Source organism: Falco cherrug, chromosome 4 (assembly GCF_023634085.1).
Source record: "Falco cherrug isolate bFalChe1 chromosome 4, bFalChe1.pri, whole genome shotgun sequence".
NCBI classification, from domain to species: Eukaryota; Metazoa; Chordata; class Aves; order Falconiformes; family Falconidae; genus Falco; species Falco cherrug.
Genome location: NC_073700.1, coordinates 96,910,680 through 97,030,566, shown reverse-complemented (window position 1 = coordinate 97,030,566; position 119,887 = coordinate 96,910,680). Strand labels below are relative to the sequence as shown.

Here is a 119,887-nt window from a genome sequence, read left to right as displayed (position 1 = left end):
TCTACTCCTAGTTCTTGTAGTGCCTACATTGTAAAACTTGAAATATTTTTTTTTTCTGAGGCATTCATTAAGTGGAAATAGCCATCATGTTTCTGAAAACCGATCAGACACTCATAAAATACAAAGCCATTCTCATGCCTCATTTCAGCTATTTTATTTGTACACTGCATTGCCATTATATCCACATGGAAATGTTTATTGTATTTAGCAGATGCTTGCAAAAGGGTTTCCAAAGAAACAATTACAGGGTTCATTGTGTAAGAATGTCTTTTCTTCAACAGCCATTAAACTAAGTAGTCCAAAAAGCCAGCCATTTATGAGCCATTCTGATAGTGAAGAAGTGGACAGTAACAACCAGCTGGGGAGATACAGAGGTCTGTATTAACCCTCCAGCCCAGCAGGCATCCAGACTCTGTATTAGAGCAAAAGGAAACCAAGAAAAATCTCCCACGTTGAAGGTAAATGAGTCCAATAGATTCTGAGGCACTAGGATCAAGACGGCTCGCTATGAGTGTGAGTGCTAGCCAAGCAATGCCATTGTTGGGTTTGGTGTTACGCGTTTTTGGTACCGAAGGTCTAGCTACGTAGCAGAGATGCCAGGCTCAGTGAGCATCCTCAGAGAACATCCCTACCTCTGCAACGAAATTCTTCTGATTTCTGTCGCCTCCTGGACCACACTCGTGCAGATTTTCTCTCCAGCAGTCCTTTGACACAAGAATGACTAAGAAATGGAATATTTATAATGAAGATATGGTCTTTGCAGTTTAAGACTCCAGAAATCTCAGCCACAAAGGAATGCATTCAGACATTCAAACACAGGCCTTCAGTTGGAGTTAAAATAATTTGAATTCCAGTGTCTGCCTGACATATATGTTGTTATAAATTCATAAAACTCTCGTTCAGAAGCCCCTAAAAGGACTGTGAAAGAGATCCTTTGCAGTAAAATCTGTAGCACAGCACAGTCCTGCCTTTTTTTTTTTTTTTTTTCCTTCCCGCTGTATAAAAGTTTAACACAGTCTGTGGAACCGTTTTAACAGAGATTTTCTTTGGGGAAAAGGTGGCGTGCTTGGTGTAAATAAAAAACTTGTAAAATGTAGAAGGATGAAGAAAGATGTTGTAAGGCCAGCAGCCCTATGGTGCCTTTAAACAAAAGCTGCAGTCACTGGGGCTGAGCAGCAGGACACAGCGTTTATTGCTGTTAGCACTGGCCGGTATTTGCTTTTGCGGGAGGAAGTGAATTGTAGATGACACTTGGTGATTCAGGCAAAAATCAAAATGAGGAATGGACTTCTACAAGCTAAAAAAGGCAAGGTGGTTCACAGCAGTCGCACAAAAAGTGTACGGTCAGAAGTCACGCCAGCGTGTTGACGGTAAGTTGAAATTCAGTGGGGTCTAGAGGATACAAAAAAGGTGGTGAAAAAGTGAGTGAGAGAGATGATGCAGAAAGCCTGGCAGAGCCTAATTCCCTGGTGAGCGTGTGTTTGAAAGATGGCAGAGGTGCTGGCCGTGGTGGCGTGCCGTTGTCCTGACAGCTGCTGACATTTCTTACAAGGTTAATCTGCTCTGAAGCACGATCCCATGACTCACAGATTTGGTCTGTGCCTAGATGGGACTGATCCTGATACACGGGCTGTAGCCTGTTACCGAGCCTTTTAAAAATAACTTATCACAGGTGCTTCTTCTCTATTTAACAGTTGTTACTTGTCTCACAGTGCAGATGGATCTTTATGCTGGAGGTAGTATTAAATGTTATTACGGATTGTGCACCCTTGAAGAGTTCAGTGTTTAACTACTATGGGAGTTTTAAGTCTGGGAGGGGATACTGGAGAAGTCAGAAGGAAGGGCGCTGGCGAGCCATCAGTGGAACTGCAGTGTGCTCGTCACACGCGTTAACATGGGTGTGATGCTGCTGTCCTTACTCGGTGATGAGCCAAAGAAGACGTGGGAAATTTGCTAAACCCAGTGGGACAGACCCAGGACAAACTACTCCAAGAAGCGCATCCATGACACCGAAGGGGCGTTTTCTGCATCCTGTTGCTCAAGGTGATAGAAGACTGGTCACAGCACTGATCCAGTCTGTCAAATTTCTTATTTTAAGTGATACAAAATGTAAAAAAGAAATATGGGCACACCTTCTACCCCAAAATCATTCACGCAACTGAATTTCCAAAGTCCAGCCTTCAAACATTGGTTCTGGAAAAATAAAAACTGGCAAAGTCCCGAAAGGTCACTATTACTTTTCCAATGCCACTGATTTCATGAGAAAGGATCTCAGGTGCTGGGATAATGGGGAAACTGAAATGTGCTGGAGACACCACCGTGTAGAAAAATGTGTTACTAGGCATGGGTGTTTTGTAGTCATCTCCATGACTGAGACGACACGAACATACCAACGCTGCTTTGCAATAAGGCAATAGGGCTTTTTACATCACATCAAGGAACAATGTTACAGCTTAGGTCGCTGGCTAAGGCAGTTCTCTAGCCAGGACAGCCTATGCTTCACAAAAGACCTATGTGAGGTTACTGGTGAACAGCATGTGTTTTTCCAAGCCCTTCACCAGAATCCAAGCATGCTGATTTGGTGCAAAATAAAATCTCTGTGCTCTCTCAGTGACTTACGGGATTAAAGTAACGCCTCAGAAGTGACAGCCGGTTCATGACAGCTTTTTCTGATCTGACTTTGTAAAAGCCTGCTTGTTTCTCCTGGAGGGAGAAAATCCACAGATGATGCAGGTCATAGTGTCTCTATTCCGTGTTTCTCCTTCTTCACTGTAAAGCCTCATAGAAAGCTATCCCCCTTCTCTAAACTTTTTACAATCAACATGAGCTAGGAGGGATGTTAATTAGCACTTTGCAGGTTGTTCCTTCCTAGGGACCTTTGTAGTACATAAGTGTTTTCTAAAAGCTTGGCTCTAAATGAGGACAGGGGGAGAAATCACTGGGGTTTCTTTTCTGGTTTTGCAGTACATTATCACAGTTCACACACACAGTTCAGGGGATTGGCTTTATTTATGTACGTGTACCAACTTGGAAGAGTAAATGCACTGGTTTTGCTGGATGCTTTTTCTGCTTCTTTATTTTTTCGGTCCCCTCCTGTTCTGATCTGAGCTGATTTTGTATCAAAGGACTGGGCTGTAAGAGAAGGGTTGAATGAATGAATGAAGCCAAGTCCATCACCAGAACCCAAGTGGCGATTGCACTTATGAGCCCACTGATTTCTACCGGTCCAGGTAACATCTGCTTTTGACTTTAAAAAATGTTGCTGGAACTGCAGCCATGTTTTGGGGCTTTTTTTATGGAAATGGGTTTTATGTCTCAAAGAAGAAGCATGAAGCTGATCACAGTAGATCGGAGGCAGTTTTTAGTGTGTCCCAGCTGTAGCAGGAGGAGAACTGAATGGGAGCATTATCTCTGCGCAGGAGGGCACAGGACCAACGCTGTCATCTGCAGCCCAGATGATAAAAAGAGATCTTGCCTGACATGTGGAGGAAAGGTGGGATTTTTTTTCCCCTTTCCTGAATAAAGTGACTTCCCAGCACCATGAAGCATTCTGCAATTCACTAACCCCGTCTGTTCCCAGAGGCCTCAGGTCACACACAGCCTTTGTGTCTCAGGGCTTCTCACCCAAGTAAGCCTTGGGGTGGAAAAGTTCAGCCCTGGTTTTAGTCCTGAAGAGCTGCAAACCCACATCACCTTCCATACAAACTTAGCTCGAGTTTTATGTGTAGTCAGAGTTTGAACAGGTTTTCTTGGGTTTGTAAGTTGTTAGTGCCTCTGAATGGGAGTATTTTTGCCTGGGTGCAGCAATGTTGCTGAGAGAAGTCCTTATGGCTTTTGTTTTACCTGCCAGCCTTTACAGTGGCCATGAGAGACTGGAAACACAGCCAACATCAAGCAGATGCATGTATTTATTGTCAGGTGAACATGGCCCAAACCTGTGAGAGATTTTGATCACAGGAATCTCATCAAAAGTACCCCCCAATATCGAACAGCCAGGACAGGTCCCTGTATGTTCCCCTGCCTGCACCACACTGATTTGCTCTGCGTTTTAGGCTGCTGAATTGCTCGCTCAGCAAAGGAACACGTAAATGGGAAAAGCTTAACTATAATGAGCCGAATATTCTCTTTCTGCTCGCACTTGTGACACGGCCTGGGACTTTTAGGGCACAAGAAGTTCCTTTATTTGAAAAGCCTGTTCTTCTTCAACATAACTCTAAGCAGGATGGGTATGTTTCTAGGGGCAGAAATGAGCGCCTTTGTGCTTGCTCTCGTAGATACAACACACTCTGGGCTGGCTGCAAGGGGAAGGCCCACAGTCACATCTAAGGCTCTGAACTCCCTTATCTACCACTAGTTTTTTTATACGTGCCAAACCCAAGCGTAAAAGGTCCAAGGTTCTCCAGCACAGCCAGCTCCCGCTGCCAGAAGAGACGCACGAGCTGCCGAGCAAGGGGAATTGCTCTCTGATAACCGTGTTTGGTGCCAACAATATACAAAGCGAAATACGTACAGTTGTAACAGCTGTAGGCGATCGAATGCACTGATCAGGAGTAATAAACACAGGACACATAACCGGGGCAGAAAAGAGAGCCATTTAATAACAGAGCGTGACACATTACTGGCGATGGCAGCCTGGGTTTGTTTCTGAGGAAGATTAAGAGAACTGACATAGCAGGAAATGGTTTTCTGCTGCAAAGGGAAATCAATTGCCTTTAAATACACAGCAGTGTCATTAGCAAATCTTACTAATTGCTGCAAAACAGAAATACGAGTGTGCATTGCCAGGCAGGCTAAGTCAAGAAAGTATCGTGAAAAGGAATTGTAGAAGCTTTTAAAAATGAATATTTTTCTGAAGTACGTCTCCATCCCTGGAGATCCATGTGGCTGGATGAAATAGCAAGGGTGCAATAAAAATATGCACTTCCCAATTTTCCCATGTGAAAGAGCATTTAAAAACATCTGTTAGTCAGACAGCTTCTCCGAGGACATGCACAGAAGAATGGGGTGGATGCACTGACTGCATCTGGCAAGTCCACTTGAAGTCCACCAAGGCACGTGAGGCTGATGATGGATGGCAGGATGTCAGCTGCCCTGCGGAGTACTTCCAGCCCAGGATTACTAAAGGCCACGTATGTTGGTTAAACAGGTCACAGTGCTGTTTGTGTTAATGCGCTGATAAAGAGGCATGGAAATGGAGCTGGAAAATTCTCCGGGCGAATTCTAGTCCTGATAAAAGGCTCTTTTTTAGTAGAAAATGGAGAAAAGGAACTGTTCCATGTTATTTCGAGCAGCAGTAGGAAAACCACCAAAGCTGCCTGCGTCATTCTGGCGCAACTCTGCAGCCACCAAAAGCAAGTGTTTGGCTCCATGGGGTGATGGTGAAGGCAGATGGGGGTCTCCACCATCGCTGATGGCACCTGGAGAAACTGAAGAGAGGAAGGCGAAGGGAGTGGCAGCTGAGCACCTGGCAGCCAGCTCTGCCCTTCCTCAGGGAAACTGAATCGCTGCAGCGTCTTTTCCCTCTCTGCGGCTTCCTGGGCTTCTGCTTGGGATCTTGGTAACTCCCTGTGGCTTCTCTCATCTTCCCTGCCTCAGTTTACCCACCTGTGAGCAGGGCCCTCAGCATCCCCACTGAACCAATGCTGCTGGTGCAGTTATTTCAGGAACACAACCCTGAAAGCCTTCCTGCGAAGCATCCCTATCACTCCAGAAAGGCGGTTTGGAAGGCTGTCCCCCGGCCCTTCTGTGCCATTAGCGTTAATTAAATGACTCTCAGTGTAATCCCCTGCAGAGATGGTGTTCCGTAGCAGGCAGCTGTGCAGCAACAGAAGCAAAACATCCCAAGTGTGGACCCACTGCCGCCCCGACCCTGGGGGCAGGGAATGCACAAACCCCGGCTGCCCCCAGCCCCCAGGCTGCCCCTGCAGCTGGGGGGTTAAATGCAGGCAGCAGGCAGGGCAGGCTCCCGGAGGAATGCAGAGGCCCCTGGGGCACTGGTGGGGAGGAACTACATCTCCCAGCCCTGCCTGCCCTGCTGCCTTCCTGCAAATTTTTTGCAAGGTAGAGGCAGAGGTTTGGCCTCTCCACCTCCCCAGCATCTCATTTCTGAGTTCCTGATGCCCGGCCAAGCTGGCATTCCTGCATGCAGCGGCCCCCTCCAACCCTCCCTCTGCCACCTGCTTATTTACCCTGCAGGCCTGTGCATCATCCCTCTGTGTAAAGTGCACGTTTGTTGAAAACCCCTATGAGAAAGCCAAAAGGAGCGTTCACCATTTCCCGGTGCCATTCACAGCTCGGGGATGCTGTGGTGCTGCCCTGCGAGAGCCCAGAGATGCGTTTGCTCCTGCAAGAGCCACGCCAGGCTCCATCCTGAGCATGCTTCTGCTCTATGAACCGCACACTGTTTATATTCTAGCACTGAAGTCTTTATTACTTTCCTGTTAAAACACACCAGAGCACGTATCTCGGGCATGGCAGTGGCGTGCACAGTCCAGGCTCCCGCAGGGAATGACCTGACTGGGACAGCCCCAGTCCCTGGGAGGCAAAAGCACCAGGGATTAGACCTGGAAATGTCCAGAAAGACAAAGGTGTGCTGCCAGCCGCTGGTTCCTCATGCTCCTTCGGTGGCAAACAGGTAGCATGAGGATACGATAGTTGCTTTTGGAGAGCGAGCAAGTGAGCTACAAGTTGTCGCCCAGGCACGTCCTAGTCATCTTTCTCCATAAACTATCCAGCCCCACGCTGATGTTGTGCTGCAAAATCTGAGAGCGTTTTCTCCCAGGCAGAAAAATGATCAGGAGGGCGGGGGGTGGGGTGGTGGATTTCTCCGCATTTTCTCCATCTCTCTGCAACGTGAGCCGGGAGTCAAACGTGGCAGCAAGAAATAAAGGCAGACGATCCCTCCCTGCTCTTGCTCGCCGCTTCGCCGTTCATCAGGGCAGCCTGGCCTCCGCCCCAGCCTGCCGGCATGGGGCTGAAATCAGCGAGCGCCGTTGGGGGCTGCTACCCCCAAACTGCCACCTCCCTCCGCCCCACCAGCAGCTGCGATTGCCACGTGGAGCAGGGCTGGGTTACAAGCTGTCAGCATTATTTTGCATGAGTAAATGCAGCATGTAAGCCTTGCCCACAGGAACAAAACCAGATTAAATAAGCAATGGGTTTTTTTTTTTCCTCCGAGGGGTAGGGTTTAGAATAATTTAATTCAAGTCGGCACGTACATTTTGGTCCTGTGCTACAACAGCAATCCTGGACCCCTTAATTTCTTTATAGTCATGGGTTGTAAAACTCCCAGGAACTACAAAAATGTGGGACCACATCTAATCGCAGCAGAAGGGTCTGCAAGTCAGTGTAGTATTACATCTCTGCTCTAGGAGAAAGTTCAAGTTAATCATCTGCTCACTCGGGAATACCCAAGTCTCACAGAAAAAAAAAAAAAATATCCAAGCACGAAACTTCAAAGGCATTTTGCTGCCTAACGTTCGCTGAAAGCATTGCGAATTAAACACCAAAATGCCTTTGAATCGCTTGGCGACGATCTCCCTTCAAAGGCACTTGCCGTCAAAGTGTCTGCTCATGCGTGTGGAGCCTGGCAGGAGGCCAAGCCCGGCGCGACGGTTCCTGATCCGAAGGGCTCCGGCAGCCTGTCCCGCGTCGTCCGCGCGCGCATTGTTCTGCAGACAGCTGATGTGATCCTTTGGCATAGGAAGGAAATGTACTGTACGTAGCTGGTGAAGGTCAGCAGCACCCAGAGAGGCCATTTGGCAAGAAGGCTGCTCCCCCGTTCCCCACCACCCCCAAAGTGGTGAGCTCCTGCGGGTCCAACTGTAAAATGTCTTACAGATGTTAGATAAAAAGTAATGGCAGAAAATGTATGCATGACCCTTAAAAAAGAAAGTCAGGAAAAAAAATAAACAACCATGATCTGAGGGAAGTTATAGATTCTTCCTTGGTTTGTTTGTCGACTGCTGGAAGTAGAGATGTCTGTTCCCAGATACTTCTGTTCCACCAAGGGGTTTGCTTCCTAGAGGTCTGAAGAGCTTCATCTCGGTGTGTTTGAAGAAAAAAACCCCATAGATAGCGGCTGAGTCTCTGATATGCTGGATAGGAGCGTGCCTTCCCTCAACTAACTTTACACCCTTTGGTGAGAAGGAGGGAAGAAGGTGCGAGAGCCATGTGTAATTTCCTTTTCGATTGCTCTTTGTCCACTAATGTCGCAGATTCCTCCCATGAGTAGAAGTGTGGAGGGGTTCACGCTCCCATCCTTATCCACCTGCTGCTCTGTTGCCTTTCCGTCATTCTCTCGGGCTGGCTGTACAAATATGGACTCAACCCATCCATTCTTCAGTACCAACTTTGTTGCTTATCCTTTTAACATTGGGCTCTCCCCATTTTAAATGAGAGCAGTCACACGAAAACTTGGCATCCCACTGAAGCCATCGAGGAGGAGGGGGCATCCCACAGCTCAGTCACATGCTGTGGTTCTCTTCATCGGCCCAGGACATTGCCAAAGATGGCCTTGCACTAGCCCTTTTTGAAGATGCTCTTCAGACACGGCACTCAGTTTTGGCTTTCACCACCCCAGCTGAGCTTAGCCTCAGACTCAACAGTTTTGGTCAAGTCCCTCAAAAGAGGTGGTCACTCTGGCTCTCGGTAACTGGTGGCCTGAGCCTACACCTGCCTGGCCCAAAGCAGCTGCTAGGGGCCACCGCGACCCCTGCCAGCCACCACATGAGAGGTGAACCCTTTCCACCCCAGCCAGCCCCCAGCTCGGGCAGGGGTGTGCGGCAGACATCCAGGTGCAAGCTGAACCCCCCTGAACTGCTGGGGCTTGTGCCAAGCGGGGCTCAGCCCCCCAGCGCCCCGCTCCTCCCAAGGGAAGCAGGGCTTGTGGGGCCCAGCCTGCGGGAGCCGCCATACCCCTCCTTCCCTCACCGCCACCAGAGGAAGGCTCAGAAGGTTTGATAGACCGGGTTGCTTGGTAGACGGGATGTTTTCCTGATACTGGGTGAAAGCTCCAGAGCTATTGATCCCTTAAAACCTCAGCAGGCTGTGGTTAGGGGCAGCACATGCCAGGGTCCCCCTTCCCTGGCTCCTGGGGACTGGAGGAGCTCCACTGCTGTGCCTGGCATTCCCACCCACCTGCCTTCCCTGCAAACCAAAAAAACCCTTATCTAACCCAGTCTCCTGCTGGGCTAACTTCTGTGAAGGCCGCTAGCTCCTCGGCTCAGGCTGGAGCCTCAGGCTGCTGCTGCAGAGATGCCTCCTGGAGCTGGTCCCCTCCAGGAGCCTACTTGGAGGCTCCAAACCGGTTTGGAAGTTGCTTTAGGAGAAGACAGGAACCTTTTCCAGGGGCTCCCAGTGCTGTGATCTTTAAGCACATCGGGCCGAAGCTCGCTGGAGGAGGCAGGCCATTTTAGATCTGGCCCCCGTTGCTCAGAAGCACTTTTGTAAGGGACTGGTCAAAGAGGGGAGGGCATGGCTTTGGCTTCTGCCATGGCTTTGGTTTCTGCCATGGCTTTGGTTTCTGCCATGGTTTTGTCACAGCCCAGTTTGTGATTATTAAAGGCAGCAAATCCTCAGGTTCCTTAACATCTGGCCTTACCTACTGGAGCCTGGGGAATTAAAACAAGCCCTGGGAGCGCAGGGGACACGCCTGGGCCCGTAGGATCAACCGCACCGGTCACTTCCCTCAGAGGTGCCACGGCTCCCTCTGCCCCCAGCCCAGCAGAGACCCTGCCGCAGCCCCCCACCTCCGGGCACCCCCAGCTGCGTTTTGCCACGGAAATTCCACACCTGGACCATGCTGATGGAGGAGAGGGGCTGGGATGCGAGGTATAGCATCACACCGGTAAGTATTAACACCCACGAAGGTGGCGTTACACGCAGTTCTGACACCCCCCAGCCCCCCCGGAGCACAGGATTGGGCTGGTGGCTGTGTAACGCGCATGCGGCCACCTTCCGAAGCAGCTATCACCTTAGGATGTCGTCACCCATCTGTGTCCTCCTAGATCTGAACGTCCCCGGCACTGATCTTGCTGCGGTTACTGTCTGTGATGCTACATAGTGTGTGTGTGTGTGGGGGGGGGTGTTGGGGGGTGGGGGGGTGTCACAAAGGCACTGGCGGGGCTGGGGTGTTCCCTGGAGCACCCAGGGGTGCCCTGTACTCCCCAGGGTGGGGGCTGTCCTCCTTGCACCGAGTTGGGGTCCTCTCCTCATGCTCTCTGCAGCACAGGCATGCAGCCACGGCTGTGCATGCAATACGACGTAAAACACATCCATATTAACTAAATTCATATGATGAAGATTAATTGGCGCAACAGTTACAGAATTAGTTTTCCCAACAGGTTGTTGTTTTGTGGGGGTGGGTTTTTTTGGGGGGGAGGGGGCTGTTTTTTCACCACGAGTGGGTGCGAGCTTTCGCAAGGGTTTTGCCCCGGGGTTTCGGGCCGCTGTGGCGGTTCCTCAGTGGCCCGTAGCGGGCGAGGGACGTGGGGAATAACACCCCTCCCCCACCCGGCCCGCCCGCCCCGCGCGCTCCTTGCGCGCCTTACGTCTTCGCCCCCACACGTGACCTCATCCCATCGCCCGCAGACGCCATCGCGTCGGACCGGTGACGGGCGGCCGCCACGCGCGGCGCGGCGGCGGGGGCGGGGCCGTGCCCCATCCCCGCCTCCTGGCCCCGCCCCCTCCCCCTGTCCCGCCCCCGTCGGGGACGGGCGCGGCGGGAGCGCGGCGGCGCGGCGGGACGGAGCGGCCGGCGGTGCCGGCAGTGGCCCGAGCCCGGCGGGGAGCAGCAGCGGCAGGAGCGGGACGGCGGGGGCCAGCCCGCCAAGCCGGGCGGGATGGATAAGTACGACGATCTGGGTCTGGAAGCCAGCAAGTTCATTGAAGACCTCAACATGTACGAGGCCTCCAAGGACGGTCTCTTTCGGGTGGACAAAGCTGCCGGCAACAACCCCGAGTTTGAGGAGACCAGGCGGGTCTTCGCCACCAAAATGGCCAAGATCCACCTTCAGCAGCAGCAGCAGCAGCAGCAGGAGGAGATGCTGATGGCCGCCCTGAACGGAGGGGCTGCCCTCGGCGCGCCCCGGCCCAGCCCGCCGGCGGCACGGGGAGCCAAGCCGCCCCCCGCCGCCGCCGAGGGGCCGCGCCTCAGGCCGTGCGACGGCGGGGAGCGCGCCGAGGCCCCGGGCGGCCAGGCTGGGCGCCGCGGCTGGGAAGCGGAGCCCGACAGGGCCCCCCGGGCGGGGGGCTCACGGCCCGGCGCCGGCCGCGGGGAGCAGCGGGCCGGCAGCCCCGGCGACCCCCGGGCCGGCCGCGGCGGGCAGGAGAACGGCGGCGAGGCCAGGCGGGGCGGCGGCGGCCGTGACCCGACGGCGGCCGGGCAGCGGTCCTCCTCCTTCTCGCACGCCCGGAGCCCCCCGGCGGGGCCGGAGGAGGGCGCCCCCGGCGCCCCGCCGCAGCACAGGTCCGCCTCCTTCTCGGCCCCCTCGGCGCAGCCCGCGCGCGGGTGTTCGGGCCCGGCCGAGCCCGGCGCCCCCGGGGCCGGCGGGGAGGGCAGCCAGCCCTGGTACCGGGGCGTCCCGCCGGCCTTCCCCCCGAGCTCCGCGCTCGCCACCCCCGGCGCGGACTGCCAGCACGCCGCCGCCTGCCCCGGCCCGGCCGGCCCCTTGGTGGCCCACGGTCACAACCACCGGCCCAACGGTGGCAGCGCGAGCCCCGAGCCGGGCTCCTCGCGCCTGGCCTCGCGCGGGCCGGCGGCTCCGGATGCGCCGCATGCCCCGCACGCTCCGCCGCCGCTCTTCCCGGAGGGTGCGAGCACCGTGCGGCCAGATGCTGGGCACCCGGAGGGCTCCGGCACGGCAAAGGTGAAGCTGCCCTGCCAGACCCTCCTCCCGCAGCCGGAGCAGGGGCCCTCGGTGGCCGAGCTGAAGCTGGAGGCGCTGACCCAGCGCCTGGAGCAGGAGATGGACGCTCGCCCAAAGGCCGATTACTTTGGTAAGGAGGCAGTCTGCCAGGCTGTGTGGAGAGGGTTCCTTGCGAAGGGTCGCTGCAGGGTTTGCACCTGCAGGGTTGTGTCCGCCCATACGCCCGCTTGGTTGTGCTTTTTCAGTTGCTGGCTGGCTTGTTATTTAACTTGCATTTATTGGGCGCGGGAGGTTCTTCCGCCTGCAATGCTTTTTTTCTTTAATCCTATGAAATTTTAAGGTGAAGGTAGTTTAACAGCTTTGTAGGGGGCAGCGCTGAGAAGAAGCTGGAGCAGTGTCTTTTGAAGTGCCCTTCGTTGCCTGCAGGGAGGCACCTAACTTTTCTTGACAGTACTTCTGGTTCTCTGTGTCTTAAAAGCACGCTGCCTGACCACGTGTGGGTAGGAAGGCAGCCGTCAGCGTGCAGAGGAGTCACGCCTGCGTACGCTGCGGGTGCAGAGAAGGGTACAGAGCTCAGGGGAGACTTGCTGGTACCCTCCATGGAGGTGGGCATGGCCGGGCATGCTTGTGGGGTCCCTCGAAGAGGAGTTGCTTGGGGATGAAAGGGGTGGTGGTTTCTCAGACTCTCCAGGATTTCCCCCCCCCACCCCCAGGGGCTGGTCCTCATCAGCTGTGAGAGGATCGGTGTATCCTGAAGGCAGCATGGGAGGTGGAAGGCACATTCCTCCCTAAATCTGGGGTCTGCAAGTAGTCCAGACCCAGAGGTTATTGCTGGTGCTTGACAGTGAAAAAGGACCGCTTACATGTGAGGATCTCCCAATAAGAATATTAAGTGTCCTGCTGGATTAAACTGATTTACTACTCCAGGATGGCAGAAGGTCAGGGGCAAATCAAGTGTTACCTTTCCCTACTGTGCCACTTTGCAATTTAATAGCGGGTGAGAGAGTTCAGCTTGTGGGAGAAGGAAACTTGAAGTTGCTGGGAAGGCTGAGAACTCCACAGTTAATTTAATGAATGACGGAGCAGGTCTAGCGTATGGCTTTTCCTCACGATTATAGACCCACTGTCACAGAAGTAGAAGCGGGGGCAGAATAAACTCCTCAGCCTGGTGCAGAGAACAGTTTGCATCTGAGGCTGCGCAGGTGCCATTGCACAGGGTCCTGTCTGGTGAGGTTGGGTGGCTCGGCGGTGGTCTGTGCACACAGGAGCAGCCATGGCTTTCACACCAGTCTTTGGGGACGCAGCTGGAGGGACCACTGAGTGCTCAGTTGCAAATTGCGTAACAAAATGTGTTTCTTGGCATCAGGCAGTGGCACTTGCCTGCAGAGGGCTGTGCTGGGATGTTTACCTTAATATCTGAGGCTGGATTCAGCCTTGTGGCAGGGCAGATGTGTTTTTCTTCTGTCACAGAAAAGTGATGTGTTGAGTTGCTGTACTTGGAGCGTTTTGGCCTGGAAACATGTTTTGGTGCTTTCTGTCCCACGCGGGCAGCATGTGGTTTGAATGAGCTCAGGGAGCCTTGTCTCAGGGGCGAGGGGGGCCTTAGTGCCGTGACAAGGAGCACCATGGTAACAAAGATGGAGTTGTGACAACAGTCTCCTGGGAGGTGGTGCTCAAAAGTGGGAGTATTTTGCTGGAGGTGGCATTCAGCTCCACTGGAGACATGTCGGAGGTCTCTTCAACAGACCCCACTGCATGCGTCTTCTCCTCATGATGCAAGTAAATCATGATCATACCTTGCCCAAAATGCGCATGGGGATGGGATGAGAAAGCCGAAGGACCTAGTAGGTGGTCAGATTTTTGCAGTTTTGTCACAAAATGAGGGGTAGCGCCAGGGGGAAGCTTTCATCCTGTGAAAAATTGGTAGTGAAGCAGGAGTAATTCTGGCAGCACAGAGTCCTGCTGGTCAGGCGGCCGAGTTATTGGTGAGCCCCAGGGAGGGAGGAGGGATGGAGGCTGTCTGATCCCTGGTGTGGTTGTGGTCTTTTGACATCCTCCCGACAGGAGGTTTTACACCAGGATGTAGTGTCTTAGAAATTCGGGAAGGAGGAGAGGGAGAGGGAAAAATGAAATGATGTAGTACTCACGGCAGAGGAAGAAGGAAAGTTTTGTGGAGCCTGAACTCTGGGGGGGAAGGCTCAGCAGATCTGCCCTGTGGAGGAGCAGGACGGGGCAAGTACCAAGGGCAAGTACCAAGGTATTTTAATTCTGGGCCTCCTCCCCCTTGTTTTCTCACTTTTGTTTTCGTTTTTTCGCAATTACCTTACTTCCTTTGGAGGAACAAAAAACCTAGCAGATCATCTGATTCTATCTTTGCTATGCCCTACCCTCAAGCTAGCAAACTTTAGGATGGAAAACAAATTATTTTATGCAGTAGTGATAAAAATGATCAACAGTTTGTTTTGTTGCAGACTTTTCCCCAGCAAAGGGAAGTCTAATGCAGCAGCTTTACAGTACATCTGAGCCAGGAAACGAAACCAGGACTGAAGTGCAAATGACCAAATTGCTTTATCTAAAATACTTTCATCTCTCTTAATTTTGAGTGCTGCTTTTGTAACAGGGGGATTATTTTTTTTTAAGACAGGTCTGTCCATCTTGGTAACATACAGTCCTTCAGTCTGGACCAGATACCTATCATGAACTTTTAATTCTGATCACAGTAAAGGAGCTGCTTTTTACTTTACTTTGTGACAATGAGTGTTTGTAAATGAAAGACCGGGAAAGGGTAAGCTTGGGGCTAGGTGCAAAATAGGTAGGCTGCTCTGCTGAGGAGTAACAGGCTGGTTCTCGTTATCTGTCAGCACTAGCTTGCTGTACAAAATACTTCTGTCTGCTCAGAGTATGTGTAAGTGAAAGGAAAGAAGCAAACAAAGCCAAGAATTATTATTTTTATTAATAGCGGCCTATGTGTGAGCAGCATGAGCCACACGTGTCTCTGGAAGAATTTGGGTTATCCAAGAGTGCTTTTGAAGCGCTGACTTGATTTATGTGGGCTGTCGAGGAGGAAGTAGGGAGTCTCAGGTATCACCCAGGTCTTAAACTTGGGGAGGGAAATCCTGAAATTGCTCCTGGAGAGGCTGGTTCCCACGCAGCAGAGAAGGGGCCCCATGTCCCTGCGTGGTGTCGCTGAAAGCCAGCTTAGGTCGTATTCACGTTTTTGGTGTACTGTTTCCAGGGAACACCCAGGAGTGAGGTGCCTGAATCCCACTGATCTTCTGTGGTGTTCCTTTGGATGCACCAGCCTTCATTTCCACTTGGCAAACAGGAATTTTAACTAAACAGGAGGGAATGGGGGAGTTGCAACTGCTCCGCCAGCACCACCCAGTGCAAGGCAGGTGGGTTAGGTGAGGCACCACCATCCCAAGGACTGGTGCTGGGTGAGTTTTCAGGTGAGAGCCAGGCAGGTGCACAAGCAAAGCGAGCATCTGCCTGCACTGTCTGAAAGTGACTTGGTAGGGGAGAGGCCTGGCTGAGAGGTGCCAGGGTCTGCAGCGAGGTTTTACCGTTTGTTTTAGCAGTGCCTGTGGTACCACACCGTTCCTTGGTCTGCAAGCGCAGGTGGATGCTTTTAGAGGTGTAACATGTAGCATCGTGGTTTCACCAGGGCTTATTTCATATAGCTAGATGGAAATCTCTTTCTGATGAAGACCATCTACACCCTTACCAAGATCTTTTTCTAAAACAATTTTTATAAATAGTTTTCTAGTTATAAGTATTTTTTAGGTGTTGCATTTTGGCTTCCTTATTATTTTAAGCAGAGCTGATAAGCTACAGGTATTTTAGGAGCGCGCCAGGTGTCTCGTTATGCAGCAAAATACTGGGATGCTTCCCAGCAGTCAGGCAGAGAAGATTTCACAGCGAAGTCTGCAGATTTCTTTTCCCCGTGGCAGAAACAGAGGAGTAACCAAATGGCTGAACCCTGTGAAGACCTGGAACCCCAGCGCCTCTGAATCGGTGTCACCAGCTTGGAGGCCAGCAGTGCTGTTCCAAAGTCTTGTGCCTAGTGAAAACACTAATGTTTTACCACTGCCAAAACCACAATTTGTTTAACTTCAAGCCTGTACACATGTGCAGACTTTACCAAACCTTGCTGGTGCACCAGGATGCTTTGGTGGCAACAAGGGTAATTCCAGGGCTGCCAAGTGGAGAATTTCTGGTTAAAATGAAAGTTTTTCTGAGGTTTGTTTTGTACGTGCTTGATGGTAATGGTGTGGTTTCCACTGGGAATGAGTGCAGGCATCCCCCACTGCCTGTCCCCGGGAGAACACCACAGCTGGAAGGAGATGCCAGCCTGTAGCAGAGAGGAGGGAGAGGTGGCAGGGCAAGGTGGGTCCTGGTGGAATGAGAAAAGCTGGAAAGATTGTGGCATGTGGACTAGTGGGTGTGTGCAGATTGCAAAGCTTATCTCACTGCAAGGAACGAAGCAAGTAAGTATGTGTCAGGGATATGGCTCTTCAAGATTACAGCAGTATGCACTTCTCCTCCCTTCCTCTTGGGAGCTCAGCTGGGTTTGCAAGCTAAGGACAAATCTACAAAAAGGAAAAAAAATGGAAGGAGTTGAGGCAAAGTAGCAATAGGCCTTTCAGCCAGGATACTGTGGCAGGGGAGACTGAAAGGAATAAGGAGCCTCATTCATGTGGCACTGGAGTTAACATAGTGTCTGACATTGCTATAGGGTACTTAAAATGTCACTGGTGTGAGTTTGATGGCATTTTTGTACGTTGCTGGCAGTGTGTATGTGACTGTCTACAGCAAAGTCAGAGGTCAAGAATGTGGCATGCAAAAACAGTACAGAAAAATTGCATTTACCTGCTTTGTGGTTCTTTGGGCAGGGAGTACCTGTACGTCTTTGCTACCATTGAGTGATGACCCAGTTGCCCAGTGGTGAATGGGACCAAACTGCCAGGTTTTCAAGCACTGGATCCCACATGGGCCTCCGTATCTCCTTGAAATCAGCTGTCTGGCAAGAGTGATTGCGCAGTATTGGATAACGGCACAGTGAGGCACACAATGTGTCTGATTTAGTTTGATGGAGAAGTGGCTTGGTTAAGGTGAGCCGCAGGGAGACGGCATCAGGTTCTGGAGGAGGTCTGAGGTAAAATGTGAAGAACTGAGCGTCTCATTAGGTATGACAGGATGAAATCTTTTCTCAGTGGTCAGTCTTTGAAAAATGTGTGTGCAGGTGGAGTGCTTGATTCTCCTGCAATGAATAGGTGGGTTGGAAATGCCGAAGCTGTACCTTCACGAGGCATGTGCCAGCTTTCCCCTTACCTTGTTCCCCTTTCCTGCCCTGACGGGGAGGGCCCTCGTGAAGGTTCCACTTCTGCCAAGAGGCATCAGGGTCTGCTTCTGAATTAACCACCTGCGTGTCTGGGCAGATAGGAAAGATGATACCGGATTCTTTACACGCAAAGGCTCTGGGCGTTTATTCCAAATGCAGCTGGGGGTTCTTCAGCATAAATTCAGACTCCTGTAAGGAAAGGGCAAAAAAAAGAGTTGTGTGTTGTAGAAGGGTCAAGCTGATTGTGGAAATGTGGCTTGCATGGGAGTAAGTGGAAGGGTGGGACAGACTTACTCTTCCAAGTGTTGTTTCTGGATTAGCTGTACATGCAGACCCGTGCCACATGCAGAATCATCCTGCTGCTGTACTCTTATCTGGGACCAGATTGGCATGGAAATCTCACCACTGAAGCAACACACCATCACATTTGGCTCTCCAAAATTAAGTGACAGGCATAGCAAACCCAACCATGAGCACGTGTAGGAAAGCTTGGCTGTCCTGGATGTTGAGAAGGGGGATGCTGCTGGAAAACCCACAACTTTGTAGATAGATGATGTCTGGCACGTGGAAATAAACCATACCGACCAGTCCCAGAAAATGCTGCTGTTTAGCATGGTTTGCCTTGAATTTTTAGCAAGTGGGATATAGCAAATAACGGAGCCTCCTTCTGGTGAGCGTGAAACAGCAACACTTAGAGGAAAAAATGTCTCTAAAGGCTTTGAGTCCAGCAGTGAATGGAAATAAACTTGTTGAACTTTAAGGGTGGGATTGGCATTTCAGACCGAGCACCAGGTTCGCTTTCATTTCTGACAGCCCATGAGGTCTGCATTGGACCTGTTTGATCTTGTGAGCTGAGGCTGTTCCCAGTGGCAGCCCACCTCCCGGTTTGCAGTGCCGAGATGGAGTACGGTGAGCGCCGGGAAGTGCCTTACAGGGCATGTTGTCCGTCCCAGCTCTGCCCCAAAGGTCCCTTTGTTCAGGCGCTCAGCTGCAGTGCAGGCGGTTGTTCGCCACATGATGCGAAAGGGAACAGAGATTTCTTTGTTGTCCGGAGCCCGGCTGCCCTGCCGGCAGAAATTGAGCCGAAATCAGCAATTTCCATCCCTTTCGCTTTCCAAATCTGGCTACCATTCTGCCGCTGCGCTTGAGCATGGATTTACCGGTGCTGTGCATGTGTGGTGCTTCAGGCTTGTCAGCCTTTTCTTTCTCTTTAATAATGCCTTAATAACATTGTCTGAAGTTAAAAGCCATAATTTCAGGGGGGATGTCTGCTCCAGTCGGCGCTTGCATAAGCGCTTGTTACTTCCAGCAAAGTAACCTGAGTGCAGAAATTGGGCATCTTGCTGAGCCGTGGCTACTCGGCATCCCCCTGCTTCGAGCTGAGGACAGAAGTTTTTGCTAAAAGCAGCTCTATGCCAAGAAAATTACGCAGAACCGCTGACTAGTGTCAGCGGCATGTGGAGCTGGACTGATGCTGCTGACATTTTAACTCTGTGTCCTGGGTAGCGGAAAGCACGCTCAGCACTGTTTCGGGAAATAGTTGCTGGAGCTGGCATGGAGCAGGGTGCAGAGTCTGGTTTGCAGCAGGATGGGGTTGGATGTGGCTCATGCTGTGCTGCCTTCCATCAGGCTGGCTTTGCACATGTGTTGCCTAGCTCAGTGACTGGCCACTCTCAGCAACAGGTACTGGTTTTTCCTTGCACAGTCTAAGCCGAAAGAACAGGATCATTGTGGCAGCAGGGAATGAAGGGGGAGGGGGGGGGGGGAAGTAGAAAGGAAAAAGTCAATAAAACCCACCTTTTTTTCCCCTTTCAGGCCAGGTGTGTTGGGAGTCAGAGGTGAAGGCTCAAGTATGTTGCTTAAAATACTTCATCATACTATATTTGGAAGAAGCAAAGACTTATTTCTAGAATAATTCCAATTGCTACTGAGATTTAATTGGCTTTCCAGTAAGATTTAGCAGATACAAGTGAAAACGTAAACTATACATAGATTTGCTGTAGTGCCATTTTTCAGTTGTCAGCCTTGCCACAGCTATAAATATTTATAGCTTGACTGCTTATTACATAGTTGGGTAATTTAGCACATTATAGTTTTTGCAGACAACATTGTCGATTTATTTTAAAAGCCCTTTCATTCCGTGACTTAAGTTTTCATGTTTTGAGGGCCTAAATATTTAAAGAAGTGGATATAGAAGGGTTAATCACGATGAAATGGAGCACCTACTGAAAGCAAGGAGGAAGGATGATGGGGGTGGTCGAGGGGCAGGAGATGGAAGAAAATTTGGGTAAGGATGCAGGAGCCCAGGCAGCTCCTGCAGGACCTGGCTGGACTGTCACCTGTCCCGTTGGGGGAAACACAGGGGCAGTGCCTATGCTCCGGAGCCTAAATGGGATCGACTGGAGGCAGCAGAGGCAGTTTCTGCCCTCCATGGGGTTTGCATTAGGGTATTTTATAGCAGCTTCGGGTTCCTGCCAGCATCTTTACCGTGCACTGTGTGTGCAGTCAGCTGCTGTGCCTTCTGCCTCCCGCTTCTTCTTGCTGCTCATCCATATTCAGTGTCACCTGGCTGCTTTCTGGAAAGGAGGAAATCAGAGCACGCTGGTGAATTTTTTCTGGAGCAGCCACTCATTGGCACGGGGAAGGGGAAAATGCAGCGCTTGCAGTGCAATAAATACCTTGGTTATCTGGAAAGCCTGGTGGATGTTGTGGAAAGGTTTCGACCAGCAAAATTGGCAGGTTTTGCGCTCTCAAAACTTTCTGCTTGGCACTGTTGTTCAAATTGGAATTTTGTGAGGTGGCTGTTAGCTCTTGTGTCAGATGATTGTGCAGCACCTCAGGCTGCCGCTGAATGTGCTCATTCCTGGGAGAACATATCTATTTGAAAAGCTGAATTTTCTTATCTTCGTCTTTTCTTTTTTGCTTTGTAACGCTTGCATGATTAATCTTTTGCTTTCTTAAATGTTTCTTTCAGTAAATGAGATAAATCTGCTTTGTTCAAAAAGAACCAGCAAGTTTTGCTAACTTGGTGCCAGTCTGCGTGCTGAAGTGGGCCCGTGGCCAAGCTAGCATTTCAGCTCGGGTCAAATTTGGACAAAGCAGAGTAACTAATTATTGTCTGCAGCCTTGTCTCCAGGTTTGTGTCAGTGTGAACTCCGGCTGTGAGTGCAGCGGGGCTTGGAGCAGTGCTAGGGCAGCTTTCAGTATGCTGGTTGAATGCACAGGGGCAGCTGCAGTACCGAGCGCCAGGTCTGCTCTGGGAAAATGGAAGTATCTGCTTTTCAGCAGCCGTGTGTGAGCTGCTGCGAAGGGGTCCTGAGCGTTTTTATCCCCGTAGTGTGAAAACTGGCAGCTGCAGCTATCAGCTGCAGGAGGGAGTTGTCAACCACCCTGGGAGTGCCAGTGTGGTGCTGCTGGAGTTGGGAGTTAGTTTTCAGCACTGTCGTAAGTGCATCGTGTTTCTTCCCAACTTTCACCAGACCGTTCCAATTACTGTGGAGCTTGCGGTGTCCCAAAAGAAGTGAAGTTTTGTTAACCGCAGCATGACTAAGGATCTCCAGCAGGATGATACTGTCCCTCTTCTTGGCCCAGTAGGAACGAGACGTGACTGACAGTCCCTGCCCCAGGGAGTTTAAGAACCAGTGTAAATGGGACTGAGCAGCAGTGGAAGGATAGACCTGGAGATGAAGTTACATCTGCAGGGTCCTATCAAACCAGAGGCAGAAGCACATCATCTGTTTGTCCTTCACACTGTCTGTCCTGGGTAGAACTGTGTTTATTTGCTTAAACAGGGCTTAAACTTGCTTGTTTCGAGGTAGTTGAAGGGTGATGCTGCTTTAAAACCAGTCTGTGGCAATCACAGTGTAATGCCTGAAGTAAGTGAACTGGTTTGATGTGTCATTTTCCTTGGACAAGGACTTTCTCCTCCGCAGCCACTAATAGTGGCTTTGGGTGGCCTTGCTGCATTTCTCCCTGCAAGGTGGAGGGAGCAGGTCCTGCTAGCAGATGCTGACAAGGGTGTGAAACTCAGTAAAATAGTTTTAGATGAAAATGTGAGACTCGAGAGGCCCTAGGTCAACGCCCTTTGTGAACCTGCAGTGCTAAAATCTTCTCCCTGCACTTCTTCACCCGCACCACGGCGCATCTGCCCCATCGCCACGATTCCCATCCCCCATCAGGCAGGTCTGTTCCTGGAGGGTCCCAGAGCAGAGGCTTCCTTGTGAGGTGGAAGTCCTCACCCTTTGCTCTCTGTCTGGCTTGGGGTTTGGGCTGGAGCCCCACACTGGGGTGGGCGCTGGTGGAAATGAGCTTGGCTGTGCCAGCAAGAGAGTGAGCTGAAGAGCTAAACGTGATCATGTCCCTCCTCTGGAGCTGACCCTGCTGTTTAGGTGATGGTGCTGATGGAAAAGCCTGGCTGTGAGGAGCAGCTTGGACTTGCACTTGGGACAGCTTATAGCCAGAAGCTGGCTGTATGTGCTTTCCCTGGCTCTCCTTTGCCCCGAGGGCTGCCTGAGTATCAGCCCCCCTCGGCTGTTGCCACCAGTGGGTGTCCTCTCCTTAAAACTGACTTTTTTCTTGCCTTGTCCTGCAAGAGGCCAGAGGAACATCTGGGCGGGATATGTAGTCAGTACGTAGTGCCTACACTGGGTCTGTGTTCAGATGTGACTGACAGAGGGGAGGGAGGGAGGTGTCAGGTAGTCCAGCTCTGTTTTGGTGGGAAATCCTTAGGGCCTTCAGCAGATGCGACCAGGGTCTGAAATCAATACACTTAAAGGGGCTAAGTGAAGAGGTGTGTTTTCCTCACGCTGGTTGCAACCAACAAGCTTATTTTATGCAATACATAGCAGAAACTGTCGGTCTGTGAACAGCCCTGAGTATCACTTACTACCACCCCAGCTTTTGGGAGGGTCCTTAAAAGTGGTTTTAAATGTATATAAAGGTTTTGGGGAAGGACGGAGATGTCGCTGTAGCCAGACAGGGCTGTTCTTGTGCAGTTTACTTGTTTGCAAAAGGCTTTTGCTGTGGCGGTCTGATGACCATCCTGACTGCTCTTAATAGCATCTCTTAGGGTGGGTGACGCCGATGTTGTGTACATCTTATGGCTTTGGTGAACTGCTGGGTCCTAAGCTGCTGAGTAATGCTGAATTACAGGTGTGGTCACCTGGCCAGTGACCCCAGCTGCCTCACTGAGTCCCGCTTCTGACTTCTTGTCTCCCTCTCTCTTCCAGGCACCTGTGTGAAATGCAGCAAGGGGGTGTATGGAGCAAACCAGGCTTGTCAGGCCATGGGCAACCTCTACCACGACGGCTGCTTCACCTGCGGAGCCTGCAGTGAGTACCCCGGTGTGGGCCCCTGGGGCACTCTTTGGGCTCAACATTTTTCTGGTGTAAAGGGGAAAAGAAAGGAGGTGGTTATTGAATTATCTGCCGGCTGGAGTCTGCTGCAGCTGTATGTCTTGATGGTGGTGGTTTCTGTTTGTTTTTTAAAGGATTCTTGCAAGGCATGTAGAAAAGATATTTTGGATTGTGCTGGCCGTGGTAAGGGGGGTGGCTGTTTTCATTCCTCTGCCTCACAGTTACAGCCACATTTTCTTGCTTGTAAGAGTATTTTTTCAAAGTGGCAGTGAATATGCCTTAGTTAGCACGTGGATGTTTGTTGTTTGTCATGGCAAACTGTACAGCCATCCTGGTCTTTCAGTCTGCAGACCCCAGGGAGAGCTGCCGGGCCGGTGCCATGCCGTGAGTGCAGGCAGGGCGCAGGTGCCAGCAGTGGGCTCTGCGAGTGCCAGAGACACCTTTATAGGTGGAACTGCTGCGCAGTCGATCCAGTGATGGTGTTTTCTTCGTGTGCATTACTTTTACTCTAAAATCATTTTGCCTTTCTGAGGGACCTGCAGTCAAGGCGTCAAATGATGATGAGAACGACTCAGGTTACACATCTTGCTTGTTCTTTCTTCGGAGGAATGAAGCTGTGCCCAGAGACCGGGGGACATGTCTCTGCCAGCTTGCTCGCTGGTTATTGCAGGGAGGGAGCTGGTTATTATGCCAGAGGTATCAGGCTGGGAGCAGTGATGATGACCCTCTGTGGAATCTGCCTGAGAAGCAGGGTAAATAGTTCCAGCTGGCCCCACTGACCTCTTTGCCACTTGTCAGACCGACATCTAAAGTTTGCTGGAGCGTACAGCACGCTGCAGTGTATGGATCCTCCTAAGCAGCTTTTCAAAGACGTCTGTGATGGAACTGGGGTGAGGAACAGCACGCTTGATTTCAAATCACAGCTGTGATTGTAAGACAGTGGTTTTCCTGGTTTGTTATGTTTAACTCTAGGGCTAATAGCATATTTTAAGAAACATAGCTGTATATGTGGTAGCAGAAAAAAAATATCCATCTGATGCTTTTGTATACATGAGTTTGGTTTTCCCAGATGAGTCTTAGGGGTTTTCTCCTGCATTGTATTTAGAGTTGTAAACTCATCAGGACTGCATGTGTTTTATTTGGAGCTGTAAAGTGGGAGTAAATATAGAAAGATGTGTATACTTTTTAATAATAGCTGAACCTTGAACTGTGCTCATTTCCCAGCTGTCCAACACCAGCTGCCTTGCCTCACCTATGTTTTCAGTAGAGCATTTCACTGGTGACTGACCAAAGGCGGGAAAACTGAAAAGAAAAAGTGGTGTTTGCACATAGCGGCAGCTCCCTAAAGGCTCAGAAGTCAACAACTTGCTCTTTTGTCCTCTCTTGTAAATTAACTTGAAATCTTCTGTAGAGTGGATTCGTGGCTGCAGCCAGGGCTTTGCTTCAGAGACCTCTCAACCTCTGTGGCCAGGCAGTCTCTGAGCTGCCCTTTCACACAAAGTTCCTGTTAAAAATAATCCAGCACTACGTTCGAGCTGTCTTGAATTTCTAAAATTACTACCACGCAACTGGTGCTTTAGAAAGAAACACTTTCAATCCTCCTTTTAGAACAGATTTTACCTTCTTTATTTGGAGACCAGCGCGAGAGGTACTTGCAGTTGCAGAGGTACCAGTGGTTACTTCCATTTATGTTTGTTTGTGTTTGTGTTTGGTTAAAAAATAGCTTAATCCCATTTCTAATGGGGTGGGTTTGTGAAGGCTCAACACTGTTCGCTATTTGCTGCTTATTCTAAAAGGAAGCCCTTTCCAAAGACTTCCAGTGCAAGACAAAAAGGTGTGGGTGTCAGGTGACTTAGATGGATGGAAAGAAGCTAACTTTAGCAAAGTGAAGTCAATTTTTGCTCTTACCCTGGCTGTAGCTGATAAATATGCTGAGGAGATGTGCTGGGGCAACGGGTTTCAAATAGGAAGTAAGGAAAAAAAAATCTAGGGAAAATGGTAGGGGAAAAAAAAAACCAAAAGGATGGGGAGCAATAATAATATTTTCCTGAGTAGAAAATACTGTATTTCCATACAAGATAAAAAAGGGGAATGCAAGTCATGGGAGCGTAATCAAAAGCCTAATTCTACAATTCTACTATCATGTATAAGGAATGTAATTCTACATTCATGTAAGGAATGCTCTGAGGGAATGTTGGAGTTAAGCTCAGGAAGCCAAGAACGTATTGTGGAAGAAAACAGGGTTCCATCCTTAAATCACAAGTATTTGGTAAAAGTCTGAAAAAGGCTGAGAATGGGAAATAGGAGAGTAGTGACTCATGAAGGCTCAAGTTGTTCCCGTTGGGGCAGCGGCCGCACTAAGGTGGAAGGTGGACGCAGCAGTGGGCGGCAGGGTGACGCGGATGGACGGAGAGGAGGGTGTGTGGTGGCATGGGATTCCCAGCACTGGGAGGAGGGTAGTGCTGGAGGGGGGCCCTTGCAGCAGCGGTGTTTCCCTCTTGTGCACGCAGCTCTATGAGTGGCAAGGCTCACAAGAAACCCTCCAGTCCGAGGGGTGTTTCCTGCACGGACTGCCCCTGCAGTCTCTTGCTGCAGGGCTTTGCTGCCTGGCCTGTTGTGCTGTAAAGGGGAAGATGGGCTGACTTTCTGATTCATCAAAGCCTCTTCGTGTTGCGGCTGTTTAACTGGTGCTTGGGGTGGCACACAGCATCCTGCCCTGCGCTCAGGGAGCAAGTGTACCCGAGGGGAATCCCTCTTTTCAAAGACCGAGGTGGTTTCCCAGTCCCCCAGCTGCTGCGGGGATGAAGGGCACACAGCCCTGTTGTTCACCCAGAGAGGGCTGCCGGCTTTCTGTCATCTGTGCCACTGCAGTAAATGTGAGGAGACCATTTTATCTGCTAGGAAACAAAATATTTGTCCGGATGGTGTTGTCTATCTAGCTGCAAAGCACATCTTGAGCAGCCTATATGGAAACTCTGGTTTCCAGCTGAAACACAGTGCTTTTGAGGTCAAGTGGAGTTCATCTTGGACACCATCCAGTGCAAATTTGTCTTTGAGAAGTCAAGGTTGCTCATGATTTCAATCCTAAAATTTCTGCTCTGGTGGAACACTGAATATCTCCAGTCCAATAAATAAAATACAGAAAATTACCTATTAAGGTAAAGCATATTGTGCTCCAGATATTTATATCTGCTGTCCTGCTGTTCTCCTTTTAGGGGGGATTTCTAATTTTGCTTATAGTTGAATTTGTGTCCAAATGTGCGTTGGCTTCCTGATACAGAAAACAGGGTCTGAGGAGGAGGGGTGTGTGATACCTCGTAGTGCCAAATTTCCTACACCCTTGTTTCCCAATACCACATATGTTCAGAGATAAATGATAAAGCAGTTTGTTGAGCAGAGCTACACATACATTACAGGGTTCAGTTGTCAGGAAAAAAAATGTACTGTTTTATCTGAGCCACTGGCATGTAATGCAGAAAATTTGGCTTAGAGGTCAAAACAACAGATTTAGAATTATTACTTTGGCATAAATTTCTCATTTGTCTTCATGTTTGTTACAGGGCAGAGGCACAAACAAGACAGCTTTTTGCAGAGAGAGAGGAAAAAACTTCAGGCTCCTTCTGTAGGATTAGTAATAAATTATATTTGCTTTACAGGAGGGCCATGAAAGTAGGTTAAAAAAAAAAAAAAGTCATCCTCGAAACTCATACAGCTATTTCCTGCAAGCTGAAGGTGTCTGTTTCAGTCTTGTTTGTTTTTTTTTAAACTTTGTTGGACAAACAGTTATAATAATGGTTTGTTACATATTAACCATTTAAGTTAAATCACTAGTTTATGCCTCCTCAGAACACAAAAGATGCAGGTATTTCCAGATGTCAGTGTTTATTATTTGGGTAGTAAATGTGTATATATATATGCCCATATAAATACCTTATAAATGATATAAATTTAACTAGACAGTATTGCTCTAACCTATTGTGGTGTGTTAGTTTTTTCTTTAGGATTCAGCCAGGCGTATATCCAACTGCCACAGGTTGCCTGGAAAACTCTGCTAGAAGCGTAGTTTAGACCATAAGGGTCTTGTACTTGAGCTACTTGGTCCTCAGAGGAAATCTGAAAGCTAAAAAAGTGCAAGGGAAGTGTCAGTGATGACTGTGAAGGAAATCAGTAGGCAAGGAAGGAAGTCAGAAAGAAAGAACTGATTGCAAGGTAGTTTGAAGGAGGATTTGATGTTGAACTACGGAAGGGCCAAAACAAGGACCAGCTTTTGGCCCCTTATTGCAAAGAGGTGGAAACTTGGCATGTTTGCCAGATTACAGAATTCGACCTTTGACATGTCACATTACTGCATTACTTTTCTTTTTTTTTTTTTTTTTTGTAAACTCAGATTAATGATGATGTCTGTGTAAGGGTAACAGGCTGCTGCTCCAGTGGCAGAGTTTGAAATCACACAAGCTGGTTGTCTCTTGCTACTCTCTGGGTATATGTATTTTTCATTTAATATTTCACAATGTAGTTGTGTTTAGAGGTATCAAGGGTCATTTACTAAACGCGGTAGCTAAGCTGTCAAAGCAGTTTTATTTGCGAGCGTAGCCCTCTGCTCAGGCTAATTAGTCTTGCTGCAGTGATTATAAAGCATGGCTACTTAGAGCAATGCAGCTCTTGGTGTCTTTGGGCTAATTACTTTGAATAAGCATGCCCTGTATTGGTATGTAACCCCTGGAACAACAAGGCCGTGTCTTTTTTTTTATTGGCACCACTAAATAACTCTACAAGTAAAAAGTTGCCTTTTTCTGCAAGTGTGACTTAATCCCAGACAGCAGGACAGCCAGCCTTGCCAAGTGAATTTCCCCACGGTGAGTGTATGGTTATCTTCAGATGCAGAAACTGCCAGCTCTTCTGGTGGAGGCAGACTTTACCGCCTGTAGTTAGATATAAACCCGCTACACTGGTTGACACATGTGAGAAATGTGCAGATCTTCAAAGCAGTGTGCAAAGTATTGCTGGTAATCCTTCCTCAGCGTCCCTTCAATAAAATTATCATGCCAGAGCCCACGTAGTAATTTATTTATTTTTTTAATTACCAAAAGTAGTGTCAGAAAAGATTCAGATATGCCTGGTTTTACAGTTTGGAAAATAGGGAAGGCATCAGTGTGTGTTTCTGCTCCAGTCTAAATTCCTGCTTTGTTCTTGCTGACTTCTTGTCTTCAGTCTCTCAGCTCACTGGTGAGAAATCCCCACTGTTTGGCACAAGAAGTGCTTGCTGTAGGTGAGAAATGCCAGGGCAGCCTTCACGGTAGGATGCAGTACTTGTTCCTCTCCTGGCCAAGGTTTCAGGGTGGTAGCGCTTTGGGGTCTGAGCTGAAGGGGCCTTGGCATGGTCCAGGTGTCCTCAGTAGATATCCCTGCTGGAAAGGTGCAAGCGTTCAGCTCACACAACAGGGGATGCGGTCAGGGCTTTATCAGTATGCTAGTAGTTTGAGTCAGCTGCATGTGTTTTAGTACTGGCTGAAATTCTGAAGGCGTTAGGACAATGTGAGAAAAAAGGTTGAAACCTTTAATGGAATACATTTCCAGTCTTTCTGGTCTTTTTATTTTATAATGTCATATTCAAAGTACTGTTTTTTATTAAGAATAGACATGGGGTTAATTGTGCTGTAAAGATTTTAGGGGGTTTCTTATGATGTTTTAGTGGTACCTGTGAGTAATCTTCTGAGTAGCAGCTCAGTAAGCACTAAGGCCTCTTCCATACCTAGAGGAATTTAAAAATTGCTCTCTTATAGTTTTGATGCAGAGTTGCATTCACTGAGGACACAGAGATTGCTTTCTCCTTCTTCCTCCTCTGAGCCTCCACACATTTCAGTGACAGTCGGTGGGTGATGGGGTGGGGAGCCAGCCTAGTTTGGGTGTGTTTTGGGGAACAGGGCAGTTATCCCGAGTGGTGCAGAGAGCATCTGGGCACTGGATTGAAAACTGGTACCTCAGCAGGGACTTGCCAGATAGTACTGCTTTGTCCCAGGGTGGCTTTATCTTACCTCTGAATTTTGAAGCTTCTAGAGGTTTTCCCTAAACAGAAAAACATTTGACTTCCTGCAATGGTTTGCCGTCAGCAAAGGAGAGATGTTGCTCAGTTGTGTGTGGCTTACTGTGGTTTAGCAGTGTTTCCCTCTGAGGAACCGTTTCTGACTTCACCTGTGGTTCTTTGCCGTTAGAGGCAGCTGACCTCCTCTTACGTGTGCCAGAACATGCTTTTGGCTTGCAGACATTAGATCTTTTTCTCAAAGTTGGTGGTTTGTTTTTTTTTTTTGTTGGTGGTTGGTTTTTTTTTTTTACTGCCTCAAGTGTGTGGTGAGAGCTCAGAAGGCATTTTTTGCAATTGTACAGTACAGCTGGTATAGATGAAAGACAGACTGAACATCTTACATGGTAATGGAGCTACTACTGTATCCTAGCACAGTTTCTTCTAACAGATACCCTACCCTCTTGCCTACAGTTTCACCAAAGCTTTGGTCTGACCTGGGATAACTGCTGGTTGATCACACTCTGAATTTACCTGATTTGGAGGATGTGCAGGCATCTTAAGTGACCGTTTCTTGCAACTCCAGTTTAAGAGGGGATTGGAAATAGTGACACTGCTACGTCAGTCTCAGTGCTGCATCCTGCTTTAATGGTGGCCAACAGAAATGGGACAGATGGCAGAAATTAAGTAAAGCTCTCTGATGCCTGACCTAGTCTGCTGCACGTGGTAAGACACCATACTGCCTGTCAGCAGATTATCCATGGAGGGCTCCGAAAATGCATGTGCTGGCTGGGGACTGGTGGGTCTCACGTAATGCTGAACTGTGGGCAGCAGGGACTTTTGAATGGAATGGGGGAGCCAAGGTCTCTGGGCTCTGCCTGCACCTGTTGTACTGCCTGCACAGTGTGCACGGACCAGCGTAGGTTCTTTGATCTGAACCTCCTTGCAGCTTTACATGGGAGAAATTAAAACTAGGGTAAGGACTGCAGATTGAGCCCGAGCCACCTGGAACTGAGGAGGAGCTTGTTTCAATCCTTAGAAGCTAGATGGATGTTTTTTCCAGCCTGCCGTCCCACTAATGTGTCAGGAGGTTACATTCAGTGATTTTAAAACCTGGAATCCTTTTGTATTTAACCTGCCATTAGTGATCACATGTCCAAATTTATCTTACAGCTGTGGTGCTGTTTAAGAAGGACTGATTTTTATAATGACAGAGGCCCAGGGCTGTCAGCATGGAAGGGACCAAGAAGCAGCTGCTGGTCTGCAGTGATTCTTACCAATCCGCTGTGCAGATACCGCAGGGAGCTCCACAGTGCTTAGATAAGTGATAAGTGAGGTCCACACTGCCTCCCCAGTAAGGCAGGGTCCTGGTTGTGCATCCCCATAGAGCCCTGGGATCCAGACGTGGCCCTGTACCATTATATGCATTGAAAGCAATCTCTTGTCTTTGAACATGGGTTTGTGACCTCATTGTCTTTTTAATAAATAATGGAAAAACAACTTCAAAAGAGAAAGTTGGGTCCAGGTCCCCAGCAAGCAAATGATGCATCTCCCAGCATTCTCCTATGGCCGTTGCAAGTCCCTGGCAAATCCCTCTCCCTATGAACTTCAAAAGGAGGGAGCTGTCATTTGAGAAAATGATAGGCAAAAGCACCAGCATCCTGGGAGTGGAGCCTGATGGTATGCCTATTATCACCTGCTAAGCAAAGTGTGTTTATTTTAGCACAGAGGCAGTAGTGACTAAGCTTGAAATATTCTGAAATTGGTGCTGAAATGACCTCGAGGTCATCCTGAAGGTCCCACAGCTAAACAGATCAGACAGATGTGTTAGGGATGAGCAGTACATAAAAGCTCAGGGCTCAAACTTCCTGTGAGGGAGAGGAACAAAAAGGTTTTAACAAGGAGTGAAGAGGGTAGGGTTGAAATGCTGAAGAATTTTAGTTGTCTGAATTTTTTGGGGTGAGAGATTAGCTAAGTTCAGGGTGAAGTGAAAGTGAAATATGGTCAGGAGCCAGCAGCTTAAGGCATGTAGCAGAGCAATTGATCCTGAAAGCAGCAAGCCATGCATTGATATTCATGGGTTTATCAAAGGATATGGTCTCTGTAGTCATCATGATGCATGTTTATAGCGATGTATGTTTGAACCAGGCAGTGACCAATGTGTGATTCCTTATATGCCATTTACGTTCTCAGTCCTTCCTTTCGGTGAACAGCATCCCTGTGCTCAAGTGAAACCTATGCCAGCCTCTGCAGGCACACAGCCAGAAGTATCGCTTTTGAGAGGGACTTGTTTAATTTAAGGCACTGTCCATGGCAGGGAGCTCAGCGCAGGGACAGAAGCCACTGCCACGCTGTTCTGGTGTGTGGGGCAGTCCCAGTGCTGTTTGTTTTACTGGTGTGGCCGCAGCCTGGGGAAGTGAGTTTTTCCTGCATCTTGCTTTCCCATATGTATGATGAGGAGATGCTTCCTTACCTCCAAGGAACATTGGGAGAAGTCCATTCTGATGTGGGCAGGGAGAGGCTGAGAGAAAGAAGTTGGCCTTGTTTGCATGCACCACTCCTGCAGTGGTTGCAGGGCTACCTGATTACCCATGTTTTTGGCAAATTCCCAGTTACGTTTCTGACAGGGGCTTAAAGAGATTCGTGGAAAGGAGCTAAAAATACTTAAAATGACCACCTCTTTCCTAAAGAAAGTAATTAAATCATTCCGCCCTTCCCTCAAAGTGTTCTTGGTGTCAGCATCTCTTCTTCATGGGCCCACATAATGCCAACAGCCAGATTATAAATCCTTTATAAAGAAGGGGTTTATCCCTCTGCTGAAAGAGTGTACAACAGAAGACCAGGCGCAGTGTGCTGGCTGTGGCACCTTTTCTGAAGGTCTGTTGCCATCAGTCTTGACCTGCTAATGTCATGGGGTTAAAAATACACCGGGTGCAGAATGGCTGGCAGATGTTTTTTTTGTCACCGGTGAAGAGTGGTGTGGTGACAGCGATCCAAACCTCATCCCTTCTGCTGAACGGCTGCTGCTCATGCACCAGCCAGGGCCTTCATCCAAAGGAGCGTCTCCTCGTTGCATGGCTCCTCACCACTGCCAGCTTGTCTTTAAGGAGAGGCATTGCATACAGGTGGAAAGTTGTCTGGGCACCTGCTCATTGCACTGAACTGCAGCCCACACTGTTGCAGAATTTAAAATCAAAGTTAAATGGTTTTTGTTTGTTTTTGATTTTTAAGAGCGCCAAATCCCAATGGTATATTTAAATCAGTGGGAGATTTTCAGGGGTATTTCTTGGCGTATTACGCTTGTTGTTAACTTGCTTAGGACCACCATTGACAAGGGTGCTGCAAATCCCGGGTGTCCCCATGCTTCTCCTTCCCCTCCTCAGGAGCTGGTACCCTGCAACTGCTGGCGAGCGTGCTGGGCTTCCCCGTGCATGGGCAGGCATGAGCGGGGGTTATCTTACAAATACACGCTCTGGGTTATGAGCCCAAAAGCTAACACATCCAAGATTAAGTACCTTTTATTTCGGTGTTGGCAACCTTGGCAAAGCATCAGGGTGGGTGAGAGAAATCGGGAGTGGGATGCTTTTGGGTTTGTTGGGTTTTCTTCCATGTCCCATCCGATGCCTGCGTCACTGCAGCAATGGGCTGGTGCCCCGACTCATCTCTGACCTCCGGGTAGCGCAGTTGTCCCCAGCGGGGGTTAGAGGAGGATGGGGGATGAGGACTCTGCTGGGGTGCCTCTGGCTCCCGCGCTGCCGGTAAACACGTGGCTGAGCAACGCCTGCAGCTTAACCACGAAGCTGCTGCATGTGCAAACGGGGCTTCATCCCTTGCGAAGCAGCTGCCGCGGCCTCCGCCTGCCTGGCTGGCTGAAACCTGGCCAGGGCACCGAGGGTCACTGGGGAACGCTGGGCTGGCTCAATTCATGGCAAAACCTCACCGGAGCATCTCCCTTTCCCAAGGAGCGGCGGGAGCTGTTTCCCAGCCGGAGAGTGCCCTCTGGCGTGCTCAGGAGACAGTAAAAACTGTAGTTTACCGAAGTGGTTTTACTTGGCTTCCTCCTTTTCTTAAAGCTTTGCAGGCACCGTGGTTATTCGTTGAAGGCCGCCAGGTAGGTGCATGCCAGAAAGCACCGAAATGTGACCTCCAGGCCAGTCCTGCGTGTCGTCCACATCCACCCGGCAGCCGATGATCACTTTTTTTAATGATGCTTGCCACGTGTAGCATATCAAGCAGGAGGCTTCTGGGGGCCCCCTTGTCTCAGTTCTGATTCCCTTCCAGCAACGCCTGGCAGGTTCCTGAAAGCACGCAGCTCCGGCTGTGCCCGGGCAGCCTGCTCGCCCTGCCCGGGGTGCTGCTGCCTCCAGGCACGTGTCTGGGGCTCCTTGGCCCAGCAGCACGGGCAGAGCCACTCTGGTGCCCAGCTGCAATTCAACCCCCTGGCTGAACAGGGGAACTGGGCTGCAAAGGGTAAGAGATAGGAGCAGCTTTTTATGAACAAACAAAATCTGGCCCTTTTCTCTGGGGGGAAGGCAGGGCGTTTAGGAGAGGTGGTAGCAGCCTGAGCATGCATTGCCATAGTTACGTGGAACTGAAAACAGATGGTGAATATGAGGCTCAAATACAAAATCTGCAGTAAATATAGATCTTCCCCATATGTAGAGTCCTTTCTTGGAAAAACCTTTGTCATCTTCTTTCTGTTACGGTGTTCTGGTTTGAAAAAAAATATTCTTTAAATGGTTTCAAACTTTTGTTGGCAGCTGCAGTAACAAACGTGCTGGTGGTGAGCGCTCCAGTGTTGTGCTCTGCTGGGGGAAGACCAGGTTGCTGGGTGTTTCAGTGGCTTACGTGGCAGCTGCCAGTTGAAAGCACCTTCTAGTGAAACAGCATTGGTGTGACATTTTGAGGAAGGACGTCAAGCATGGATCACTCTCTGCATGCCCTTTCTTCTTTCCTCCTTGCTCCTCTCCTGGGCTGTTTTCCAGTGTGAGTCAGAGTACCCTCACTTGCTCTGGCCACCAGGTTGTTATTTCATGTTGTAATCTGCCAGGAGGTGGTCCAGGCTTGCAAAGCTACCCCCTCCCACCCAGAGGTGGAACTGTTACCTGGATCCAGTGATGGGCATTCATCAGCCATCACCAGGGGAAGAGGAGACGGGGTTAGTTGGGCTGGAGGCTGGGAAGACCCGTGCTGGGTTGGGTGCTTCTCTACAGCTGTGCAGCAGCTGTGCTTGGATGTCCTTGTTGTCTTCTCCCTGCTCTCTGCTGACCTTTCTCTTTTTTTTGCATTTTTTCCTCAGGTCGAAAGCTGAGAGGAAAAGCCTTTTATTTTGTCAATGGCAAGGTGTTCTGTGAAGAAGATTTCCTGGTAAGCATGCAGCTGACCCTTGTGCTAGCATGTCTCAGCCTCCCCGGCAGACATGCAGCCTTTCTGCCTGTCAGCTTTACTTGTGCTTCACACAGCTCTAGTCCGGCATTCTGCCAGACCCTTCTCTCCACCATTAACCCAGGGCCAGCCCCAACCATGGTGGCTGCCCACATGTGGTGCTGGAAACAGCCAAGCTGGGAGGCCATGGTTTTGCAGCACACGGCCCCTAGTTGAAGCCATAATCTCTTGTGGTGGCTCCTTCAAAGCATGTCTCTGTGGCTGTGCTGTGGAGACAGGAGTGAAAAGGATGGCTACGGAAGAATGAATGAGTGAATTTCCCTTTCCAATGAACTGGGTTTGCTTGGGCTTCTTAATAAATATCTTTCTATTGCCCTCAATGGGTTTTGTGTGAACGTACCTGAGCATGAAGCAGCCCCACAGTCCTGTCCTTGGCTGGTGGAGATAAAAAGCCATATACCCTTCTGCCGTGAGTCCTGATAGATTAAGCCTTCATTGGGACTTGAGAAAGTCATATTTGCCCACTTATTGAGAAGTCTAGTAATTTCTGTCAGAGAGAAGTGAGTTAATCTTTGCTCTCATCAGTATATTCTATATAAGCTGAAAATGGAAGGATTTGTTAAATGCGTATAAAACACTTCATTTTTCCACCCTTCAGACAGGACTGAAACCTTAGACAGAGGATGTGTTGTGCCTGAGGTGCATGTCATGGACATGACAGGCTGTTCCTCACCATTAGATCTCAGCAACAGCACCAAAAAAGTTGCTCTGGGCCAAATGTGGCTGTTACCCTAACAGGGAGCTGGGACAACACCACTGACCTTGGAGAAGCTTTAGTAGACCTATGACAGTGTAACCAAAGGAAGAATTTGGTTTCCCAAGCCTATATATACAGATATTGTGATATGAATGTGATAAACACAAGTAGTTCCTGGCTTGTAGATTCACATCATCAAATAAGCATGTAAGTCTGATCAGTAAATGCCTTATTTGCATGTGCATTTATGGTATTTACTTTTATACCTAATTAAATTTAAATTTAGGACTTGGAAGTTACAGGAACTCGTACTCCCTCTGAACACTGGAAGTCTGCTGTCTTTATAGAACATCCTCTGGAGATCCATCCACAGCTTCATGTACTGAAAAAAAGCACTGGATAGTTTAGCTTGTGGAAGAAGTATAGAAAAAGGCCGTGCAAATAACACCCTGCAATGCACTTTTGCTTATGCTCGACTAGCCTTGTGAAATTTTAAGTGAATTCTGTTTTTGTCCTTGCAGTATTCTGGTTTCCAGCAGTCAGCAGACAGGTGTTTCATTTGTGGTCATTTGATAATGGACATGGTAAGTGATAATTGCTTTAGGAGAAAAAAAATCCCACGGCTTTTTAGAAGAATGCATCAAAAGCAAAATATATTCATATCCAGTACTGTCTGTTATCATCTGGTAGTCTGTCTAGTGTGAGATTGGTGGCAGAAAAAATATCCACTAAGGCTTTTGTTGATTTTTGCTGAGAAGTGAAGCTGGCACCCTCCTGTGTGAGGTGCAGAGGCTGCTCTGCCTGTCATCAGGGCGTGCTGAACAATAGAGCCTTCAGCTCTTTCATCCCCTTTTGGGCTTTCCTGGACAGTGTATTTGTAATCTGCTGGTGCTTCCTGCTCAGAAGCGCCATGCCTCTGCAGTGCTCCTTTGCTGTGGAGGATCGGCATGGCTCTGCTGAGCCTGTCTTTCCTTGTAGCCAAGCTGTGGCTTCCCCTGTGTCTTCAGGGTGAAGCTACTGTCTCATTGCCATTTTCTGTGGGTGCTGATACTGTGGGAAACAGGTTTGACCCAGAGTATGTGATCCAGACCTCTGTTCAGATCTGCCCGAGTCCTTGCAAACTCTTCGGTAGATGTGCAGACATCCTGCTGAAGCAGGTGGTTCTGATGAGCTTACAACAGGTATCATCCATTCAAGATGTGCACAAAGCAGGTCACAGCTCTGAGGATCAGCTGGCCTTTAGCCAGCACCAGGCAGCGTTCAGTTTTGGGTGGTTCAGAGGGGGACAAATTCATGATCATGTAGGTGGTGGTGTATAACTACAGCTGAGGCAAAGAAATTAGGAATTTCTGGATGGTCAGTTCACAGCACGCTTTCCAAGATTTTCTCATGCTTATTGTTAATAGTCTTTGCTTTCCTGTTTACACTGGAAAGCATATAAAGTGAGAAAAGCTACTTTATACTCCGAAGTCTGATCGCTCAGCTGATGGACCATGGTATTCTAGGTCGTAATTGCTGCCCCAAAGCTAGCAGGTGAATTGCAGCTATTGAGTTCAACACAGTTTCCATGATCTGTGTTAATTAGAAAGCCAGGCTAGCAAGTACAAAGGTCTTTGATATCTAAGGAATTATGAAAACCTGGCAATAGTATTTGTTGCAGCCTCTCATGGAGAATATAAAGATGTATTTCCTTTTGTTGGCTTGGTATGTATTACCTTGTGCATTGTCTACCTGTTGGCCTCAAAAATTTTTTGCTTTCCTTTAAATTCTGTCACTTCTTTCCTTTGTAAGGCTAAATACCTTGACTGAGACTCTGAATTGTTCTCTTACCCATGCTAATAACTCATTTCTCTGGAACCAGGTGATACATATTGATTCAAGCTGCCCTTTCCATCCTTGTTAATTCATTTTTCAGATGAGGTGCCTAGAAAAAGACACAGCCCTGCTGATCAATATGCAGCATTGTCTGGTATAAAGCTGTGTGTTTATTATTTTTACCTTTATTGGCTGTTCACATGCATTTTTCCTGTCTCTTGGTTTGTTACAGATCCTGCAGGCTCTAGGGAAATCATATCATCCAGGCTGCTTCCGATGTGTGGTCTGCAATGAGTGTCTGGATGGTGTGCCATTCACCGTAGATTCTGAAAACAAAATCTACTGTGTCAGAGATTACCACAAGTAAGGACAAAATAAACAGCAGAGGTCCACAAGCTAATTTAGCTTTTCAGCTAGCTGGGAAGTGTGGATTAGTAAAACAGGGGCAGGGTTAGAAGCTAGAAGTTTGAGGATGGGGCTAGACCCTAGAAATTCCTAATGTCTCCTCTTGTCCTGTCATTGACTCCTGTGTAACTCTGAGGAAGTCATTTAACGCCTAGGCTTCAGCTGCCCCTTCTGCAAAGCACAGGTAGTGAGAAATAGTGCTCATGAAGTGTTCAGTGAGGTAAGAAATTAGTCTGCTCTAAGGTAAGACTGAATGCTTGTGGAAATCAGTGTGGGTTACTTTTTGAATAGTTGAGGGGCAGAGTTTCACTTTTAAAGAATCGCCACCGAGCCTGCAAAGCAGAACTTACCCAGCTCTAAATTAAACGACTGATAAATCCACTTAAAGACTCACTTGTCATTTAGACAGTAAGATAAAACGGCTGTGCTCTTAGCTGGTAGTTATGATATTAGAGCTGCGTACAATTTGAGTGTCCTTCTGACTTGCTTTGCTCCTTGCTCCATTTTCTGAGCAGGCAGGGTATTACGTGTTGCTCAGGCAGCCCCTGGAGCGGTTCTGCGTTGTGCCAAAACTAGATTTACCTCCGTGTGCCACTGTTGCTCTGAAATGATGCATATGTCTTTGCAATTTAGTTTAATTTAGTTATTTATTTATCATGTTACATTGTGTTATAAAGCCCTAAAGAACCATGCAGTCCTGCAGTATTTTATCTGAGGTTTCCTGCCCCAGAGCTGCCACTTCTTTTGATATGTTTTTCTGGGGATGGTTCTGCCCAGTTTCTCTTCATTCTCTCTTCCAAATCTCTCAGTAGCAGCCAAGAATTTTTCAGGGGGCTTTGGTTTTCTTCTGGCACTGTGTGAAATGTAAGGTCTCTTTTTGCCTGATGGAGCAATGTGTGCTAAGGATTACTTACAGTCAATGCTGAAATGCGTTTATGATCTCAGGATGCAAAGCTTTCCTGTGGATATGTTATTTACAGCTGCAGCTTTTCATCTTACAGCCAAGAACATACAGGCCTCTCTTTTTATGTTGATCTATAACTTGTCTTCAATTTCTCATTGCTCTTCCAGAGTTTTAGCTCCGAAGTGTGCAGCGTGTGGGCTTCCCATCCTGCCCTCTGAGGTGAGAGCCTTTTTTCCCGTATGCCCCCAGGGGAGGAGGCATTGTTTCTCAGGCCCTTGCAGATGGGGAGAGATGATCACTGCCCCCAGTGTGCAACCTTTTGGCCTAAGCTCATAGGCTGTTCTTGAGATGTGACCCGTCTTTTGCTTGATAATGAAGCTTAATCTTGCTGGCTTAGGCTTTTTTCATCTCCTGCAGGGTTATACTGCTGCTAGTTTTATGTTCGTGATACCTTTCCTTGATGTCAATCAATTGCTGGTGGCACTCGTGAATGACCTCTGTGTGACCCCTCTGGGATTAACTTGTTTTAATACTTGGAGGAGGCGACTCTTGGGCAAAACTAATTCAAAATGCTGAGAAATTGTGATATACTGAAATTACCAAATCATTAATGCATGGATAGATGTGACTGTCAGAGAGACTTTTACATTCCTGGTGCTACATCGTAGACAATATCTGCATGTAGAAGAATGGCTGCAGAAGCATGGCCTTAGAATCTCTGAAGATCTGCACAATCCAGGCCTGGTATTAGAATAGGCCTGTAATCAGAATTGTACTGAAGTTGCTGTGCTGAAGTTAACAAGAAAGGTAGCCTTGAGCTATTCTTGAATCCTGAGACTGAGTAATTATGTTGTGCCAACAGGCCGTGGCTGTAACAAGATACAGCTGCTGGGAAAGCAGGTGCAGGGCCAAGGAAGATAGGGACCGGTATGGGAAAATAGGGAGTAACAAACTACGAGGCTGAAGCACAGCAACACAATTAGCTACATGGATAGAATGCTTATTTTAGTCATGATAATTAGGGGTGTGAGAACCACGCGTGTTTAGAGACTACTAACCAATTGTATTTCTGCTTTACGAATATGCATGTGTATCGGTTCTCTATGAGTAGTGTTAGAAACTAATAAAGTTGAGCAAGATGCATAACTCATATTGAGCGTCTTCTTGACTCTGGCGAACCCGTCTTCCAACATCTGCAGTCACTGGATGATGCTTTCCTGTGAAAATAACTGCAGGTGACAGGATTTATTTGTCATGTCCAACCAGCAGCCCAAATGCACAACCTCAACACTGACATTGTCGGAGGAAGCAATCTACAGAGAGCATGTGTCTGACCCTGCTGTAATCCTTTGTAAATTCCCTTCTCTTTTTGCTTGAATGCTTACAGGGGTCTGATGAAACCATTCGGGTTGTGTCCATGGACAAGGATTACCATGTGGAATGTTACCACTGCGAGGTAGGTCAGCAGCTTTCTCAGGGAGTGGGCACCTCATAGTGATAACTACTGTTATTTTTAAGATGGAAATAAATCTCCTCGCTTCCAATTGCAGTAGACGAGCAATTCAAACCTTGCATTGTGTGACCCTTTATATCAGTGGCTGAAAGATTTCCAGTCTGAGGACAAAAGTTTTTGCAGTAATGTCTCAGCTGCTATTTCATTTGCTATCCATAAAGGTATGGGCAAAGAGTTAATTATTACTTTTAAACTTGGCAGTTTATTTGTTAATGAAGGAAACACGGTGACTTGGTAAGGTTTATTGCTGCCTTTCAGAAGCCTTGAGCTCCAGATCACATTAATGTATCTGATTTCCAAGTTAGATTGTTCAAAAACACTAAGGTGGTGACTCACCCCGTGTGGTGTAAGTTACCTTCACTCTTATCGGAAGTGAAGGTGTCATTGGGGCTGGAGAAAGGATATGGCTGCACAAAAAAATCCCAAGAGATGGCAGCTCTTCAACACCAGTTTGTCTCTGTGCAGGGCTTCCCAGAGTGTCTTCATACTAATGCTGTGAATTAAAATACCTAAATGTCTTCTCTCACTCTGCTCATAATACAGTGAAAAGAAGCCCTGACTCATCAGGCTGGTTTCACATCAGTACAACAGCAATTAATGTAATGTGAAGAGGTGAATCCTACCCGAGAGTGTAAGGAGACACGAGCACATTTAAAATACATAGGGTTTCGCCTCACAACAAGATCAAGCTTATTCAATAAAACTGCTTAAGACAAATTTGTACAAGCCTGCCCTCAAAATACCCGTCAGGTGCTTTCCTCCTCGTGTTCTAATAATTTGCACGGCCTCTCTGCAGGACTGCGGGATGGAACTGAACGATGAAGATGGGCATCGCTGTTACCCACTAGATGAACATTTGCTTTGTCACTCCTGTCATCTGAAACACATAGAGAATGGCACAACTCCGGCAGCTGCCTACCAGCACCACTACTAGCCAGCGTGGCCGACATCGGAAAGCTGGGACAGACAACTTGTTACATGATCTCCCTCTCCCCATCCTCAGCTGATTTCCTGTGCATGTTTTTCTGCCAGTTGGCAATATTCCTGTAAAAGGATATGAGAGATTTTTGCTGGATTCCCAGAGTCTCTATGCTTGTGAGTTCCAGCTCTATCAAACCATGTCTACTTGACCAAGAATGTGGCATGTTATCTAAACTGATTGGTTTACTTCTACGTGCCTTTTTCTGCTGTCTGGAGATTCCTCTTGGCTCATTTTGGAAGCTTCTTCAGTGAAAGCACAATTTGCTATCGTGCCTATGAACTCAGATCGTGCCATGCACAATTGAAAAGCCAGAGGCTGGCTTGTCTGCCTGCCTGCTGGGGACATCCCGTCAGTCTACTAAATGTTTCCTGACAAGCACATTTCATCAGATTCCCTGAAGGACATCAAGCTATTAATATCAGGTTTTAGATGCTCTTTTTTTTAATTAATTCTTTAGGAAAAGAAAAGAAAGAGGTCTATACAAAATGGTGCACTCAGACCTTTCAGTTAATTCCCCAAACTCTGGTATCAAGCCTGGCTTCAAAAGCACCAACTCTCCAAGGACAAACCAGGTGCACTGGCTGGCAGCTGGAGGCTGACACACCATTTCAAACAGAACAAAAAACTGGAACAAGCTAGGCAAAGCTACTGCAATGACTTGGGGCCCAGGCTTCTGTGTCAGCATGATACGCAGGGGCCGGTCTGCTGTGTCAGAGACCGAACAGAGGATCATGTTTGAAAAGGAAAGGTCGGGATGCTGAAAGTGTGGACACGGGGGAAATCCATCCTCATTCTTGCTTGCAGAGCTCACTTTGGAAAAAAGCTCTCTGTACACAGACACTCGCCTGAGTTTTCCAGTTTGTCCCCATGGCTCAGCCCCCAGCCTGGCCACTCCTTTCCATGGTGTTTGCCCAGCACAAAGCCATTTCATAATGGTGCTTATTTAGAGCTCTGGGAACAAACTTGAGATTGTTATGAAGGCTTTGTTACACAGGGATTTAGAGCCCAGCTCCACAACCTGTACTCAGATGAGTATGTTGGTATAAACATATTTGCTGCCGTGAATAATAACAGCTTATCTGAGCAAGGGGTTAGAGGGCACTTACTTTCTGTTCTGCTGAGAAAGCAGAATGGCAGATGGTTTCACTTTTTGAACCCCCCTGCTTTATAGGCAAAGAAATCTGCTCCCTCAATGTGTTAATATGTAAGCGTGCCTGCAGTGCATGTTCTGTAGGTACCAAAGCTGTGCAGCCCCTCACGTACAGGTACAAAGTTTTTGTTGAAGAAAAAGCTCTTTAATTTAAAGCCTCACATGCAGTTGGGGATCTTAGCTACCTTTTCCAACATACTGTTGTGGAAAACTAGCTAAATCCTCATGTGTCTATGCTAAAGATGTAAATTTGGTTCTGGCTGGCAGAGAATGAAATGATACTCTTTAATACCTTCTTAGTGAGGAAACTACAATAAATTAGCTGAGCAGTGGTACTGGGACTCCTGAAATGAGTCTGTGCCAAGAACCCACTATGGTTCAAACAAACCTCTTTTCCAGTAGCATGGATGTAGCTAGATAGGTGCTTGAACTTTACATCATGGAGTCAGACTGCCCTGTGTACTCATCTGGAGCAGCACAGGCGCCAGGTAGCAGCAAGCTGCCTGTCTGCTTGTGCTAATAAATACCATAGGCCTCTGTTTTGAGTGGTGCAAGATGCTGCACTCAGCGTTAAACAGAGGCACAAGCATCTGCTGTAAAACAAATGGAGACCGTGGCCTGTTAGCACCCTCCTACACGTCGGTATCAACTTCCTCGGCTGAAATGTGAACGTCCGAAACTGCCCAAGCCTCGCGAGCTTGGTGGTTTTGGTATGCAGTTTCATCGGGCTGACAGATCATCCAGCCTTCTGCCCCATCGAGTCATAAGCGCCTCTACTATTGCTGCTGCCCTTGGGGACAGGGGTGGCAGCAAGTGGCTGGAGGGTCCTGCCCTAGAAACCATCCAGAGTTCCAGGTTTGTGTAGCTTGGCTCTGTGGCACCGTTTCTCCTGGGGACATGCAGCCCCTCAGTGAGTGACCAAAAGCCTGAGTGGGGGGATTTTCCCACCAGTACAGGTGGCTCTGGGCCATATCTGTCTTTGGAGAGTTTTACCCGTGAACTTAGAGGAGGTAAAATTGACCTCAAATATGTGAGCCCCCTAGAGCCGTAAATTTAGCCTCCAAATGCTGGATGGCAAAGGGATGGGAGCTGACACAAGATACAACCGGTGCTGCATGCAGGCAGTATGGATTGGGGCAGCAACAGCCGCGGCAGATCCTGTAGTGCTCTCACCCTGGTGCATGGCATCAGCTGTGTCCTGCAGCACAGCCAGGGCCAGGGGGATGTGTATTTCAAGGTGTGACTGTGATCTTAGGACTGTCTGAACCGACTGAGGTGAGAAATAATGCCAGCTGATGTCCCCGGTAAAAAAGTCAGATAGTCCCGGGGAAGTGGTTTCCTTCTCTGAGCTTCCTTTGGCAGCGAAGGCAGGGAGATACGAAGTGGCTTCTGGAAATCAGCTGGAAACACCAGCTTCCATCAGCTGTTACTCTGTCTCTACAATACCTGCTGCTGTGTGGCTCACGCTTTCGCTGGCTCTTGATTTTTAGAGCAGCCCCGCACGCACATTTTCTGGCTTTTGTTTCGGAAGGATCTGAAAACGCCAATGGGACTGAGACTTTCTTAAACGGTGGTTTAAACTGCTGTCTAACTCTTGCAGCCTTCCCCACAACCCCAAAATAAGCAGGAAAGGAGGGGAGGGGGAGAAGGACGGTTTCCCGTTGTGGAAGGCCTGGAGCAGCCTGTGCGGTAAGCTGTCTGCAGGAGCCCCCTTCGCATCACCGGGGAGCTTGGCCTCTGCTCCCACGCCGTGTCACCTTACTCCTACCAGCTGTCCCATGTCCCTCAGCGCTGGGGAAATGAAGGCTGCCCTACTTTCAGTTTTGAGGTCCCGTATAAATTATTTAGTGCCAATGCTCTCCTTTCCTGTATTTACGAAGAGCTAGGAATGACAATGTGAAGCTCTTGCAGATGGAGCGTGTGAGTTCATGCTTTTAAAGCGAAGGCACCTACTGCATTGCTCTGCTCCCCTACGCGTGCTCACTTGCACCGCTTGTATCTTTGGGAGTTTGAATTCGTTTAACCACGTTGTTATTTTTCCTAGGCTGTGGGTGTCTGAGTCCGTGTTGATTGTCCCGGGCTTGTCCCTGGCTCTGCAGCTGCCTGACAGTGGGTCCAAGGAGGGGGGAGGCAGGAGCGTCCTGCACAGGGGAGGCTTCTCCTCCTGACCCCCCCGCCAGACATCTGTGGAGCTGCAAACCCTCGCTGCCTGCTTCCAGGCAGCTCCCCCGCAGGGAGGAACGGGCAGGCAGGTAGCTCTGGAGCTGGAGGTGTGAGAATTGCATCCTCTGCAGAAGAATGTCAGAAAACATGCTGAATTCTGCCTATCTCCTGGCTGATAGCATTGGGTTTTGCTGTTTGTGTGAACTTTGGTTTTTTTATTTATTAAGGTGCTGAAACGTGCTATGAAAAGTTAGTCTTTATTCCTCCCCCAGAGTGCTCTTCTGACTGGTTTTAGGGTAAGGGACCCTTGGAAGTCCCATTGTGCTGGTAATGAGTAACTGTCATGCAAATGGTTATTCAAGTGAGTTCTCTGAAACTTGCTTTCAGGAACCGGGGCTTAATAGATATTTTTTTTCATTCAGATCATGCTGTTAAATTTCTATCATTTAGAATACAGAAACTCATTTAAATCGGGATTCTTGCATGAAAGCTGGGGAAAAGCCCCAGCTATAGAAGCAGCAGACGTTTTTCTGTCATTTGAAGTGTAACAAACACCTGTGTGATCAAAGTGATTTAGGGAACTGCCCTGATGTTTGGTGAGGTCTGTGGCTCTTCAGTTTCCAAGTTTCATTGGGGGGCTTTTAAAATGTTTTCCTAGTCTTTCAGGGTTTAAGTGATTTTTTCGGTAGATCTTTTTACTACAAAGTGACCAGCTCCTTGGTGTGGAAATGGTGGAGTTCCATCAGTATCAGGTGTGCTGTGGCAGCCTCAAAAGGGGGAGACTGGGCTCCTCAGAGCTGGTGTGGGTCTGGCTGGCTGTTCAACAAAGGGGTTATCTTTGGCTGCCGAGAGAAAAAAGTAAATATCTTCCCATGCTTTTTCCTTGTACTGATTTTTAGCACTGGGAAAATATTTGGCATCCCTGAAATTCAGTATTCAGGTCTGTTCATAAGGACTGCTGTGACCTCTGCCTCTCTCCCCCATGAGTTCACCGCCGTGGGGAGAATCACAAGTGTATGCTTCCTAATGAATTTAGTCCCTATTTTGCACTTTCCTGGAAATCTTACCACTTCATTATTTCAGCAACAGCAAAACCAGGTCCTTGCTGGAAGGAAAATTAACACACGCTCTCCATCCTTACTTTGACCTGATCCTCCGAATTACCTGATTATCGGACTGCTGCCAGTCGATGCAGCAGAAGCTTTGTACTGTTTTTGCTAAGAAAATCACATGAAGGGCTCCATCAGCATTGGAGTTGAGAAGCGCAGGCAGTCCCACTGAAACCAGTAAGATGTGCATGTAGATGAAAATCGATGTGTGTGTGTAGGGCAGTTGGGATCAAGGGCAGAGTTATTTTATTGCAGATGAGACATACTTGAGGGTAAATCTGTGGCAGTGTAAAAGTTGCCTTGAAATGACCACTGAAGTGGACTGTCAACTTTCTTGCTCAAAAAACAGTGTGGGGGTGCACAGAGAAAGAAGGATGCGACTTTAAAAATACGGTAGCTGTAGGAAAAAGAGAGCAGGTGATTACAGAGAGCAGGGGAGAAGGCGGCACGGAGAGGAGTTGTTCTAGTTTGTCGTGTTCCTGGACACTTATTAGAGGGGGTTTTGTGGGGAAGTGCAGCTGCATACACTGGTCTGGACCGTGCTTCTCCCATGTCAGCCTTGGCTTCATGCTCTGTGTTCGCTTTTGGGGTGGCGTGTGCTGTCGTGACTATGCACGTGGACATACGCGGCATGTGCTGCTGTGAGACACCCGCCCTTCATGCCTCTGTGCCCATACCAAGTGTCTGTAGATGCATTTTGAGCAACTTTCTGTGCATGAGTGTAAGGACAAGTTGACCCAGGCTTCATCACTGGAGAAACATCTCTGGAGTCAGTACTTGTGGGCAGGGAAGGGCTATGGCCAAATACATGTCCCTTTTGCCCCAGATTCTTGAGGCCGAGCGCCTGCGTCGCTGGGAGAAGCTGGGAGGGGGGGTGCATCTCTCATGGCACCGCATTTACGCTTTCATTTTTCTTTTCCATCTCTGCGTCCTGCCACTCGCTGGTTGCAGTGGCGCTAGGTGTGCTTACCGGAGCTGGCTGGGCAGGCTGCCTGTTGTGAACCCAGAGGGAGCCTGGAGCTGCTCACCCACCCTTTTCTTAAGGAGAAGCAACATTAAGCTTTTCAGAGCAATAAAAATCCTCCCCCTGCTTTCTTCCAGGGCAGCCAGAAGCTCGCATGGCAACATGCATCCGTAGCCCGCTAAGGCAAGATGAGAGACGGGAAGAAACTGTCCCCGTGGGGTGGCCAGGCTGCAGCTCCCATGCTGGCACCGGCCCTGGTCCCCGCGCAGCAGGTCTGCGGTGCACAGCCAGGTGGGGACCTGGGCACACACACGCAGGCTGTGGCTTTGCGTGCAGAGAGCAAATCCAGAGCCTCACTAACGATACTGAACGGTACTAATTATTTGGTTTCGTGTTTCCTTCAAAGCTCAACTCTGGGAGAGAGTATTTTAGGTTTTGTGCTGGTGTAACTAACCTTAGCCACCTGTGAACACAGCCCTCTTTTCTTCTGTGCTGTTAAATATTTATAAAGAATGAAGGCCGGCAACGGGAGCGAAGCCACGGGCCTGTTGTGATTTCAGTGATTAAAGACAGTATCATCAAGCAATGCTCAGCATCAAGTCTTTCCTAAAATTACAATGATTGTCATCGCCCAGAGTCCACGAGGAGGAAGTTACGCTGTGAATGATTGTTTCCCAAGCTCTGCCTTCCTCCTGCCCCCCCCCCCCATCAGTGGCTGAGGCTGTGACTGGTCAGGGGAACCTCCCTAGTGGGGTTCACTGGGGATTTTCAGTCCTTCACAAGCAGGCCGTGTTTGCTGCAGCCCCATCGGAGGCTGTCCTGCCCCATCAGAGGCTGTCCTGCCCCAGCGTCCCTCTGGGGAGACCTGGTTCCCTTGGTGAGGGACTGGGGAGGGATGTCTATGGGTGGGAGCAGGCTCTGGTCCCAGCATGGGGCTCTCCTTTGCAGTGCTGGTGGGGATGGGTTCCTTAGAGGGTTTTGGGGTGCCACCATAGGCTTCATTATCAGTGGCCATGCCACCTTATGTCTGAAGGCAGGATGCTCAGGTACCACTGGCGGAAGAGCACCACGGCAGCATGGAGCTATTGGCTAAAATGAAGTGAATAAATAGCATTAACTGTAATTACAGTGTGGGGTTCCCCCTCTTCAAGGCAAGAAGCTGCCCAAAACTGGGGCATGGTACCCAGGGGGTTGGATCCAGTGGGAAAGTGGCCAGGAGGTGCCCCAGGCTGGGTCTATACTAAACCCCCAGAACTGGGCTCCCCGCCCCAGCCAGGGTGCCCAGGTGGGCACCAGCCTCCCCCACAGCAGCCATCTCCGAGGTGGCGATTGCGGGGTCAGGGGGTGCTGGCAAGAGCATGAACCCCTGTAATGCCAGCCAGCCCTGGGGTGCTTTGGAGGCCCCTGCACCTGACAGACCCCTACACTGGGGGAATGAAGGTGGCCACGGTGGGTCTGAGCAGGAGCGGGGGCTGCCCAGGAGCGGTGGTGCAGGCAGCACCCTCGGGCTGGAGTCCTGGAAGGAAAAAAGAGTTACGGTGTGGCAAGAAAGGAAAAAAAATGAGCAGCCGAGCCAGCCAGGAGTCGAACCTAGAATCTTCTGATCCGTAGTCAGACGCGTTATCCATTGCGCCACTGGCCCTGCTCGAATGATAATGTTTCCTCACACTGACTTCACCACAGTTCGGGCCTGGGGGCGGGGCCGCCCCCTAGAGGACAGCTAATCCGACACCACCTCCCCGCCGACGCCCCTCCCAGCGGCTCTCCCGGAGCGTGGCTCCCCACGCACCCACGCGCTAGTCAGTTCCCACCGGCTCCGTTCGAACGCCTCCGCCCCTCCCGCTCTCGGCAGCGCGTCACCGTTTAGCGGCCTCCTGCTGGCCCGCGCCGCGCCGGGGGCGGGGCTAGAGCGCGGCGGTCCGGCCAATCGCGGGGCTGGAGAGTCAGGCCGGGCCCTCCCCCTTCCCCTATAGGCGGTGCCCCGCCCTGCGGGCTCGCTAACGTGCCCGAGTAGGTTTGTCCTGTGCGGGGTCCCGTCCCTCGCGGCTGGGGGACGCGTCAGTCTGGAAGGGAGGGAGCGGCCGGGCCGGAGGGGGCGAGAGCGACGCGGAGCCGGCGGCGGCCGGAGACGGACGAATGGCGGCAGCAGCAGGAGCGGCGGCAGCGGCGGCGGCGGCCTACGCCAGCCTGAAGCTGTGAGTGACCCGCCGGGGGGGGGGGGGGGGGTACGCGGCTCGGTCACCTGCCGCTACCGGTCCCGCCGGAGGGGCGGGGCGGGGCCGGCCGTGGGGAAGCGGGCGCCTGTGCCCTCCCCGCCCGTCTCGCGCTCCCCTCACGGACCCGCGCGCCCCGGGAGCCCCGCGACTGCCCGCCGCCCCCCGCCGCCGTGCCTGCCGCCGCCGCCCCGCCTCCTGGGCCGGCGCGGAGGGCTCGGCCCCAGGCAGCGGCTGCGTGCAGCCCCCGCGGCGGGCGGACTTTGGCCGCGGCACGGGCCCGATCCCCTTTCGCCCGCCGCCTGATAGCGCCGCTCCGGGCAGAGGCGCTGCTGGCGGCCACCCGGCCGGCTCCTTTCCGCTCCTGCACACACCGGAGGGCGGGTGCCGGCGGGCCCTACCCGGTGCCCTCCGCGGCGCGGCCGGCGAGCCGCAGTGCCCGGCCCTGTCCCGGGGGCGCCGGCGGAGCAGCGGGCGGGGGCTGCCTGGGGCCCGCCCCGTGGGTGACTCGTAGCAGCTCCAGTGCCGGTGCTGATGTAAGGGTCTGTGTGTACAGTGGCGCTTGCCAGCAGAAGGCTCCTTAAGCGTACTTGCCCGTCAGTCTGTTGTGGCACACTTGGTTCTTTCATGTTGATTTGTTTTGGGTTTGGGGTGTTTTGGTTTTGGGTGGTGTTTTTTTGATGCCAGCTGATGATTTGAAACGTTTGGGACTCTTCTGCCTAGCACCTACTGTAACTTTTCAAATAAATTCTTCTAACCTCGCGCTGGAATCGTTTTGTTAAAGTTTTTCGGGGGAGAATGTAGCCCTTTGAACTTATGCGTGCCAGATGTTTGCTTGCTGCCTTTTATACAGCCAAAGAAGTTGCGTAACCCAGGCACTGCAAAGTTAAAACTGAAGAGGCGTTTCTGCCATAAGCCCTCGTCCTGGCCGGCTGGGACTCCTGGAAAAATGACTGTGAGCATGAGACTCTCCATGGCTGAAGCCAAGCGAAATGTCCTTGTGTGTCCTAAAGGCATTCCCAGGCTTCTGACCTCTAAAGATTAGCTTGAAACTTTGTAATTGAGTTACTGATGCCATTTTCAGGCAGCGGTATCTGAAAGTGATTTTTAAGCCTGGCTTAACTGTATTTAATGCTCTTGTAAATTTCATTTGACTGTCATCTTTTGGATTCAGAGCAAACAGATATTTCTTACAGATCTGTGTAAACAGATTGACATAACGCTGTTATGTGTTTAAAAATCGCTGGGCTTCTTTCCTTATTTTGATTAGGTAGCTGTGTGAGGGTACACAGACACTGGAGATAAAATTGAGTATTACTGAAAAGTAAGGTCATTAGTGATGGCTGAAAGAGTTGCTTATTTGGCAGAAAGTTTTTTTCCTCTTGTCACCTGAACAGTATTTGTCTGTCTTTAAGCTGAATTTGTGATCTTTTTGCCAGCAGAAGAGAAAAGGTAAGTTGTAGGAGTAGCAGTTGTGTGACTTGTAGTACACAGTCATTCCTACTGAGAATTTTTAAGTAAAAGCACTTTTCTGGGTACAGGCTAGTAAAGAATTTTCTCATTTAATCTTAACTAAAAGCAAGCTGTGAATTTTTTTAGAACAAGGCTGTCTCAAATGTGGTTTAACATGAATTATTTTTTTACAAACTTGAAAACAGTTGTCTCATGTTCTGAAAAACGGGCTTTTTCCCTGTTGTTACACCAAGCTGCGGCGATGCCTGCAGACTTTCTGCCAAGCATTTTAAGATACAGGGCCACAACTTGGGTGATGAGCCAAACTTACTAGGTTGGCAAAGTCAAAGGAGAATGTTCTGAGAAATCCAGGCTAGATTTCAGTTTGGGGGTTTAGTGGTAACAGTGTTTTGGTGGTTTTTTTTAACTGACCTCTCATTTTCACTATGAAGAGGTCAGATACTGCAGTTGCACCTTTTGTGGCTAGTCTGGTGGCCCTCTATGAAGCCACCCTGATTGTAGCGCTCTGTGGGGTCCCATTCATTACATGCAATCACAGGATCTAGCTCAGAAGGCAAACCTTATGTTTTTCTATCAAAAGTAGTGACTCAAACCCTTTGTGCCTTGACCAATGTAATCAGACAAGTTCAGGTGATACAGGTAAAAATGCTGGTGTCTAGTGTCTGCTGCCATCAGAGCTAGTGGAGTTACACCAGCAGTTATTGGGGAAAACTATTAACCTGAAAACTGCTACCTATAGCTGTCATCTATGTCACGGTTATACTTATTTAGCTTCCTCTCATAGCCTCATGAATAAATTGTAAAATTCAAACAGCTGCTGTAAGTAGCAAGCTAGTAGATGGTAGTGAAGCTACCACTCCAATTAATGAATAAAAACCGATCGGTAAAGCTGTCTGCAGAACAGAGAATTCTGGCTGTTGTTTAGGCTCAGTTAAAATAACTTTTTTCCTTTGTATTTGGATGATGACTTATCTTGCTGACAGCATTCTCAGTATCCTGTGGGTCTCTGATACTGTCTGTTTCAAATTTAACTCCTTTTGCCTACAGTTATGCCTGCATGCTTTGTGAAAGTACTTGTCAGTCATTAGTAGCTATTGCACTTGAACACAGTGCCTTCCACCTGTCTGTATTTGGGGAGGGGACCAAAAGTGCATCTTGTCTTTCTGGGGTTTTTTTTGCTTGTTTTCTAGACTGAGTTTTCAGAGACTGGATAATACTTCTGGAAAAAACAGCTACACATCTTTTTTTTTTTTTTTTTTTTTCCTACTTAAATTAAGTGGCTGTCATGGACAAGCTCAGGGATGTTGATTGAGGGCATTTATTTATGCAGTAAATTATTTGTCATCTTAAGTGACACTTAACTGGACATAGCTGTTATGAAGCTATGCCTTTAATATGTGCTTTTTTTTGTTGTTTTAAATGGTATTTCCATTAGTGGTTTTTTAATCCTGGGATTATACTCCCTTTCTTCTCCCTGCAACAACTACTGCTCCATGGGAGATGTTCCAATTCCTTGAGCTGTTTCTGCTTGAGGAGTAATATTTATGGTAGATGTATAATTAGCACACCTGTTCACCTAGAAAATCTGGAATCTCTGGAGTGTTGAAACCATCAGCGTGTTAGCACTGTTACTTAACATGCTGTTGGGACTCTGTGCATATACTAATGCCTTCCCTGTATCTTGCTGCAGACCACTTCGGTATCTTGAGTACAGCAAACGCATTGCTGTGCGGTACAGGGTGTGCTTTTTGGCTTGCTTTATTACAGTATTTAGAGGCTGACATCAAAGATTTTCCTGCATTAGAGCAATGTTAAGTATTTATGGTGAAATAATCAATTACTGAAGTAAGGGTTTGGCGATTGAGGCCTGGAAGGTTTAAATGATATTGAGTGAAGTACTATCTTTAGTTGCCATTAGAGCGCGATGGGTCCTCTTTCATGCTGTATCTGAACACAGGAATATTCTTGCAAGATCAACCAAACTAAAATGTGGGCTGTAACTCTGCATCATCTTCGTGATACACAACAGTGCTTTATATAGTCTAAGTAATGAAGTGAAATTTCACCACAAATATACAAATGAAAAAAAGCCTGATTTTGCACTTGGTGTAAGTGGGCAGAGGTTGATTTTTGCTTTTACATTTCTGTTGTGTTGGGAATCAACACTTTTCTCAGCTTTGAATTGTAGAAATGAAATCTAGTGAGCGAGTTGCTTTATCTCTTGGCAGCAATCCACACAGTTTCAGGAGAAGATTTCAAAATGACATCCAAGTCACCTTCAGTAATATTTGAAACATGAATTTGGTGGTTGCAGTTCAATACCTTTCCTTTTCTTGAGTAGTATCGATGCCAAATATTTCCATTTATCACTCCCTTTGTTCTTTAGCAATACTGAGAAATAGCCCGTGATGATGGTAGTCATGATTTTTTTTTTGTATTAGAAAAGTAACAAGAACCCAAATTTTCTGAAGGCTTTATGTGCTGTTAAGCTGTAAGGGAAGCAAGATATTGCTGTTAAAGTTCTTGATGTTTTGGATGGCTATAGACAGCAGTGACAACATAGCCAAGGAGAAGGTAGGCTATGCTATCAAATATGAAGGTTATACAAAAGCAGAACATGGCCTGTTGAATGGAAACCAGTTTCAAAAATAACTACAGACTTTATGGGCATCTTGAAAATACAGATTTCTTTATTATATTTCATATAATACTAGCACTTGGACTTTCATCTGTTCCTTAATTCATTAAAAGAACAGAATGAATCTGTCTACAGATTCCTACTCATTGTGAATGATCCTTTGTTCAGCATTTAGTATCTCCTAAGATCATTAAAATAAGCATGTGTTATCTTTCCAACCTTGTCATAGACTTACAGACTTGATGCTGAGTAGAGTCTGTGGAAAAACACCATTCTTGCAAGCAGTGTTCATAAGCTTCCTACCTGGAAGAGAAGTGAGAGGCAATCTTAGTTATAGCAGTCTTACAGTTTAAAAGCTCATCTAAATGAGAATGAGACTACTAGCCTAGTTCTGGTAATTGTTAAGATTGTAAATGAACACTTGAGCTGAAACCTTTTTGAGTCTTGTCCTCTTCTTCAACCATATTAACTATAGAAAACTTTCAGCTATTTACACAAATGAAGCAAGGATGAAGTGATTCATCTTCCTGTTAAAAACTTTGAAGAGCACTAATTCTCCCACTTCTTCTGAAGCAAGGATTTAACATTTTGCAGGGCATTAGGCTTTTCAGTTGGTGTTGTACAGTTGTGTTTTAGGCAGTTTTTAATGGTGATCCCAAGAGAGAAGTATTTAAGTTCTCTCAACTTCATAGGCTAGCAGCTTGATGTCCTCCTGTCCCTCCTAAAAGATGACCAAAACAAAACCACGCAAAGCTTTGAAACAGTCAACAATGAGACTGTTCTAGTGTGCTGCAAGCTGCTGAAGCCTAGAGCTGATTTGGTTCATTGAACTGAAAACAGGCATAAGTTGTCTTGTGTTCTCCATGATGCTTTTGTGACCAAATCTGGTCTTGTAGAAGACCATGGGAAGGAGGATTTTGATTGCAAAGTTTTCTCTTTTTTTGTGTGTTTGTTGAAGGCAAAATGTAGTTTAAGCAAAGTTAGAAATGTGCAAGCATTGTGTAAGAAGAGATCAAGGTGATGAAAAAAAATGTTTAAAAAGGCAGTGGTAGGTGACAGAAGGCAAAATATGGGTGAGGATTTGAAAGAGAAATGCTGGGGGCTGGTCTAGTGATGCAGGGCATATGACACATACTGAGAGACCAGGCATAATTTGCACCTTAATTCTCTCATTTATCTTAACTTGTGGATGGTGAGAGTAAAAGACTTCATGTTCTTCAAGGAGAAATTATTATTCGAGTGTAGTAAATATAAAACTTCTTTATATGATGACTATTCTACACCTGTAATCTTTCTCAGTTGTTTGAGAACAGGCTATAACTAAACACAATGAATGAGTGCTGACACTATGATACTGTCATGGCTGTGTTTTATAATGAAAAAAGCAGCTTTTAAAAATACTGATCATGGATGGAAATACTCAGTTGTGCTCTGTACTGTCAGTGTAAGTGTCTTGCCTAGGTTGTGGTTTTTGTACAGAGTATTTAAAAACAGAAACTATCGTTCTCACAACTTTAGGTGCTATTTTACATCCTGCTGTGTTTAAAGGATTTTTTCAAATTATTTTGCTTAAGAGAGTCAGATGAGTAAGAGTACGTAAGCATCTGTTAAAGGCATAACGGGTCCAATATTAAACTTTGCAGCATCTTTTCCTCAGTTTTTTTTAGCTGGAGTCTTGTGTGTCAACTGATGTCCCAGAAAAAGGTGACTGTTCAACTAAACTGATAGAAGTAGCTGCAGCTTTCTACTGTGGGGAAGAAAGCCTGCTACTGTCTCCTGCCAAGTAGCAATAAGTTCCTGACTGCAGCTTAGATAGCATATCCTGATTTCTTTTTTAGTTCTTTAACAAATTGAGGGCTTCTAAGTATCCTTAAACTTGTCTTGCCCATTTTAGCTGTGTAAGCTTGTTTGCTTTTCACTGTAAAAATGGCTCCTATTATTGTCATGAAACCCCCTTAAAGAGCCAGGGGTGCACATGTGCATGTCATCAAAACTAAAAGCAATGAAAGCAGCGGTTTTAAGGCTTCAGTGTTTAACAAACAGCACATTTGTGGTTCTTAGTCGGATGTTTTTAGTTTCAAAGATAAAGCATTTCATACATGTACGTGAAAATTTTAAGGAGGCTGTTCTACAAAGGGAACACTGTTGATACATTTACCATTTTAGGGCCCATAGACTTAATTTTCCTTTAAAGAAGTTAAATGACCTGATGAGCACTTAACTATAGATTTCAGTTTGTTGTGTTACGCTGTTTGGGGTTTAGTTCAGTTAAGCATTTGGTGGTCTCTGGCTTTCCTCTAATTGCCCAGAGAGGTTGTAGAACCCTCATCCTTGGGGAGAGTCAAAACACATCCTAAGAAACAGGGTTTAACTTTGAAGTTGGATAAACTTTGAAGCTGGTCCTGCTTTTGGTGGGTGGAAGGGGGTGCTACACATGTTAAGTGGTCCTCTAGACCTCTTTTAACATGGGCTTTTCTGGTCTAAATTGGGATTCTAATTCGGCTTTCTGAAGGATTAAAAATGCACAAAAGATGTGAAGAAATGCAAGTTCTATTTAGGGAGACAGAGCCTAAAAATATCTATCTGGTAGAATAAGTTCCCAGAACAAGATATTTAAAACTCTGATCTCTGCTCTTGTCAAGCCTTAAAGAAAGAAAAAATAATTATGAGAGTTAAGAATGCTAGTTCAAGAGCGTTTGGGTTGGTTTGTTTAGCATCTCCTATGCACAGCTACGAGTCCTTTCTGCATAACTCTTGAATTGTTGCACAGTATAACATGTCTGGCTTCTTGCAAGTACCTCAACTGGTGTATTTTAAAGAATATTTCTGAAAACTATGTTTAATTTTATGGCTAGCACTGTACTACATACAGTTTTTCTGACAGGAAGGATAGCTATGAAGTCGGAACAGGATGTCAGTGTATGGCTTGTCTGATGTGTTCAGTGGGGAGGGTACATGTTACCTACCCCGTGTGTGTCACCACAGCCCTGGCTAACTAAGCTGTGACATGGCAATGCTGAGACACCTGCTTCAATAAACTAGTGCTACTTTAACTTTTCCGATTTTTCTGCTTACTAGACTTGTGTAAGGGATGTAGTACTTGAGGTTGCTATATTAGAAAGTGTTTGATTAAACTTGTGATTTTGAAGTTTGGTTTTGGCTTATCAGACTTCTAAGTCTATAGTTCAAGTTTACATGAATTAGTGGACCACTATGTACACAAACTCACTTACATGTCTTTTAATTCTTGGTTATTACTGGAATTTAGATTACTAAACAAGCCATTGATTTTGCAAAAACTGATTAGTTTGGCTTATTTTTTTCCCCACTGTCAACATCAGTGGCTGTTGGGAAGCAATCCAGTGAGAATTGTTTTTTGCAGCTGAAATAAGGCTTAATTTTTTTATCTTCTTCAGATTGTGAAGAATAAACAAACCCGAAGTAAGTGTTGCTAAACAAATTCCTTTTTTCTATCCATTCTCTTAAAGGCATATAACACCAGAGAAGTTCTATGTGGAAGCTTGTGATGATGGAGCAGATGATGTGCTTGCAATTGATAGAGTCTCCACAGAAGTTACTCTTACAGGTATTCTCCTCAGCAATATTTCTCAATATAGGCATCTTTGTTCTTTTTGTCTGTCTTGCTTAGGCACTCGGAGAAGAACTTCAGAACCTTAAGTTGGTATGGGGATAATTGTTTTATCTTTAGTTAATTTTTTTAAAACTGTGCTGGGTATTCTGTCCTGCAGAGAACTTTGTTTGAAATGCCTTTTTGCTGTGGGATTGATGCAGTGGGTGACCAGGGTGATGGTGCTTGCCTCTTTTTTTTTTTTTTTTTTTTTTTTTTTTTTTGGTAAGACTGCCCAGCACAACAGGAAGAACTGACTCGTCCAAGCTAGCTGGGCTTGGAAGATCAAACATGGGAAGGGTTGAACACTGGGCTTCTGCAGCTTTTGCTGAATTTTTCCAGTGCTGTCTTCTGTGAAAATTCAGGTTTTAGCCTTAAATAAAGCCCGTAGAAACAAAACCAGTAAAACGCCCTCACTTTAAATTTGGTTCTGTGTTGCAAATCTGGATTCAGATGTCAGTGCAAGTAGTCTTAAGCATTCTGATGTTGAGGTCTTCAAAATTTTAGGTTTTTTTGAGAGTGTGAAACTAATGCATAAAAACAATCAAAGAACTTGTATTAAATGACAACATGAGATGAAGGCAATGGGTGACTTCCCTTCTGATGCTTCAGGAGTTTGTACCTCAGTATTACTAATCTCTAAACAGACAGAAATGCTACAGTAATATTAATGTAAAAGCAGTCATTCTCTTTCTTTTATTTGGCCTTTTGTATACTTCATGCAGAGCAGTGTGCTCTTCCCACTGATACTTTTGGTGTGGTAGTATAATATTTCAATTTCTCCTTCAAAACTGTAAAGATAGCTATCCCAAATCTTATTAGTCTACGTCTGTTCTCATTGCTGGTGTTCTATCAGAGGAACCTGCGAGGTGCTTAAAGCAAAGGAAAATTCAAGCACTGTATTTCTCTGTTCTGTAGTCTCTGGGAAAATGCCAAACTCTGGTGTGGGTGTGTGTTTTTTAAACTTCTCTAGTATTCCTTCTGTTACCCTCAAAATGTGGATAATGAAAGTTTAATGTGCTAGGACTTTTAAATGATATCTGGATACCTTTTGGATCTCTTAGTATGTTGTTTGGAATACTGTATCCCTTGCCACATGAATGCTGTTGTTGGTAGTTTTGCAGAGATAGATAAAGTGAACTAGGTCTTCTGAAATGGCAATAGACTGAGGCTCAGAAGAAGGAGTCAGAAGTGGGAGGCACAAGCATTTACAGTTTGTTTGTCCTTGATGTCTTCAAAATAAAAAGGTTCTGGAAGCTGACAGGACAATACATTGAGGGGTCTACTTGCTATACTATCATGTGAATGAGGTTGAATTTATTAAATTGAATGGCCACTTTGACTAAACATGAGAAATGCTTCCACATCTTCCCCTCTGTCCCCCCGTCAGGCTTTGAAATTCGGGTGCATTGCTTCTTGTACTTCAGACTCTAGCAAAACTTGAGGTTTGACCAAGAAGCTTTGGCAAACCTAGTTTGATCATTTTTTAGATAGTCCTGAAAGATGCAGTCAGAAATTCTGAATTTTTTCTTCTGCTTTTCAGTTAAGAAAGATGTTCCTCCTTCAGCGGTTACGAGACCTATATATGGTATTTTGGGAACAATCCGATTGGTGGCAGGTAAGGAAAAGAGATCTGTACTCTTTGAAAATACTTAGGCAAAATACATTGCTAAAGAAGCTTTAATGTCAAAAGTAGTATTTGGAAGTGTTTGAGGATACACTTTCGTCAGTATGATGGGCTTTCGTTGTGGCTGCTAGAGGGTGGTGTAGCTGCTCTAAACGTACAGTTAACTGGCAGCTTGTTGAGTTTTAAGGAATGCATTTTAAATGCATGCAAAGAACTTCATCTACTTTTCATAACTATTTTGATCTTAGTTGCAGGACTTGATGCAGCAGTCAAATATTGGGTCATGAAGTTTGACTTAAAATCAGTAATCTTGGCACACAAATAACTTGGAGTGACTCAGGGTGATAGACTAGTAGATGCAGATGTGCAACTAATGGTTGTGTGCCAACTATCCTACAAATATAAAGAAAATTCAACATTAAAAGAAAAAGGACAGACTAGAACAAGTCTGTATTTTGGGGAGTTGTAGGATAAGGTAAGGATAAGCTGTCTGCTTTCTCTGTCTCGATGGCATTCAGATCTAAACAGTTACTGCCCCATATAAACCTGATGTGTAAAGTCTGAGCTTCCAAGAAAGTAACTTGCTATTCAAAAGATCTCTTGTGTAGACTTTATTATTTGAGGCTAAAGTAGTCTGAAAAATGGTGTAATAAGAACCATGTATACTGAGTAAGTTTCCATATGCAGAAAGGATTTAGGTTCACTCACTGCAGTATTCTCAACAGAAGCGAAGTATTATTGTGTTAAAAGTAGTAACTTGTGGCAGGATCTGCTGAACTTCATATGCACATATTCTAAAGAAGTGTGGATCTTGCAGAGTAAGAGCAATGTAATGGAGACCTGTGTCTTGGGTACTTGACAAGCCCTGACAGTTTTAAAACTGAACTGCCCCAAAGGGAAATTTTCACAACTTACAGGCTTGATAATGACTTTCATTCATCTGACTATTATATAATATGGACAGTATATTCTTTTACTAGGTTGGATTTTTTCTTTCCACTTCTGCCAAGCTTTGCAGTGTGTGTTAGTATACAGCTGTCAAACTAAAGAAGATACAGTTAAAGTAAATATTTAGCTGAGTGGTGTTAGGCAGTTCAGTTAACAAATAAATGTAAAATTGGTTGCCTATCTAGCAATGCAGTATCTTTAACAAGCATAAATATTCTTTGCCTATTACAGTATTAAGGGGGGAAAAATTGCTGAAGTAACACCTGAAGCTCTGAAATATCAAACAGAAGGTTGGATACCCAGATAGGAAAAGACAACATTGAAAATTCCTGTCAGATTAAATGTATCTATTTGTGCAGCATCTTTGTAATAGTTGTGGATGTAATGTGCTGTTCTCGTAAGGTATCTGGGTTCTGCTGACGTACCAGCCAAAAGCAATACTTAAACTTAAAAATGCTCTAGCATGTTTGCATCTCAAGTGGTTGAATATTCCATCTAAATGTGTAACACTAGAGCTGTGGATGTCAAAGTGGGGGTGGCATCTGTTCTTTGACTAATTATATGGAATAGATACCTGATATAATTCACTTGTCCATAAAACTTGGTGTATATCTAGATACAGTAGTAAATACAAATAATGGGTAAACTTACCACATACAATGTGAACTGTTTCTGCTTTGGCATTTATATTTTGAATGCTTTAGTACAAAAATGTACTAGACTTGTGGCTCTGTGCTTCTGTATGGCCTGCTTGTTGATTTGCTTTATTGCAATTGTAAGCAAGCATTTAACGGTTATAAGATGTAGATGCTGAGACATTTTTATCCATCAACATACAATTTAATTAAGAAACTTTTTACTTTTAAAAAAAAAAAGGCACCAGAGTAAGGTAGCCTTAGAAATAAGGCTATGTTGTGTTTACCAAAAGTGTAAAAATTGCTTTAAGTGAACTGTCATGACCATGGGTTTGTTTGCTTTGTTACTTATGCATCCAGGAAAAGGGCAAGCTTCCTGTCTTAAATTATTAAAAGAACCCCTTTTCTCCTTGCTCCATTTTGAACCTATTAGGATAAATATTTTTTTCAGGATATGATGAATCAGCTTTTTGGATTCTGAGTCATGCTTCCGTTTGTGTATTTCAGACTCGCTTTCCAAACCACATTCAAGACCATTGGCCACTTTCTGCATTTGCAAGCCTAGAGACTTTCAGACTGTCTCAGGTCTAAAGTGTAGCTGATACTTATGTTGTCCATTTAAAAAAAAAAAATTCTTAAACTTAATGAATAGCTCAAGATCTGTGAGCATAGAGAAATGGGTAGCTTAGGAAGTGTTTTGTTTGTTCCATACGCTTGCTGTTAAGAACATAGAATATAAAATCCTAGGTGTAAGTTGAAGAAACCTCACTCTTAGCTATTGGTTTCAGTTTTCTGGTATGGCTGTAGGCTGCTTTTCTTAATACAGTGCATCTATTGTTTTTTTAACTTTGCTCTTTCTGGTTTGCAGGCACGTATCTTATTGTAATAACAAAAAAGAAAAAAGTAGGTGAGATTTTCAGTCATGCAATCTGGAAAGCAACAGACTTTGACATCCTCTCGTACAAGAAGACCATGCTACACTTAACTGATATTCAGGTAGGTGGATTGATTAGAGGAGTGTGGGGGAACGTTACCTTATGTTAATGTCCATTACCACAGGACCTAATTTGATGAGACTATGAACATTTTTTAAGAAGCTCTTTGAACTATACTTTTTCCCTCCGATTTGTTCAGGCATCAAATATTGTTGCAGTATTTGAGTATAGGTGTATGTAAAGTTATGTCATTCAAGATAACAAACTCACTTTGTGTGACTTAGAATATCATCCCCAGAGTTTGATCTGCATATTGTGCATTTTCCCCCCTCTTGAGATGGCACACTCTTCTTCATGCTCTTCCTGTTAAGTCTTTCTCACAGCTCTGCTATTCTGGTAGTCCCTACAGTAAGATGCCTTGCTGTTATCTAATTATCTCTTGCCTAATTTGTAGAATTGTTCAATTACATAATTGATATAAAGGAAGAATTGATTTTTTTTTTGAGGGAGGGAAAGGATGAAGATTGCTTAAAACAGATGTGCTGTGGATTGATAGAGTAGATAAGGGTGGATAACCAACAGAGCTGAAAGGAAATCTGATGCTCTTTCAGGAAAGGAATGAGCATAGTCTTGAACCAGAACAAGATTATTGGCATAATCTTGACAGTAAGTTATATCCTTCCTTTTGCATTGCCATCTTGTTTTGGTATTTTTGACCAAATGGTTTGTAGGATAACTAATGGCTTCCTTTTTGTTTGGAAGTAGCTAGTATTAGTTTAATACCAGTAGCTGGAATATATACCTCACAGGAATACAGTTTTCTACTCTCCCTTCTACTGTTCTTGCAGAATCTGGCTGCAGTGTGCTAGCTAGCTCTAAGTTATCAGTGAACTGGTATCAAAATTGTAATCTCATAGTTTCCTTCTTGTACAGTAATATCTGGGTGATGTCAGGTGTTGCTGGAGCACTAGCAAAGCTAATCTCATCACTTCTAAAAGTAGCAGTAGTTTGAGATATTCAATGGCAATAAATGAGAGCTCTTCTGTCCTCTTCTTCTCATCCCCACAGTTGCAGGACAATAAAGTGTTTTTATCAATGCTTAATCATGTCTTGAGTGTGGATGGATTTTACTTCTCAACAACATATGACCTAACACATACTCTGCAACGGTTAGCGAACACGAGCCCAGAGTTCCAGGAAATGAGCCTCCTAGAGAGGGTAAGGATTTAATTTTGCTTAGTATTTGTCTCAGACATTGTCAATCAGTTCTAAAACTAAAGGAAACTATGTAAAGCTTAGAATGATGTAATGGGACCACAAATTTCAGCAGCACCTGATCTTAAACCTTTTTTTAACAATGTTTTAGTATGTTAAATGGTAGTAGACACTTAAAGCATTTATGGTCCTCTGTTAAAACTAAAAATGGCTTTACTATTTTAATCACTAGACTAGTGAGACAGATTTATATGTTGCTTAAATGCAAGTCCTTATAACTGAACTAGCAAAAAATAGCCCAATGTTGCTGAACTGTGTAACTAGACTTATTTCTGATTTTAATTGAGTTGTACTGTGACAGTTGTCTGGAATAAGCAGCTGATTCCAAGAGGAAATACAAGTAACTAGGCAAGTGTGCAAAGTATACAGAGTCAAGTTACAATTTGAGTTTGCGTCATAGGGTGCTTAGAAGAAGGGTGGAAATGGCTGTTTTGTAAAGCTTCAGCACATGAGTTTGTTCAGTGCTGCAGTATTTTATCAAAACTGTTAGGAGTTGTGGCTGAGCTTACTAGTCCACCCTTCCTTAAGTCTTATAGCTTGTGAGCAACATGAAGTTCTAGAAATCTGTTCTAGTGTGATGTTAGACTTCTGGATCAGGCAGTTAGAAGTACTTTTTGAACGCTGCTTTAAATGGATTTTAAGAATTCAAAATAAATGAAAGTTTGTCTCTGATTTTAATATTGAACACTTCTAATTGCAACAAGAGGGAGCTAAGCAGAAAAAACTAAGAAAGCAGGTCATTTCTCTGACCTAGAATAAGGGGGTGGACACACCCAAAGTGGAATAAATGGTGTGCAACTTGGTATTCTATTCCAGGATAACGTGGAACAGAAACTGTGGGGTTTATGGCTGTTTCCCTTGGGATGTTGTATTCTGTCTAAACTATGCTTATTACTTATGTTTGAAGCATGAATTCAATATACTGCTTTTGTCTTAAACGCAATTTGAGCTTGAAATTATCTTGTTTCCAGAGTTCCAGAATCTTTAATTTGGTAACTTACTATACGGCAGCATAAACGAGGTCGAAATTGCCTAGGCACCGAAATACTGAAACATTGGAAGTCAATGGTACTTCTTCTTCTTTTGCCAAGAACGTGGCAGTGGAATCATGAGAAGTTGTCTCTTAGTTACAGTAACTATCTAAGCTGGAGAAGCAGCACACAAATATATATATATATAAAAAAATTAAAATCAGTTTATAGTTGGGGACTATTTTGCATTATCAAATGCTGCTCGGCAGTACTCTTACCAGGAAGAGCAGTTGCTGACACAAAAGGATTGGTTTGCCTTACAATTTGGGCACTTCAGGTTGTTTGGAAGGCAAAGTACAGTAAAAAGGCATCAGTTTCAAGGAAGTTCAGATGTGAGATGGTTAAAACAATTTTAATGTCATTTCAGTCATGTGGCTGCAGTATAATGGGTTAACAAAAGGATGGTACCAACTTTGGGTGTCTCCACCTTTGCAAGAGAAGCCTGGCCTGTGGTTGATGTGTGGGTGTCTTGGTTCAGTACTTGTGGGTTTGTGTTTTCTTTTTTAAACAGTGCTGGTAGAAAGAAACAGCCCCAATGCAGGGGGGCACCAAAGCATCATATTGTGTTCTTTCACTAGTCCAAGGTCCTGCAAGTAGGATTTGAACAGTTTCTGGCAGATAGTTGTGTTTGTTGTTTCCTGATAGACAAAGAACTGCTCCAACACCGAGCTTGAATTAACCCTTATACTCAGCGATGTATTGTCTGCTTGCTGCCTCATAAAGCTGAAATTTATGCCACTTCCCCAGAGCCTGCACTAACATTCTGCAGCAAATGGCACTTCTGTAACTAATCTGGTAGCTTTCTGGAACGTGCTCAGCAACCTGCTCAAGACACTTTTGAGGTGAATTAAGAATAGGAAATACACAAAGCTGAAGAGGATCATTTATGCAGTGGAATATAAATAAACTACAAATATTGTTTAACTTTCAGTTCTCAGAATTGTTGATTGTTGCATACAGGACTCTTTGCATTTTTACATTCTGCCCATTAGGATTATTACCTTACTGCTGTTCTTAATTCTGGATAATTTCTTCAAGGCCTGATTACTTAGGGCAAAGACCAGAATGCTCTTCTGATACTGCAGCTTAGTTGTTGATGGTGTCACATGTCTGAAGAGTCAGGCAGCACCCTTAGAGCTTTGAGACAACTGTTCTTTTTTTAACTTATTTTATTTAGATGTTGAGGATATGAAGGGTACTGATGAAAGAAGGGTGTTCCATCTGGATACTACAGTATTACCTTTATGCTGAACTAAACAGAACTGATGGTCTCTAAAAGCATGTTGGCTTTTTGCTTGCTACAGGCAGACCCACGGTTTGTGTGGAACGGACATCTTCTTAGAGAATTTGCTGCTCAACCAGAGGTAAACACTTTGTAATGATTATATTGGTAGAAGAGTAATATACTTTTACTAGAAGTATACAAGTTTCCTGTAATTCTGTCTCTTACTTCAGACAGCCAGAATCTAGTGTAATGTGGCTATGCATCTTCCAGTTTAGCACAGTGACAGTCTTCTGCTTTCAAACTTCATGTCAGCATCCTTGGTAGTACATATAGTAAAGCTGACTTTTGGAAATGTCTACATTTGAAGATACTGTACTGAGATCATGTTTAATAAACCAAAGGGAAAGTTTGACTGCACAGCATATGCTTCTCAAGCTTTTGAAGTTTAGCTATTTATTTATCTTTAGGTATAGTCAAGGTTCACTCTTCACTTTTTTGGCTAGCATCTTGCTCTGAATGTAGTTTAAATTCCATTTGCTTAGTGAATAGCTCTTAAAGCTGATAATGGAGTAAGACTAACCATTTAGATTATTTCAGTTTATTTCAAATGAGGACTAGCACAGTGTAACCATTGAATTCACTGAGTCCAGCAAATACAAGTGCATGGCTGTGAGCTATAGCTGTAGTACCTCAATGACCAGGCTGATCAAAGCTCCTTCCTAGTAGAGACTTCAGCTGTGTGTTAAACTTCTAAAACTCTCTGCACTACAGCAACCTTTTATCTCTAACAGTACTTCTTATTTATTGAAGTAAATGGCGCACTGCTTCTATTTCTGTCTTGGTCACCTGTGGAGATGTGCTCTTACATTACAGCACTGTTCTAAAAGGCTGGATTGTGCAGTGCTTCTGGAATGTGAAGATAGGAATTGGTAAAGGGCTGTTGTGCATATTCCAGAGGCATATGACTGGGTATGTGGTTTGGATAGTGCTATGCAAGCAAAGCTTGGGCAATGAGAGAGTAGCAGTGTTGGGAACAGCAAAGAAAGCAAAGTGAGGCTGTTCGATGAAAACAGAAAAAGGGAGATAAATGATATGGGGGGGAAGCATGACCTAATGCTGACTAGAAGTGGCTTGCTATAGTAATAGTTTTAGGTAAAAGTTCTTAGGACTTCTAGTTCTGGAGAACTTTAAACATTCTTGAAAGACCAAGTTTTTCAGGAGTGGCAGGATGGGAGAAACCCTGGAACAAGTGTTTTGAGTATGAATGGCATAAAAGTACTCCCTACTGAAGCCATGTGTTAATTACTGCCTCTGCTTACATCCTGCTGTGGAGGTACAGCAAATACAATATCAAAAGGTTTTCAGCGTGTACTGCTTTATACCTGGCATGTTTGTGGAAGAGTAAATGCCATGTACAGGAGGACAAAGCAGCTTGTTTTTTTGTCAAGGTCATTTAATTGGGATTAGACTTCAACTTTTTCCCTGCTAATAAGGATTATGTATGGTGCTGTTTTCCTTGAACTTTTTTCTCAAAGAAATACTGTACCCTAAACAAAGTAAAAAAGTAATAACTATCAAAAAAACCCACCACCTAGACAAGGCATAGTCACTCACTTATCCTTTTTGGTTGCTAGTGTTTAATATTTTTAACATGTATTATGTGTGTGTTTCAGATCCATAGGTTTGCTACGCCAGTGATGCACGGATGTATCCTTTTGTGTTGTAAAGCTCTGTGCTTTACACAGTGTGGTAGTCTAGCAGCAAAATGGTTGCCAGTGAGGCTGCTCTAGTGGCCATGTTGGCAACTGTAACAGAACACAGCCAGAATTAAGTTGTAGCTCAGATATGAGCATCACATTGTTTGATAGCCCACTCATGTTAACTCAAATACTCTGCTTTTAAGGCTTAATGTATTTCAGTTTAGAGGCATGATTTGCACAACTGTCTTACAATGGGATTGAAGGTTAAGATGAATGTGGCAAATACTTACATCAGCCTTAGTAGTACTTTTTATTTTGCTGTAAGTATACCTTCACTTAGCATTTGCTTTGGATATAAAATAAGGGAGAACAGTTTTGACTTGGAGTGCTTTTGGATGTTCCTGTTGATGGTAAAAGGATAAGGAGTTCTGCCGAAGGCTGCTGGAATGCTTCTCCTAGCCAGCTGCTCTTCCTGCACCAACGCTTTGGGTAATAGCCTTTTTAGCAAAGCAATCATGAGTTTATTTTTGAGAGAGGCTGTATGCTGTGAGTAAGCCTAATGCTTTCTGGAGGCTGTGTTGTTCATGCAGTGTGTGATTGAGGTGCTCCTGGACTGGCAGCATGAAAAGGAATAGCAAAACTGGACTGCCCGTCCTCCTTCGTTCCTCCATTGCGCACACCCCTCAGGTGTATGCAGGGAATGGCTTCCAGCCTGGGTCTGTTCCAGTAGGACTGTAAGCAGCTGGCAGATCTTCAGTCCTTCTTTCCTGTGACTTCATGTAATGGAAAATGTAGTGGGAGTAAGTGGAGAAGCAAGGAAAGATAGCAAATAGGAACTGTCAAAACAACCGAATCTTTGTCCTGCAGGTCCTGGGTGGAAGAGTCTGGGTGGACCGCAATTAGCAGACTGCAACTAACACCTTCCTCTGTCCTATTTTCACTATATAAATAATTAGCATGAGGAATACCTGTTTTGTTGTAGTTCTAATACAAACCAAACACCTTAGAGAACCCAAGAATTCAAAGAAACTGGATTTTTAGTGACGAAAATGCTAGGAAGAGCCCTAAGCAGACCTGTTACAGTGCCACTAGCAGTTATTTAAATGAAATAAGATTCTTCCCCCCCTATACCCCCTGCCCCATGTAACCTAAATACATTTTGCTCGACAGTCTGTACTGGGGTTCAGGTCTTGCAGTGATGAGAAATAATGGGCATACTTAGGCTATAGGTGATAAAAGTCTTGGTTACCCAAACTGTTTAATATTTCCCTTGCTGATTAAAAAAAAAAAATCCCCCTTCTAAGGAAGAGTTCTTTTTTTTGTGTGGAAGTAGCCAATAGCAAGTTGTCATTTAAGTTGGACAGATTGCAGACAGAAAATGGGCTGACTATTTCTAAGCAGCTAAGTTTAGAGGAAACCTTTTTTGCAGGAAACTGTTGGCTGTACAAGTGTTGAATCAAAGGGTGTAGGATCTGGCAGTGCTTTTCCACGAAAGCAGAGGAATAGGTCTTTTTTGCAGTCTTAATTCTTGAACTGTGAGAATGTTCTGGATTATGTAGGGCCAGTTTGTATTATATTTTTCAAATTCTTTACAGAGAGTGAGTGCACACAAATCAAGATTTTCAGTGTATGCAGCCAGTGTGCTCTTTGACATAGCTTAGGTGCTTGTGTGACACAGCTACTTTGTCCTAATTAATCATAAATGCAGAATGTAGATTTTACTGTAAAGTGTGCTATTTTAAAAGAGAAAATAAATTGTTTACTTTACCAGCCTTAAGACAAAGTATCCAGATTCCTCAAAGAATAGAAAACTGCAGTATGTTAATACTGCAGCTTGCAGAAAACAACCACTTTGATTTTTTGCTTGCTTTGGAGTTGTGGGTTTCAGTTTTTAGGGGCAAAGGATGAAAGCTTGTGAATTTACCTGGAGAAATTACTCACAATGAATGCTGTTTTTTATTAGACTTGATAGTTTACCATAGTCCAAATAAAGGCAATTATAAGCAGCACAGAACAAGACTCTAAAATGGAAATAGTTATTAATGGCTGCTGTTTGTTGATTAGTCCCGGATTATGGTGTATCTGCCGCACTTGGGCTGTCTAGGCTGAGCAGGAAACCATTCTTGTGTAAGAAGCTTGCACTGGAGATGGTACATGTATATTTTTCTTGGCATTGATTTGAAAGCCAGCCTACTGCTAGTTCTAGCATCTGTAAATGATGTGTGTTGCACTTACAGGTGCAAGGTATAACAGCCCAAGGTATTGATTCTTCTAAAAGCCTAGGAAACATTTTTGAAGTGTGGGGTTCTGGTTTTTTTGTTAAAAGCAATAGGCGTAATAAAATGTTAAGATAGCTTATTTATGGATAAGATGGGTGAAGCACTGAACAGAAGTTCAGAAGTCAGTCCACTTAATGATATACATAGGATCATAAAACAGATTAATCTTTGGAATCCAGTTTTCTCAAAATTAAAGCAGTTTTAATGTGTAGTAATCAGTGACATTGCCTGCAGTCTGTCTTTTTGTGATGCTTATGCTGATGCTAATATTATTCTCTCAAGTTGAATATTAAACTGTTACTGATATGAGTAATGTTTACAAATTTCTTTGAATGTGGTCACTTGGTTCCTTGATGTTACCTACCTCTTGATATATAGAAATATCCTAATGAAATCTTGGGGGTTTTCCTTAGTGTTATTCATTAGTTATCACTATGCACTCTTGTTCTATTAATGGCAAGTGTTTTGACTGGCTGCTGGTTTCCAGAAGAAGCTGTTTCAGGGCTGGTGTACGCTACTATGTAAGAGGTAAAATAGCAAATTTATTTTGAAAATAATGCAAACTCTATATGTGTGACAGAGGCTGTTGCTCCAAAGAAAATATTAGCAACCTGTATGATGAACTCAAGCATGTTCTGGTGTTTCTTAAAACTGACTCTTTATTCCTTCTAGACGTAACTGCAACAGTTTTGTAGAGTTTTTAACACTATTAAATGCAAGTGTGTAATAGCCCTTTTGGCCTAGCAATAGATTCAACTAAGAGCATTGTTGGCGCTGTCAGGGGAGCCCTAAATAGCGATGTTCTCTAACTCTTTCAAGTTAAGAAGTGAACAAGGAAATGGATTTAAATTACTTTCTGTTATTACTCCCAACATACACACTTTTGAAGAAACTGGCACATTCCACAGTATCATTGCTATTAAATAGTGGATATTAGTATCAAAGCACTCGTATTTAATTTTGTATTAAACTGTTCAATTTCTAAGGCTAGAAATATCAAAATGTGTTAAGTATACTTTGTTTTTTTCAAGTTAAATGTGGTATAGATCATGCTAAACTTTTGCCAAAGGTGTTTTAATTTACAGTCTTCAGGTAGCTCTGTGGTATTTTCATGTTTTCTGTGAGCACCTGAAAGGGAAGGTTGGGAAGCCTTTTTGCTGATATACTGTCACTGTACTGCAGCCTGTCTGAGCTGGTTAACGAGGTCTTTTTTCCTACATAGGTATTGATTCAGAAGGACATGCTGCTAACTTTGTTGAAACAGAACAAATTGTGCATTACAAGGGGAGCAAGGCATCATTCGTTCAGGTAAAGTCAATGTAAGGAATGGCAAACTGGCTTAAATTAGACAGAGCTACCTATCTATATATAGTTTCTAAATATAGATTGTATGCAAGATGTGCATGCACACAAATAAAATAAACCAGTCTGCTTGATTTTTAAATGGCAAGTGAGTTTGTAAGTCTTTTTGTTTAAAACTGTTCCCGTTCTTTTGCAGACCCGTGGATCAATTCCTTTTTTCTGGTCTCAAAGACCAAACCTCAAGTATAAACCAAAGCCACAGATCAGCAAGTCAGTAAACCATGTATGTGAGTGTTTTTTGTATATTGGTGCTTTAATATATTTCTGGGCTTGTGTGTGATAGGGTAACGGATGGTAATTGAAAGAATAAAAATCAGCAGTACTGAATTGAGCTTCATTTTTAAAAAGTAGTAGCGAGAAGTCTTGTACTCCTTAAGATGAGCTCAGAGCCTGACAAAAAAAAGATCCATACATCAATGGGGATAGTTTTTCTGGTTCTTGTTAGCAGCAGCTGCAAATGAAACAGCTGCACGATACTTACGTGGCATGTTTATTAAGGAGAGCTGAGTGGACTCGAGGGGTGAAAGTAGGAATATATTAGCACAATAGAGAACATCAAACAGTTAAAATTATGTGGTATCATCAATAAGATTAGAACATATTTCTTGTAAACCACAGATCTTAATAGCAGTGTACATCTGTCAACACATTTCCTTTCTCTACTAGATGGATGGCTTCCAAAGACACTTTGACTCACAAATAATTAGCTATGGAAAGCAAATGGTTGTCAACCTGGTATGCTTTTACTTTTTCTTCCTGAAAAAGCTGTTGTTCTTTTAAGCAGGCTTTTGAGTAATACTGTCTTTTTTAAAAAAAATAATATATTTTCTTTCTCAGGTTAACCAAAAAGGTTCAGAGAAGCCTCTTGAGCAAACGTTTGCGAAAATGGTAAACAGCATGGCAAATGGAATGGTCAGGTACATGTGAAGTGAAATGATATGTTCTGTGTTAAGTGAGCATTGCCTCGGAGACCCACAGAGTGATCATCAGTTCCTTGGGAGCCTTTACCAACTGTCTGATTTGTTTGAGTTTTATTTTTATGAAGTAACTTGCATATGACCGATGTCCCTACTTCAGAGGTTACATTCTAAGCAGAAGTGAGACTGTGAAGTGAATATGGGACAAAGAAGAAACAGAATAAAGAAGGGAGCTCAGAGGCAATGGTAATGCTAGTATTGGAGTAATAGTATGCTATGAGAACTGTGGAGATCTGCATTTTAGGGAGAAGAAATCATGCCCTGTAGAACTAGATTCTGGCAAAAGGGTGTAGTTACATTGCTAACCTAGTAAGGGAGTGCTGAGTGTGAGCAAACTGGTATTGATATAAAGGAGGAAACACTGAGGGGAACATGTAATTTAAATGTCTGGACATCAGTGTAACAATGGACCAAGAGAGTGGAGAATGCACTTTAATAACAAGAGAAATTACATCTCTTTGTGGGAATCTTGAGTCCAGGACACAATTTTACAACCTCCCTGTGCTTGCTTTCACTAACTTCTAGAGGGAGGGCTAGCATCCAGCTCCCGCAGATGCTTACCCCTCAGTTTTCCTTGAAACTGCTGCACAGTATTACTGTCACTCCTGTATGTCAAAGGACAAAATCCTACTTGTAAGCAAAAAGGCATCCTGTTTTAATAAGGATTCACTTCTGTCTAAGCATAATTAAGGAATTGCAGAGTATGTTCAAGATGTCCTTATAAATCCTGACACACTTGAACTTTTTTCTGCTTGTATGATGCCCTACTGCTGCCTTCACCAGGGTAGTTATAGATGTCTGTCTCGCTTGTGTGCTGCTTTTACTATCCTCAGGGGTGTCTTCTGTCAGGGTCTGTTTTAGTGATGTTCTGTATATGTTAAAGTGGTGTTTGGTAGCCCCATTTTATTAATGCTGCCAAAATCCTTATTCTTTGTTAATTAGTTTTGATGGTGTTTACCTGCCAGACTAAGACTTGAGGCTTCATTGTGTATATATATACACCTTTTTTCATGCGAATAGTCTTGAAAACTTGGCAAATAATAACTTTTGGATTATAAATACTTGAGGGGAGTAATGTAATGCCCTGTAATTCACAGCTAAACATGTATATTCATGTGTGTTGAATCAAATGCCACTTATTTAGAGTAGCTCTTGCCAGAGTTGAATTGTTAAAATCTTGTTCTAAGTCAGTAGCTTTTTAATTTTCTTATGACAGGCTAGGTTAGCTGTTTAAACAGAACTTGTCTTGGGTTTCTAGAGAGCTATCAAGGGAATTATGCTGCATGCCAGTGAAGAGTGTTGCATTTCAACACCTGGGTCTATTTCAAAGTGAACTGAAGTTCCCAATGCGTTTCCTTGGAAGAGAGGAGGGCAAAAGAATCCTGGTGGAAAAAAGATGTGAAATCAGACGCATATCCTTTCTGTACTTACTGGAGGAAAAATACTAGCCAGAATGTAGTTTCAGTAACTTGAAACGGGATGTGTTTCCCCAGACTAGTGGCATCTTGTAAAGAAATGTAAATGTTGTCACCATGCATGCAAGGGTGCAGACTTGGGAAGATTACAGAGCACTGACAAAATCCACAGATATTTGCTGGAAGGCATATCTAAAGAAAAAACAGTCCTCTGTCACTAGCTGGTTTATAGGTCATATCTTCCCTGTGGGGTTTTGAGACCTTCACTGCAATACACATGTAACCTGAAAAGATGTTTCTCTTTCTGAACAGGTATGTAGCTTTTGACTTCCATAAAGAGTGCAGTCGGATGAGGTGGGATCGACTTCAGATTTTGATGGATCAACTAGCAGAGCAGCAAGATGAGTTTAGGTAAGGCTGTGCAGTCCTTCTGCGCTTTTAAAATGAGACCACTTTCTCATAGGTTCTAGTGCCTTGAGTTAAGGCACAGCAAAACAGACCTGTAATCTTCTAAAGATGTATTCATTAGTGTTTCTGTATCTCTGCTCTCTTGCCAATAACCACGTGCAGGGTTGGAGACCTGGTGGTGGGTAAGATGTATAGCCCTTCTTATGTCCCAGTAAAATGATTTTGAGAATTGTAGCAATCCCGCATTGTGACGCAAGAGCTGCCTTTGTACCTTTGGGTGAAAGGTCAAACAGAGAAATAAGTGTGCATACAACTGAAGCTATTATTTTTAAAAAGTCTCTTCAGGTGGTATTTTTTCATCCAGTATTAATTCCATGTGGTGTTGACAGCAAACTGTTCTGCTACATAGTGTCAAACAGTGCTCCTTCCACAGGCACCTGCTCTCTTGGGTGTTTTCTCTAACACACATTGTTGCGGCACCAAACCTTGGCACTGGCGCTGTTAGCCCTTGCTAGCACAAGTAATCCACAAGGAAACAAATTCTTATTTTGTGTAGTCATATAGAAGTAGATGTCCCACAAGTGTTTTAAGCACTTCCTGGTCTTTGCTACTTGTAGGCATGTGTAGTGTGTTAAGGAAACTTTACTTTGTTCTGCTTTTCTGGTTGCTTCCTTCCTATACACCTGAAGTCTTGTGCATAAAGCACAAAGTAGGTCAGTTAAAACATTACAAAACTGGTAGTAGTATATTATACCTTAAAAAAAAGTGAGGTGTGGACTAGAACAGGAGTCTCATGAATTAGATCTCTTGCCTGGAACGAAGGCTATGGGAAAGTAGAAATTAATCAATGATATTCTCTGCCCACCACCAAAAAAAAAAAAGCCTAAAAAACATATGACAAGGTGAAGAATAAATGGGCTTTAAGGACTTCAAATAAGGAGGAATAAGTGTGTAGGTTTCCTGTACAGCAAGGATCCTTCATATTCTCAGAATGAATACTGAATCCCATAACTTGTTTACTGTCATCTGCCATTGGAGGCTTACAAAAGAACTGGGTTTCCTTGAAATAAAGGAAAAGAACAAAAAAAGGCCGTGTGTTTCTAAAGATACAAAAATGAAGTCTCTTCCTCAAGGTTAGGTTGGCTCTACCTTGCCTTGTTTCATCTAGGGTGACTATTGCTTAAATAGAAACAGAAAACGGAGTTCCGATATTCTCAGAAAATACTTCTGCATCTGTAAGTGAGATAAACAACTCTATTTTCTGCAGGTTAAATCTAGTTGTGAAAGACCTGTCAGAAATGAGAGCTGGCTTGCTGGGTTTGGGGTGGTGGCATGGTGTTTGCTCTTAACTTTTCTTTGAGAAATTACTTATTTGCAGCACTTAAACTGTGTCATTAGTCAGAAATATCTACGCTTCAACTATGCCAATTATTCTACTATCAGTTCTAGGCAAAGCTTGAGGGGAAAATGAAGAACAGGTGTTATTGTCTCCTTTAATCATACAACAATGTAGAACATGTTTTAACAAAACTAGTTCTCAAAGGATGATAAAAATGGATCTTGTTAACACAAGGTTGATCAAAGTAAATGCGTATGCTTCTAAGGCTCTTGATTTTTTAGTACTGCATGACTCTAAGACTATAATCTTGAAATGCTGTATAGTAAGAGTGGGTTGTATGCTAGTCCACATTCAGGGTTCTTAATTGCATAATGGAGTAACTTAATCTGTAGAATATGGTCTGTAAATCTTTAGGCAAGAAAGTTTCACGCTGTGGCAGAAGGACAAGTATAGTTCTGTCCTGTTCACACATCTAGCCTGTAACTTGACCATCATATTTGTTTTACCAGCTCAGTTATCAGACTACTTGCATGCAGTTTAGTATTTAAAGTGAGCTGTTTGTTACCAATTACTAGAAATACCTAGTTTTGTTGATTAAAAAATATTGAGGTAACAATCAGCATATGCAGTTGCAAGAGAACATCTGGATACCCCAGATGTTTGCATAATGGAGAGATAAGTGCGGCAGTAGCACATTTTCAGTAGTGGACTTAAAGATCTGAATACCTTCCTGGAAGAAGCGTGCCTGACTGCTTATATGACTTTTTGTGCAGAGGTGACTGGATTGAACCAGGTGCCCAGATACATACAAATCTGGCTAGTTCTGCTGTTAGACTTTACTAATGATATCTGTGGAGCTAGCAGCCTGTAGTCACGAGAAAAAAAATAAAATGCAAGTCACTGATTTTGCATCAGAAGCTGCTCTTTGCAGTGGCATGTAACTCTGTATTGCTGGTTGGCTATCTAAATCAGAGTGAATACTGCCCTGAGATTACTAAATGTTTTATCAGTGTGGGAGGGGAAGAATTCAGGGAGGCATCAAAGTTCAAAGACATGGCTAAGAACTCTTCATATGCTCAAGACAGCTGTATTTTGGTTGCTAGAATACTTCTGAAAATGTGTGGTTTATATGGACTGTTATCTATAAATACTGACGTCCATTGTGTGTGCTAGTTATTTTCTAGTTGATTCCGATGGTAACATTGTGACTCAGCAGGAAGGAATATTCCGCAGTAACTGCATGGACTGCCTTGATCGAACTAATGTGATTCAGAGCTTGTTAGCACGCAGGTCACTTCAAGCTCAGCTTCAGGTAAATTTTTTTTGTATTCTTGTTTAACAAGCTGGAAGAGGAGAGGCTTTCTGTTTGGAACAGAAATGTCACTTTAACACTACAATAACATTCTGCATACTTGAGTCACTGTACTATGTATTTGAAATGCGTTGGCCAGACTCTTATTTTAATAAACATAGCTTTTTCTGGAAGCAAATCCTAATTTTTCTCACAAACTACTAGTGAGCCTCAACATGCTTTCTGTTTTAGAGGCTAGGTGTTCTGCATGTTGGACAGAGAATTGAAGAACAAGCAGACTTTGAGAAAATCTACAAGAATGGTAAGCTGTTTATAGAGTTCAAACAATCGCTTTTTTCCCCAAACAGAGTACATAACTTCCTTAATCTTAATGTTTTCTTATTCACAGCATGGGCTGATAATGCTAATGCTTGTGCCAAACAATATGCTGGAACTGGTGCCTTAAAGACAGATTATACAAGGCAAGTCAGCCTTTTTTGTAAAGGCCTTCTGGGATTTTGGGCATGTTTGGGATTTTCTTTTAAGTCTTCCTATCTGAGAAGGTTATTAATTTGGGGCTTAGACATTACAGAGTTTTGTAAACTGTAAAATGTAAGTTTTAGTAAAATGTCAGACTAAAATCTACAGAACACCATTCTTCACTGTGTTTGTAGGAAAGGAGAGAAGCCTATTTGGATGTAAAACCAAGAAAATGTGTCTCTTCAAGGGACATATATTGTGGGCTGGAGAGAAGTGTAATTTGTTACATGTGTGGTAATAATGCAGAGGCAACACTAGGCAAATGTATTTACATGCAGGTATTCATTAAACATACTACACACTTGAATAATGAGCTATAAATTCATAAATTCAGGAAGGTAATTTCAGATTTACAGATCTATTTTAAATATCTTTCGAAACTTTTTTGCAGAACTGGGAAGAGAACTCAGTGGGGCTTAATAATGGATGGCTGGAACTCATTAATACGTTACTACAAAAATAACTTTTCTGATGGATTTAGACAAGTAAGTTAAGCTTTTAACGTGGGGAAATGTATTTGATAAACATTGCTGTGCATTTTAACTCTTGCTTTCCCTTTCTCTTCCAGGATGCAATTGATCTCTTTCTTGGAAATTATTCAGTGGATGAAGTAGAACCTGCTAGTCCTCTACATGTCAAGAAAGACTGGAAGTTCTTAGCTGTGAGTATGGAGACTATTCATGATTGGAGAAACACGTACAACCTTTTAGTCACTTGTTTCATATGATTAAGTAGAACTTGTCTATTTATTAATGAAGCATCCCTATAATCTGGTTATGTTTCTATGATACCTGCTTATAGACCAAACCCAGACTGTTCCCTTGACAGAAAACGGAGTGTCCTTGAGGTATTGAAAAAAAACCCACTGCTTGCTTTTCTTTAAGATCTGCTTTATGAAGTGGAGAGGGAGATACTCTACTAGTCACCATCAATGACTGTTTCCTTCACAAGCTTCTTTTGTGGGAAATCTCTTCTCATACAGTCTGTTTCTGCATGAAGTAACACACACAAACTTTTCCTCTCCCTTCTGTTTTTGTGAAACAGGATTTGGGGATGTTATGGGTTTGACTAGTGGCTGGTGTATTTTCTTTTTTAAACAAAAGATGAACCTCAACCTCTCTTAATAGGTTAAGAATTAAAATACACCTATCTAGTAGTTATTGAACACACTCTTCCAAATTTTGGAGCCATCCAAATTTTTTTGTACCTGATAGCAGGTAAATAGCTCTGCAGTACAGGCCATCTTAAAGGAGATTAAGGACTAGATGTGCTGCTATAATAAGTGATTATTCTTCTCCTCTTTCCCCAGTTGCCTATTATTATGGTGGTTGCTTTCTCAATGTGCATTATTTGTTTGCTGATGGCTGGTAAGTCACTGTTTTGTTTAATTTTACAAAAAGTTTGCTCATGTGTGGGCTTTCTATAAATGCTTTCCAGAAACTATTCACTAAAAAATTGCTTTTCAGTCATACTAAAAGGTGTTTGAGCATGGCTCTGGAGGTTGAGGGTTACTCTATAACATTAGTGTGGAAAAACCTGAGGTATTGTAGAAAACAATGTTAAAACTCTTGTAGAGGTCACTTTAATAGTGAGTAGACTCTAGTAGTCGCTGAGTAGACATCTAGCTGTATAGGCTGGATGAAACCCCAAAATACCTACCTGATTTTGGGCAGAAAGTCAATCTGGAAAACTTAAATATAGGCATAAGCCTATCTTGATGGATGTCCCCCTAATCTAAATCTGTTAGGAGTTGTGAAGGCTTTTTTCCTTCTGCTTTTAGCTTTAATTTTCTGACCTTAGTGCTAATAGATCTCTTGACTGACTTCTGTACCTGTCTGTTCAAAGTCCAAGAACTGTGTGGCAAACAGTTTTCCTAGGTAGAAATGGAAAGAGAAAAGACACCAGTACCCATGAAGGGCTTCTCGCTTCAGTGGACAGCAGATCTCTGAGGGAGAGCTTGAAATATTTTCCTTTTTGTACTAAAAATACTTCCTGTGGTAGCTGGAGATAATAAACTGTTTATCTGACTCTTAACAGGTGAGACATGGACTGAGACACTGGCCTATGTGCTTTTCTGGGGAAGTGCAAGCTTTGGAACTTTTGCTATCATCCTTTACAATGGCAAGGATTTTGTAGATGCACCCAAGCTGGTCCAGAAAGAGAAGATGGACTGAATTTGTGTGTGTGGAAAGCGGCTTGGTACTGAGGATTCCTCAAGCCACACTTGGAGTCTCTACTGACCTGCTTTCCACACCAAACAGTGGTCTTTTTAACTTTCTTCCTTGGCAGCCTTGGGGGGGGTGGGGGGTGGTGGTGGGAAAATAATGTCCTTTGCCAGTGGTAGTTGTCAACTGAGACCCGACTCAACAGTCTTCGTTGCAATGGTCTTTGGAATATTGCATTGGTGGAGGGGACTCCACTCTTGCTGAGGTAATGCAAAGGCAAAAGCCAGCTTTCTGGAGTGTGTTAGAGCAGAAGTGGACTGCTTAAGCTCGTAGTCCACCTGGGCTCTTTCAGTTGAATTTTTGGTCTCTGGCTTGACAGGAGAGAGCTCTGATGCTGTTCCTGTGTCAAAACACCCAGATGTTGAAGCATTAATAATGGAGCTTCAAATCGTGGTCTCTGAACAAATACGGCTTCATACCAATAAAAGTCTATTCTGAGATTTACAGCTGGATTACACTTGTGATAAAGTCCATGTTAAGGAGTCCTTCATGCATATTTGTGTGTGGATTCTTTTCACTAAATATGAAAGATTTTTCAATCCTAATGCTCTTCCAAAATGAGCTTTTTCATCCTGTCTTGTTTATCTAGGACTGATGCATATTCTACTAATTGTTTGGGTGAAAGGACAGTGTAATTGGATGTTCCTGAAGTTGCAGATGTCTTGCACTGTTTCAGTACTACAGTCTCCAGATGAAGATTCATTAGGTAGCGAGTTGAAATACAGAATTTTCTTTCTAAAGATGTAAATGAAATTGAAGAATGTAAAAATCCTTGGCAGTGTTTATGGAACCTTCCTTATGCTAAAGGTCCAAAGTATTGCTTTAATTTTAAGAATGGGTCACAATGTAAAGGTGAACTTCATATTGTTTTGCTAGTCAGCTGCTTCTATTCTTGGTTATGTTGAAGTAATCTGTGATGGAAGGAATAACAACGAGGGGAGAAAGTGTTTAGTCTAAACCCCATGTTTGCACTTGGGAGCAGCAGCTTGCTTTTCATGCATGATACTGTAACACTCTTTAAAAGAGACAAAAAAAGCTACAGAATAATTTGTGCTGGTTAATAAATGTGTGTCTTTAAATTTAGTGCTTCCAAGCTGTATAAAAACAAGTAATCCTAATCAAGGACCAATTTTAAACTATTTTGTCACTTATTTTGTATGGTTTGTTCCAAACCAGACATGGAGCTTGCTTAAGGCGCTGTGCATTGTTTAATATTTCCTGTAAGTACAGCTGTATATTCAGATTGCGAGTATAAAATTTAAATGGGGGGAAGGGAGAAACATGTAGAATACTAGGAGTAGCACAGTTGTCATTATTGAAGCTAAAACACAAAATGCTGATACTTCAGTGTTGCCTTGTGTTACGACTGAAAATATGTACAGATCTTTTTTTTTTTTTTTGCAACTGTTAACTGTTCATTTTAACCTTGAATGTTTCTGGAGGCCTCTCTGGGTTTCGTGTAAACATAACCTGTTCATAAGCACTAGTACTTGCAAAGTATCTGTTTGCTTCTAGATGCTATAATGGAAATACCAGTTGATGGCTAACTGGAAAATCCTCTAACTTAAAATTTTCAAAGGTGAACTCCATTATGGGCATGAAGTACAAGACCATCCTAGACTCAATATTTGAAAGTAATGGTTTTGGTAGCTCACTGGTAGGTGGTGTTTGAAACTCAGTTCAGTTGTCTTGCAGCCTATAACTAAATCTTTGCATCTTTAAAAAACTTGTTACGGCAAAGACCAAACTGGAATTGCTAGTAGAAATTTGTAAGACATAGAATAAGCTAGGTTTTAGAAGTCGGAAGGCACCTGTATTTCAGAGCTTTGCAAAGAGTCTGTATTTCTAAAATCACAAATGGTGTTCTCATAAATGACAATAAAATGTTCAACTTTTCTAGATACACTGCCTGTGGTGCAGTTTGTGTTCCCAAAGTGTTCCTTGGGAGCTCCTTCTTACCAGAAGGATGCTTGGGTTTTGTTCCTGGTGATTGCATGTGAAGATCTTGCTATTCTGTGCGTGAAGACTGATGATCTGGCTCTGCACCCTATGTCACAAATTCGTGTTAGTATCATGTGCCAGTCCTCACAGCCACGGCTGGACCTCTGCGCGAGACCTGCCTGCACCTCTGATGCTTAAAGTCTGCACTGTCACCTCTGCTCGGGGCTAATCTTCCCTCACAAGACTGTCGGGGTTTATTAACCACGGCAATGGGTGCTCGGGGTGGAAAGGCAGGGGGTCGTTCCTTTCCCTCCCTTGCTGCAGGCGCACATCTCCTTTCTTGTGTTTTTTTTTTTGTTTTTTTTTTTTTTAATTGTATCGCGGTAAGAGCTGCACCTCTTCCAGCCTGGGTCTTGTCAGTCACCGGTGCCTGGTCGGTGCCGCACCAGGCTGGGGCTTTGCTCGGTGAGCAGACGGCCGTGCACAGACCAAACTGTTAAAAACGCAATTTCGGATCCTGAGCCTGTAAGTTTTTTAAAAAATTAAATTATTTAAAGGTTTTACGGTTGGGTTTGGGTTTTGGTTTTTTTTTTTTGCAAAGCTTAGACAGGTATAAAGTGAACTACTCAAATATTCACCGAAAAATATCGCCCAAACTTGTTCCTTTTTCTCTAAAGTGTAAGGCAGGAGCGGCTGTACCACCCCCCAGGGCGCCCCCTCCCACGGGCAGGGTGCGGCCCGCTGCCCCCCGCCGCGCCGCCCGCGCATGCGCCGCCCCGCCCCTTCCGCCCCGCGCGCAGCGGCGCTTCCGCCCATTCATCGCCGCGCTCGGTGGCCGCTTGCTGGCGCGGGAGGCCGCGGCCTGCTCCGAGCCCTCCGCCTGCGCCAGGCCTCCGCAGCGCCCGCGCCCGGGCCCGCACCGCCCCGCGGCTCGCCGCGCCCCGCGGGCCGCCCGCCGCTCCCTGCCCCGGGCCGCCCGCCTCCCGCCGCTATGAAGCTCGTCAGGTGAGCGGATGGAGGCGGATTGCCGCGCCCGGCCCGGGGAGCCCGCGCGCTCGACGGCTGCCCATCCCGGCCGCGGGGGCGGGCGGCGGCGGCTGCCCACGGTCCCTCGGGCTGCCCGCAGAGTGACGGCGGCGGGCCGGGCCGCGGGGCCTGCCGACCCCCGTTAGCCGGCTGTGGGGCCTGGCGGGGCCGTGCGGCAGCGGGGAGGCGCTCCCGGGGCGCGGCCTGCGCAGGCCGCTCGGCAAAGCCACCCCTGTGAGGGGAACCCCGCCCGGGTCGGGGCGCCGGCCTGAGGCGGTAACGGGCGGCGCCGCCGGGGTGCAGTGACGGCCGCTTGGCGGGGGTTGGCGCGGGGTCCGCGCTGTCTGTGGGGCGCCCCCGCTGCCGGGCCGGGGGGCACTCGGGTGTCTGTCGCTTGCAGTCGTCACCGCCTCGCTAAACCGCTCCGTAGGGTCCCCGAGCTCGGGGGGCGGTGGCTCTGGAAGCTCGGGGGTGTGAATACTCGGTATATATTGGCTTTCTTCAACAGGAGGGCGTTAAAAGTGTTAAGGCTTTACGTGGGAGTGAACAATTGATTATTTTTTTTTTAACCCCTAGGTTTCTGATGAAGCTGAGCCATGAGACTGTGACCATTGAACTGAAGAATGGGACACAAGTGCATGGAACTATCACAGGTACGGCAGGGCGGGTGGGGGGCCTGCAGCAAAGCGTGGCCTTAACGTCACCTCTCTGCTAACAGTCGGCAGCCCTGGCTTGGACTGAGCTTTTTCGGTTTGTACTCCCTCTTGTGGGGGCCTTCTCAGTAAGATGCAGGAGATGTTCTTTTTAATTCAGATCTTTACATACAGCCGTGAGTTATGTTCGTTACAAAAGAGTCTGGGCGATGGCAAAAGCTGCTGGGGACAAAGTGCAGAGCTGTGACCGCCCAGCTTTCGGTGGGCAACCATGAAAACACATGGAAATTTCAGTTGGTCATGGATCATCTTTCACATCCTTGTGGGTGAGTTCACCCATGGTGAAACTTACGTTGTTGAAACATTTTATAACAAGCTTTCTTTTCTATAAAGTGCTGCTGGGCGGCAGTAAATTTGCTGTAGGCCTGGGAGTCTCTGCGCCAGACTGCAGGCTTTGCTTACAAACGGGCTTGAGGGTGAAGGAAGTAAACTTTTCCAAACTGGTGGCAAAGGCGGTGTAAGCACAATATTTTTTTAGAATTTTAGCAGCATGATAATGTTGCTGAGGTGGTTTTACTACCGTATCAAACTGGTAGTGGATATGCAGCTAAATTTTTATATAAGATGTTTCGGTATATCCGACTTTGATTTGTGAAATTGCAATAAGCGATAAAAATGTTACAGCTGAATCATCAGAAGAGGGACTTCTTTTTTTAATGGTAGCACAGATAAATGGCAAATCTTAAGTGCTGATATGGTCTTACATTGGTTAAATTTGGGTATAGGCAGTTTTAATGTAAAAAATGAATTATTTCTGTTGAGCTTGGATTTGCTCTGGTTAAAATAATGGTTCCATTATATGGGAATGCATCTTTGCATATATTTGCATAGATTTCCTGAAATGGGTTTGAAGACACATAGCTTGGGCAAAAAGGAATCCTGGTGTTGAGAATCTGGTCCCCTGCTGTTGCCAGCCGTCTGTGTGTAAGTTTGTGGGTGTTACTGTCTAGCAGGTGCTTCCATGTGTCACTGAACTGGAAGTTGTAGGGAAAGCCTTTATGGTTCATTTTATGGTTCTCGTATGTATTGAAAAACGTGCGGACTATTTTTGTTTGCTTTAATAATGTCAATAACGGGTATTGTTCTGAGAATATTGGTGCTAGGATTACTTTAGAGACGATTGGGTATGTCGAAGGGGCACATTGTATACAGTGAAGCAAACCCTTACAGTTAAGCTGATGAATGTGCTTGATCTCCTTCACTCACCCCAGGCTGCCTTTAGGAGCTTTTCTCCCCACTGTTAAAGAAAAGAAAACTCAAACTTGGCAGAGTTAGATTCCAGGGGATTGCTGAGGTGCTTTTTTGGCCAGTAGTATCTTCTGAGATTTGGCAAAGTTCAAAACTGCCATTATTTTGCAGCCAGATTCATCAGCTTTGATTAGACCTGAATGCGCCACCCTGGTGTCTGATTGCAGCACGCTTTGTCGAACCCAGCTAGGTAGGAAGCAAACAAGCTGCTTCTCTCCTGACCTCGGTGTTCTTGCAGGCTTAATTGTTGAGCAAATTCTCTCTCGTTTTCTGCTAAGAATCTGTAAAAACTTTGAATGCAATCCCTCTTTCTAAAACGGCAACTTTCCCTTCACACTGGTCCATGAATTTCTGTTTGTGACTGCTGTGCCATCTGCAAACGGTACAAGCTCTTCCTCTCGGTGTGTCGGTTGGCCGGAGCAGGCTTGCTGAAGGGCCCGTTGCGTGTAATGCATACCTTACACACACCGGGGGGGCCGGTCAGGTGGAGTGAGCTGTGAAATCTAGAAATAAGGGGAGAAGACAGAAAAATGCATGGAATAAGCACAGCACAATGGTTCTTCTGGCCTGCCACTGGCTTCCTTACCTTGGCAAGACGCCTTACAGTTTGTCTTTCTGTGTTTATGAAACAAGACAATAATTATTTTTGCCACGAAGGGTTGTTTGTACAAGTATTGGAACACATTAGAATTCTGCTCGTGTGAGTGTCCTGTCACTGAGTCAGCAGGTGCTTGTAAACTGCAGTTTGTATTTTTTGCCTACATTTTTTCATCTGAAAAAGTTAGTTTCATTTTGATCTTAACAGTTTGAGATCGGATTCCACACAAAGCTTGTGATGTGCAAAATAAACACTTAAAACAGGGGGTTTGTTGGGGTGGGGTTGGGGTTTTTTTGTTGTTTTTTTTTTAAATGCTTCTCAAGGTGTTACTGAATACGTGCATCCAACTGAGACTTTTTTCCAGTTTTGGATTATGCATAGCACAATATAGTGAGCATGGTGTTGATTCCATACATTTTTACATACTGGCTGTTCATGGAGTTTGTAACCACAATGATGGTTCCTTACAGGAGTGTGTTTTACATACTTTCATAGAAGATGCCACACTAGTATTAGATGTATTTATCAGAAAATAACTAGTATTTATCAGAAAATAAGCAACTACTTTGGCAGTTGGATTTTTCTAAGGCTTACAGAAAGAGGAAACGATCAATTTAGATTTCTTCCTCAAAGGTTTGTTTCCTTTCTTTTTAAAGGAGTAAAAAGACTAGTATTAGGCTTCTGTAATAAGTGGCGGTTTATTTATTGTTCAATTCTGACCATTTACGAAATTGCTATTGCCAGAACCTAGATAAAGATCTCTAGCAATGAGGTGTTAAAGACGGCAACTGATAAATTAGGGATCAGGGATTTAAGAGAGGAAAAAGACACTTAATTTCTTTCAGTTAGAGGCTGAATTAATGAGTGGCAGAAGCAGGTGTTAATGAACAGGATAAATCTCAAAGTATGTGCATGCTTAAAAATAGCTAACAAGGGACCATCTTATAGGCTTTCATCCCTGAAATTAGACTTGCTGTTGTTTCAGGGGTGGATGTCAGTATGAATACGCATCTCAAGGCAGTTAAAATGACACTGAAGAACAGAGAACCTGTACAGCTGGAGACGCTGAGCATTCGAGGGAATAACATCCGATACTTCATTCTGCCAGACAGTTTGCCTCTGGATACTTTGCTAGTGGATGTTGAACCAAAAGTCAAATCGAAGAAAAGAGAAGCAGGTTAGTTTGTGCTTTTCCGGTACGTGTTTGTTCTGCCTTTGTATGCATTTTAATACTCTGAATCTGAAGACGTCAGATTTGAGTGTCTTAATATCTGCCTTTGGCAGCTATTTCTTTCATCTTTGGTGGTTTGATACCAAACTAGCTAAGTCTGCCTTGCCTACCTTCTTGGCATCTGTAGAGCTTTCTTTCATGTGTGTTTCCCCGGTTTGCACAGGGAACTTCACATAGCCTAATAAGAAAGTACAGAAAAGCCTCTTGAACAGTGCTGAATGCTTCACTGAAATCTCGCTTGGTAATGGGTAAAAACAATCTGTCAGAGAACCAAATTTGAGAGGTGAGAATCTAAGGGAGTCAAGGCTGTATTCGGATGAGCAACTCTCTAGCTTTGGCTCCCAGCAGTGTTCTACTCCGCTTTTCCTGTAACTTCGACACCACACACCCTACACCCCAAAAAAAAGGCTGTTAAAAAACCCTTTTCCCCAGAAGCCTAACAGGCTAGAGAGTAATTCAGTTGTAATCCATACTATTAAAGATTAATATCCAGCAAACCCCTGAAAATCTGTAGCTTGTCTACAGGCAGCATGTATTTTGCTCAGCAGTTAATCTGTTTGTTTTTAAAATAGTAAGTTGTAAGTGAAAGCTAATTGACTCTAAAATAACGTCATACTGATTCTCCTGTAATTGGTGTTTAAGTATTTGGATCTGTGGTCTTTGATCCATGCATATGTCATGAATTGGTGTGCTTACCTTATTGAAATGGTGTAAGCAACCCTCAGGTGGGTGCAGCACACAGTGCAAGTGGCACAGCTGTTGGCTTTATAGAGAATAAGGATAAAGCTCCTGAAAACATTTTGCTCCTTTCATGTCCCTTAAAAATAATCTGACCACATGGAAAAATGAGAGCGGCTGGATTGCTTTTTTTCTGAACCTCATGATGTGATGTGAACAGGAACATCTGTGATAGCACTGTCTACCTCAGTTTAATACTCCTTGTATCTTCAGTGTACCAAAGCACTCTGACTGCAACTTGTCGTGCTGTGCTTTTCCCTTGGGCTTCAAAAGTGTGTAACACATGATCTGTCCTCGGGAAATGAGATTGTCAGTGGCAGGCAGGGTGCTGGCTGAGCGATGTACGTGACACGTGTGCCTTGGGTCTGACCACTTAGTGAACACTACTATACTGATGCGTGTAGATGCTGTAATCATTTAGTCAGGTGTTGATGCTTCTGGTTTTTTACAGTCTACTACCAGCAAAACAAGTGATGGCTTGCTTCTTGCAAATTTGTCCCATGCCTCTGGTCTTTCTGTCTTCACTGCATTTCTAACCTACGTACTATCAGATGGCGCAGAATAATTGTTACAGCCTCTTTCTTGAATGTGGATGCTAGTGTGTGTCTCTTACCCGGCCACCCGCCTCCACAGAATTTTAAGTATCTTTTGGGGCCCTAGCCTGACAAACTTACTTGAAATTAACCAGTGATTTCAAAAGTTTGTAGGTAGCCTTGCAATCTGACGGGACAGGTTATGTTTCTTTAGGAGAAACGGGTGAAATGACATGTTATCACCATATGGATCACCTGACCTCCAGCAGTTGCTCACAGCCTGAATTATTCTGTGGTTGTCTTCCCTTTACCATTAAATAGCAGTATTTAAAAGCAAGAGCACACGGCCAAGTCCCTGGCCTGAGAATCACATCTGAAATTGGCAGAGGCATCATTGAAAACAGTAGGAGCTGTCTGGTGGTGGGATCCTTTCAAAATTCTGCCCTTTCACATGGTGCCTGAGAAAGGCTGAGCTTGGGAATCTCACAGAGTGTTAAAACTCACATTCCCTTTAGCAGACTACTTTATAAACCACAGTGCGAGCTGTGGCAAAAAAAAAAAAATCTTTTCTACTGTAATGAATAGTAACAAAATAGAATTGTCTTGCATATGCTTTTACTGATGCCTGAAAAGCTAGATTTTGTACAAAAAAAAAAAGAGGAGGAATCATAGTTCTCTGTCAGACTTACCCTAGCATTTGGTAGCAGCCAACTATTACATCCCTTTATTTCTGCAGTGAAGCCACAGACAGTAGTCTGTGGAGGCGGTATACTGAAAAACCTAACACAAAAGATGAAAATATTGTCTGAAACTTCCTAAGCATTAACAGACTTAATATCTGTCTCATCACAGAGGAACAGTGTGTTACATTGTTTATGCTTGAAACAGAATGTGTTAATCAAAGTGAAAGGACTTCTGGGTCTCACTTGATTTATCCTTTTTGTTTCATCTGCTAGTTGCGGGAAGAGGCCGTGGCAGAGGCCGTGGCAGAGGCCGAGGTCGTGGAAGAGGAAGAGGGGGCCCAAGACGATAACTTCTCACCGTGCAACTGTTACCAAATTCTGGGCAATTTCGGCTATTTTTTTGTACAGGTCTTGTTTATGGTATCCATTTCTAATAAACTCAAATGTGAAAAAGTTGTCTTTTCCTGTGTTAGTTAAGTCTGGGGAGGGAGGCAGGTCCTATTTCTAGAGGCTGTTATGGACCAAGCATGCCTTGTGGCTCTTGGTTGTCATCGTCAAGATTTCATCCACCCCTGAAGGCTGTACAGTTGCCTCTTGCTTTTTGCCCCATAGCAAGCAATGGTTGGTGTGCTTTAATGATGTTTGTTTGAAATTAATCCCTCTTCTGTAAGGCACTTGCCATCTTCTAATGTTAAGTAGAAGAACTTCACATAGTAGTAGAACTTCACATAGTTAAGTCACTGTATTAAGAATCCGCATTCCATGAGTGTGTCTCTACTGTTGTTCTTCAGTGTCCTCTTTAAAGTTCATAGATACAATTTTACTGTTTTCTATTACATGAAGCTTAAAGTTAAAGGTATTGCTGTCTTTATAAAAAGTTTACTTAGGGAAATTAACCAGTTCTGTGGAACTGCTGCATTGTTACATCTGATGATTAAAGTATACCTGGATATGAACTTTGTCAAAGCTAATTATATGGCATACTTCTGTTTGGGTGGGGCTTGTAAAGCAGCTTTATCACAGATTTCTTCTAGTGTATTTACAGTGCATCCCTAGAAAATACAAAGTACAGCACAGTGCCCAATTGCGTATTGGAAGTGGAAGCTTACTTCTTCTGGAGGTAAGAGAACTTCTGCAGCTCATATGTGTGTGTGTGGCTGTATATATAGATATATACATATAAACTGCTTTGCTGGACACAAGTATAAAAGAAGCAGTGTTGGCCGCATTTATCTCATCTCAAATACCGTCCTACTGACTTTTCCCTTGTAGGAAAGGGATTATCACATTCACACTGCAAGACTTGAACAGTTTCATCTGTTGATGAAATACAGATGTCATTTCAAATAACGTGCATGTTTAAGCATGGCTTTCTTGAATGGAAAGGGTATTTGCCAGTACTTTGGTGCAGGAACATGCTTAGCTGGGTGCTCGTGTATTTCCGCATGGGCAGTGCTACAACAGAGTGGAAAAGAATTACCTAACATTGCGTAATGGGTTGATATGCTGGTTAATTTGTGCTAGCTATCATTTTGTGAGCTGCTGTTCTGTTTTTCCCCTCTCTTACAGAGGCCATTGTAAAGCTTCATCTTGTTACAGAAAAGCTTTTTTTTTCCAAACCATTGTGGACCCTCCTAAGAGCACTTTTTGGTCAATGTAGCACCCGCGATTCTCAACTCTATACATAGCCGCTACAAATAATGGTTGCTGCTGTCTTCCAGAAGTGCCCAGTCACAGACGATGGGGGTAAGGTCTTCCCAAATCCTGTTGGCATTCATGCAACGGTTGAAACCCTTTCCCTCTTCAGTCTCTTCCTTATAAAAGTTCCTAGTGCCCCCAGGGGTATGCACATGGTGGATGCCGCCACCAGCAGCCCAATCACCGCCAGGGCGTAGCCTGGGTAATCCTTCGTCACCAGTTGCCCCTGCAAGGGAGAGAAGCAGTATTGGATCTGTGGGATCTGTGGTTTTTAGTGTGCTGGAGTCAGGTCTGGGGCAGAGCTGTGCATACAGAATCACAGAATCATTCAGGTTGGAAAAGACCTTTGAGATCATCAAGTCCAACCGTTAACCCAGCACTGCCAAGCCCACCGCTAAACCATGTCCCTACGTGCTGCATCTATGTGTTTTTCAAATGCCTCCAGGGATGGTGACTCAAACCCCTCCCTGGGCAGCCTGTTCCAGTGCTTGACTACCCTTCTGGTGAATAAATTTTTCCTAATCTCCAATCTAAACCTCCCCTGGTGCAACTTAAAGCCACTTCCTTTTGTCCTACTGCTTGTTATCTGGGAGAGGAGACAGACCCCACCTGCCTCCAGCCTCCTTCCAGGGAGCTGTAGAGAGCAACAAGGTCCCCCCTGAGCCCCCTCCAGGCTAAACCACCCCAGCTCCCTCAGCCGCCCCTCAGAAGACTTGTGCTCCAGACCCTTCACCAGCTTCACTGCCCATCTCTGGACACGCTCCGGCAGCCCTACATCCCTTTTGAAGTGAGGGGCCCAAACCTGAACACAGGATTGCAGGGGCGGCCTCACCCGTGCCCAGCACAGGGGGGCGGTCACTGCCCGAGTCCTGCTGGCCACACTTCAGATACAAGCCAGGATGCTGTTGGCCTTCTTGGCCACCTGGGCACACTGCTGGTTCGTGTTCAGGTGGCTGTTCCAGGTCCTTCCCCACCAGGCAGCTTTCCAGCCACTCTTCCCCCAGCCTGTAGCGCTGCCTGAGGCTGGTGTGACCCAAGTGCAGGACCCGGCACTGAGCCTTGTTGAACCTCCAGATCCCTCTGCACAGCCTCCTGCCCTCTGGCAGATCAACAGTCCCCGGCAACTTGGTGGCATCTGCAAATTACTGAGGGTGGGCTCGATCCCCTCTTCCCGATCATTGATAATGACATTAAACTACGTATCTAACCAGGACATCTGAGAAGCACTTGCAAGCTGTAGCAGCTCACGACTGTCAGTGCTTTTTTTTTTTTTTGTCCAACCATAAGAGCTTAAAACTGACATGAACAGAGCTGCTGACAAAAATACTGGGGAAAACTTCTGCAGGCTTTGGTAAAGAGCAGATTTAGGCTTGATTAATGTTTCTTAATGAAACGGCTTGGCCCTGACCTCTGTCAGGTCTCTGTTCCTCTCCAGAGCCCGTGGGCTCATGCTGACACCCAGTCAACATGCCAGGCCTGCCGTGGGTCCCAAATCAGCCACGACATGGAAACAATTGTGTAATTTGTTTCTGCGTGCTAGGAATGTTTCAACAAAAGGTTATGAAACCAGTGATGACTTACCCAATAGTAATTCCGCTGTGATAAATACACAGTTCAGCATCCGTACAAAAGTGTTTTGACAGTGAAGAAAAATGTATAGGGAAATTCTGAAAACTATTCCAGCAGCAGCTCAGTTCTGTGGAAGTAGCACTAATTCTGTTCAAAATGCTACAGTTTGAAAGTAGTTTTTCTGTTTAAAGTGTATTTTTTAAGATCAACAAAATTTTGGTATTTCAAGGGGTCGACTAAGAAGTGTAGAGGGAAATTGGTCTGTTTTACAGAACCATTGCATCGTCACTAGGTCAAGTTTTCCCTGCTTTACCTCTCCACAAAATTAAGGGATGGCCCCAGCTCAAGCTGCAAGCTTACAGAAGACAGTTTTGTGGAACAGTGTAGTTGGGAAGGAAGGCTGTGTCCTTGCAGGAATTAAGGAAAGTTTTTTTTAAAAAAACACAACAAAACCAAACCTATTTTACCTGTGTGGCATCCCACGCTTGGTATTGCAGTGTTCCTGTGAGGATATAGTCGGTGAGGTAAAATATGAGTAGGCTTATAATTAGCAAAGGACTAGCAAAAGCCCACATAATTTTCCAGTACCAGTTTGGCTTGCGTCCAATCATGGTGTGAAGATCTTTCTCAAATCTGTATTTTAAAAAAAAAAAAAACAAACCACCATTTTTGAGAATGGCTGTGTATGTTCAATTAATACCTTGATCTGAGTTACTTCAAAACCACCTACAGACTTAAATATGCAAGATGGGAAAGGGGAGTAGTTGACCAGAAGAGTAACAAGCAGAGGCGTATTGTCTGAAGAACTGGCTTAGCGGGATCATATAGTGAGGGTGAAATTGAATAAAAAAAGAGAGCAGGGCTTTGAAAAGGGTCCCAAACTGCAGAAGAGTAGCTAGGAATAGGTACAGCAGGAAAATTCCTGACTAAATAATGCCTGGAGCATAAGTTCGGACCGTTCCTGGTGTAAGCTAACAGAGAAGAGCATTGAAGCTTAAGAGAAAAGAGCTGTTCTCGCCACTGTTGGTTCAGCTGTCTTTGGGGAAGTACTAGTGCTGGGAGTACTAATGCTGGAATACCGAACTCGTGCAGGAAACCTGGATCTGACTGAAGGCTCTGAACTCCTCAGGGGCGTCATACCAACGTAGGTGCTGTACAGAAACTGTGCTAGCGGACTAACAAAGCAAATACTAAAGCCTTTTCCCTTAGACGCCCTGAGCAAACGGCTCTGCTGTTTAAAACCTCCCCTGATGCCGAATCTTGCTTTTACCCACAAGGGATGACTTGGGAGACCAGCAACGCCCGAGGTGACCATCTCTGAAAGCAGGCTTACCGGCACTGTCGTGCTCGTGCTGAATTACTGCGCAAGGAGGAGTTTTGGCAGAAGGTGCTCTTGAGACCAAAGACGGGAAGAGCAGGGAGCAGCACATACAGCTCTTCAGCTCTCCCCTGCCTGCAGAGAAGGTGTCAGCCCAGCCTGGTCCCCACGCAGCCCTGAGCCAGAGGCCCTGGAAGGGGCCCTGCAGGGCAGGGGAGATCCCCGTTGCCTTGCTGATACCATAGTGTATTTAGCCTGCGCGGTGGTGGTGTTATATATATATATATATATTATCATCTGGGCCAGCAGTCACTCCCCCAGCTATCCTGCCATGAAGAAAGAAGGGTTCAAGCTTTTACCTTCTTATCCCGTAGATGTAACACACAGCAATGGTTTCTACCAGCACAATGAGCAGCAGCGAGAGGGTGGCTGCATAGTCGTTGAATATGTCAAACCAGTAATTTCCAGCCTCCATGGTGAAGATCAGGCCAATCACACAGTTAATGAAACACACAACACCTGCATGGATAAAACAGGGACCCTGCCATTAGCCTGGAAATCTAATTGCGTTGGGAAATGTCATACTGCTTGTGACTGAAGAGCTGGTGGGCTTTCTACTGCTTTCTGTCAAGGAGCAGCTTTCTCCAAGGAGAAAGATAATTCTTTTCCCTTTGGAAAAGACCTATGTGTGTGTGTGTGTGTGTGTGTGACTACTCTGGTGTATCCTTAAACTGCTGCTCCTTAGACCTGCACAGTCAGTCCATCATCCCAGTAGGGTCAAGAGAACCCAGTGCCGTGAGTGCATGCCTCATCTGTGGTTACTGCTGGGCATCCAGCTAAAACAGGTTTTAAGTTGGGGTGACTGATTTCCATGCCTGGCCAAGCAGGGTATATCGCTTGTGTGGCTTTTTGAGGGAGGTGGTTTGCAGCTGGGACACTGGCTATGCGGCCGAAGAGGCACTCGGTGCAGGTATCTAAACATTTGTCTTGGCCATTTGAATGTCACCGGTCAGTAGACACCAGTCTGAAGGAGCTGGGGTGTGCTGGGAAGCCTGCAACACAGCACACGATTGCCCGAGTGCTTTGAGACCTCCTGAAGGAAGGTGCTGGGCAGGATTTCCGAAGGGCAGGCAAACCCTTCCTGCAGCGTATTTGCTGTTCCCCGCTCTCCCCTTTGACCTCTCGCTGCACAGCCTACGCTTCAGCCGGTGCTTACCCGAGATCACCTCCTTGGGGAAACGGGTGGCAATGACCTTGCTGTCCGTCAGCGGCGTGAGGATAGCGGCGGTGTTGCCCAGCATGCTGCCGATGCCCAGCATCAGCAGCATGAAGAAGTAGAGCACGGAGTACAGCTGGGGCACCTCCATGTTTTTGATCGCTTCAGAGTAGACTATAAATGCCAGTCCTGTCCCCTGGACGGCCTGCCGGCAAGAAGGGGGGAAGAAATGAGTTACAGGCAGCTCCTCGGCTCGATAAAGGACGTAAGAACAGGGACTTAAAAGACTGACCCTGTACCCGGACAAAATACACCTGTGGTGGTGGTTCTGCACAGCAGAGGCAGATGAGATCTTCACCAGCTTATTCAAACTGCACAGAAGCTGCTGCAGTGACGCTCGTAGCAAAATTATTTGCTCCAGACCTTTAAGATCTGCCCTGTCCTGCAGCTGGAGCCGGAGGTCTGGCTGCATCGCCACCCAGCTCAGTTGCTAATGACCCGAGCGAGCCCCTCGCTGGGCTGAGCCAGTGCCCCCCGCCCCATCCCCAAGTGTAGGAAGGAGCCCCACCGCAGCCCCCGGCCAGGCGGCTCCTGGGAGCGGGGACGTGCCTGCGTGGGGCTGCGGGGCTGCCTGGGCTCGGGAGGAAAGGGGAGAGTGAAGCCCAGGTGCCAGCACGAGGCGGGGACTCACCGTATCTAGTTCAGCTTCCAAGCTGCAGTTTTTAAGCTGTGGCAATAGCTGGGCGTATTCCTGGGGGTGGGTGGCCATGAGGTAGTCCTTCATCTCGCTGAGGTTGTCTGCTGTTAAAGAGCCTTCCTCCAGGTCAAAAGCGTTCAGCAGCAGCAGAATCACCCTGGGAAAGACGACGGGAATTTAATGGCTTTCAGGCCAAGGTACAGAATTGAGGCCAGTTTTGCACCTCATCCCCTTCTCCATTGGCCCCCACGCAGGGATGCTCTGCCAGCCCCAGGGCTCCGGTCTCCCCCAGTCAGAACCACAGCAATTCCAGCACCGTGTTGGGACGTGGGCAGAGGGAGCGGCCCCTGTGCCCACTCCGTCGCTCCCAGGCAGGCATTTTGGGTGCCAGCCAGTGCCAGCTGGCGTCTCTTCCCCTTTGCCCTCCAGTCTCACGTCCACAGCCCATCAATTTAACGAGCCTTTTGGCAACAAGCAGGGACTAGCAGCTTGGTTTCCTCTCTGATCAGCAGAGAGATTGAAGACTGTAAAAATGTGAGTAAAAGTGTAACCGCCATGGGCCCTGTGCCAGGGGCTGCATGTGAGCTTGCTGCCTCAGGGCACGATCCTGCAGGCTGCTGGGCACCTCCAGAGCATCGCTGCCAAGGAGGCTGAGCTCCTGGCACTGGGCTTAGCCTTAAACGAAGGGAGCTGAGCATTGCTGCGTTTTATTAACCAGCTTCCGCACACCCCCAGAAGCATGTGCCAGGACCAGGGCACAGGGGATAGTGCCACTGTGACTCGCCCAGACAAACTCATCCTCTCGACCTGGCCCGTGCCTGGAAGTGGCACCCAGGTGTCAAAAGGAAAGCCAGCCCTGACCTTTCGTCTCAGACTTCATCACTTTAAATAGTGCCATTAGCTTTATTAGAGCAGTATTAGATCTGTTTTTGGGGCAGTGCTGGCAGTGCTGCATGCTGTAATTTATTTACTTCCCCTCTTACCTCGCCCAGAATGGCTTGGAATGGAAAACAAGTGAAATACCAGGCTCTTACTTGTTTATACAGCTCTCGTAGTTAAACGTTGCCTTGAAGCCATAGATGGAGAAAGTCACAATGCTGGCAAATATGGACGTGGTACTGTTGATCAGCGAGACGATGACGGCGTGCCTCTCGCAGTTGTTGCTGGGCTCGTTGTAGCTGGCAAACGCAATGAGGCTGCCAAAACCCAGGCCCAGTGAGAAGAAGATCTGCGTGGCAGCACTGATCCACGCCTTGGGGTTCGACAGTTGCTCCAGCTGCAAAACCAGACAGAGAGCAGGAGCATGAAGCTGCGCAAGGATGCCGGGCACTGCCCCTTCCACCCTGCGGGGATGGGCCCCTTCCTGCACCTGTTTGAGCTCGGGAGTGGTTTTGGGGAGGATTACTGCTCAGTCTGAAAGTATTACTGAAAGTAATATGCTACAGGTTGTGTGAATGGGCAGGGCTTTTTCTGCAGGAGAAAGCAAGCAGCTTAAGGGCACCGTGGCAGAGCATGCTCCAGCCACTCCCAGGCAGTGTTTCCAGCTGCCTGACCTAAGCTACTGCTGCAAAAATTCAATATAAGGAAAAGGAGTATCATATCTTTTAAAAACCTACACATTTGGTAACTAATAACATTTAATGAAAAAAATTGGTATGGCTTTTCTGTACCTTTGGTGTGAACATGTAGATGAGCCCGTTCACAGCTCCGTGAAGCGTTAATCCTCTGATGAGGTATATGATGAGAACACAGTACGGCAAAGAGGCTGTTACGTAGACGACCTGGGGAAAGAAGGGGAAATGCCTTGGTCTAAAGAATACATAAAACAGCTAATCTGCTGTGGGCGGTCTCACTTACTTTGCATAAATCATTTCCATTATTGTGTTTGTTACCTTGTATTCATCTTTGAAAAAATACTTTTAGATACATCTAACTTTAGATCTACGTTTATGGGAGTCAAGTTTTTATTAGTAATAACGACCTGTGCTACTGTTCCCAAAGTCTTCTCTTTGACTGGAGAAATAAGAAAATCTAAAATATTTGCAGCATTTACAAACTGGGTTCCGCAGTATTTAGTGGAGTAACGCCAGTTTGCAACTATCTATCCATCTTTCAAGAACTCACTAGACAAAGGTCATCCATCATCTGCTTTAGAAGGAGGGCGAGCAGACCTCATAAAAGGTCAACTCAAACTTGAATGAAACCATTTTAATTCAGATGTGAAAAAGACTTTAACTTAATGTAACTCAGATGAGGGGGAATGAAATCTTTCAGTTGTCTTCCATGAGCTTTTGATCAAACCCCTGAATTTGTATCTAAAATGTTCGATCTCTGCATTGGAAAAAGACACTTGTGAGGAAAAAAAATAAAAGGGAGAATGCACTCACCTTCTCTTTGCTGGGATGTACCCCAGTGGCTCACGCCGAAACTTACATAAAAACTGACTCATAAAAACCCACTTTCCTAAGCTCTCAGGAAGAAAATTGGCTGAGTAATTACCAATATTCCTCCAATATGCACTTGCCTGTGGTGGCAGCTGGCATCTGCCTTTTCCCATCACACACCCGGAGATGCTGCAGCTTCACCTGCCACTGCAGGACAGCCCTGCACCCACTGCCCAAATCCACTGCTGTTCCTGCACAAGGGGTGCAGGGGAAACCCCCCATGCCCCACCTCCCCGTGATGAAACGCTGCCTATATGATGCTGTTTCAATGCTCCTTGGCTGTTTATTAAATACATTATTCATATTAATTATTTTACAAGCTATCATTTATATTATTATATAAATAATATTACTATATTTTTTCTGTTATTATTCATATTAATATAAATAGCCTTTTTGCCCCCAAAGCCAGCTACAGCAAGTTTAAGGGGTTATTCCTAGTTTACAGTCTCTTGGCTTTCTGCATTCAGCTAAGACGATTTGGGGATTACAACCCTCAGCATGCTTCTTAGTGCAGGCTCAGCTAGGGCTTTCCCCCCCCACTTCCTCACACCTTCTGCTGTGAATAAAAAGTGAGCAACACTGCCTGGTAGATGTCTTTTTTTCTTTACTTCCAAAGGCCAAAGAATCCTGCTGCAGCTTTGCCGTGGCAGATGGCTTTCCGCAGGGCCAGCAGCTTGGTGGCTGGTCTTGCAGCAGAGGTGGCTGCATTTAAAGGATTTTTCTGGATTATTTTTTTAATATCACTCAGTGTTTTGGTTGTGCCTTCTTCAGTTACAACTTAACAGGGTGGCAGAGGCAGCAGGGCTGGCTGCTCGGGGGGAGATGCCATAACCTGAAGTTACAGCAGCCATGGCTGCTGCCTTTCAGCACACATTCATCTTCTCCATGTCCTGCCTGGGCTTGGTGGGGCTGCGCCCGCCTCTCACCTTGCCGGTGGACTCGGTGCCACGGAGAATGCAGAGGTAGACCACCAGCCAGGCCAGCGTCAGGCAGAGCGCCTGCTCCCACTGCATGCTCCCGCTGGCCTCCAGCGATGGAGAGATGTTCAGGGTCTGCCGGTACCAGAAGTACTGGGTGGACGACGTCTTCTCACACTCTTCCTCGTAGCCAGTGCGATTGCTGTTCAGGGGGCAAGTGGCCCATGGCAGGGGGTCCTGGGAGGGAGGGGAGCGGGGAGAGAAGCCGTCAACATGGTGGGGAGAGCTGGGGTGCCAGCAGAGGGTGGGGGGGATGCAGGTGAGGGTGGCTTTCTGCCCACGGCTTGCTTGTCCCTGCATCATGCTGCCTGGGGTTGAGGATGACCCTCTCCCTGGGGATGTTATCTACGGACCCTCCCTCCCTAAGGACTGCTGTTTTCTGATCATCTACCCACGGAACGACCCTCTCCCCAAGGACAGACCCACTCTGACCCTTTTCCCTGGGGGTGACCAGACTGACTTTCTCCTGGAGGACCGAGCCTCTCTGACCCTCTCTGATCCTCATCCCCAGGGCCAACCCTCTCCCCCACCTTCAGACAGACCCATCCCAGGGTGCAGGACACCATGGCCACCACCAAGGCACATGCAAGCATGGCATCACAGGGCCGGCCTTGGCCAGCATTTCATGATGAGAAGAAGATACCACAATGCCCCTGGGGACCCCCTGGAGGGGGACACCACTGCCTCATTTTTTCCCCACCACAAAAGTCCTGGAAGGGTTTCTGGAGCTTTTGGGCTCCCCCACTCCCAACTGATGATTGTGCCATTCAACACCCAGCATTGATGCAAAGCCACAATGAACGTCCGTGGCCACAGCAGGGTCAAGCCGTACCACTGGTGCCCACGCACCTGGAAAGAGTGGAAGAGGTACCAGAAGGCCCAGGCGTTTATCACATTGTAGTACATAGAGAGGAAGAAGGAGACGACAACGCTGGCAACACCTGCGGGCATGGAGAGAGGCACTCGGTCAGCAATGAAAACCCAAAACGCCACTGGCCCCATAATACCCAGAAGGGCACCACAGCTGGCACGCGGAGGGGCTTTGCCCCCGCACAGTCCTGCACACAGGGCATGCCCCTGCTGCTGCAGCTGCTCCTCCTCTCATCAGGGCGATCTTCCACTGGATTTTATACATTAGCCACTGGGGAGTGAATATTCAATGTATTGTTAAAAATAGAATAGAATAGAATAAAAATAGAATAGAAAAAGCAAATTAATGATAGTTTGGGTTATCAGGGTAATTTAATGACGTAATAATGGAGATAAGAGGGGGCATTAGTAAATAGTAGGCAGTGATGGTAAGAAATTAGGGCACTGTTTTATCACTCCATGTTGAGTGGGATCATGGGAAGATGCTCTTGGGGTCAAAACCCACTGCAGGCAGCCCCAGGGAATGGATTCAGCACTCGCCTTCACACTGTAATTTTGGCAGGGACTCACACCTCCAGGGCTAGGGACCCAGCACATTGAGCTGGGGTCTGGCCCCAGTGCCCCACAGGGGACGGGGTAAATACATGCAGTGTGGCGTCTGGATCACCGCTTTGCTCAGCCTGGTGAGACCCAGTAAAACCCCAGCTCCCACCTGGTTTCTCCTCTGAAAGTCAAAAGTTCTCCATTCAAAAGTCACCCGTTTTCCCCAGGTGTTTAAAATTGAAGATGAAAATTGGGAACATACCGACACCACAGAGGTAGGGGCTTATTATTTTCCAGGCACCGATGCTGCCCCGGCGCATGCGCTGCCCCACGGCCAACTCCAAGTAGAGCAGCGGCATCCCCTCAGCGATCAGCATGATAAAATATGGGATCAAAAAGCCACCTGCAAGAAAAAACCAACAGATAGCCTTCAGCAGATGAGCAGCATACTAAACACCACATTGCCCTATTTGTGGTCAAATCACCCTGTTAGTGTCCCAGGAGCTGGCTAAGGCTAGGTCCTGTCTGGCCACCTCGTGTATCAAGGGCATGACACAACCCTGAGGGCATCTCACAGGGTTTCAGGTGGTGCCCCAGGTGCTGGTGGGCGCTGAGCACCTGGGTGCAGGGAATTTTCCACCAGCACTTGGCAGAGCTGGGATTTCCGCTGTTAAACTGTGCCAGTGGCCTGGCTGGTGCAGCAGGGCTGCCCAGGTGCTTCGCAGGCGGTTTGAGCAATGTTCGGGCCGGGGCTGTTAAAGGGTAACTAACCGCCAGTCAAACCTTGCGGGAGATAATGAGAGAAGGAGGACGAGGGAAAGATTTACTTTGTGCGTGGTGTTCTGCAGCAGAGCCAAAGCACTCAATGAAAAAGTAACAGCAACGTCTGTGTTGAATAGGGTTTTGAGTGACTTGTTGAAGTCTGGCCGGGCTTAAAAAAACCCCCCAAACAACCCCAAAATATCCCCCAAATCCCTATGCTGCGCACACAAGAACCAGAAAAAGGGTGAAGGCTTTTCCCCCAGGGTCCCACCTGTGGCAGCAGACCCTAAGGCCGAGGCACACAGCTTCCTCCCACCCCTCTCTGCTCATCCCTCTCCCCCCACACAGAGAGCCAAAGGGATGCTCCTGCAGAAAAGCAGCAGCAGGACTGGGCAGGACGGTGGTGGTGGAGGGGAAAGGACCTTCCTACCCAGCAACAAGGATGCGCTTCTGCTTAAATTTCTGCTGGAAAAAAAAAAAAATAAATCCTTGTCCTCGACTTGGAGCTCACTTCAGAAAGAGCTGCTGACTGAGTCAAAACCTGGATTTTTGTGAAGGCTTTCCTGTTTCTCTTTTTACAGCAAGCCAAAAATATTTACGTAAATATCTCTTATTTAGGATTTAATCTGCAGCATTAACATTCCTTGCAATGGGCTCTGTGCAGCACCACGGAGGAATGAACTCTGGGCAGCGACTGAAGCAAAGAACTGGAAATAAACACTGAATAATAATCCGGTTTATTCTGGGAATTAATTTCCCACCTCCTGGCTCCCTTGTTATTAACAACCCCTTTGTTAGTCTGTTAGATAACTTCCTATGCCGCAAGGGAGCCGTCGGAGGTTTAAGAGCTCTCCCAGCCACCCTGCCCCGGTGGGGTGAGAGCTGCCCGGGGGAATTTTGCCCTGTACCAGAGGGGGCAGAAAATCAGTGTCAGGCCCTTTGCAAAGACTCTTCCATCCTCCCAGCAGCGTTGCCACGTGCTTGGCATCGGCTTTGCCACCTTGCAAGGAGGAGGAGTGCTTTCAGGCTTGTTCTTCGCCCCGATGTCCTCCCACAGCTGGGAGTGCTGGGGCTGAGCCCCCTTGCCCCTTGCTCTGCACCCTGTTTGCATGCAGATCTTGCTCCCGATGCTACTTTTCCTAAACCAAAGCACCTCATGTAAGTGCCTCAGGGCAGCCGTATGAACCATCTCCTTATACACGGTGAACCAGCACAGCTCCACCGACCTCCCCGCTCACTTACACCTGGCGCTGCTCCCTACGGTGCCAACTGCCTGCAAAAACCAGCTCCCAGGACAGACCCCCAGAGCTGGCACAACACACAGAGTGTGCGCTGGGTCTGGTTGAGGCGCTGGGCCTGGCCAGCGGCACCCTTGCCTCTGCTCAGCATCCCACCGGGTGCCCAGGGGCTTCCTCGCTCAGGGCTCAGCGCTGCTGAACACCGGCCCTGCTGTAAACCCATCCCGGTGTCATCCCAGCCTGGCCCAGCCTGCTTACGGACAAGACTAACTGCACCTGCGAGGTCTGAACCCCCCGTGCTCTGCTCAGGTCAAGCTCTCTGGAAGAGAGCGAGGAGAAGGAGGCGATCTGCTGACGGATGGAAAGACAGGAGGTCACAAAGTCTGCAAACACCCTGTTTATGAGTGTCATCAGCGATAAGGGCTCTATTGCTGTGTTGGGCAGGACAGGGACTGGCTCTGTGTCTCTCTAGAAGGAAGATGCCAAACAAGCAGTTGCTGCATCCTCCCTAAGCCTGGTGCCTGGCATTATCCAGCTTTTAAGTTCCTGAAATTATGTTTTGTCTGCGTGGGTTTTGCAGACCCCTTAAAAGCAACCAAATCCTTTTTAAGAGGACAGTAAAAAACAATTAAGAAAAGAAAAGCCTGCTGTCAAGAGTGTTAGCTTCACAGCAGAGAGAGCTACCTCTCCCCTGCGGAATTTACCCAGGGAGGATAAAAATAGTGCATGTATAAAAACATGCTTTTTAGAAAATACTTGGGTTTATTTAATCTTTTTGTCAGGTTAATCAAGCATTCCAGTTTTGGTTAAATTTCAGAGAATTTTCACCACCTACGTACACTACTGATGACTGATAAGAAGAGCCTAAACCACACAAAGCCCCTCACTGTCTGAGTTTTGCTGTCCTTCAGGATGTCTGCCAAAATACGCTGCTAGTGAACTAATCACAGGCAGTCTAATTGTGTACAGGTATATTTGCATTTCAAGCTTTGTGCTAAACTTCAGTGTCAGACATGAAGTCTTTACCCTCAAAAGCATCCCTGTAGAGGAATACACCCAGAACTGCATCACGTCTGTCATATCTGCTATCTGAACTGTCTGAGAAAGCTTCAGCCACTGCAGCATCTAGCTTCTACTGTAACTTCACCCACTGTATTATCTGGATTTTTCTGACCTGATCCCACAGAGCAGCTGTGATGCAGTCCCTGTGCTGAGCTGGCTTTTCAAAAACCAGCATGAACAAACTTCTACCATCACATGTGCATTTAGAAGTAAGCTACAAGCCAACAAAACAAGCACAAAACCAGCAAAAAAGCACTTAAACATCTCAGTGTGCTTCATCCTAAAAGGAGGAAAAGGCGAAAACAGACCAGAAGCAAATGAGGCAGATGCTCACGCCGCCGCTTAATGTGTGACTGAGATGGGTCCAACACTATGACAACAGATGCAGTAGGAGAAGCAGTATAAAACTGGGATGTCTTAAGAGACGGTCTTTATAAGGATTCTTCAAAATGTGGTCATTAAGCAGTGGTAGCTGTATACTAGAGGAGATTATTAGTGTTGGCTTTTAATTAATCTAATTAACTGACATTTGATTTCTGAGGAAGAACTTCTGTGGCTGGTATATGATATAGACATCATCTTTACTCAGTTTGTCCTAGGAGAAGGAAAACTTTCAAAGACTTTATTTTTTTTGGAGCCCCAAAAAATTTATTCTCCATTTTCAAAGCTTCTGGGGAGGCTTTAGCGGCAGAACCCCTGTTGATTAAGGAGTTTCAGCCAGCTTTGAGGCAGACTTGCAGCCAAGTTATCACCTCCTAAAGTAAGGCTTTGTACAAAAGACAATACATTAATGACAGAAGTTTGAAATGATACTGCTGATCCTTAAATTAAATCAGCATAAGCATCTCCCCTTCTCCTTAAGTTCCAAGTCCCCATATGTGAACCCACCAGAAAGCAAACTAGTTTCTGATGCCTCCAGAGTGGTTCAACAGGACAAGAAAGCAACAAATAGTACGTGGACCTACATCTCTCACGATCTCCATCCTTTCAGAAAACAGGGCCTTCCCACTATTTCTTTGCACTTCTAGGAAACAAGGCCACCATATCGGGGCAGCTGTCAGGTAAAAAAGCTTTATGCTAAAGAATACGTAAAATAAAGCGGCAATAGAAGATATTGCACACCAACAAAAACCCTGACCTCCTGCTCTGCCCTGGACCCCGCTGGGTGGACAGGGCATTAGCACGGACAACATAATCTAAAGCTTGCCACACTCCTCCTCGAGGGAAGCAAGGAATATAAAACCACACTTACCTCCTCCATACATCTGACATAAGTATGGAAACCTCCACACATTTCCCAGCCCCACGGCATAGGAAATGCAGGCGAAAACAAACTGCAGGGGATTGTCCCATAGTGGCCGGGATTTCTCCATTGCCTTCTTGGAGGCAGAGGTTTCAGCAGAGCCCTGCTGCCTTCACTCCTTCCAGGTACTCTGCCAGCCTTGCCTCAGACTCCACGCCAGCCCAGCTTGGAGGGGAGGGAAAGGCGGAGGAGCTATGCTTGCCAATTCCTATCAAGCTTTTTAATTACTAATCTTATTAACAGGCACATACTAAAGTAGGAATGCTGGTAAATAGATTATAGACACACACAGAACTATAAAATTGGTACTTTGGGTGAATAGCTGCTTGGGTTTTGACTGGCATTTCTGGGAAGGATGTGAGCCCAGGGATTTTTGTCAGCTCACATGCCAACTTGACACTTGGGAGGAAATAACACTGGGGCTACAGTTTGGTTTTGGAATCAGCACACTCTTTCCCCAAAGGGCTCTCTTCCCCAGGAGTGGCATTCATGTGCATGAGGCGCCAGCTTGGATCTGGTAGCACAGGGAAGGGGTTCCCACACCATCAGGACTGGGCTTAGTGGTTGTCAGAGCTTCCTTTTATTTCCGATATCCTTTGCCCTAAACAGGTCCTTGGGCATCCCGTCACTTGTGCCCTAGTGCTCACCCCAACCAGCCCAGCCCCAGAAGTGGCCCTGAAAGAGTCCCTATCAGCCATACAGGTCCGCAGCCTGCCGCAGCCCTGAGTACGATACTCCAGTTTGACCCTCTGGGAATACCACGCTCCCTCTACATACTCTGTACGTGTGAGAGCATGAAATAGCCCAGTTTCTTTTCACTTGCCTTCAGGCTCAAACCCCACCGCTGCGCATGAGCTTGTCTGAGGGGCTGCTTTTAAAATACTTTTAACCGGCAGGGACCAAATATATACGGATGCCACTGGGAAAAGGTGTCCATGGCCCATTGCGGAGGCAGAAGGACCTAGGAGGCCTTTGGGTCACCTGAATGCACACTCAGAAGCCAGGTCTGAACATGAACCCCGTGCGTTTGGGTCCCTGCCAAGGTACACTTTGAGCTCAACCACTTCAGACAGAGGTCTCCCAGCAAAGGAGGCTGCTGGCAGCGTCTGCAGCAATCAAAAAGGGCTGAACAACTCTAAGTACTCAGCTTCCTTCCTCTTCTAAATGTGTTTTTTTTGGATCAGGACTGCGCACCTTTCAGGTCCATTTTACAAATAAGACTCACTCAGCTGCGGCCAGTCTTACTCCTCCAGCACCAGGAACTTGCTCCCTGCCAGCACTGCGTGTGCTGCTCCAGCATCCCATCAGGTGCTGGCAGCGCCGAGACATCCAGCTGTGGGTCCAGGTGAGAACCCCTACCATGGGGCCTCTGGACACAAGCCCGAACTGCAAAGTGTGTCACGCAGTGCTGTTGAGAATGGCGGAACTACTCTGGTGGACTTGCTGACCAGCCATCTGTAGTAGAAAAGTCACAAAGTGGGACGCCACTTCTTTGCTTGCTAGAAGAGGTGACTGCAAGAGCTTTATGCATCTCCTGTAAATGAATCCGTTCTTCACAGTGTGTTTTAACACTGCTAGAAACCAAAGTTGTCATTGGAAAACATCAGGGTTTGCCAAACCCTACCAGAGTACAGCTTTGAGGGAGCTCATGGCTCTTCTGCAACATCCTTGCAGTTCTTGTCTTGCCCGCAGAATTGCAACATGCCACCCTAGCCCTGGAAATACATCTCATGGATCACCCTGAATTCTGCTGGAAGGAAAAATCCAAGGTAGTTTTAGATCTATTAAACTGAAGGACACTGAGAAGCTACAGATATGTCAGCGGTCCCACATCATGAAAACTTTTCAAATTGTTAAAAAGTGAAATGTCTGTCACTACCAGTGGGATTTATTACAAATGATGCTTATAAATAACTTACAGCATTTAATAACTTGCAGACAGGGCAGCCTTAAAAAATAGCACATCACTGGCACTTGGGATGCTTCTGTGTGAATAGATTACTGCTACTGATGAGCGTAATCAAGTTAAACATTTCCTTGGCTCTGTACCTCCTTCCCATTACATTTCAAACTAGTTTACTAATGGACCAGGGACACTGTGCAGGCAGAGGGATGTGGCGTCCTTAGCTCAGGTCAGGCCAGATCAGGTGCAGATGCAATGAAACGAATCCTTGCTTCTCTCACAAACATCAGCCTCATAAGCCACTCCGACCACAAACTACTATGGGGTTTTTTTTACAGGCAGTCATGCATATAGGCACCCAGCAAAGTGCCCGTCATCCAGTGGCTCCTTGAGATGGATATTGAGGCTTTCAATACATTTAAAGGTATTTAAACAGATAACATTCAGGAATTCTTGATGTGGGACTTCTCATACACACCTCAGATAATCAATATGCTATTTCTGATGCTCATCAAGATTTTATCTCCTTTGAACTTCCTTCATTTGGGTTGGGGGACAACTTGGGCTCTATCTTCAGGGACAAAGACAAGCCTGTGATAGACATTTTGATCATTTCACTGCTCATGTTCAAGGAGAATTAGAAAGAATTTTTTCCCCCTAGTACCTACCAAATTTGAGAGTGTGGGGTTTGGGGGGGTGGTTGAGAAGGATGGGGGTTCATCTCCACAGCGGGCCAGGGACTGATGGGACAGCATGAGAACGGCCCTATATAAACAGTCAGAAGCTGGTAAATAAAGCAGAGAACTCCATTTCTCACTGTACCAAAACTGGAAGTACTTAGGTGAAGGTACCAGCTAAAAATCCTGGGCTTGCATCTCTTGATGCCCGTACAGTAAGAAGCCAAGCGCCTTTTCCAGCTACTTAAAATACAGACAAAAGGAGCCCTAGCAACAGGTTGGTAACCATGATTTGAGGGTGTGAGAGAAGCTTAACACTTCTATTGGCAAAAGAGACTGAAAAAAGGAAGGGAGGAATAATAAGCAGTGGTGGAAGAAGTCTGGTATTGACAACTCCTAGGTTACCAGGTAGCCTGGACTTCATTATGGTACATCCAACATGTAGGACCTGTAACCCCTAGATTTAAAAATAAACCCTCTGCACTTTCCTTGATGAACCAGACACATGGGAGGGGGACAAAGTGTCAGCAGTGGCTAGCTTTGGTGTTTAGTACCTCTTATTCCTGGAGGCACTGACTTCCAAATGGAAACATGCTGGCTGTTAGTGTATTAGATGAGTATCAAAGGGGAATGACAGAAGAGACTAAAAAGCTTCTGCAAGCGTTTAGTGATCCTATCAAGAGAGGCAGATATATAGTCAAGAGAGTAACAGCTCCCACATATGGTCTTCCTGTTTGGATTCACTGTTTACAGTTGCTAATCTAAGCTCCGTGTTCCCTTACTTTAGGGGAAAGAAAGAATCCAGCTGGATTTCCAGATCTTTGACAACACACAGACCATGACAACTGTTGGGTGATTGCTTTATGCATAACTGGAGGTTACAGTTACTCCTCTAAGCACTTATTAGACTGCAATTATTCCTTCTAGCTCATCACTACCACCTGCTGCTTAGTTCCAAACTGTAGATGATGCCCTTAAGCTCTGTACCCTGAAGTCATGTCCAGCCTCTTAATCATCCTTAAAACTGTTTTGCATTACTTCAGCCTCCCAAGAAAAGCATGCCTGAGAAAAGTCATTCTTTTTATTTTCCTTGCTTTTCTTTAGCACCTCAGCTCTATGTATCTTCTGACTACGTGGGTTTTTTAGGATACTCCCTCCGTGAAGGTGCACTCAACACAGTTCCGATTCACCCAATTGCGCCCAGACCTCAGAACCGGCCTGTGTAAAACAAGAGAGCCACAAACTGACATCTCACTAAAATAAAAAAAAGATACCTGGCCTATCCCGTCAGTTGTTCTGCTTGTCATCTGCCAGTTTGTGCATTCTCTGTCAAACCTTGCCTGCAGTTTGGGGAGATCTCCGGGCAGCTCTCTTGTTCACCAGCAGCTGTCAGTCACGGGCAGCCCTGTCAGAGTCCTGCACCCACCACTCAGCATGACCATTACTTTCTATGGACACTCCAAGACACTACATTAATAGGATCCTAAAAGAAAAACAATAATTAAAAGTCTCTAGATATTAAGACTGTTGAAACAGAATGACATGTATCTACCCACCTTTATTTGGAGAAGAGTCAACTCCAAATAGGCTGCCTAATGTTTCAGCATATGTCTGAGAGGAGACTGTGATAAGAAGGGCAGATCTAGGTGCCTTCAGGGAGTCTGCAGGCAGCCAGAGCAGGGCAGGAATCCTGGGCCAATACTTTCACTGGGACGTTGTCAAAATTAACAGCCTTAGGGTAACTCCCGTGGGAACATTCTCTGCTCAAAGCCAGTTGAGAAACATTTACAGTAATAATTACAATAACAATTCTTACCTGCTCACATACAAACTTACCTTCAAATTACATTCAATTGTTTTTAATGTTTTAAAAGGCACATCCTCCCTAGAACAGACCAGACCAAACATTTCAAGCTTGATCCATTCAGCCACTTGACACCCCAAGATGATTCACATTTGTTTCTGGAGGCAGCAAGACTCATTTCACTGTGGTCTGACAGCATTTGGTATCACACAGAAGCCAAGAGCCATCCTTGAAAATGCCAGAAAAGGGGAATCGAACTGAGGAATTTTAATGACATTTTGGCTGCATTGAAATCTAAGTGCCTGGCAGATGACTGTGGGTTTCCCATGGGAAATGTCCAAATTGCAGCTGTCCTCACATCAGTCTATCAAATAAAGACAAGCACTTGCAGTTTAAGTTTCAACATAAATTAGTATTCATCTGAGGACATTTTAAAAAACGGCTATTATTCACAAGAGAAAAACAGATTAAGGAGTACTTTATTAACAGTTAAAGAACATCGGGTAATATACTGTCTCATTAAGATGGTAGCACACAGCACTCCTGGCTCATTTATTAACGACCAACTGCTGAACTCAAGTCACGGTTAGAGCATAGGGTTGTTTGTTAGCTGTCAGAGTTAATACTAGTGAAGCTGAGCTGCCTAGATTTCATTCCCACAGAAAATATTCTTCAGTCTGCAAGCAAAATAAAAACCCACCCAGCCTGAAAAAGATTTGATTCCTGCAGATCAGCCAGTTATAGAGAAATTTTCTTTTTAAATGTTCCCTTCAGGCATAACTAGGGAATTAACAGCTGAAGTAGAAGAAATGGATGATGTCTATTCAAGCAGTATAATGAACTTCCAAAGAACAAAGGCTGGTAAAAGCAGTATTAGAATTTGCGTCTCAGGGAAAGAAGTGAGGTTTTAGAAACATCAGACACTGTCAGGAGATGTTCAGATGTCATCTTCATCTTCAAAATGTCGTACCTATCTCAACAAAAGGAGAATCGCTATTGTATAATGTTCCAGGTCTTCTTTGACAGGTACATCACCTTTGACAGATGACGTATTTTTCATGAGGAGCTCCAAACTAGACCTTTACTTTGCCATTTTGCAACACAAACCAATGAGAGCATCTCACTGATCTCACACTCACAAAACTGGCAATCTGCGAGACAGGCAATCAAAGTTGGTTTCAGTTTTGCACTGCACAGTTCTCTACAAGATTTGCCTTACTCATTTGAGGAGATAACAAGGTCTGTAACCATGCTTGCCTACAGCCAACTTAAATTTTATTGAGACCTGTCCATACACTGAAGTTGATAGCGTGCTTTCTTGTTAAGATGGTTTCTAAGCAGATAATGAAGGTCTATCACAGAGTCAATATTCTAGCTAAGTCAACAGCCAAAGATTTATCAGAAAAGAGAAGACCAGCAGAAGTCATGAGATTCTTTGCCTTTCTTCACCCTTTGCCTGCCATTTTAGAAACAGTAACCGATCTCAACAAAATTAGTTTTATTATGAAGAAAAACACAATATTCGTGCAGATAAGTACTTCTGTTGGTGTCAACATAATTGCTCTGAGCAAACACAGGCCAGAAAGCTCTTTAGTACATCCCTATTAAGAATGTAACATTTTAGTGACTGTACACAAGGGGCAAAATACTACCTTTCATGAATTTAAACTGACGCTGCATGAGGAGTACGTCACCCCATAAAGCCCAACTATTGCGCTACATCAATAATATCATGCTACAGACACAGGACTTTATCCCAAACCAATCTTGCTTAACCAGTGGGAAGAAAAGGACAAGAGAACTCACAGGCTGCAAGCGTATGGCAGATTTGACTGGGGCATCACTGCTTGAGCAACTTTAACAGCTTTGCCCATATGAGAAAGAAAGGGGAAGAAAGATCCATTTCAGTTCAAGCAGCTCCTGAGACAAGCACTGTTAAATGCCAGTTTCTGTAACACACACACCCCCCCCAGCCTTTCCCCCAGCCCTGCTACTAGTACGCTTTTTTACAGCTGTTTGACGTGGTATGGCTTTGAGCATGAATCTGTAATTTACACGTTCACATTTCTAGCAATATTCTTTACTGGTTTGCTACTCCTTTCTACAGATACTTAAGAAAACAGCTATACAAAACATTCCTATAAAAAAAAAATCCAGCTCCTTAAAGATTAAATGTTTGAAAATGTAATGGTTTTATTTGGAGTAAAATACAACATACATATGAACAGAGACAGATTGACAAGTAGAATGCACTATTAAGAGGCTGCCAGATAAATGCAAGGCAGAGGATTATGAGTAAAAGACTTGAGAGAAGTAAGCTGTTTTCTGGTCAGGTTACATTAAGAAAGGAGATGATAACCATCTAAACCCACTGATTTCCCAAGAAAGTTGCTCCCTTAGCAACTTCCCTATGTGTTTTCAGATGATCATCTTAATGTTAAGAATACTGGCAAAATCAGAATCTGTCTTTTGCTATTCAACTTTGTTTCAAATAAATTCAAGTGAAAAAGCGTAACTTCAATTAGTGGCCTTATTTGAAAGGGTCCAGCGCTTCTGCTATGAAGTATTTACCTCACAATCTAATGAACACTCTCTAGAAAATATTACTGATCCTATTTGCTGAGGTATGACATGTCTGGCATGAAACAACATTACAGAATCAGTGGGTTACATTTTTTTTCCTCCTACTTTTTACTTCCACTGACGGCATTTTCACATACAATGCCACTTCATGGCTACACTACCTATACAAAAGTAACAATGGTCCACCTCAAAGACATCAAAAAACCCTAATGCTTCTTTTTTTTCTTTTTTTCCTCTTTTCTTAATAAAAATAAACTCCTTTCTTTGTAGGGAATTATGTCAGTTCTTCAATAAGCTCCTGTTTGCTATTTCTCAAGGAACGTTGATGGTTAAAAATTAAAACCATGGTTACAGAAACTAATACCTATAAATTGTAGGTTTACAAGAAAGTAAGGTAGGAGTTTCAGCATGTTATTAGTCTTAATAAAAAGTTACTTTAAGCACTAGAAGGAAAAAATATACCATTCAAACCAAAAATTACTGAAAAATAATACCAGTCTACATTTTCTTTCCATGGCAGCTTCTAATAGATCAGATGGTTTCAGTATTTTAGTCCTCTGGCTCATATCTGAGGATTAAACAAATAAAATCATTAGAACAGAAAATACCCAAGAGACATTTTGGCTCTAAAGAAAATATGAAACCCAAGTAACAAATTACTCCCACTAATGACACATTCCTGTTAAGGTTCACTGTACGACTTGGGGCACAGAGAAACATACATAATTTTGAGAATATCTTCTCCTTTTAAAATTGGCTGGTTTAGCAAACAGTAGAATGAAGGAACGACCAGAAACTTAACCACAAATCCCAAAACACAGAGAGAAATTTAGACAGAAGTTTTCAAGTTCTACCTCTGTTGTCCTACTGCACAGGTCTAAGGCACCCATGTTGCCAAAGTTCACTTGACATTTGCAGAATGATAGTGTTCTATGCAATACAATGGCCACGGCGCATCCTCCTTTACTCAATACAGGCCTAATCCTGCTTACATACCGTGGACTTCCATGTCCATTAACACGTGTGGAAGAAATAAGATAATGCCGCAGCATCTGGTACATCTCCCATCTTTACCTCTGTGTGTAGCACTTAGGGCCTTATCTACCACACCCATGAATACTTTGTATCCTCTTCATACTAAATTCTCTCATGACTTTGCTACAAGGTAGCTGCTGTTGCACACACCAGTCCTATTCACCTAGCACCCATTAAAAGGACTGGCTTGCCAAAAAGCAGGGAACAGCCTACCTGAAATTCTTTTTCAGGGAAAACTTACAGCCTGCTCTAGAGACAGCTTCACATTTCCAAAAAGAAAACGGGCGCAGAACATGGATCCAGAACAAGGATCCTCTTTGGACAGGCAGAACAGCATCACTTACTTGGAAAGCTTTCTACGTAGATCCTTTATCTGCTCATTCTTCTTAGTGAGAATCTCTTTCATGTTGCGATAGGCAGCTGTTTGCTGGAATTTCTTCTCCAGTTCCTACATAATAACACCATCAACATATTATTTACATATTACGAAAACAAGGCTAACATGCTTTTTGAAAAAGATAACTTGCTTTTCCTCCTCAAGTTTCAGAATAGTAGTTTCTTTAATTTATTCAAATTTAGATGAAGTCAGCTAGTAGATTCAAATGAGATTACTGGGAGAGACTGAGAAACACAAACTTTATTTTCTAATGAAATCAGGCTAAAAGTCTTCTGAAGACTGGGAATACACATTTTATTCAAAAAGTTCTATGCCGACAAATAGGCAATTTTTAAGTATTCATCTAGCTATAACCACACACTTAGTTGTGTTTTTGTTATTTTACATATAACATGTTTTCCCATGGAAATAACAAAAATATGCAGGCACAAGTGTGACCCAGTAAACCCTGCATCCTGTAGCATATGTTTCTAAAATTACTAATAATTTAAAACGTAAGGATCTCATGTTTACATTATAATAAAACGCTAACCTTTTCAGCTGTGGACAATTGATCCTGAACCTTAAGTAAGTCATGTTTTGTTGTCACCAAGTTCTCTTCCAAGAATTTTTGGTTTGCAGTAGAGTCATTCAAAGTCTTCTCAAACTGGCATTTCAAAGCTGCCACTTTATTCTCCAGTTCAGCGATATCCTGGTTTGCATTAGCCTTCAATAGAAGAAGTTTTTAAAATATGTCAAATGCAAGAGAAGAAATATTTAAAATGTCAAATGCAGAATTCCACATAAAGTGAATACATCTTAATTTTTAATAATTATGTTCACATTTTTCCTGTAAAGCCTAAATTAGAAGTGCTCTAACTGGGAAAAAGAAAAAATGAAACTTAAAGCACTAACTTTGAGAAAAAAAGTTAATTAATGCATTTTAAAGATGGCTGGAATGACCTCTCTGCCAAGTTGAGATTTCAAGTTCTTGTACTTTACTGCCTTAGGAATTAGGTGAAGCCACAGGATGAAGCATATCACAAGAAGTTATTTAGCGTACAGAAGTAAGTTACAGTCTAAGATCTGAATGTCTATGCTATAATCTATTTTTAAAGCAGGTAAAATATCACAGACATTTCAGAAGCTGTTGGTGTAGTACAAGTAGAACAGGATGAAAGTGTTAAGGCTCATATTATCGATCATGTACCAATATTGCTCTGTTACCAGATGCATTACAAAAAGAGCCAAAAAGTTGCTAGTAAAGCAACTTTCCTGTTTCATTGTGAGAAGAAACAACCCAAATTCTTCTGGACATCAGTTCTGGGTCACAAAACATTATATTCATGTCACTGTTTAATGGATTTCCATTTAAAAAACAAACACACACCCTCTCAGGTTTAAAAGCTCAACTTCAAACTGTCAAAAGTATAGTGACTCAGAATGACGCTGAACCAGCAGCGCTTTAAAAAACAAAAATCTAAAACTAAGGAAGCTCTGCTCATTTTTCTGTGCGGAAGGTAAGATTTGAGCATAGGAAACCACTTGATAATAGTACCTGTACAGAAGAAAAGCTATTTTGCATTTTGATACAGAGTCCAAGGCTGCAATGCTGAGAAGCACTACACTGTATAGTGTTTCAGATCAGAATAGACAGTGATCATTTTTCTAAACTGTGACATAAGTCAACTATGTAAAAATTCTAAATCCTCAAGTTAAACCGATACAACAGAGCAGTTACTCCCAAACTGTTGTTCACACTTGGTGTGTAGAATCATATTAACTATTAAGAAAAAAGAAAAGGTAGAATTCTGCTGAGAAAATGTAAAAGCTGTAAAAGCAAGTGATAGATTATAGAGAGGAAATTAGGACATGAAAGCTGAAGATACTCAGCAGCTCTGACATGGAAGCCAATTCATGTTTAACCAGAAAAGTAGGATGAGACTTAGTTTCAATCTTCTAAAACTACAAATACTATTATCCAGGATTTAATAAACCCCTTTAATATTTTAAGGCTTAACAAAACAGATAAAAATATTTGCCATGACTGATAAATTAAGTTCCCTATTCAATAATATTATTGAATACAGATTTTGAAAGTTACTAGATAAAACCTTAACACATTAAGAAAGCCAGGTACATACCATAAACCAGTTAGAAAGCAAAATAAAAAGAAATCAGGATTAAAATGTGAAAATTAAAGTGGAAATTTTTATGATATTGAAATTCACTTCCAAATCTGTAAACACTGCAGGAATTTTACAAAAGTCACTTTCTCAAAGTAATGGGATTAAAGTGCTCTAATTTTGTTAAAAGTTTGAACTAAAATGTTTTAAGTTTAAGAAACAATCACACATGAACAATCCTTAGAAAACTAATTATTGACGAAATAAAGGTATAAACTTAAACTACTAAGGTGACCTGAACAGATTTATGTCTGTCAACCTGCATGCCTTCTAGGTTTTTACAGCTTGATTTCTGCAGCAGCAAATCACAATGTTTCAAGATTAAGAACCTCAAGTAGTAAAAATAAACGACGAACCATTTTGGACAGTACGTTGATATGGACAGAACTACATAAAATCAAACATTTGCCATCTGACCCATGATCATTGACATTTGTAGCAAAACTTAATTGATCTTTAAGAATATAGGACACTTACATGTCAGTATTTAGGCTTTTAAAATCTGAAGTGAGAAGCAGCAAGTCTGGCTTGTCCATGTCAGTACCAAACATGACAAATGCTTGAAAGAATTAGTGGTTTATTGTTGCTATGGAAACCAGGTTAGATATCATTCTAGATACAATTCTAACAATTGTATCTGTTAATACAAATAGCACTCTGGAATACTACTTCCAGATAGGACCTGGAATACTGCTTTCTGATAATAATTTAGCATGTCCTATGTGACACAAAATACATGTCACAACATCAGCTAATGTTCTGGGTTATCTGCTGACTGACAGATCAGCAGGACCAGACAACATCAGCAGGAACATGACAATACTAACTTGAACTTTTATATTTGCCGGAAGAGAAACATACCACACAGACCAACTTTTTAGACATACAGGCAACAGTTGCGTTAAACTGGAGGGGTGGGGGGAAATTTTGATATATTTACCTTTTGATCTCCTTGGATCATCTGTAAATCCTTCAGTGACTTCTCTAGCTTGGACTTCTCATCTAGTGCAGCTGTAGCCTGTGATACATTGAAAATATAAAACCTCAGAAACATACGTTAATTGAAAATCTAAGAATGGGATTCTATGTAAACAGGATTAAGTATCTAAGCTTACAGGGAATTTACCTGTGTTTCTATGGTCTTGAGTCTGGTCTTCAATTTTTCATTTTCTTCTTGGAGGCAAGCAACAGTCTTTGGGTTAATGAATGAGAAAAAGTTTGTGAACACTCCTGTGATATTTTGAATTTTCCAAATATTTCAGGTAAGAAAATTCAATTCATATCTTAGGAAAGCAAACAAGCTCCTAAATGCTTACAAAAATGGCCTTCATAAGAAATCAGTTATCCATTTATTTACTGTGTTTTCTGCCTCAGTCAGCAAGACATTTAAGTCTCCAATTCTCCTCTAATATATAGGACTCTTCATTTAAATTTGGCACATGCTTTACTGAATTGAGATTAGTGAGCTCAGCGTCTTGTTAATATCAAGATTCACAATAAAGAAAATGGCATATTCAAAGACGCAGATCTCATTGTTGCTCTTCATTTGTATTTTCAATCAACAGGCAAGTAAGAACTTGTTCATAGTTCCAGTTTAAAAGGAGACAAATCCAGGTTACCGCTTGTCATGTTCTGTATCACAGGAAATAACCATGTTTTATCAGTCAAGAGTAAATTCATCATATAAACTTTGAACTGTTTTTGAAAAAAAAAAAAAAAAAAAGACATCGGATGCACATATTCAACAAAAACTGTTACGAAACAGATTTTGAATTTTTTTTTGAAAGAGAACTACACTGATCTACAAGTCTGAATTCTTGAATGCTTTAATTATCTTAATGGGTAAAACCAATTTGATTCGGACACTACTTGACAGATCATTTTGGTAATGCCGGCTAGAAGACAGAAAACACAACTCCTCGCTAAATATCTTGACTGCCCATAACTTAAAAGTGTATTCTAATAAGTGTGTCATTTAAAAAAGCTTCAGTTGAACTAAAGAGTTCAATACCTAATAAAAACTACTGATACCATTAAATACTAGAATGTGTTTTGTAATTCTGAAAATCTTTAGCAAGTGGGAAATCAGACATTTTCAAAACTAGTAAATTCCAAATTCTTTAAGTGACAGTTTCTTTAGGAGGAATTTAACCAACTTAAAAAACTGTGAGTGATACAGAACATGTTCAATAACCTAATAATTTCAGCCAGCTACATATTTTAGTTCACTTCCTTGTTGGAAAGCCAGCCAGCTGCACAGAACAAACTGAATACTGGTTTCTATTAATTTACCTCATCAAACTGAAAAATAAATAATTGCAAAGGCCAAAACATCTTTGCAAAAGGAAGGTCAATATTGTCATACGTATTAGAGACCATAACTGCACAATAACTTTAAAATGCTGTCCAATATTTATTAATTTATTAGCATTTTACCTTACATTCTCCACTACATTACCTTGACATCTATACAGAGACAGGGACATTATACAAACATTACTGTACAGCTATCCTGTTCAGTTGAACATGAAGAATGGTCATTGACCACAACTGCGTGAACAGACAAGTTCTTACCTTGTTTAGCAGCTCTGACCCACCCTCATTTAATGGAGCCAGTTTTGGTTTAATGAGATCTGCACTGGGCTAAAGAAATAACAAAGGGTAATAAAAAGATCATACAGATTTGCAGGAGGAAGAAAAGTATTCCTTCAGCCTGTATATCTATCTATCTACCTATGTGTGTGTATATATATATATGTATGTATATATAAACTAACGACAGCCAATTCAACTTCACTTTGTAAAGCAAATGAAAGACCTTTTATTTCAAGTCCATTTTTTAATGGTAACTTGGCCCCTAAGTTATATACTTCACTTTCAGCTAAAGTTACACAAAAATACCGCATAGAGACATAACAGGATTGCAAACTTGAGTTTACAAAAGACTACTGATACTGCAGCAACCAAAAGACAAAGGAGTAAGGAAAACAGAAAAAATATTTGAGTGATTGTAAAAGTCAAAAATATTTTTACAGCTCTAAATAATTTTCGTAAGTATTTAAATATAATATATATTAACTAAATGTACCTTTACACTACAAACCAAGTAAGGTGCAGTCATAATCATTCAAGATAGAGTGTTGCGGAATCTTCTCAGCTCTTGACTCCATGTTGGGACAAACGCATGTCCCAGTCTCACCCCAGTTTCCAGGAGAAGGGAACCCAGGAGCAGATGCTCCAACACATCCCTGGTCTGGCTGACTTTGGGATAAGGATTATGAGGCATGCCCCAGCTATGCAGAATCTGCAATGTGGGAACAGCCAAGGCAATTCAGTGTGAGCCCAGAAGCCAAACTGCAAAATGCTACTATTTGGACACTTTCAAAGATTGTTTTGAAAAAGGGTGGGTGTTTTCTTTTTCTCACTTAAGCACAAACAGTCAGTACTAAGTATTTTAAACATCTGTAATGACTCCACGTGACAATCGATTAGGATTTGATGAAAATAAAACTCTACCTTCTTGTTTGAAGATGTAAATTCTGACTTCTCAAATTCAGCAACCTGTTCCAACAATTCTCTTGAAAAAAAAAAAAAAAAAAGGAAGTATTTATTTAGTAAAAGAGCTACGCTATGAAACACATTTTACCAGGCTGATGCTATGCTCTTTATTGCATGTAAGATTCAGTACAGAATGAAGTCCTAAGCAAATACAATAAATGCAACAAATCATGTCACGCAATGGTACGGTATATGCATTACAACTGTGAGATTTAGTATCCTTGATTAAAATATAATCTATTCAGACAACAATGGCTTTTTAATCAAATCCCATCACCTGCTCTGAACCGATTAATTCAAGTAAAAGCATTACCAATAAAAACATCTTCCTGACAAATTTGAAATTATTGTGTACCTTGCTACTTTACAGATTAAAGACTTTAAACTGACTATCATTGATACAAGAGTAAAAGAATAGGTTTCTATGGCTAGGAAAAGAATGCAAATAGTCAACGCTCAAGTTTTCTTATTGAGAGGCATAGTCCAATATATGTTACCGATTCTCCAATTCAGAGACGTCTGTCTGTAACTTAAGGTACCATTTCTCAGCCTGCGAAAAGAGCTGCCGCAGAAGTAAAACATTGGTGTAAGTTGTATTTATGAGCTCTGACTCCACTTCACTGTGTACAACAGTCTGCAGTCCATCCAGCATGTCTATCACCTCATCAACTGTGAAGGTCTCCTCAACAAGTCTAAAACAAAGTGGTCAAGATGAATCATGTATGATAACAGCAACAATTTTGCATTGTTATGAGATCTCTTCAAGCAGGTATCATTCTTATACAATGCAATGTCCTTCTGAAAACATCCACTGTCAGTAGCTATTAGATGACCATGGCACTGCTAATTGGTTACTGTGCTTAAATTTTCCCTTGGAAACATTACAATCACAAATATTACTTCAGTTACAGCCTTGCATCAAATTTAGACATAAATTTAGACATGTCTTTTGAAGCAAGACATAAAGCAATGTCATGCTATCAATATCTATTTTGAACAAATCAGTTTTAAAAGGAGTTGACTTGTAACATTCACAAAATTATTGGGTCTTTCTTCCTCCCTAAGAACGTACAAATGTAAATGGAAAAAAGTTGCCCCATAAATCATTTAAACCTGCAAGTATTGCTAGCACGTTTTGCTCTATTCTTGGGTAGAACTGTCCCTTATGTTACCTGCTGTCCTTAAGGTCCTGGAAACAAGAGTCCACTGTTTTGAGACACAGACCACGCTTGAAACGAGCAAAGCGCATGTAGTTGATGACTTCATGCTGGTGGTGCTCATTAAGGCCCAGCTCTGCCTGTGGATAAGGATATAAGCACAAAGACAAATATATACCAAGTAAAAAGGAGCATAAGCATTGTGAAGACTTCCCTTCTGACTAGTTTCTATGCTTGCCTTCATAGGGTTTATCACATTAACTAGTATGTTAAAAAAACACCACATTTTCCTACGTGTAATCCCTACATATACCTCATATAAGTGCCCCCACTTTAAAAGTGCCAGTACTTGGAAGTAAGGCCTCAAGTGACCAGTACCCTCAGAAAAGTCATACAAAATCAGAGACAGAGAAAATCAGAGGATCAAAAGCAGGAGGACTGTAGGGGAGAGGAAACTCATGGATAAATTTGTCTTTGTATTACGTGTGCACATATATAATGCAGCTGAATGATGCATCTTTTATAGGTACTAACAAAAATATACAGGAAAGTATGTTATGTTCCTCTGTTAGTTTATATGTAAAATCTTGAGACTTCCCATCTGCATTTGTTTCTCAACAGCCTATTTGTCCAGAGACAAATATTCCCAGGGCAAAATAAGAAGAAAGTGTTTTTAGATTTGGCTAACTAGCCCTACTATGTATACCTCTCTTTCAGAAGAAAGACTACTGGCATGGCCAATGACACTGGAGTAAGCCTTGCTCATGCAGGTAGCACAAGTCACAATGAGGCAGAGCAGGGCACAAACAGGTTATCAGCACAGTCCCTGGAGAGCTGATGCAACCACAGGTGAAGCCCATTTCTTTCTCTCCAATGGACTTGGTTAGTCTTGCTGGTGTTGGAGACAGCAACGTGGCAACTCAGGCAAACAGTTAATCTGATCACCCTGTCCTTATTAATCTGACTGCACAGGGTAGCTTCGGTAAAAACGCAATACTATGATACCGGGATGAACGATACTGAAAAAGGGGGCACAGATCTTGACTGCCTGGAAATTACAGGTGGTCTAGGAAACAGCAACAGCAGTAAACACAAGCTCTCACAATGTGGCTGCAAGTCTGGTGTCTCCCCCAGAGTCCCACATCTTGCACATGAGAGAACAGATGAAAAGCTCGATTAACGCTCCCTTTGCTGTTGCTGAGCTTTAAGTGACAAATTTTTGTCCGGCACGGAGAGAAAGGAAGATGTACACCAACACCAGCGCTGAAACCTCACTATCCAGAAAGCAGCCTCGAAAGGAAATTAAACTAACAAATAAGTTAAAACTAAAAAACCACAAAAAAACACACACCCCAAACACCACCACCCCCCCCAAAAAAAACCCAAGAAAAAAACCCCCCAAACCTAAACCCCCAAAATTTGAATAAACAAATAAATGGCCAAAGCCACTCGTGATGTCCCAGTCAGCCACCGGGGCCGCCCTGCGCAGGGCCGAGCTGGGGTGCCGCGGACGCGCAGGGCGCCAGGCGGCAGCAGCGGCCCCGCCAGCCGCTCCCGCACGACGACGGGCCACCCCTTCCCGCGGCCGGACCCCACCGGGCCGCCCCCCTGCCCGGCCTCCGGCGGCACGGAGCCCCCCCATCACAGCCGCGGCACTGCTCTGCCCCGTGATGCCACCCGGAGCCGCGGGCGGCCGCGCTACCCACCATGGCGGCCCGACCGCCGGCGCCCGGACCGCCGCGGGGCTGCGCGCAGCCGGTTGCTATGGAGAGCGAAGCCTCGCGAGTGCCCTTGCTGTGCTCCTATTGGCGGCTGCCCGCCCACGTGACCCCCCGCCCCCGGGGCGTGCCCCGCGTGTGCAATAGCGCCCGGCGGTGCCCTCTCAAAAGCCCTTGTACGTGCACAGCCCGCTGCGGCTGGGTAGCGGCACAGCGACGGCCCGGGGGCGTCCGCACGCGTGTGTGAGGGGTTTGGTGGGACCCTGCAGTTTGCCTCCTGTGCGGCAAGGGCCCTCCTGGAAAAGGCTCTAGTTTGGGGCTGAAACGAAGAGGGGGCGAGAAAGTGGAAAGGGAGAAGAAAGAAGGCACGGCAGGGCAAGGCAAAAGAAAAAATATTGTTAAAGAAAGCCAAGTAACACCTGGACTTCCAAAAAGTTATCCGTCTCCACGGGCTAAAAGATGTGACCCGTCTTTTTTGATGTGGCAATCAGTGCAATTCTCGAGGAATTTGATGCTTCCAGTCTGTATTGTTGCTATACACAGCACTAAGTTGAGTACGCACTTAGCACAGCCAGAACTAATTGTTTCCACGTGTGCACCCTTTGCCTTGCAGGGCCCTCTCCGAAGGGGAAAGCATGCTCTTCAAACGCACCTGCTGCCCGTTCATTCTCAAGCCTGACTCAAAACACAGGTTTTAGCTGATACATAAGGTAGGGTTTGAAGTCCTCGCTCCTGACAGACTGCCTTTCCCCTCTGGATAGGGGAGTGCTGCTGGCAAGGGCATTTGTCTCCAGCCTTGCCCTGCCTGCTGCTCAGTCAGAGCCACATTTGGACTCATGCGAGGACCTGTCCCTTCACATCAAAATGTTGAGGTTGTTTAACTGAATAGACAGCCTGGCAGCCTTCTGTGCTCATGACACCAGGCTAGCAGACCAATGAATTAGCAAGTATGTGCAAAAAGGAGCACTGGCATCCATAACTGTAATATTTCGGAAAATACCATGCACCTCCTCCTCCTCTTGTGTATGAACCCCGGTCCTCATCCTTCAACCTCTTGTTCTTCAGGGAACAGGGACTGCTTGGCCTGTATTCCTGCTGCCATAGTCTTCGAGTTTTTAATCCTAAGACATGCTATTGAAGATAGTCCTTTCTTCTCACAAGCTTAAACAAAAAAAAATAAATTTAGAAACACACGAGAAAAAATTATAGAGTGTGGGAACGTTTTGGCCTTTTTTTTTTGATGCCAACATAAAAATTCACGTGAAATATTCCATTGGCCAAAAAAAATAAGTGACAGATCTCCACGGTGGCATAGGCACCACAAGCTGTCCCCAGAAACGCTGTCACAGCCACCTTTGTCCTGATTTCATGGACGGAGCGGTTTCTGTTTGCGGACTGTCTCTAGTTCAGCCGCTGCGGAACGAACCCCTCGTTTTGCGCTGCACGTGTGCGCGGCTTTCGAGTTACCCGTTACACGGTGACTTTTCTCGCTTTACCGATTCGCTTCCCGGTGCTGCCGCGGGGGAGCGACCGGCTGCGGTGCCCCATTGCCGGCTGCCCGTAAACCACCACCGGAGCGTGTGAAAG

At 45.1% G+C, this 119,887-nt stretch overlaps 5 protein-coding genes and 1 non-coding gene across 11 annotated transcripts; 3 read left to right on the top strand and 3 right to left on the bottom strand.

Annotated features, from left to right (window-relative positions):
* Positions 1-10,606: 10,606 nt before the first annotated feature.
* LIMD1 (LIM domain containing 1) lies at positions 10,607-46,314 on the top strand. The gene is made up of 8 exons (XM_027811043.2): positions 10,607-11,997; positions 22,437-22,538; positions 33,881-33,948; positions 35,245-35,307; positions 36,771-36,901; positions 38,015-38,066; positions 39,235-39,303; positions 40,157-46,314. The coding sequence occupies exons 1-8, from the start codon at positions 10,842-10,844 to the stop codon at positions 40,292-40,294; spliced, it is 1,779 nt and encodes a 592-aa protein (XP_027666844.2). The 5' UTR covers positions 10,607-10,841; the 3' UTR covers positions 40,295-46,314.
* Positions 46,315-47,297: 983 nt separating this feature from the next.
* On the bottom strand, positions 47,298-47,370 carry TRNAR-ACG (transfer RNA arginine (anticodon ACG)). Its single transcript has one exon. It is a non-coding gene; the product is annotated as a tRNA-Arg (tRNA).
* A 358-nt stretch (positions 47,371-47,728) lies between these two features.
* Positions 47,729-78,793, top strand: SACM1L (SAC1 like phosphatidylinositide phosphatase). Of its 2 annotated transcripts, none has more exons than XM_055706927.1 (20): positions 47,729-47,923; positions 55,541-55,638; positions 57,224-57,298; positions 59,759-59,886; positions 60,894-61,043; positions 63,436-63,495; positions 65,030-65,063; positions 67,762-67,863; positions 68,558-68,643; positions 68,834-68,920; positions 69,364-69,432; positions 69,535-69,614; positions 71,402-71,500; positions 74,010-74,148; positions 74,380-74,449; positions 74,537-74,609; positions 75,059-75,152; positions 75,236-75,328; positions 75,977-76,034; positions 76,705-78,793. In XM_055706927.1, exons 1-20 carry the CDS (start codon positions 47,865-47,867, stop codon positions 76,839-76,841), a joined length of 1,791 nt encoding a protein of 596 aa, XP_055562902.1. In that variant the 5' UTR covers positions 47,729-47,864; the 3' UTR covers positions 76,842-78,793. The 2 variants fall into 2 exon arrangements, with proteins under 2 accessions (XP_055562902.1, XP_055562903.1); XM_055706928.1 differs by lacking the exon at positions 47,729-47,923 and adding an exon at positions 48,183-48,483.
* Positions 78,794-79,625: 832 nt separating this feature from the next.
* SNRPD1 (small nuclear ribonucleoprotein D1 polypeptide) lies at positions 79,626-86,058 on the top strand. Of its 2 annotated transcripts, none has more exons than XM_055706935.1 (4): positions 79,626-79,838; positions 80,436-80,512; positions 83,404-83,595; positions 85,877-86,058. In XM_055706935.1, exons 1-4 carry the CDS (start codon positions 79,825-79,827, stop codon positions 85,951-85,953), a joined length of 360 nt encoding a protein of 119 aa, XP_055562910.1. In that variant the 5' UTR covers positions 79,626-79,824; the 3' UTR covers positions 85,954-86,058. The 2 variants fall into 2 exon arrangements, with proteins under 2 accessions (XP_055562910.1, XP_005443219.1); XM_005443162.3 differs by lacking the exon at positions 79,626-79,838 and adding an exon at positions 80,320-80,343.
* Positions 86,059-86,330: 272 nt separating this feature from the next.
* On the bottom strand, positions 86,331-107,727 carry SLC6A20 (solute carrier family 6 member 20). Of its 3 annotated transcripts, XM_055706931.1 has the most exons (12): positions 105,440-107,727; positions 105,158-105,366; positions 97,201-97,341; positions 96,375-96,466; positions 95,475-95,702; positions 93,772-93,882; positions 93,136-93,377; positions 92,096-92,258; positions 91,405-91,609; positions 90,548-90,707; positions 89,338-89,503; positions 86,331-87,527 (listed from the first exon to the last, which is right to left on the bottom strand). In XM_055706931.1, the coding sequence occupies exons 3-12, from the start codon at positions 97,313-97,315 to the stop codon at positions 87,378-87,380; spliced, it is 1,632 nt and encodes a 543-aa protein (XP_055562906.1). In that variant the 5' UTR covers positions 97,316-97,341; positions 105,158-105,366; positions 105,440-107,727; the 3' UTR covers positions 86,331-87,377. The 3 variants fall into 3 exon arrangements, with proteins under 3 accessions (XP_055562906.1, XP_055562905.1, XP_055562904.1); XM_055706930.1 differs by having other exon boundaries at positions 105,158-107,727; XM_055706929.1 differs by lacking the exons at positions 105,158-105,366; positions 105,440-107,727 and adding an exon at positions 101,253-101,879.
* Positions 107,728-107,860: 133 nt separating this feature from the next.
* On the bottom strand, positions 107,861-118,393 carry LZTFL1 (leucine zipper transcription factor like 1). Of its 2 annotated transcripts, none has more exons than XM_055706933.1 (10): positions 118,289-118,393; positions 116,598-116,722; positions 115,923-116,117; positions 115,384-115,444; positions 114,442-114,510; positions 112,994-113,059; positions 112,808-112,885; positions 110,235-110,408; positions 109,650-109,753; positions 107,861-108,838 (listed from the first exon to the last, which is right to left on the bottom strand). In XM_055706933.1, exons 1-10 carry the CDS (start codon positions 118,289-118,291, stop codon positions 108,820-108,822), a joined length of 894 nt encoding a protein of 297 aa, XP_055562908.1. In that variant the 5' UTR covers positions 118,292-118,393; the 3' UTR covers positions 107,861-108,819. The 2 variants fall into 2 exon arrangements, with proteins under 2 accessions (XP_055562908.1, XP_055562909.1); XM_055706934.1 differs by having other exon boundaries at positions 110,235-110,393.
* Positions 118,394-119,887: the final 1,494 nt, after the last annotated feature.

Excerpts from the sequence above, each read along its gene's own strand:
- LIMD1 (XM_027811043.2), top strand. The coding sequence starts at position 10,842 with ATGGATAAGTACGACGATCTGGGTCTGGAAGCCAGCAAGTTCATTGAA. Across the intron at positions 22,539-33,880 it reads CTTCACCTGCGGAGCCTGCA|GTCGAAAGCTGAGAGGAAAA; the intron begins GTGAGTACCCCG and ends TTTTTTCCTCAG. Across the intron at positions 36,902-38,014 it reads TGTGTCAGAGATTACCACAA|AGTTTTAGCTCCGAAGTGTG; the intron begins GTAAGGACAAAA and ends TTGCTCTTCCAG.
- SACM1L (XM_055706927.1), top strand. The coding sequence starts at position 47,865 with ATGGCGGCAGCAGCAGGAGCGGCGGCAGCGGCGGCGGCGGCCTACGCC. Across the intron at positions 47,924-55,540 it reads GCCTACGCCAGCCTGAAGCT|GCATATAACACCAGAGAAGT; the intron begins GTGAGTGACCCG and ends ATTCTCTTAAAG. Across the intron at positions 59,887-60,893 it reads TACACTTAACTGATATTCAG|TTGCAGGACAATAAAGTGTT; the intron begins GTAGGTGGATTG and ends TCATCCCCACAG.
- SNRPD1 (XM_055706935.1), top strand. Across the intron at positions 80,513-83,403 it reads AGTGCATGGAACTATCACAG|GGGTGGATGTCAGTATGAAT; the intron begins GTACGGCAGGGC and ends CTGTTGTTTCAG. Across the intron at positions 83,596-85,876 it reads ATCGAAGAAAAGAGAAGCAG|TTGCGGGAAGAGGCCGTGGC; the intron begins GTTAGTTTGTGC and ends TTCATCTGCTAG.
- SLC6A20 (XM_055706929.1), bottom strand. The coding sequence starts at position 101,373 with ATGGAGAAATCCCGGCCACTATGGGACAATCCCCTGCAGTTTGTTTTC. Across the intron at positions 96,467-97,200 it reads CCCCTACCTCTGTGGTGTCG|GTGTTGCCAGCGTTGTCGTC; the intron begins GTATGTTCCCAA and ends CCATGCCCGCAG. Across the intron at positions 93,378-93,771 it reads TCTACATGTTCACACCAAAG|CTGGAGCAACTGTCGAACCC; the intron begins GTACAGAAAAGC and ends CTGGTTTTGCAG.
- LZTFL1 (XM_055706933.1), bottom strand. Across the intron at positions 115,445-115,922 it reads GTCTCTGAATTGGAGAATCG|AGAATTGTTGGAACAGGTTG; the intron begins GTAACATATATT and ends TTTTTTTTCAAG. Across the intron at positions 114,511-115,383 it reads TTACATCTTCAAACAAGAAG|CCCAGTGCAGATCTCATTAA; the intron begins GTAGAGTTTTAT and ends TTATTTCTTTAG.